This window comes from Musa acuminata, chromosome BXJ2-4 (assembly GCF_036884655.1).
Source record: "Musa acuminata AAA Group cultivar baxijiao chromosome BXJ2-4, Cavendish_Baxijiao_AAA, whole genome shotgun sequence".
NCBI classification, from domain to species: domain Eukaryota; kingdom Viridiplantae; phylum Streptophyta; class Magnoliopsida; order Zingiberales; family Musaceae; genus Musa; species Musa acuminata.
In genome coordinates, this window is record NC_088341.1 from 5736016 (window position 1) to 5863457 (window position 127442).

The 127442-nt window shown below is 42.2% G+C and overlaps 11 protein-coding genes across 19 annotated transcripts; all 11 read left to right on the forward strand.

Annotated features, from left to right (window-relative positions):
* The first annotated feature begins 827 nt into the window (after positions 1–827).
* Positions 828–2587, forward strand: LOC135608946 (monoterpene synthase 7, chloroplastic-like). Its single transcript, XM_065102024.1, has 3 exons — positions 828–1101; positions 1175–1445; positions 1687–2587. The coding sequence occupies exons 1-3, from the start codon at positions 901–903 to the stop codon at positions 2295–2297; spliced, it is 1083 nt and encodes a 360-aa protein (XP_064958096.1). The 5' UTR covers positions 828–900; the 3' UTR covers positions 2298–2587.
* A 9999-nt stretch (positions 2588–12586) lies between these two features.
* Positions 12587–14538, forward strand: LOC135609675 (monoterpene synthase 8, chloroplastic-like). Of its 3 annotated transcripts, XM_065103176.1 has the most exons (5): positions 12587–12950; positions 13024–13294; positions 13540–13915; positions 14012–14229; positions 14319–14538. In XM_065103176.1, the coding sequence occupies exons 2-4, from the start codon at positions 13048–13050 to the stop codon at positions 14109–14111; spliced, it is 723 nt and encodes a 240-aa protein (XP_064959248.1). In that variant the 5' UTR covers positions 12587–12950; positions 13024–13047; the 3' UTR covers positions 14112–14229; positions 14319–14538. The 3 variants fall into 3 exon arrangements, with proteins under 3 accessions (XP_064959248.1, XP_064959246.1, XP_064959247.1); XM_065103174.1 differs by having other exon boundaries at positions 13540–14229; XM_065103175.1 differs by having other exon boundaries at positions 13540–14538.
* A 12199-nt stretch (positions 14539–26737) lies between these two features.
* On the forward strand, positions 26738–29334 carry LOC103974985 (monoterpene synthase 7, chloroplastic-like). 2 transcript variants are annotated; one of them, XM_065103177.1, is made up of 7 exons: positions 26741–26978; positions 27052–27322; positions 27564–27939; positions 28036–28254; positions 28344–28482; positions 28568–28813; positions 28912–29334. In XM_065103177.1, exons 1-7 carry the CDS (start codon positions 26778–26780, stop codon positions 29203–29205), a joined length of 1746 nt encoding a protein of 581 aa, XP_064959249.1. In that variant the 5' UTR covers positions 26741–26777; the 3' UTR covers positions 29206–29334. The 2 variants fall into 2 exon arrangements, with proteins under 2 accessions (XP_064959250.1, XP_064959249.1); XM_065103178.1 differs by lacking the exon at positions 28912–29334 and having other exon boundaries at positions 26738–26978; positions 28568–28819.
* A 5336-nt stretch (positions 29335–34670) lies between these two features.
* Positions 34671–37351, forward strand: LOC135608947 (alpha-terpineol synthase, chloroplastic-like). 2 transcript variants are annotated; one of them, XR_010485650.1, is made up of 6 exons: positions 34671–34991; positions 35065–35316; positions 35563–36253; positions 36343–36480; positions 36566–36788; positions 36897–37351. XR_010485650.1 is itself a non-coding variant. In XM_065102025.1 (5 exons), the coding sequence occupies exons 2-4, from the start codon at positions 35223–35225 to the stop codon at positions 36437–36439; spliced, it is 882 nt and encodes a 293-aa protein (XP_064958097.1). In that variant the 5' UTR covers positions 34671–34991; positions 35065–35222; the 3' UTR covers positions 36440–36480; positions 36566–36866. The 2 variants fall into 2 exon arrangements, 1 of the variants encoding a protein (XP_064958097.1); XM_065102025.1 differs by lacking the exon at positions 36897–37351 and having other exon boundaries at positions 36566–36866.
* A 9789-nt stretch (positions 37352–47140) lies between these two features.
* LOC135610350 (monoterpene synthase 7, chloroplastic-like) lies at positions 47141–55968 on the forward strand. The gene is made up of 3 exons (XM_065104751.1): positions 47141–47387; positions 47632–47840; positions 55690–55968. Exons 1-3 carry the CDS (start codon positions 47141–47143, stop codon positions 55966–55968), a joined length of 735 nt encoding a protein of 244 aa, XP_064960823.1.
* LOC135608948 (monoterpene synthase 8, chloroplastic-like) lies at positions 55203–57946 on the forward strand. Of its 2 annotated transcripts, none has more exons than XM_065102027.1 (5): positions 55203–56582; positions 56679–56897; positions 56987–57125; positions 57211–57456; positions 57554–57946. In XM_065102027.1, exons 1-3 carry the CDS (start codon positions 56161–56163, stop codon positions 57018–57020), a joined length of 675 nt encoding a protein of 224 aa, XP_064958099.1. In that variant the 5' UTR covers positions 55203–56160; the 3' UTR covers positions 57021–57125; positions 57211–57456; positions 57554–57946. The 2 variants fall into 2 exon arrangements, with proteins under 2 accessions (XP_064958099.1, XP_064958098.1); XM_065102026.1 differs by having other exon boundaries at positions 55203–55635; positions 55690–56582; positions 56987–57456; positions 57554–57945.
* A 5838-nt stretch (positions 57947–63784) lies between these two features.
* Positions 63785–65537, forward strand: LOC135608950 (monoterpene synthase 7, chloroplastic-like). The gene is made up of 3 exons (XM_065102028.1): positions 63785–64058; positions 64132–64402; positions 64644–65537. The coding sequence occupies exons 1-3, from the start codon at positions 63858–63860 to the stop codon at positions 65186–65188; spliced, it is 1017 nt and encodes a 338-aa protein (XP_064958100.1). The 5' UTR covers positions 63785–63857; the 3' UTR covers positions 65189–65537.
* A 10001-nt stretch (positions 65538–75538) lies between these two features.
* On the forward strand, positions 75539–77490 carry LOC135609676 (monoterpene synthase 8, chloroplastic-like). Of its 3 annotated transcripts, XM_065103181.1 has the most exons (5): positions 75539–75902; positions 75976–76246; positions 76492–76867; positions 76964–77181; positions 77271–77490. In XM_065103181.1, exons 2-4 carry the CDS (start codon positions 76000–76002, stop codon positions 77061–77063), a joined length of 723 nt encoding a protein of 240 aa, XP_064959253.1. In that variant the 5' UTR covers positions 75539–75902; positions 75976–75999; the 3' UTR covers positions 77064–77181; positions 77271–77490. The 3 variants fall into 3 exon arrangements, with proteins under 3 accessions (XP_064959253.1, XP_064959251.1, XP_064959252.1); XM_065103179.1 differs by having other exon boundaries at positions 76492–77181; XM_065103180.1 differs by having other exon boundaries at positions 76492–77490.
* A 12223-nt stretch (positions 77491–89713) lies between these two features.
* On the forward strand, positions 89714–92306 carry LOC135609677 (monoterpene synthase 8, chloroplastic-like). Its single transcript, XM_065103182.1, has 7 exons — positions 89714–89950; positions 90024–90294; positions 90536–90911; positions 91008–91226; positions 91316–91454; positions 91540–91785; positions 91884–92306. Exons 1-7 carry the CDS (start codon positions 89750–89752, stop codon positions 92175–92177), a joined length of 1746 nt encoding a protein of 581 aa, XP_064959254.1. The 5' UTR covers positions 89714–89749; the 3' UTR covers positions 92178–92306.
* Positions 92307–112358: 20052 nt separating this feature from the next.
* On the forward strand, positions 112359–115005 carry LOC103975106 (monoterpene synthase 8, chloroplastic). Its single transcript, XM_065102029.1, has 7 exons — positions 112359–112719; positions 112793–113063; positions 113309–113684; positions 113781–113999; positions 114089–114227; positions 114313–114558; positions 114657–115005. The coding sequence occupies exons 1-7, from the start codon at positions 112510–112512 to the stop codon at positions 114948–114950; spliced, it is 1755 nt and encodes a 584-aa protein (XP_064958101.1). The 5' UTR covers positions 112359–112509; the 3' UTR covers positions 114951–115005.
* A 3621-nt stretch (positions 115006–118626) lies between these two features.
* LOC103974177 (monoterpene synthase 8, chloroplastic) lies at positions 118627–121170 on the forward strand. 2 transcript variants are annotated; one of them, XM_065103185.1, is made up of 7 exons: positions 118628–118914; positions 118988–119258; positions 119504–119879; positions 119976–120194; positions 120283–120421; positions 120507–120752; positions 120850–121170. In XM_065103185.1, exons 1-7 carry the CDS (start codon positions 118717–118719, stop codon positions 121141–121143), a joined length of 1743 nt encoding a protein of 580 aa, XP_064959257.1. In that variant the 5' UTR covers positions 118628–118716; the 3' UTR covers positions 121144–121170. The 2 variants fall into 2 exon arrangements, with proteins under 2 accessions (XP_064959256.1, XP_064959257.1); XM_065103184.1 differs by having other exon boundaries at positions 118627–118914; positions 119504–120194.
* Positions 121171–127442: the final 6272 nt, after the last annotated feature.

The following is a 127442-nucleotide window of genomic DNA, read 5'->3' on the forward strand; positions in this document are numbered from 1 at the left end:
TTCAACTTCGGTTGATTCCTCTGAAGCTTATTTGGACTCGAGCCTGACACAGGCCAAGTTGATCAATTCAACTCCACGACTGAACTACTTTGAGTGACATCACTAGCCGCACTCGTAAATGGCCGGTGTTAACGATCAGAGGAAAGGAGCAGATAGAAACAAAATTGAAGAAAGCTGGGCATTTATACGACATGCCCACTCATCTAGCATCGTATTGGACATAATTGTTGCTCTAGTTATATATAAAGGCATTCTTCTCTTTTCTTTGATATTTGAGTTGTTTTGTTGCTTCTTTATCCATTTGTGTTTTTTCCTCCATACTAAGTTTATAAAACCATCTTGTACAAGCTTCCACACATCAAGAGTGCCTAGAAGTGCCTTAATTTGTATGCACCATAAATTAAAGTTTTCCTTCATCAATAAGGAAATTTATGTTGAAAATGCACTCTAGGAAGTCATGAGTTAACTTGGCTCTCCGATATCAATTGAAGAAAGAAGTGGAGAGATTAAAACAAGTTAATTTGGATGAGGAAAGAAGGGTTTCTTGATGTATTTACTAAAACTTATACAACTCAATTGTTTTCACAACACGAATACTCGAAGGGATACAAATCATGACTTTATATAACCCAAGAAAAACTCTTTAACACAAATTAATTTCGAAATCCAAATTAAATTCTTTTTATCGTTTTAATACCATTTTCTAATTTAATTTATAAACGTGGTGCGGAAGTGAACAAGTTGAACACGCTGACAGCAGATATACATTTGCATGGAACACGAGGATGTGCAACTTGTGTGGATATAAATGAAGCCGTCCGTAATAAACCCATCGCAACACTGCCATTACAAAGCCCATAAGATTCTCCATCTTCTGCTCAGTGTTGTCCACCGAGCCAAATGGCTTTCTGCGCTTCTGCTCCGTCCTTCTGCAGTCTCATCGGTGCCCATCGGTGGACGTCGCCGTCCAAGGCTTCACCACGTCCATGCTTCCGACCACATATCCGGTGTGCTGCGCAGACTCCTCCTCGGCGATCGGCTAATTACCAGCCAAGCTCGTGGAGTGACGAATACATCCAATCGCTAAGAAATGACACCAAGGTCGGTATGCATGCAATCTGTAAGCTTGAGTTTTATCTATAGTTCGCACTGGTTGCTGACTAGCTTTCATTAGGTGGAGGAGGATAACGCAAGAAGGATGGGAAAACTGACGGAGGAAGTGAAACAACTGATCTACATGAAGAAGGGAATGGAGGAGCAGCTTCAACTGATCGATCACCTGCAGCTGCTTGGGGTGGCGTATCACTTTAAGGAGGATATTAAGGATGCTTTCGGGACTATATACGGTTCCGTGGAAAAGGTGAACATGTTGCTGAAGGATAATCTTCATGCCACGTCTCTTATGTTCAGGCTTCTAAGAGAACATGGGTTTGATGTTTCTGAAGGTGATTAAGCTGTATATCCTGCTTTACTCCTTTCTTGGCGACTGATACAGCATTGTCGCTGATGTACCTCATATATTGCTAGAACAATTACTTCCATAAAACTGAGACAACTAGAAATATGTCCAATTAGTCATAAATTATGCCACGTTAATAGCCTAACATACTATTGGAATTTTGTGTTTATTCTGTTCTATCATGGTGTCACAATCTAACTTGCACAAATTATGTGGATGGACTGAAGGTGTATTCTACCGATTTATGGATGAGAAGGGAAACTTGAAAGCCAGCCTTCGCCACCAGACTGAAGGATTGGTGAGCTTGTACGAGGCTTCCCATCTTGCAAAGGAAGGAGAGCAAGTGCTGGAAGAAGCTAAGAACTTCACAACTAAACAGCTCAAGAGCCTCATGGAGGGATCACTTGAGCCTCATCTCAGGGAGCACGTAGCCCATGCCTTGGAGCTTCCATTGAACTGGAGGATGCCGAGGTTACAGACCAGGTGGTTTATAGAAGCATGCCAAAGGGAAGCTAACATACACCCTGTCCTACTTGAATTGGCTAAGTTGGACTTCAACAGAGTTCAGAGCATACAGCAGAGGGAACTCAGAGAAGTGTCGAGGTATTTTGAGCTTGCTCCTCGTGCAAACTTCAGCACAAACTTCTGGCTGTCGATCAGATGGTGGAGCAATCTTGGCCTGGCGCAGAGGCTTCCATTTGTTGGGCTGATGGCCCATATTCAGCCCATGTGGGCTTTATCAGCCCACAGCCCACAGCCCACACCCTCTCTTAACCTAACCCTAATTAAGATTAGGAGGGTGTGGTGGCTGCGTTTTAGAGGTAGATTAAGGCTATAAAAAGGCAGCAACGAGGCAGATCTTTGAGGCCACGGGATTCCAAAGAGAAGAAGGAGATCAAGGCAGAAAAGGAAGAGAAAGAAAGGGAAGAAGACAAGGACAACGCAGAGAGACTGTTCACAATCATCTAGCAGTGTTCTCATCTCAGGTTAGATCAAATCTACAGTAGACTCTTGCTGTGATTACTTGGGGAGGTTTTAGATATTGTGGGCAGTGACGTGATCCTTGTATCCCAGTTATTCTCTTGTGGTTGTTGCTAGGGTTTTGGGCAAGAGATTGAGATTTGTATATTCATTATTCTCATAGTGGATTATCTCTAGTTTGCCCTGTGGTTTTTACCCTTCACATTGAAGGGGTTTTCCACGTATATCTTGGTGTTCTGTTTGATTGTGTTTCCATTTTATTCCGCTGCGTATTTTGGTCTTCTAGTATTTGTTCCTATACAAAGGTTATTCCTCTTTTTATCCCCATCAACTGGTATCAGAGCGGGGTTTTGGTGATTTAATTTTTGTATTTGAACATGGAGGCCAGTAATATTTCTCGCATGATTAGTTTAAATGGAAATAATTGGATGATATGGAAACCAAGAATGGAAGATCTCTTGTATTGCAAAGATTTGTATGGACCTTTGCAGGGGGATAGTGCAAAACCTACAACTATGACAGATGATGAGTGGAAGAGGTTAGATCGAAAAACAATTGGGTTTATTAGACAGTGGCTTGATGATAGTGTCTTTCACCATGTTTCTACTGAAATTTCTGCATATTCTCTTTGGAAAAAATTGGAAAGTCTCTATGAGAGAAAAACAGCTGGCAACAAAGCTTTTTTGATCAGAAAACTTGTGAACCTAAAATATAGAGAAGGTGCTTCTATTGTTGAGCATTTGAATGAAATGCAGAGTATTACTAACCAGTTATCCTCTATGAAAATGTCTCTTGATGATGAGTTGCAGGCATTGTTACTTCTCAGTTCATTACCAGAAAGTTGGGAGACACTGGTGGTTTCCCTCAGTAATTCTGCGCCAGATGGTATTGTCACTATGAGTCAAGTAACAAGCAGTTTGTTGAATGAGGAGTTGAGAAGAAAGAGTTCAGCAACATCTCAGAATGATTCACAGTCACTTATCTCAGAGAACAGAGGAAGGTCAAAGTTCAGAAGCAGTTCACGTATGGGTAGGAGCAAGTCAAGATCAAGAAAAGATATTGTTTGCTATAACTGTGGTGAGAAAGGACATTACAAGAACCAATGTAAGCAACCTAAGAAGAACAAGAAAAAGGGAAAAGAAGTGGAGTCTACAGAATCAAAGGATAATACTACAGCTACAGTGCAGGGTGGTGATTATTTGATTTTGTCTCCTTCTGATGATATTTTTTCTTGTGTGTGTCAGGATCTTGAGTGGGTGATTGACACAGGTGCTTCTTATCATGCTACACCTCGGAGGGAGTTTTTTGCTACATACAGGTCTGGAAACTTTGGTGTTGTCAAGATGGGCAACTATGGCACAGCAGACATCATTGGCATGGGTGATATCCATTTAAAGACCAACCTTGGCTGCAAGTTGGTACTTAAGGATGTGAGACATGTGGTTGACTTGAGGCTGAATTTAATTTCAGTTGGAAGACTAGATGATGAAGACTATGAAAGCAGATTTCACAGAGGGCAATGGAAACTCAGTAAGGGTTCTCTTGTTATAGCTAATGGAAAGAAATGTCATACTTTGTACAGGTTGCAGGCTAAAGCTTATGGTGAGCAGTTAAATGCTACAGAGAAAGACTTCAGTATGGAGTTGTGGCATAGGCGATTGGGACACATGAGCGAGAAGGGGCTGCAAGCTCTTTCCAAGAGAGAGGTATTACCAGATCTCAGAGGTATACATCTGAACCCTTGTATTGATTGTTTAGCTGGTAAACAACATAGAGTTTCATTTGCTAATGCTGCTTTGTCTAGAAAAATGCATGCCTTAGACCGTGTTTATACAGATGTATGTGGTCCTTTGAGGACAAAAACTCTTGGTGGATCTGTTGATGTTCTTGGTATAAGTGGTGTACTTTATTTTGTCACTTTTATAGATGATTTTTCTAGGAAAGTTTGGGCCTATGCTTTGAAGACCAAAGATCAGGTTATTAATGTCTTTAAAGAGTTTCATGCCAGGGTTGAAAGGGAGACAAAAAGGAAATTGAAATGCATAAGATCAGATAATGGTGGTGAGTATACAGGATTGTTTAATGACTATTGCAGGTCACATGGAATCCAACATGAGATGACAGTTCCTGGTACACCTCAGCATAATGCAATTGCAGAGAGGATGAACCGCACCATCATGGAAAAGATCAGATGTATGCTTTCATAGGCCAAGCTACCCAAAAGGTTTTGGGATGAGGCTTTGAGGACTGCAGTTGATGTGATCAACTTATCACCATGTACAGCCCTAGATGGTGATGTTGCAGAGCATGTATGGTCAGGGAAAGATGTTTCCTACAGGCATTTGAAAGTGTTTGGTTGTCATGCATTTGCACATGTTCCAGATAATGAGAGGTCCAAGCTGGATGGTAAGTCTAAAGAATGTATTTTTCTTGGTTACTCACATGATCAGTTTGGTTACAGGCTTTGGGATCCAGAAAAGCAGAAGGTGTTCAGGAGCAGAGATGTGATCTTCTTTGAGGATCAAACCTTTGAGGATTTGAAGAAGAAGGCACCAGCCAAGACTTCTGCAGAAGGATTAGCAGATTGTGACCCAGTTACTCCTCCAGTATATCAGGGTGATGGGGGAGATATGCAGGAAGATGGTGTAGAACCTGATATTGATCTACCTGTAGGACATGTTGAGCAAGAAGAAGTAGGAGAGCAAGTTCCCGTAGAACCTCAGTTGAGAAGATCTTCTAGACAACGTCAACCTTCCAGAAGATACTCTACAGATGAGTATGTGATGCTTACTAATGCAGGTGAACCAGAGAGTTACCAGGAAGCAGTTGAGAGTGAGCAGAAAGAGAAGTGGTTAGTTGCTATGCAGGAAGAGATGGATGCTCTTCAGAAGAACCACACTTATGATTTGGTGCTGCTACCAAATGGAATGAAGGCCTTGAAGAACAAGTAGGTTTTTAGGTTGAAGACTCAAGAATATTGTTCTCAACCAAAGTACAAAGCTAGATTGGTTGTGAAAGGCTTTGGTCAAAAGAAAGGTATTGACTTTGAAGAGATATTTTCTCCTATTGTTAAAATGTCTTCTATTCGTGTTGCTCTTGGTATTGCTGCTAGCCAGGACTTGGAGGTTGAGCAGTTAGATGTGAAGACAGCTTTCCTTCATGGTGATTTGGAGGAGGAAATTTATATGGAGCAACCAGAAGGCTTCAAAGTCAAAGGTAAAGATAATTTTGTCTGCAAGTTGAAGAAGAGCTTGTATGGGCTAAAGCAAGCTCCAAGACAGTGGTACAGAAAGTTTGATTCATTTATGACAGAAAATGGATACAAAAGAACGGCTTCAGATCATTGTGTGTACATCAAATGGTTTGGTGAGGATTTTATTATTCTCTTACTTTATGTTGATGACATGCTTATTCTTGGGAAAGATATGTCTAAAATTGACAGGTTGAAGAAGGAAATGAGTGAGTCTTTTGCAATGAAGGACATGGGGCCAGCAAAGCAAATACTAGGCATGCAGATTTCTCGTGACAGGAAAAACAAGAAGATTTAGTTGTCACAGGAGAAATACATCGAGAAGGTATTGGAAAGATTCAGTATGAGCAATGCTAAGCCAGTTGGTTCTCCTCTTGCAGGTCACTTCAAGTTGTGCTCAGAACAGAGTCCGTCAAGTGATGAGGAGAAGGAGAAAATGCAAAAGGTTCCTTATGCTTCAGCAGTTGGAAGTTTAATGTATGCAATGGTATGTACGAGGCCAGACATCGCATATGTAGTGGGTGTTACTAGCAGATTTCTTGCAAATCCAGGCAAAGAGCACTAGGCAGCAGTGAAGTGGATTTTTAGATATCTCAAAGGGAGCTCTAAGGTTTGTTTAAGCTTTGGAGGTGGACCACCTGTGTTGACAGGTTACACAGATGCAGATATGGCCAGAGATATAGATACGAGGAAGTCTACTTCAGGTTATGTACTTACTTTTGCAGGGGGAGCTGTGTCATGGCAATCCAGGTTACAAAGGTGTATTGCTCTCTCCACCACAGAAGCAGAATATATTGCTGCTACAGAGGTATGCAAAGAAATGTTATGGATGAAAGAATTCTTACAAGAATTGGGGCTGAAATAGGAAAATTATGTGATGCATTGTGACAGCCAGAGTGCCATCCATTTGTGTAAGAACCCAATGTTTCATTCCAAGTCAAAGCATATAGATGTCAGATACCACTGGATTCGAAATGTATTTGAAGAGAAGCAGTTGCAGCTTCAGAAAATTCATACAGATGACAACGGAGCAGACATGTTGACAAAGACCTTACCAAAAGAAAGACAGGAGATATGCCGACAGTTGGTCGGCATGGCTTCACATTGAGGAGTCATGGGACAGCCTCCCTTATGGGCTGAAGGGGGAGGTTGTTGGGCTGATGGCCCATATTCAGCCCATGTGGGCTTTATCAGCCCACAGCCCACACCCTCTTAACCTAACCCTAATTAAGATTAGGGGGGTGTGGTGGCTGCGTTTTAGAGGCAGATTAAGGCTATAAAAAGGCAGCAACGAGGCAGATCTTTGAGGCCACGGGATTCCAAAGAGAAGAAGGAGATCAAGGCAGAAAAGGAAGAGAAAGAAAGGGAAGAAGACAAGGACAACGCAGAGAGACTGTTCACAATCATCTAGTAGTGTTCTCATCTCAGGTTAGATCAAATCTACAGTAGACTCTTGCTGTGATTACTTGGGGAGGTTTTAGATATTGTGGGCAGTGACGTGATCCTTGTATCCCAGTTATTCTCTTGTGGTTGTTGCTAGGGTTTTGGGCAAGAGATTGAGATTTGTATATTCATTATTCTCATAGTGGATTATCTCTAGTTTGCCCCGTGGTTTTTACCCTTCACATTGAAGGGGTTTTCCACGTATATCTTGGTGTTCTGTTTGATTGTGTTTCCATTTTATTCCGCTGCGTATTTTGGTCTTCTAGTATTTGTTCCTATACAAAGGTTATTCCTCTTTTTATCCCCATCACCATTTTCGAGCAATCTTGGCCTGGAGAAGGGTTACATGAGAGCCGTTTATCGGGGTTAGATGTCATGGATTAAAATAAACCATATTCAAGGTCTCAATTAATAGCATGAAAGAGGCGATATGCCCAAATCTATCCAGTGTCACATGCATGAGAGCGGTTTATCGGAGTACGCAGCTCGTGACCATATCAGGCAATTGATTAGAGAGAATCGGAGAGCAATAAACGGAGATCGAAGTTTCACTTCTGGTTTCGAGGAAAACCTGAAAATGATGGCCATCAATATCCCTCGAATGGCCCAATGCATGTACCACTACGGAGATGGACATGGGAAATCCGATCAAGTGATTGAGGATCACATCAGGTCTTTAATAATTGAACCTATACTTTTGTAACAATGGAATTAAGGATAATATTGTGAAGCTATAAGTCTCCTCGTGATTTGTCCAAGCCTTTGATTAAAATTCTTTAGGTGTGATCGCTCTTTTTATTCGGTAAAAGGTATTGATGGTTTAATTCTAGTTTGTTTGCTGTGAAAATTGATCTATATCATCGCTTAAAAAGTAGAAAATCTTTCTTTATGAAACATTAAAGGAAAAAAAGCCTATAGTATATTTTATTTTATGCTACTCATTGAGATTGGATTTTTAATTTTTCTCAGATTTTTATTCTTAATCTAATTAAGAATAAAATATTATTGGGTAAATTCTTTGAAAAAGCTTGTAAGTTACAGAATTGCTCATAGAACCGCTCTAACTGCCTAAAAAGATGATTTTGCCCTCGATATGTTGAAAAATTCCTGCCATAACCTAGCCGCCCCTCCGCTTGTGCCAGGCCTGGCCGCACCTCTGCCTCACCGGCGGCCCCACTCCGCCTCGTGCATGGTCGCCCCAATTGCCCTCCGACCCTCAACGTCGTCGTTAGTCACGAGGGCGAGTCGCCCCTACTTCCTTGCCCGTGGCTAACGGCGCCGAGGGGGCACGAGGAGAGCGCGTCGGCAAGGAAGGGGCACGAGGAGGGGTTGTGAGGCCACATCGGCGAGGAGGCTACATGGCCCCTGTCGGACCCCCCACCCTCACTGTTGTCGTTGGCCATGGAGATGCCGCACAGTGCCGCCTACTCCCATGCGGCGAGAGCCGCCGCTCGTCGCGGAGGTGCCGCGCAGCGTCGCCTGCGCCTCTGCTCACGCGAGGGCGGCGAGGACCGCTTTGTAGTTGGTCCTTTGGGGTGCGACGGGGAACCACCTGTGGACTCCTCCGTCGGTGCATCAGAAGACTCAGGACTCGTTCAGTAAACGCATTCCACCTTTGGACTCTGCCGTCGGTGCGTCATCACGCTACTTCGTTCAATAAACGCGTTGGTAGTCACTCCATCACGCTACTTCGTCTAAGCTCGGTGCCAAATGACTGCTGCACGCTGTCCCACACTGGCTCTGCATATTATTGTGGGTGGAAACAAAGTCTGCAAAGACGCTGCCAAACGCGCTCAGAGTGGACGAACTACTGGATCACGTATCATTATGATTCTGTGATGACTGCAAAATCTAGTCATCTATAGCACATGATCATGATGAGGAGGCGTAACTCTCTCTCTCTCTCCCTCCAACTATTTCTTATATCTCCGTGCGTGTCCGCCGGGAAAGAGGCGGGAAGTAGTTGTAGCATCATGACATCTTTTTCGTGGAAAGATAAGAACGAGGGCAAGGTGTCGCCCTGACCCATCACCAACCTGTAAGTGTGCTATCGACGCATGACCTACCTACACATTTATTTAGCGAATCAGATGACTCTGACGGTACTGCTAGCCAGGAAGCCCCCATCAGCTCACTTAATTCATAGTGTTTTTGAGGTAGAAGACAAGTTGGCCAACAGTTGGATCCGAATTGCGTTTGATGCAACAACCATGTTGCAGTGGACCATGATGCTTGATGGTAGAGGTTGGTCTGAACCGGACGTTGTAACCCAGTCTCAGTCTTGGCTGCCAATGGGATATATGTATTATGTTCACATGACATGACACTGATTACATACCTTCGGGTTTAATGCTCCTTATCACGGGAATCGGTTTAATGTCACCCGGCATCACGCACGTAGAGATCAATGGACCATGCCGCTTGATTCTTAGGACAAAGGTCCATCGAGTGAACCTCTTGGTTTAGGCCAGTAAAGAGATCACACAGTTTCTCCTCTCTGCATCGATTGTTTTTGTGCAGGACGAGTTTGAAAGAGGTTATGTGCCCAAATCTATCCAGTGTTGCATGCATGAGAGCAGTTTATCGGAGAACGTGGCTTGTGAGCATATCATGCAATTGATTAGAGGGAATTGGATAAAAATAAACGGAGATCGAAGTTTCACTTCTCGTTTTGAGGAAAACCTAAAAATGATGATAATTAATGTCCCTCGAATGGCCCAATACATGTGCCAATACAAAGATGGACATGGGAAACTCAATCAAGTGATTGAGGAACGCATAAGGTCTTTGATGATTGAACCTAAACTTTTGTAACAATGGAATTAAGGATAATATCGTGAAGCTATAAGTCTTCTCGTGATTTGTCCAAGCCTTTGATTGAGTTTCTTTAGATGTGATCGTTCTTTTTATTCTGTATAAGGTATTGATGGTGTAATTCTAGTTTATCTATGTCATCGCTTTGGAACTTGAAAAACTTTCTTTACGAAACATTAAAGACAAAAAAAGGCTTATTAAAAGTGTGGAACATTATTAGAAACGGAGATTATAATGAAAAGCCTGAATATGGTTTATTTGGGCACATCACCTAAATATGGATTAAAATAAACCATATTCTATGCTACTATAAATCCGAATATGATTTGGGCACATCGCCTAAATATGCTTTTCATTCTATGCTACTATAAATCCGAATCGCCTAAATACAGTTTATTTTATGCTACTAATTGAGATTAGATTTTTAATTTCTTTCAAACTTTATTATTGACGGTCATATGAAAAGGCTGACTTAATGGATCAGCTGACTATAATCACGTGGCATGATCTAATTAAGAATAAAATAATATATTATTGGGTGAATTCTTCAAAAAAGCTTGTAAGTTACAGAATTGCTCATAGAACTGCTCTAACTGCCTAAAAAGATGATTTTGCCCTCGATATTTTGAAAAAATTCCTGCCATAACTTAGCCGCCCCTCCGCCTGTGCCAGGCCTAGCCGCACCTCTACGTCACCGGCGGCCCCCCTCCGCCTCGTGCATGGTCGCCCTAATTGCTCCCCGACCCTCACCGTCGTCATTAGTCAGGAGGGCGAGTCGCCCCTGCTTCCTTGCCCGTGGCTAACGACGACGAGGGGGCACGAGGAGGGGGTGTGAGACCACATCGGCGAGGAGGCTACATGGCCCCTGTCGGACCCCCCACCCTCACTGTTGTCGTTAGCCATGGAGGTGCCGCACAGTGCCGCCTACTCCCATGCTCGCACGAGGGCGGTCGGGACCGCTTTGTAGCTGGTCCTTCGGGGCGCGACGGCGGCCCACCTTTGGACTCCTCCGTCAGTGCAGAAGCCTCAGGACTCCTTTAGTAAACGCGTTCCACCTTTGGACTCTGCCGTCAGTGCGTCATCACACTACTTCGTTCAATAAACGCGTTGGTAGTCACTCCATCACGCTACTTCGTCTAAGCTCGGTGCCAAATGACTCCTGCACGCTGTCCCACACTAGCTCTGCATAGTATTGTGGGTGGAAACAAAGTCTGCAAAGACGCTGCCAAATGCGCTCAGAGTGGACGAACTACTGGATCACGTATCATTATGATTCTGTCATGACTACAAAATCTAGTCATCTATAGCACATGATCATAATGAGGAGGCGTTACTCTCTCTCTCTCTCTCTCTCTCTCTCCAATTATTTCTTACATCTCCGTGCGTGTCCGCCGGGAAAGAGGCGGGAAGTCGTTGTAGCATCATATCAACTTTATCGTGGAAAGATAAGAACGAGGACAAGGTGTCGCCCAGACGCACCACCAACCTTAAAGGCTGCTATCAACGCATGAGGCTGCTATCAACGCACGAGAACCTCGTTATTGAATCTTGTTTTCACCGCCTCTGGCACTATCAATCCAACGCCAACACCGCCATTACAAAGCCCAACAGATTCTCCGATCTTCTACTGAGTGTTGTCCACCGAGCCAACGGATTCCGACAAATTGGTCCCCAAACAATATAAATTAAATTTAGTTGTAAAATAATTTATTTTGTTATATTCAATTGTAGAAGCAACATCATCATCATCTTCTTAGTCATTTTCACATGAGTGATTAAAGTCATGTTCTTATCATGAATATATAATATGTTATTTCAATATCATGTCCTTTTTCAAGCAATTGACCTAAGCTTAAAATATTATTTTTTATATCAATAATATAATAAACATATAAATGCATACTTGCATTTCATTGCTAAGCTCAAGAAAAACATTATCTTTGTCTCTTACCAATCTTTGTGATCAATTATCAAATATGCCACGTTGTCCATTTGACATGAGATTAAATCGAGATAAAATAATAGTAACTCAAGTTTCGTTCATAATTATTAATTTTAAAATCATGAAGTACAATAGCACAGGCTTCACATATTGATGATCATACAAGTGGCCTCTCCTTATCATTTTATGAATGCGAGATTAATAATAGATTGTAGTACAATAGCGTAAGCTTCACATGTTGGTGATCATACAGGTGGACTTTCTTTATCTTTTATCCTTTAATATTGCCAGATGTGATACTTCACCTAATGATTCTTGTAACATTTTCTGATGTCATTATAGTGTGATGTTGATTGGTCTTTACTTTCTATAGGTCAATTGGTTATAGGGTGGAGAGATTCACTCATCTGTGTAACAAGTGTTTCAGTTCCTTCAAGATTGACTTGAGTAGTTAACGTACAGCAAATCGGAACGCTAAAGGATCGAGGCCATGGGATTGTCCTAATGGTTTCGAATTTAATCAAATCAACTCCTCGAATTAACTATTTTTTAAAGTGGCTTCTTCCACTATGATGCCAGATATATTTTTGGACACTTGGAATTGCATTTGGTTGGAACACGTTGATGTGGAGCTTTTGTGAATATAAATGAGGCTGTACGTACCTGGCCGCTTAGCATTCTGCTTGTGAATCTCGTTTTAGGGAGGTCGGACGTACGTCGAGAGGCACGAGAACCTCGTTACTGAATCCATCCTGTTTTCACCGCCTCTGGCACTATAAATCCAACGCCAACACCGCCACTACAAAGCCCAACAGATTCTCCGATCTTCTACTGAGTGTTGTCCACCGAGCCAAATGTCTTTCTGCTCTTCTGCTCCGTCCTTCTGCTGCAGCTTGATCCGTGCCTATCCGCGGACTGCCCCCTCGAAGTCTTCACCCCGTCGATGCCTCCGACTGCCAATCCGGTGTTCTGCACAGACTCCTCCTCCTCGGCGATCGGCTGATTACCAGCCGAGCTCGTGGAGTGACGAATACATATAATCGCTCACAACTGACACCAAGGTCGGCGTGCATGCAATATGTAAGGTTGAGTTTTATCTATAGTTCGCATTGGTTGCTGAGTAGCTTTTATCAGGTGGAGGAGGATAACGCAAGAAGGATGGACAAACTGACAGAGGACGTGAAACAGCCGATCTACATGAAGAAGGGAATTGAGGACCCACTTCAACTGATCGATCACCTGCGGCAGCTTGGGGTGGCGTATCACTTTAAGGAGGATATTAAGGATGCTTTATGGACTATATACGGTTCCATGGAAGAGGTGAACATGTTGCTGAAGGATAATCTTCATGCCACGGCTCTTATGTTCAGGCTTCTCAGAGAACATGGGTTTGCTGTTTCTGAAGGTGATTAAGCTACATATCCATCCTGCTTTACTCCTTTCTTGCGACTGATACAACATTGTCGCTGATGTACCTCATATATTGCTAGAACAATTACTCTCATAAAACTGAGACAATTAGAAATATGTCCGGTCAGTCATACAATTATGCCACGTTAATAGCCTAACATACTAATGGAATTTTGTGTTTATTCTGTTCTATCATGGTGTCACAATCTGACATGCACAAATTATGTGGATGGACTGAAGGTGTATTCAACCGATTTATGGATGAGAAGGGCAACTTGAAAGCCAGCTTTCGCCTCCAGACTGAAGGATTGGTGAGCTTGTACGAGGCTTCCCATCTTGCAAAGGAAGGAGAGCACGTGCTGGAAGAAGCTAAAAACTTCACAACTAAACAGCTCAAGAGCCTCATGGAGGGATCACTTGAGCCTCATCTCAGGGAGCACGTAGCCCATGCCTTGGAGCTTCCATTGAACTGGAGGATGCCGAGGTTACAGACCAGGTGGTTTATAGAAGCATGCCAAAGGGAAGCTAACATAAACCCTGTCCTACTTGAATTGGCTAAGTTGGACTTCAACAGAGTTCAGAGCATACAGCAGAGGGAACTCAGAGAAGTGTCGAGGTATTTTGAGCTTGCTTTACTTGAATCATGTCCTGTACATTCTGCCGTCGTTTATGAACCAGCAAACTTCAGCACAAACTTATGGCTATCGATCAGATGGTGGAGCAATCTTGGCCTCGCGCAAAGGCTTTCATTTTCCAGGGACAGGTTGATGGAGAACTATTTCTGGACGGTTGGCTGGGCTTTTGAGCCATAGTTTGCAAGATTCAGGGAGGCGCAGAAAAAAGCGAACTGCCTGATAACAACAATAGATGATGTGTATGATGTTTACGGCACCATCGATGAGCTCGAGTTTTCACGGATGCCGTCGATAGGTAAACAACTCCTCCACGTCATGCATGTAGGAGGTGTTATTTCAACAATCTTTGATTCCTGAAAACATCTACTCTGATGGATGTTACAGATGGGATGTTAATACAATGGACAAATTGCCAGAGTACATGAAGATATGTTTTCTAGCCCTCTTCAACACTACAAATGACACCGCGTACAATGTTATGAAAGAGAAGGGTCTGGATATAATTCCAACCTAAAAAAAGCAGTAAAATATCGATCCCATCCCCCCTTTTGTGTATCGTCAATCATGCAGTTCCACTTTATAAACAGTACTACCCTTTGATTCAGTGGGCAGATGTATGCAAGGTATACATGATGGAAGCAAGGTGGTACCACCAGGGCTACACACCCAATCTTGAAGAGTACTTGGAGAACGCACTATTATCGATATCGGGTCCCTGATATTGACTGTTGCTTATTGCACCAGTGGCGATGTAACTCGAGAGGCCTTGGACGGTTTCCAAAGCCGTCCTGAGATTCCAAAGTCCACGCCCCGTCACGATTGATGCCACATGGCACTGTAGCCAAGTAAGCAAGAGGAATACCCCCATGTGACTAGCATGAGACCACACCAACTGTATCAAGGCGTCGCTCGGTACGTTCCGGAGAGCTCGGGACGGCGTCGAGTGGCGTCGTTCCGCACGTCCCGTCCCGAAAAGCTAAGGACAACGCTGCATGGCGCCGTTCCGTGCGTCCTGGGGTGGCGGCTGCACAAAGATACCACCTCACCTCCCGAGGATCGGTCGCTACGCTCGCGTACAACCGGCCCTCATATAGTGTTATAAAAGCCCCGGGTCGGCATCCGGCCCGAGGGGTGGAGAGAAAGGGAAAAAGGAGATCCAACCCGCTACTGACTTAATCGTCGTAGGGACCAAAGTCGAGAGACACCCGACAAAGGTCTTTTTTGCAGAAAAGCTACCGATCGCAGGCTAGAAGGTGCTAATCAAACTTCCACTGCCGGCGCTCAAAGTGGTGGTCGATCGATCTCGAAAGCCAGCTCAACTAACCAGTGACTCCCGACATTGCCCCGTGGACCAAGCCGTGCTGACTTATCAGCCACGGTCCATCAATCCATCAACATTTTTTACGCTAGAAGGAGGGCCATGTTGCAAAAACATCTCACGGGAGCCCTCCCCGAGGGAGAACTATCGATCGATCACCCCTCTGCCGGACCCGGAGATCGGTCCCTCCCCACCCTCAGAGACGGGGGAATCTCGACTTCAACGCCAGATCACTACTGGCGCTTGTTCAACAACCCGGGGTTCTCGCCCCCCGGACTTACCGTAGGACCCTCAAACGTATCGCCCAAGGCGTTCCTCAGCCTGACCAAGCAAGTACAAGCAATGGTGGGGATGATACAGACCCTCGTCCCACTCATCCCCCAGATCATACAGCTGGCGACTACCCCGACCGACCCTACCCGGTAAAGGCCGGCCAGGGAGCAAGTCGGGACAGGAGAAGCTCGAGATAGAACAATGGACCCGAGAGGTTCGCCCGAGTAGAGTGCACCTGCGCCCTGCCAAGTCACACCGCCCTGCCCTGAGCCTGACACCATATCGTCCGACTCGACGGACGACTCGTTTAGAATGCAACTATCCTAGGCCAACCATCGCCTGGACGAGTTCCAGCGAGAGCTTCAGAAATCGCGAAACGAGCCAAATGAGGGTGGCTCGGGCGGATCCCCCTTTGTTCAAGAAATACAAGAAAAGCCTATACCCCTCAATTTCAGGCTACTGGCTTTGGAAATGCATGATGGCGGCTCAGACCCTACGGAGCATGTCGCCACGTTTCGGGCTCAGATGACCCTCTATGGCATTTCCGATGAATTAATGTGTCAGGCATTCCCAACGACCTTCAAGGGACCAGCACGCACATGGTTCAGCCGACTGCGCCAATCCTCAATCTCATCCTTCGATTAGCTCGCCAAGGAGTTCGAGCAAAACTTCCTCGCTAGCGTGTAGTCGAGGCCTTCCATGGCCACCCTGCTCACGCTATCCCAGTGCGAGGACAAGACACTCTCCCAGTTTGTGGCACATTTCGCCACTGAGGTACAGGGATTTCTGGACGCTCACCCCTCTATGATCATGCAAGCATTCCTGATGGGGTTGAAGCCTTCAAGATTCTTCTGGTCGCTGATCGAGAAGTCGCCAACAACCATACCCGAGATGCTTCAGCGCACCAACCAGTATGTCGCCGCCGAAGCACTGATGGCGGGAAGGCGTGTGGATGGAAAAAGGCCAAGGGTCGAAAAGTCCTGAGAAGCAAATCGAGGACTTGATCCGAAGAGGTCACCTTGGCCACTATCTCAAGGAACCCCGGGAAGCAACTCCATGTCCCAAGGGGCCCATCGAACAACAGATCGATGTCATCTTTGGAGGACCGGTGGCCGACGATAGCAGCTCAACGGTAAGAAAAGCCTATGCTCGGAGCGCGATCAAGAAGCGCCCCCGACCCGAGCTCGAGCCCAAGATCACTTTTGGAGCCGAAGAGGTTGAGCGCTCCCATCACGACGATGCGTTGGTGATTTCCATTCGAATCGCCAACGCTCGGGTCAAAAGAGTAATGGTTGACACAGGGAGCTCGGCCGACGTGCTATACCTCGACGCCTTCAAAAAGCTTGGCCTAACCGGGGAGGACCTCACTCCGATGAACTCGGCGCTCACCGGATTCACTGGGGACTCCATCTCCCGGCTCGGTACCACCACACTCCCCGTCACCATCGGGGAAGAACTAAGGACTAAGACGACCATTACTACCTTCATGGTAGTCGACCTACCTTCGGCCTACAATGTCATCCTCGGCCGCCCGACGTTCAATAAATTGAGAGCGGTAGTCTCTACCTACTATCGAGCCATCAAATTTCCAACCTCGGTAGGGATCGGGGAATCATGAAGCGATCTAGGAGAATCAAGGCGATGCTACCTTACAGTAGTCGTTCTCCCAGGGAGGTCACACCCCCAAGACCAGGATCCCTGAGAAGGAGCCATGGCGCCGGAGCGCCTTGAACCCCCGGAGCAACTCACCGAGGTGCCTTTAAAAAGAAACCAACCCGATTTGACCGTAAAAATCGGGACGGCTCAACCCGAAGAAAATCAGCTCCAGCTAATTGATTTCCTAAGAAAAAATACAGATGTATTCGCATGGTCCTCCAAGGAAATGCCAGGGATTGACTAGGAAGTGGCCCAACATCAGTTTAGCATCGACCCCGGGGCTAGGCCAGTAAAACAAAGGCCAAGGAAGTTCGCTCTCGACTGACAGAAGGCGATTTCCGATAAGGACAACCGCCTCAAAGAGGCAGGGTTTATTACTGAGGTGAAGTATCCTCGATGGCTATCAAATGTAGTCCTCATTAAAAAACCCAATGGAAGCTGGCAGATGTGCGTTGACTATACCGATCTCAACTGAGCATTCCCCAAAGACTGCTATCCACTTCCAAGTATAGACCAGCTAGTCGACGCCACAGCAAGCTATGAACTCCTTGCATTTATAAACGCATTCTCGGGCTACAACCAGATCCGAATGGCACCAAAAGATTAAGAGAACACCGCCTTCATCAATGATAGAGGAGTATACTGCTACAAAGTATTGCCCTTCGGCCTGAAGAATGCTGGGGCAACTTACCAAAGAATGGTCGATAACCTGTTTAAACACCGGCTTGAGAGGAACATGGAAGTATACATGGATGACATGATTGTAAAAAGCAAAACAACAAGCGCACACCTGGCCGACTTGGCAGAAACTTTCCAAACACTTAGACGATTTAACATGCGCTTAAATCCCACAAAGTGCGTCTTCGGGGTTAACTCGGGAAAATTTCTCAATTTCATCATCCACCAGAGAGGGATTGACGCCAACCCAGAGAAGGTTCGGGCCATAACCAAGATGCCTTCGCCCCGCTCGATCACGGAGGTGCAGCGCCTTGCCGGAAAGCTGGCGGCACTCAATAGATTCATGTCACGATCAGGCGACAAGTGCCTCCCCTTCTTCCGGGCCCTACGACAGGCTGATAGCTTCACGTGGACCCCAGAATGTGAAGAAGCCTTCAAAAGGTTGAAGGCATTTCTCGTCCGCTTGCCCCGACTCGCCTCCCCAGAGCTAGGAGAAACCCTTGGTCTTTACCTGGCAGCATCGGCACAGGCGGTCAGCTCAGTGTTAGTTCGGGAAACACCACCGAAACAACAACCTATCTACTATATCAACCACATCCTCAACGAGCCGAAAGTGCGGCCACGTGAAGCTGTCATTGGCCTGTCATAGGGCCCGGAAGAAGGGGAGGCACTTGTCGCCTAATCAAAAAGCTAACCCTCGCATTAATGAAGACGACCCGAAAGCTGCAACCCTACTTCTAAGCTCACACAATCAAAGTCATCACCGACCAGCCACTGTGACAAATCCTGTCCAAATTCGACGCATCGGGTTGAATGCTGCGGTGGTCGGTTGAGCTCGGCGAATTCGACATCCAGTACTCTCCTAGAACCGCCATCAAAGCTCAAGTACTGGCCGACTTCATCTCCGAGCTAACCCCTAAAGATCATGCAGTTGAACAGGAAAACAACGGACGCACGTGGACCATGCATGTGGACGGCTCGGCCACCGCCGAGGCTGCTGAGATTGGACTTATCCTCAAGGGCCCAACCGGAGAAACCTATGAGAGATTGCTCCGACTACAATTCTGAGCCACCAACAACAAGACTGAGTATGAAGCACTGCTCCACAGCCTACGCCTCACCTCGGAGATGCAGGTAGGCGACCTCGAGGTGTTCAGCGATTCCCAGCTGGTAACAGGACACATCAATAGGAACTACGAAGCCCGAAGCTCGACCATGGCGTTATACCTAGCGGAAACACGATGACTTGCCCGTCTCTTCAACTGCCTCTCGGTCACTCGAATACCTCGAGCTCAGAACACACAGGCTGATGCTCTGGCTAAGTCGGCCTCCGCCCGTAGCCTAGAAGCAACCCCGACAACCGAGTCCATAATGGTGCCAATAATATCGTCCCACGACATCATTGAAACTCAAGTTTCACCGAACTGGATGGAAGAGATCCTCCGCTTCATGAAAGACGGGACGAAGCCCGATGATCCAGTAGCCATGAGACGACTGAGGCGAACCCAAGCCTGGTACTGCATAATCGATGGAAAACTATACTACAGGGGTTTTTCTTAACCTCTCCTAAGCTGTCTCGCGCTGTCGGAAGCTGAAACGATCCTCGCCAAACTCCATGAGGGGATTTCTGGGGAGCACATTAGCGGACGAACCTTAGCCTTCAAGACTCTTAGACAGGGTTACTACTGGCCGACCATGCGTCGGGACACTGCATCATATGTACAACAATGCCAACAGTGTCATAGACACGCCTGACTACAACACTAGCCAGCGGTCCCTCTCACCCCGATGGGGACAACCTAGCCTTTCACCCAGTGGGGACTTGACATCCTCGGACCTTTTCCTTCGGCTTCGGGACAACGACGCTTCCTTATAGTGGGGGTCGACTACTTCACGAAATGGGTCGAAGCCGAACCTTTGGCCTCCATCACCGAGAAACAAGTTTGAAGCTTCACGTGGAAGAACATTATCACTCGGTTCGGGATCCCGAGAGCTATCATCACCGATAATGGAGCTCAGTTCAACAACACCAAGTTCAGGGCCTATTGCCAGTCATATGGGATACAGTTGAAGTTCAGCTCAGTTGCACACCCCCAAACTAACGGCCAGACCGAAGTAATGAATCGAGCAATCCTGGAAGGACTCAAGAAGAGAGTCACGGGCGCACATGGAACTTGGGCGAACGAACTCCCTAATGTCCTATGGGCAATGCGGACGACCCCAAAAACGACCTTAGGAGAGTCTTTGTTTAGCCTCGCGTTCGAAACCGACGCAGTCCTTCTACCAGAGATGGTGTTCCCGACCCTGTGCACCTCCGACTACAAACAAGCAGATTTCGAGGAAGGCGTACGAGCAAACCTAGATCTCCTCGAGGAAAGAAGAGCCGAGACGCACCTACGCACCTTGGCGTACAAGAAGGCTGTAGCTCAGATATACAACCGCAAGGTTCGCCCGCGACCGATCAAGGTCAGGGACCTTGTCCTTCGAAAGGCAGAAGTAAGCGACCCGACCCGAGCAAGGGGAAAACTTGTGCCCAACTGGGAAGACCCCTATCGAGTCTACGATGTGGTCCGAGAAGGGACCTACCGACTCGAAACTATGGAAGGGAGTCCTCTGTCGAGGACATGGAATGCAGCAAATCTGAGAAAGTTCTACCCGTAGAAGAAATAGGTCAAGACAGTTGGAAGATGAATTATTAAAAGATGTACTCATCCACAGCCAGAAAAGAAAGAATTCCAAAACAAGAATTTCTTTACTAAATAAGGAAGTACATATGATGGTCGGGCGACACAATTCTAAAAGTCGACCCAACCGAAACCAAGAAAAGGAAAATATAAGTTAGCTCGGAGGGGGAGTTTCGGGCCCATCGCCAAAGGGGACGCTCGCCGGCATATCAATGGACTGATCCTCTAGGTGGTCGGCAAAAGGGTCCGACTCTAGCTCCAATTCCGGATGCCTCACCCGAGCACAAGCGCAGGCCACTCGGTATCCGAACTCATAGGTCACCCGTCCCGACCTCACCAGGCCACACTCGAATTCGGTAGACGCCTTGTACTCAGCAATCGCCCTCTCTATCTTCTCGGGCAGCGCCAATCGCTCCTCCTTCAGGGCCTCCTCGGCAGCCCAAGCCGAAGACCTGGCAAACTCAACATCATGCGAGAGGGTCTACAATTCGTCCTCCAACATCTGAGCGTGAGATCGACTTTCCTCCAACTCGGCTTTCAGATGGCTCACTTCCTCGTCCAAGGCCGAGGCACGCTGCTCGATCACTGCAACGACCTCCAGATCGAACCAGTTCATCAGATCCTGATTCTCCAGGTGAAGGGTGGCGTAAGCATCCAATTGACGCTCAATCACCTGCCCGGCGTCAAGGACTCGGTCAATCAGCGCCATGGAGTAGTGCTGACCCTGTACCAGAATTAACATCAAGACCCACGTGAATAAGGAAGCACCAAAGAGAGGAATGCTACTACTTACCCAGACCAGCGACTTGGCCGCCTGATCTGCTAGCACCTCCGAGGTGGAACCATAAAGTTCCTTGGCCATAGTCGGGTGCAGCGTTCCCCGGATAAACTCCTGAGCCGTCAGCCCTGATACGACTGTTAGCCTTGAGATAAGTGACATAAGGGGCTCCCAATGCCCCAGTGGGAAGACTGGTCATACTCGAGGCCCAGTACTCCTCACCCTCTGGCTGACCGACGCGGCACAAATCCCGCATCGACTTCGGGCGCATCGATGCCCTCTTCACGGGGTCATCGCCAGACAAGCTAGCCGCCCCCTTTCCTTTTGCGCTCCCCGAACCCTCACCCGGGGGAGCGGCTTCTGCTGATCCCGGGGTGGTGCGCCCACGAGCGGTCGATCTCGCGAGCACCTTCCGAACCACAGTCTTCAGCTTCTTGGCCGACTGACTCGCTTCTGGAGCTCCCGACGCCCCCTCAGGTGCACTCCTCTTTGGGACACCCTCGACTCCGGAACCCTCGCCGCCCCGAGATGGAGCCGCAGCGGCTTTGGCTTGAGGTGCCTTCTTTACGGACCGAAGATCCACCATCTCTACAAGAAAAACTTGGCCGGTTAGATCGCTCGGGATAAGCGAACAGTATATGGCGTGTAGGCAATCATAACCCTAACGACCGGGCTGAGTCCCGCCTCGACCAGCCAATCCTCGGTCATCTCCCTGACTGCCCGAGAAGAGGATAGAATGCTCCTCAACTGATTCACGTCCGCTGACTCTCTGCCTAAAAGCAACGGGACGACATTGTCGACGGTGTGGGAAGTCCACCCGGTGCTGAAAACCCACCCCCGACTGCAACTAACAAAGAAGCGGCTCTTCCAACCTTTGTTGTTGGAGGGGGCATCACTAATCTTGAATGCACTACAGGCGGTCAGGTAATAACCGGCTCATCCCCTACACAGCCGGAAGCAGGCCAGGAATAGAGCCCTAGATGGTTCTATCCTGGCTGCACGACACTCCCCGAGGAAAGCCACCAAATAGCACTAAGAGTTCAGTGTCATCTGAGACGACGATATACCCCACTTACGGAGGCAATCCTCGATCACGGGATGAAGCGAGAATCGTAGTCCCGCCTCGAGGGCACCCACCGTTAGCCCAAATCCCTGGGGAAACTGATCATACGATCGTAGACCCGGCCAGGGGGCAAAAAGTTTATAACACTTCGGGATGCAATAACGATCCCGAAGCTCCCCCAGAAGCTCCTCAGTCACCACCGAGTCTACATCATGCCACAACTTGAGACTTGCAAGCATGGCAGAACTCCCCACGACCTCTAGAGGCACACCTCCCGAAGGCAAATGGGAAACCCCTGGGCCCTCGGAAGAAGAAGAAGAAGAAGAAGACGAGGAAGGTGAAGACATCCCGACCTCGAAGTAGTGGTGAAGAAGCCGGGTTGCTGAACGGAACAAACAAGGCTACGACAGCCAGGCAAGGTGACGGCAGCTAAGCAAGAATGATAGAAACCCCTTCGGCAGAAGCTTATAAAGAACAGGTCGTTTCATCCCGAAGGCGACGATTGAGCTTTCCGAGGAGGGGTATGGTCGCGGCCTTCGAAACCATCATGACTCGGATTCCCTAGATTCGTCGGTCTCGAAGATCCCGCCAAAAAATGCCTCATCACTCAAGGTTTCCCACCAAAAGGCAACTCACGACAGGAGGTCTCCCGCCAGAACCGACGCCGCCCTGCTCGGTGCACCATGTGGCGAAAAGCCCCATGCGTAACACGGATTCCCGCCAGAACCGGCACCGCCCCGCTTGGCAGGCCACGTGGCGAAAGGATCCGTGCCTAACACGGTTCTCTGCCAGAACCAGTGCGACAAGAAGCGCGCCAACCCAGTTCACTGCCCGAGTCGCTCCATGTCGATCCCCGACTTGCGATTCGCCGGCCTAGTTCATTGCCCGAGTCGCTCCATGTCGATCCCCAACTTGCGACTCGCCGGCCCAGTTCATTACTTGAGGCACTCCATGTCGACTCCTGACTTGTGACTTGCCGGCCCAGCTCCTTGCTCGAGCCACTCCATGTCGGTTCCCAACTTGCAACCCGCCGGCCCAAGTCTTTATCCGAGTCTCTCCAGATCGATTCCCGACTTGCAACCTGCCCGCCCAAGTCTTTGTCCAAGTCACTCCAGATCGGTTCCCGACTTGCGACTCACCGACCCAGTTCATTGCCCGAGTTGCACCATGTCGATCCACGATATGCGACTCGTCGGCCTAATTCATTGCCCGAGTCACTCAATGTCGATCCCCGACTTGTGATTCGCCAGCCTAGTTCATTGCCCGAGTCGCTCCATGTCAATCCCCGACTTGCGATTCGCCGGCCCAGTTAATTGCCCGAGTCGCTCCACATCGATCCCCAACTTTCGACTTGCCACCCAATTCATTGCCCGAGTCGCTCCATGTCGATCCCCGACTTGCGACTCGTCGGCCCAGTTCATTACTTAAGGCGCTCCATGTCGACTCCCAACTTGCGACTCGTAGGCCCAGCTCCTTGCTCGAGCCACTCCATGTCGGTTCCCGACTTGCAACCCGTCGGCCCAAGTCTTTGTCCGAGTTGCTCCAGATCGGTTCCCGACTTGCAACCCGCCGGCCCAAGTCTTTGTCCAAGTCGCTCCAGATCGGTTCCCGACTTGCAACTCACCGATCTCTAAAATCACACAGCTCGATCCTTTGACCAGCAGCCTACCAATATCGCCCTACCAGGGCGCCGCCTAGAACCGCCCCACGATGAATCGATCCAACTTCCCTTCATAAGCAGGCAACCCATCCCCGGTGTTTCGACCCAGGCGCACCTCTCATCCTCTCAAAAACCCCATGGCATGCCTCGATGGAGGGGGGGACAAGTGATAAGGCATATTTTGGGCCCACGCCCCATCACGATCGATGGCACATGGCGCTGTAGCCAAGTAAGCAAGAGGAATACCCCGACACGACTAGCCCGAGACTACACCAACTGTACCAAGGCATCGCTCGGTAGATTCCGAAAAGCTCAGGATGGTGCCGAGTGGTGCCGTTCCGCACGACCCTTCCCAAAAAGCTCGGGACAGCACCGCATGGCGTCGTTCCGTGCATCCCAGGGCGGCGGCCGCACAAAGGTACCACCTCACCTCCCGAGAACCGGTTGCTACGCCCGCATACAACCGACCCTCATATAGTGTTATAAAAGCCCCGGGCCGGCATCCGACCCAGGAGTGGAGAAAAAGGGAAAAAGGAGATCCAACCCACTACTAACTTAATCGTCGGAGGGACCAAAGTCGGGAGACACCCGACGAAGGTCTTTTTTGCAGGAAAGCTACCGTCCGCAGGCTAGAAGGTGCTGATCAAACTCCCACTGCCGGCGCTCGAAGTGGTGGTCGATCGATCTCGAAAGCCAACTCAACTGACAAGAGACTCCTGACATTGCCCCGTGGACCAAGCCGTGCTGACTCATCAACCACGGTGATAGAACCCTTGCAGATTCTAAACTTGGGGTTGATCTCTTTAGGGGATCGGCCTCCTTGGAACTCTATAAGGGTTCCTCCCTCCAAGTTGCTGTTCAAAGGCTGCAGAAAAGATTCATCTATTGCTTATCAAAAGAGGAGAATAATATTTCTCCATTACTCTTTGGTTATTAATTTGTTCACCATTTTTTCTCATTTGGTGAATAATATAAATGATATTATAGAAGTACTTTGAAATGGACTTAGAGGTGCATTGTTGTAGTTTGTCAAAGTCAGCTCTTAAAGTTTAAAGTTTGTAGGCGGATCTTGTTCACCTTGTTTTTTTGTAAAGTGTTCCATGCCTCCTTTGGTATCTTTGACGAAGCAATAATCTCAAACTTCATTTTGCTAAGGACTTAGTATATTGTGAATAAGGCATTCTTCTCTTTTCTTTGATATTTGAGTTGTTTTATTGCTTCTTTATCCATTTGGGTTTTTTCCTCCGCACTAAGTTTAATAAAACCATCTCGTACAAGCTTCCACACATCAAGAGTGCCTAGAAGTGCCTTAATTTGTATGCACCATAAATTAAAGTTTTCCTTCATCAATAAGGAAATTTATGTTGAAAATGCACTCTAGGAAGTCATGAGTTAACTTGGCTCTCCGATATCAATTGAAGAAAGAAGTGGAGAGATTAAAACAAGTTAATTTGGACGAGGAAAGAAGGGTTTCTTGATGTATTTACTAAAACTTATACAACTCAATTGTTTTCACAACACATATACTCCAAGGGATACAAATCATGACTTTATATAATCCAAGAAAAACTCTTTAACACAAATTAATTTCGAAATCCAAATTAAATTCTTTTTATCATTTTAATACCATTTTCTAATTTAATTTATACACGTATCATATCATAAACGTGGTGCGGAAGTGAACCAGTTGAACATGCTGACAGCAAATATACATTTGCATGGCACACGAGGATGTGCAACTTAATAGAAAGAATAGAAGATAAGAACAATTATTGAAGAAGCTTTATTGAAGAAGTAAAGTAGCTTAGCTTGAATGCATTAACTTGTCCCTCTCCTATTTATACAGATTAGGAGGGAGAAATTTCCTTAATAGAATAGAGGATTTTCCTCAACAGAATAGATAAGATTTTCTCCTTATCTTCTATCGTGCCCTCGCAAGATAGTACTCCTGACAAGGATACCAATCTTGGATCGATGGTTTATAAGCGAGAGGCTTCATGAGTAGGGAAAGAGCATCTTGCTGCTATTGTTATTGTTGCTATGGATTCGACGACGATGATTGCGGCTGCTATGGCAGCGGCTACGATTGCGACGGCGACGGTTGCGATTGCGACGGTTTTGGTGCGACAACGGCATAGGAGAAATCTACATCAATGTTGCAGTGATGCTACTACAGCATAGGAAGAAGCTGCAATAGAGGAGGAAGCTACAGCAAAGATGCAGTAGAGGAGGAAGCTACATCAGAAGAGGTAGGAGGTAGCTACAGCGAGGAAGAAAGGTAGAGCAATGCTAGTGAGCGCAGCACTAGAGACGCCGCAGTGGAAGGAAACAGACGTTGGCACAGAGTGGTAGTGGAGAAGACAGTTATCGTTCGTCGAGGAGGAAAGATTTGTCACACCGACGGCCTGATGACGGAAAAGCAATGGTAGAAAGCCTTTTCTTTTGTCGTCGGAGGTGGAGAAGCAACAAAGATGAGTCCGCAGCGAAAAGAGAGCTTACTCTAAGCAAGCGGCTCTGATATCATAATAGAAATAATAGAAGATAAGAACAATTATTGAAGAAGTTTTATTGAAGAAGTAAATTAGCTTAGCTTGAATGCACTAACATGTCCCTAACAAAATAGATAAGATTTCCTCCTTATCTTTTATCAAACGACTTGTGTGGATATAAATGAAGCCATTACAAAGTCCATAAGATTCTCCGTCTTCTGCTCATTGTTGTCCACCGAGCCAAATGGCTTTCTGCGCTTCTGCTCCGTCCTTCTGCAGTCTCATCGGTGCCCATCGGTGGACGTCGCCGTCCAAGGCTTCACCACGTCCATGCTTCCGACCACATATCCGGTGTGCTGCGCAGACTCCTCCTCGGCGATCTGCTAATTACCAGCCAAGCTCGTGGAGTGACGAATACATCCAATCGCTAAGAAATGACACCAAGGTCGGTATACATGCAATCTGTAAGCTTGAGTTTTATCTATAGTTCGCACTGGTTACTCACTAGCTTTCATTAGGTGGAGGAGGATAACGCAAGAAGGATGGAAAAACTGACGGAGGACGTGAAACAACTGATCTACATGAAGAAGGGAATGGAGGAGCAGCTTCAACTGATCGATCACCTGCAGCAGCTTGGGGTGGCGTATCACTTTAAGGAGGATATTAAGGATGCTTTAGGGACTATATACGGTTCCGTGGAAAAGGTGAACATGTTGCTGAAGGATAATCTTCATGCCACGGCTCTTATGTTCAGGCTTCTCAGAGAACATGGATTTGATGTTTCTGAAGGTGATTAAGCTGTATATCCTGCTTTACTCCTTTCTTGGCGACTGATACAGCATTGTCGCTGATGTACCTCATATATTGCTAGAACAATTACTTCCATAAAACTGAGACAACTAGAAATATGTCCAATTAGTCATAAATTATGCCACGTTAATAGCCTAACATACTAATGGAATTTTGTGTTTATTCTGTTCTATCATGGTGTCACAATCTAACTTGCACAAATTATGTGGATGGACTGAAGGTGTATTCTACCGATTTATGGATGAGAAGGGAAACTTGAAAGCCAGCCTTCGCCTCCAGACTGAAGGATTGGTGAGCTTGTACGAGGCTTCCCATCTTGCAAAGGAAGGAGAGCACGTGCTGGAAGAAGCTACGAACTTCACAACTAAACAGCTCAAGAGCCTCATGGAGGGATCACTTGAGCCTCATCTCAGGGAGCACGTAGCCCAAGCCTTGGAGCTTCCATTGAACTGGAGGATGCCGAGGTTACAGACCAGGTGGTTCATAGAAGCATCCCAAAGGGAAGCGAAGATGAACCCTGTCCTACTTGAATTGGCTAAGTTGGACTTCAACAGGGTTCAGATCATATATCAGAGGGAACTCAGAGAAGTGTCGAGGTATTTTGAGCTTGCTTTACTTGAATCATGTCCTGTACATTCTGCCGTCGTTTATGAACCAGCAAACTTCAGCACAAACTTATGGCTATCGATCAGATGGTGGAGCAATCTTGGCCTCGCGAAAAGGCTTCCATTTTCCAGGGACAGGTTGATGGAGAACTATTTCTGGACGGTTGGCTGGGCTTTTGAGCCACAGTTTGCAAGATTCAGGGAGGCGCAGACAAAAGTTAACTGCCTGATAACAACAATAGATGATGTGTATGATGTTTACGGCACCATCGATGAGCTCGAGCTTTTCACGGATGCCGTCGATAGGTAAACAACTCCTCCACGTCATGCATGTAGGAGGTGTTATTTCAACAATCTTTGATCCCTGATAACATCTACTCTGATGGATGTTGCAGATGGGATGTTAATACAATCGACAAATTGCCAGAGTATATGAAGATATGTTTTCTAGCCCTCTTCAACACTACAAATGACACCGCGTACAATGTTATGAAAGAGAAGGGTCTGGATATAATTCCACACCTAAAAAAAGCAGTAACATATCGATCCCATCCCCCCTCTTTTGTGTATCGTCAATCATGCAGTTCCACTTTATAAACAGTGCTATCCTTGGATTCAGTGGGCAGATCTATGCAAGGCATACATGGTGGAAGCAAGGTGGTACCACCAAGGCTACACACCCAATCTTGAAGAGTACTTGGAGAACGCACTTGTATCGATATCGGGTCTCCTGATATTGACTGTTGCTTGTTGCACCAGTGACGATGTAACTCGAGAGGCCTTAGACGGTTTCCAAAGCCGTCCTGAGATTGCAAGATGGTCATCCATGATCCTTCGACTTTGTGATGATTTGGGTACTTCCACGGTATGAGAATTGCTCCATACTTAATCATTCGTTCATGGAATGAACGTAATAAATAGTTCACACAGTTTCTCCTCTCTGTATCGATTGTTTTTGTGCAGGACGAGCTTGAAAGAGGCGATATATCCAAATCTATCCAGTGCTACATGCATGAGACCGGTGTATCGGAGAACATAGCTCGTGGGCATATCAGGGGATTAATCAAGGGGAATTGGAGAGCAATAAATGGAGATCGAAGTTTCACTTCGCCTTTTGAGGAAAATCTGAAAATGATGGCCATCAATATTCCTCGAATGGCCCAATGCATATACCAATATGGAGATGGATATGGCAAACCCGATGGAGTGATCGAGGATCGCATAAGGTCTTTGTTGATTGAACCTATACTTATGTAATAATATAATCAAGGATAATATCGTGAAGCTATAAGTCTCGTCATGATTTGTCCAAGTCTTTGATCAAGTTTCTTTAAGTGTGATCACTCTTTTTATTCTGCAAAAGTTATTGATGGTATAATTTTCGTTTGTTGGTTGTGATAATTGATCTGTATCATCGTTTTGAAAGTAGAAAACTTTCTTTATTAAACATTAAAGGAAAAAAAGCCTATAGTATATTTTACTTTATGCTACTCATTGAGATTAAATTTTTAATTTCTCTCAACTTTATTGTTGATGGGCACCTGAAATGGCTGATTTAATGGATCAACTATCTAAGATCTTGTAGCATGGTTTAGTTAAGAATAAAACAATATATTACTAGGTGATTTTTTTGAAAATATTTTAATTTTTATAATTTCTCGTTGAGCGCCACTAAGCACATGAAAAGATGATTTTGTACTCATAATTTTGAAAAATTCTTACCCTAGCCCTAGATACACTTCTGCCCTGCTAACCTTGGCCAAGCCTTGGCCTAGCTAATGGCCACCCTCTGCCTTGCATGTTGCTGGCTGCTCGTCGGCCCTTCCCCACCCTATTACCCTCATTGTTATCATTGGTCACGAGGGCAAGCCACCCCCCCTCCTAACTTGATCGTGGTCAACGACTAGAAGGGGATGTGAGGAGATTGCATCAGTGAAGAAAGTGCATAACAAGATTGTGCAGTCCCTGTCGGACCCCCAACCCTCACCGTCATTATTGATTATAGAGGTGTTGTGTAGCGTCTTCTACACCTTTTCTTGTGCGAGAGTGGCAAGGGTCGCTCCATTGCTGGTCCAGTGGAGTGTGACGATGGTCAATACACCTTTGTCACTAGGTGGGTTCGACGGAGGGGGACAACCGACGAGATAATGGTACGGTTAAGAGTTGGAAGGAGGGCGATGGTCGATGGGAGTAGGATGATTATTTGAAAAAATAAGCATTCTACAAAAAATTTTCAAACTTAGGGTGCTATTTAAAAATTTCTGTAACTTAGAAGTTTTTTTTTTTCGAGAATTTACCCTATATTATTTCCAAAACTACTGACATATGCTAATTTAGAAACAATAAATAAGCAAGAACATGAATGTTTATCATTTTGTCGAACATAAACTTCTGCATTTAAATGACATAATTAAAACTTGTTTATTAGAATGTGATGGTTCGATCTCTGCATGTAACAATAATCGTGGCATAGGTTACATTCTTAAACACCGTGATAGATCTACGCTTGCAGGATGTTCAATTTCTCGTGCATCCACTTCATTACAAATTGAATGTTGTGCCTTAAAGGACTACTCATAGTCCTGTAGAAAGGAATGTAACGTCTAATCGTCTGCTTAAATTGTCAATAAGTCATATCATTAATCACCAAACATGAACTATTTCTATAGTCCCGTCATACTACTCACTGTGACATCAATCATCTCGTCGGTTCTTTGTCCTCCATTCGATGGTGCTCTATTCTTCAGAAACTTAATCAAAGAATAATTTTTTAGTTAATTTTACTTGATCAAGGCTCATTTATCAATCTAGGAGATCTGATTTTCTAGATGATTTTTATAGAAACTCTAATTTTCTTGTTCTTGCTATAATAATAGAATAAAATGATTTTATTTTTTAAAAAACTTGTACTTTTAATAATATTGGAAGTAAATAAATTTTTTATAGAAGAAACAAAAGAATGCAAGTTTTGCGGTCTTCGATACGGACAACTTCGACTTTGCACGCCTGAAGGAAAGAGAAAGAAAAAAAACACTCCACGAGTGGAATGACCTTTACCCATTATCAAATAATAAAAACCGTCTCCTTTCTCTCCCCAGTCTGGAGACGAGAGGAAGTGCCCTTTGGTATCCTTCCTCTACTCGACAACATCTCTCTTGCAGGTAACTTATACTCCTTATGAAACAAATCCATCTGTGCCTTGTCCATGACCATGTACTAATTTTTTTCATATCTGAAATGCAGCTTGAAGATATTCTAACTTTGGCTGTCATATCAAATTCTTCAGTGAAGTGGTGACTTTTACCTATCATAGGAATCAAGACAGGGTTTAAGACAGTGATTAGAGAGTGTAATAATATATTATATAAGTTTTTCAATAATTGGTCATAAAACTAACTATTATTTAGCTATTAAAATGATAAATTTATCTTTTTATATATTTTTAATTATTAAATAATCAAGATATCTCTAAAAACAATCAATATATGACTGCCAGGAAGAGAACAGTGTTCATTTATCCTGCTAACGCTCAAACGGTTGATCATTGGACCATTGTAGCTTAAACTATGGAATCGATGGTTTAGATTGGAATTAGACCTATCGATTTTAGTGTTCTAAAACTAAAAACTAAAATCAAGTCAGATAAAACCACTTTGAGTTTAATTTAGAGTCGATGACTCGTCAGATCAATTTGGTTCTGATTTCAACCCAATTCAATTTCGATTTGATTTCACTTTGAATCTAACCCAAATCACTTATCTATAAAAATTTTAGAATGCTCAAGCACGCAATATTATCTTATCGTAACGAATATTTTTGTCTTCTACTCTTCAATATGGCACGAATATATAAAGTGAAATACAATAACACAAGCTTCAGATGTCGGTGATCAAACAAGTGGAAGCTTTTTTATCCTTTAAGAACGTGGAATTAATTATATATTGGTGATCATATAAGTGGACTCCATTGATCCTTAACCTAATAATTCTTTTAACATCATGTACAGTGTCACGTTGATTGGTCTTTGCTTTCTCGAGGGTAATTTTATATACATACTCTCAGTTTAAAATCTTTATCGATGTCCATAAGTTATTGGTGAAATATAAAATGACTTATGGTATTTGTAGATTCACTCATCTCCGTCACTTTGTTTCCATTCCTTCGAAGATAAAAGACTTGAGGGGGTCCGGCTGACAGGTGCTGCACTTACTTACTCTCTTAAAGTACAGCCCACTATACCGACAAATTCTTTAGTCACAATTCTCAATTTGGTCAATTTGGATAAATCCAATGGATGCCAGATGGTAGTACTGTCATGTCGTGTATATATCTATATATATACTGCCAGACGCAATGTCCACGTGACAAAAGCTTTCAAGATGCACGATATAAACGTTCTCCCGTCAAATTGGACCCCAAACAATTTAAAATAATTTTAGCTGTAACATATAAAATTCAATGTTTATAACTGAACCAAATTGTTGTCACTTATCAATCCGAACGTGAGAGTTGCAGCCGAATTCTAATCACTTCCGAACGCACTAATAATGATTACAAATTCCTTTTTATTCAACTTCGGTTCATGCCTCTGAAGATTATTTGGAACTCTAACTCAAAATCAAGACTAAATGACTGAACTAAACGTCCAGGCATGGGCTTGTCCCGATGATGTCGAAGTTGATTAAATCAACTCCTCTAGTTAATTACTTCTTTAAGTGACATCATTGCCGTCATTGCAAATGGCCGGTGACAACGTTGAGAAAAGCGGAGAAGAGGAAAGAAGATAAAAAGTAGGTGAAGAAGCATTCACGCGGCATGCCTGCCGACTCATCGAGCAGAATATATATATATATATATATATATATATATATTCTTTTCTGTTTTGTTACTTTTTCTTCGTTTACTAAGTTTCTACATTTGTTTGGAACACGTTGATGTGGAGGCGGCGTAGATATGGCTGGCCGCACAACAGTCTGCTTGTGAATCCATCCGTCACAAACACGGCCATCCCAACAAACCCATCAGATTCTCCATCTTCTACTGAGTGTTGTCTGTTGAGTTTAATTTAGAGTCGATGACTCGTCAGATCAATTTAGTTCCGATTTCAACCCAATTCAATTTCGATTTGATTTCACTTTGAATCTAACCCAAATCACTTATCTATAAAAATTTTAGAATGCACAAGCACGCAATATTATCGTAACGAATATTTTTATCTTCTACTCTTCAATATGGCACGGGTATATAAAGTGAAATACAATAACATAAGCTTCAGATGTCGGTGATCAAACAAGTGGAAGCTTTTTTATCCTTTAAGAACGTGGGATTAATTATATATTGGTGATAATATAAGTGGACTCCATTGATCCTTAAACCTAATAATTCTTTTAACATCATGTACAGTGTCACGTTGATTGGTCTTTTGCTTTCTTGAGGGTAATTTTATATGCATACTACAGTTTAAAATCTGTATCGTTGTCCATAAGTTATTGGTGAAATATAAAATGACTTATGGTATTTGTAGATTCACTCATCTCCGTCACGTTGTTTCCATTCCTTCGAAGATAAAAGACTTGAGGGGGTCCGGCTGACAGGTGCTGCACTTATTTACTCTCTTAATGTACAGCCCACAATACCGACAATTCTTTAGTCACAATTCTCAATTTGGTCAATTTGGATAAATCCAAATGGATGCCAGATGGTAGTAGTGTCATGTCGTATATATATATATTTATTTATAAATATATATATATATATATATATGTATACATACATATATATATATATATATATATATATATATATATATATATATATATATATTTATGTATACATAAATATATATATGTATGTATGTATATATATATGTGTATGTATGTATATATATATATATATGTATATATATATACATACATATATGTATATACATACATACATATATGTATATACATATATGTATGTATATATATATACATATATGTATATGTATATATATATATATACATATATGTATATGTATATATATATATATATACATATACATATATGTATATATATATACTACCACACGCAATGTCCACGTGACAAAAGCTTTCAACATGCGCGATACAAACGTTCTCCCGTCAAATTGGACCCCAAACAATTTAAAATAATTTTAGCTGTAACATATAAAATTCAATGTTTATAACTGAACCAAATTGTTGTCACTTATCAATCCGAACGTGAGAGTTGCGGACGAATTCTAATCACTTCCGAATTCACTAATAATGTGTACAAATTCCTTTTTATTCCACTTCGGTTCATGCCTCTGCAGATTATTTGGAACTCTAACTCAAAATCAAGACTAAATGACTGAACTAAACGTCCAGGCATGGGCTTGTCCCGATGATGCCGAAGTTGATTAAATCAACTCCTCCAATTAATTACTTCTTTACTTGACATCATTGCCGTCATTGCAAATGGCCGGTGACAACGTTGAGAAAAGCGGAGAAGAGGAAAGAAAATAAAAGCAGGTGAAGAAGCATTCACACGGCATGCCTGCCGACTCATCGAGCAGAATATATATCTATATATATATTCTTTTCTGTTTTGTTACTTTTTCTTCGTTTACTAAGTTTCTACATTTGTTTGGAACACGTTGATGTGGAGGTGGCGTAGATATGGCTGGCCGCACAGCAGTCTGCTTGTGAATCTCGTTTTGTGGAGGTCGGACTGCACGAGAACCTCGGTACTCAAGTCTCTTCTCACTTACTCCCGCGCTAATAAATCCATCCATCACCAACACGGCCATCGCAACAAACCCATCAGATTCTCCATCTTCTACTGAGTGTTGTCTAATGAGCCAAATGACTTTCTGCGCTCCGACGTTCTCCTGCAAATTGATCGGTGTCCACCGGTGGACCGCGCCCTCCAATGCTTCACCCCGTCCATGCCTCCGACCACATATCCGGTGTACTGCGCAGACTCCTCATCGGCGATCGGCTAATTACCAGCCAAGCTCGTGGAGTGACGAATACATCCAATCGCTAAGAAATGACACCAAGGTCGGTATGCATGCAAGCTGTAAGCTTGAGTTTTATCTATAGTTCGCACTGGTTACTGACTAGCTTTCATTAGGTGGAGGAGGATAACGCAGCAAGGATGGGAAAACTGACGGAGGACGTGAAACAACTGATCTACATGAAGAAGGGAATTGAAGACCAGCTTCAACTGATCGATCACCTGCAGCAGCTTGGGGTGGCGTATCACTTTAAGGAGGATATTAGGGATGCTTTATGGACAATATACCGTTCCATGGAAGAGGTGAACATGTTGCCACGGCTCTAATGTTCAGGCTTCTCAGAGAACATGGGTTTGCTGTTTCTGAAGGTGATTAAGCTATATATCCATCCTGCTTTACTCCTTTCTTGGCGACTGATACAACATTGTCGCTGATGTACCTCATATATTGCTAGAACAATTACTTTCATAAAACTGAGACAACTAGAAATATCTCCAATTAGTCATACAATTATGCCACGTTAATAGCTTAACATACTATTGGAATTTTATGTTTATTCTGCTCTATCATGGTGTCACAATCTGAAATGCACAAATTATGTGGATGTTCTGAAGGTCTCTTCAACCGATTTATAGTTGAGAAGGGCAACTTGAAAGCCAGCCTTCGCCACCAGACTAAAGGATTGGTGAGCTTGTGCGAGGCATCCCATCTTGCAAAGGAAGCAGAGCACGTGCTGGAAGAAGCTATAAACTTTACAACTAAACAGCTCAAGAGCCTCATGGAGGGATCACTTGAGCCTCATCTCAGGGAGCACGTAGCCCATGCCTTGGAGCTTCCATTGAACTGGAGGATGCCGAGGTTACAGACCAGGTGGTTCATAGAAGCATCCCAAAGGGAAGCGAAGATGAACCCTGTCCTGCTTGAATTGGCTAAGTTGGACTTCAACAGGGTTCAGAGCATACATCAGAGGGAACTCAGAGAAGTGTCGAGGTATTTTGAGCTTGCTTTACTTGAATCATGTCATGTACATTCTGCCCTCGTGCATGAACCAGCAAACTTCAGCACAAACTTCTGGCTGTCGATCAGATGGTGGAGCAATCTTGGCCTGGCGCAGAGGCTTACATTTTCGAGGGACAGGTTGATGGAGAACTATTTCTGGACGGTTGGCTGGGCTTTTGAGCCACAGTTTGCAAGATGCAGGGAGGCGCAGACAAAGGCAAACTGCCTGATAACAACAGTTGATGATGTGTATGATGTTTACGGCACCATGGATGAGCTCGAGCTTTTCACGGATGCCGTCGATAGGTGATGAAGAACTCCACCTCATGAATGCAATAGATGCAATTTCAACGATCGTTGATTCCTGATAACATCTACTCTGATGGATGTTGCAGATGGGACGTTAATGCAACGGGCAAACTTCCAGAGTACATGAAGATGTGTTTTCTAGCCCTCTTCAACACTACAATGACACCGCATATAATGTTATGAAAGAGAAGGGTCTGGACATAATTCCACACCTAAAAAAAGCAGTAACATATCGATCCCATCCTCCCTCTTTTGTGTATCATCGATCATTCAGTTCCACTTTCTAAACAGTGCAACCCTTGGATTCAGTGGGCAGATGTATGCAAGGCACACATGGTGGAAGCAAGGTAGTACCACCAGGGCTACACACCCAATCTTGAAGAGTACTTGGAGAACGCACTTGAAGGGCTACACACCCACTCTTGCTTATTGCACCAGTGAGATGTAAGTCAAGAGACCTTGGAAGACTTCCACAGCTGTCTTAAGATTGCAAGATGGTCATCCATGATCCTTCGACTTTGTGATGATTTGGGTACTTCCAAGATATTTAAAATGCACCATAATTATCATTCGTTCATGGAATCATGGCGATAAAGTGTTCACACAGTTTCTCCTCTCTGCATCGGTTGTTTTTGTGCAGGACGAGCTTGAAAGAGGCGATGTGTCCAAATCTATCCAGTTTTACATCAATGAGAGTGGTTTATCGGAGTACGTGGCTCATGACCATATCAAGCGATTGATTAGGGGCAATTGGAGAGCAATAAACGGAGATCGAAGTTTCACTTCTCGTTTTGAGGAAAACATAAAAATGATGATCATTAATTTTCCTCGAATGGCCCAATGAGATGGACATGGAAAACCTGATCAAGTGACTGAGGATCACATCAGGTCTTTGATAATTGAACCTATATACTTTTGTGACAATTGAATTAAGGATGATATCATGAAGTTATAAGTCTCCTCGTCATTCATCCAAGCCTTTGATTAAGATTCTTTGGGTGTGATCACTCTTTTGATGGTGTAGTTCTAGGTTATTGGTTGTGATAATTGATTTGTATCAGCGCTTTCGAACTAGAAAACTTTCTTCATGAAATATTAAAGACAAAAAAATCTAAAGTATGATTTATTTTATGCTACTAATTGAGATTGGATTTTTAATTTCTCTCGATCATTATTATTGACGGTCATATGAAAAGACCGACTTAATTGGATTTTTATTCTTAATCTAATTAAGAATAACATATTATTGGGTAAATTCTTTGAAAAAGCTTGTAAGTTACAGAATTGCTCATAGAACCGCTCTAACTGCCTAAAAAGATGATTTTGCCCTCGATATGTTGAAAAATTCCTGCCATAACCTAGCCGCCCCTCCGCTTGTGCCAGGCCTGGCCGCACCTCTGCCTCACCGGCGGCCCCACTCCGCCTCGTGCATGGTCGCCCCAATTGCCCTCCGACCCTCAACGTCGTCGTTAGTGACGAGGGCGAGTCGCCCCTACTTCCTTGCCCGTGGCTAACGGCGCCGAGGGGGCACGAGGAGAGCGCGTCGGCAAGGAAGGGGCACGAGGCGGGGGTGTGAGTCCACATCGGCGAGGAGGCTACATGGCCCCTGTCGGACCCCCCACACTCACTATTGTCGTTGGCCATGGAGGTGCCGCACAGTGCCGCCTACTCCCATGCGGCGAGAGCCGCCGCTCCTCGCGGAGGTGCCGCGCAGCGTCGCCTGCGCCTCTGCTCACGCGAGGGCGGCGAGGACCGCTTTGTAGTTGGTCCTGAGGGGTGCGACGGGGGCCCACCTGTGGACTCCTCCGTCGGTGCATCAGAAGACTCAGGACTCGTTCAGTAAACGCATTCCACCTTTGGACTCTGCCGTCGGTGCGTCATCACGCTACTACGTTCAATAAACGCGTTGGTAGTCACTCCATTACGCTACTTCGTCTAAGCTCGGTGCCAAATGACTGCTGCACGCTGTTCCACACTGGCTCTGCATATTATTGTGGGTGGAAACAAAGTCTGCAAAGACGCTGCCAAACGCGCTCAGAGTGGAGGAACTACTGGATCACGTATCATTATGTTTCTGTCATGACTACAAAATCTAGTCATCTATAGCACATGATCATAATGAGGCGGCGTTACTCTCTCTCTCTCTCTCTCTCCAATTATTTCTTACATCTCCGTGCGTGTCCGCCGGGAAAGAGGCGGGAAGTCGTTGTAGCATCATATCAACTTTATCGTGGAAAGATAAGAACGAGGACAAGGTGTCGCCCAGACGCATCACCAACCTTAAAGGCTGCTATCAACGCACGAGAACCTTGTTACTGAATTTTGTTTTCACCGCCTCTAGCACTATCAATCCAACGCCAACACCGCCATTACAAAGCCCAACAGATTCTCCCATCTTCTACTGAGTGTTGTCCACCGAGCCAACGGATTCCGACAAATTGGTCCCCAAACAATATAAATTAAATTTAGTTGTAAAATAATTTATTTTGTTATATTCAATTGTAGAAGCAACAACATCATCATCTTCTTAGTCATTTTCACATGAGTGATTAAAGTCATGTTCTTATCATGAATATATAATATGTTATTTCAATATCATGTCCTTTTTCAAGCAATTGACCTAAGCTTAAAATATTATTTTTTATATCAAGAATATATTAAACATATAAATGCATACTTGCTTTTCATTGCTAAGCTCAAGAAAAATATTATCTTTGTCTCTTACCAATCTTTGTGATCAATTATCAAATATGCCACGTTGTCCATTTGACATGAGATTAAATCGAGATAAAATAATAGTAACTCAAGTTTCGTTCATAATTATTAATTTTAAAATTATGAAGTACAGTAGCACAGGCTTCACATGTTGATGATCATACAAGTGGCCTCTCCTTATCATTTTATGAATGCGAGATTAATAATAGATTGTAGTACAATAGCGTAAGCTTCACATGTTGGTGATCATACAGGTGGACTTTCTTTATCTTTTATCCTTTAATATTGCCAGATGTGATACTTCACCCAATGATTCTTGTAACATTTTCTGATGTCATTATAGTGTGATGTTGATTGGTCTTTACTTTCTATAGGTCAATTGGTTATAGGGTGGAGAGATTCACTCATCTGTGTAACAAGTGTTTCAGTTCCTTCAAGATTGACTTGAGTAGTTAACGTACAGCAAATCGGAACGCGAAAGGATCGAGGCCATGGGATTCTCCTAATGGTTTCGAATTTAATCAAATCAACTCCTCGAATTAACTATTTTTTAAAGTGGCTTCTTCCACTATGATGCCAGATATATTTTTGGACACTTGGAATTGCATTTGGTTGGAACACGATGATGTGGAGCTTTTGTGGGTATAAATGAGGCTGTACGTACGTGGCCGCTTAGCATTCTGCTTGTGAATCTCGTTTTAGGGAGGTCGGACGTACGTCGAGAGGCACGAGAACCTCGTTACTGAATCCATCCTGTTTTCACCGCCTCTGGCACTATAAATCCAACGCCAACACCGCCACTGCAAAAACCAACAGATTCTCCGATCTTTTACTGAGTGTTGTCCACCGAGCCAAATGTCTTTCTGCTCTTCTGCTCCGTCCTTCTGCTGCAGCTTGTGTTAGAATATATGGCCCTTTTATAATTAAATAAGATATATAATAGAATAATTAATTAGATTCCGTTAAGATATTTTAGCCAATAGACTACGTTCACTAAGGAACGATTTCTCGGGAGATAAGAAAATTTCTGAGATCTCATCGTAGACCCTCTGGTCTTGCATATAAAAAGACATGATATCTAGGGGTTGAGGTGGTGTTAGAGCGTTGGCACCTCTCCGAGGGATTTCAGTTTCTCACGGCGACGGTGCCTGCAACTTTGGATCGGTGGCTGGCTGCCTGCAGCAGAAGAGATGACATCAAAAGGTACGCATCGTAATGTTTAGATCTATACATTTTGATTTCAATCCTGGCATATAAGTTACTTCCGCATTTCAGATATAACATAATTATAGACTTTATGCTAACAATTGGTATTAGAGCCACGGGTTTTTGAAATCAAATGCATTAGATCTATAAATTTATTTACGATGCATAAAATTACCTTTTTCTTCCAAAAACTACTAAGCAGTAATGGTCACCGTCGACCTTGCTGCGAATCTGCGACTACGCCGGGTAGTGTACGCATCATAGAACCCGTCCCATATGCGGGCATCACAGAACCCGTCCCATATGCGGACATCACAGAACCCGTCTCATATGCGGGCATTACAGAATCCGTCCCATACGCGGAACCCGTCCATGCGACGGTTGGCCGTAAACGGCCAGATCCCGTCCATGCGACGGTTGGCCGTTTAGATCCCGTCCATGCGACGGTCGGCCGCACGCAAGCAGACAGCCCAGGTGGCGGCCATGCGTGAGTAGGCCGTGCACAAGCGGCGGCCGCGTGCTGGCAGCAGCCACCCACGGGCAGGAATCGCCACAGCGACAGCGGCCGCGCATGAGCAGTAGCAGCCCCGCGGCGGCAGCGGCTATGCGCAGGCTAGAACAACCGCTGGCAGCGGCCAGGCCGCAGGCAAAAGCGGTAGCGCCGCTCGCGCAGGCAGCCGCGGCGAAGGTAGATTAGGGTTTTTGGCATAATTATGGTTTTACTCTCGAGGCTAGGGTTTTATGAAAATTACAGTTTTACCCTTGCAAATTTCGTAATTTCATTTTTTTCTGTCAACATATTTACAGTTTTACCCTCGGATTTAATTTATGTCAAAATTACAGTTCTGCCATTCGCATATTTCTGATTTATTCCATTTCAAATATTTATGGTTTTATCAAAAATTGAGAAATTTAATTCATATTCTCAATTATAAATTAATAAATATGATTTATTATAATTATGATTAATTTTAATCATAATTATATTTTTGATTATTTGATTGGATTTAATTTTTGATTAAAAAAACTATAAATTATGGTTTATTTTATAGTTTTCTCATATGAATTTTTGATTTTACATGTGATAAATAAAATTAAAAATCCAATTATTGTTTTTTTAATTTTATTTATTTATTCACATGTATATATATGAAATTGTGAAATAATGTATACCTTTCACATGAATGCATGATTTATATATTATCATGATTATCATATGAGTTTTCTTTTATTGATTAAAGTTCAATAATTATTATGGTTATTTATTATTGAACTACTTAGTATTAATGTTCAATAATTATTATGGTTATTCTATTATTGAACTGCTTAGCATTAATGTTCAATAATTATTATGGTTATTTTTTATTAAATTGCTTAGTATTAAAGTTCAATAATTATTATGGTTATTTTATTATTGAAACTGCTTAGCATTCAATAATTATTATTTTTGTTATTCTATTATTGAATTGCTTGGCATTAATGTTCAATAATTATTATGGCTATTTTATTATTGAAACTGCTTAGCATTAATGTTCAATAATTATTATTGCTGTTATTCTATTATTGAACTACTTAGCATAAATTAAAGAAATTTGATGAATATTATTTGTAATTCATCTCCTTAAGTTTTATCTAACTTGTAGCAGCCAAAGTGGCCTTGGATGATAAACTTTTGTGATATGAATTACAATAAAGGTCTTATCATTTATAGGACATTTTGGATTGTATTTTATATTTTGTATTGGTCCTATAGCCACCAAAGTGACCTGGACTGATAATTTATAAAATACATTATGAATTTAGTCCTAAATGATATTAAATAAAATAATATTCATAATGACAATATGAATCAGGTTAAATGAATTTAGTGAATATTATTTGTAATTTATCTTCCTAAGTTTTATCTGACCGGTAGATACCAAAGTAGCCTGGGATGATAGGGTTATGGGATATGAATTACAATAAAATTTATATCATTCGTGGGATATTTTGGATTGTATTTTATATTTTTGTATTGGTCCAGTAGCCACCAAAGTGACCTGAACCAATAATCTATAAAATACATTATGGAATTAATCCTAAATGACATTAAATAAAATAATATTCATGATGGCACATATAATTATGAGATTTAGATAATCCCAAAGGAGAATCTATTTCAAATAATTATGTGATGGGGTAGGATGATACTGTTTTGGATATTCTTACAGTTTAGGGTTGTATACCCAAAGGTAACAATACTATTCCACAAGAATGGTATCAGTCCTCCGTAAGAGATCTTAATGAACACTAGATATGTCAATATTTCACCCAAAGGTGAAATATAGATGATATCAATAGTTCATCATATTTTAGAAACTCAAAGCATTAATGTTATATTATTACTGTGGCACTTTCTTTATTGTGTTTCTGTAAATGTCCCTATACTTTCTGAAATAAATGGCTTGAGCATATACAAGTTGTATTGAGTGAGTGAGATCTTGATCAGATTAATTAAACAGAACATAATTACTGAAAGTTCTGTGAAATAAATAATTGAGGTGACTGATCAAGAAAGGCATGAAATACTCAATTTTATGATACTTAGACTTCAGTACAGTTTACAACTTGCGCATAAGAATATCTAAGGATCAATTTAAATTATCTGATAAGTCATTAGTTGACACTTTACTATGATAGTATTTGAGGAATTCAAGATTATATCATCAAAATAAATGATAAAGCTGTAAGCTTAAGACTCATAATATTTTGAGTACTACTCAAGGAGTAGGTAACACTAAAATAAGGATGAAGCGTAATTCCACCTGAGTTTATAATTATTATATAAACTCATAAAAGAATATCTTCACAATAAAGTGTTACTTTTGTAGCAAATAAAGTTATGTGAAGAAGAAATATACTATAAGATTTGATTTGAAATAAAAAAAGGTATAATTATTACCTTTGTATGGTTCAAATCAAATATTACGGATATTATTGATGGATTAATTTGATGTTTCATCATATGTTACCAATAATAGATATTGGGATAAAACCAAAAGAATGAGATATTTATCAATGTAGGGAATCATCTTAAAGTGAAAGCGATATTAGTTTGTATTTATTGCTTATATCTAAAGATGATTCAATTTGATAAATCTTGAGAATCCATGTTGTGTTTTTTATAATTCTGGGAATTTAAGTTCTTTACCTAGAATTATTATAATATTATTTTTTCTTTTGATGGTTGTAAACTTATTGTAATTCAATAAAATTAACCTTTGAATTATGTATAATAGTCTATACAGAATTAATGTGAATCATAAGTTTACAATGATCCTATAATTAAATATTGAAGTGAAATTTAGTTTTATAAACTCCTTGAGGTTATGTTTATCACTATATGCTTTTGTCTCATTAAAGAGAGACATCTTATTATCATATAAATAATATGTTGAGATATGATTATGTATATCTAATTCATGTAAAGTCTATGACCGTTTACACTCTTGAAGTGTATATAAATGAAGTTGATAGACAATTATATAGAAAAGTCAATATCATCATATCTGAAAAGGGTGATAAATTTTATGGTATTTATGATGAACCCAATTATAATTCTTTTACTAGATTCTTAAAAAAAAAAAGGTATATGATTTATCAGATGTGTTACAGCATAATATGATTGCTGAAAGATATCATCATACCTTATAGATATGGTTAGGAGCATGATAGATTATTCTTTTGTACCCAAATTAATGTGAGAAGAAGCTACAAGGACAACTATGTATATCTTGAATGGTGTTCCTAGTAAGTAAATTAAATGACTTCTTTTAAGTTATAAAATGATAGGAAACATGATTTAAGATATTTACATATTTGAGACTGTCCTATGGAGATAAGGGTATTCAACTCACATAAAAGAAAATTTTGATTTAATAATTATTTTTGAATATTTTATTATCTATTCAGAAAAGTTTAAAGGGGTATATAATTTATTGCTCTAATTATAGTACAAGGACAATTAAATCTGGTAATATAAGATTCCTATAAAATAGCAAATCAGTGGGAGTGAAAATCTCGAGATTTAATTTTGATATAGAGGAGATATAAGTTAATACTCCTTTATTATTTGAGAGATTATTGTTACTCAAATCATTAAATAATTTGATAAAAGTGAACAACAAAATAACATTACTAAACTCCCACATTATATTGATATCATTATTAATGGTCTTGTAGAACAACCATAATTGACAACTTTGAGAATATCTCAAAGGGGAAGGAATCATGTCATTTATGGTTATTATGTTGTATATATACAAGAATTATATTATGATATATGAATCATAATGGATCCCTTATTTTTTTTGTCATAGGTCATGAAAAGTAATGATTCTAAAAAGTAATATGATGCAATAAAAGAAGAGTTAAAATTAATAACCAGAATGGTGTCTGATAAATTTATCGAATTGTCCAATAATTGTAAAAGAGTCTATTATATAAATGTGACTCAAAGGACAATGTCGAACGATATAATGGTCAGACTTGTGGTTAAAAATTTTGCTCGTAAAGAATGCATCGACCATAACGAGATTTTTAATAAACTCGTTTAGAATCATCATGACATTAGTGACTCATTATGAGTTTGAGTTATATCATAATGATATGGAAACATTTTTTTTTTAATATCTATCTTTATATGGGTTACTCTACATGATTTACAAAGAAAATGAAAGAAATATAAAGTTTGGTATGCAAATTCAGGAATCCATTTATGACCTTAAACAAGCTCCAAAATAATGATATATAAAGGTTCTTAATATCATTATTTTTAGATTTAAGGTAAATACTATTAATTAGTATTTATATCAGTGGGAGCATGTTTATTATATTGATCTTATATATGGATAATATTTTATCTTATCAATAATGATCTTGATTTATTATACTAAATCAAGAATTTGTCACTAAAAGTTTTAATATGGTTGATATGAATGAGACATCCTATATTATTAACATTGAGTAATTCAATGATAGACCTCAATGATTATGAAGATTGTCTTAGAAAGGATATATCAATCGAGTCTTGAAATGATTTTGATATACAGCTTTGTTCAGTAAATCATAAAAGCAAAATTTTAGTCAATAGTAAATGCTTAAAAATGACTTGAAAAGAATTAGATAAATAAGATATTCTTTGTATATGTGCAGTTGGAAGTCTATGCTCAAGTCTCTGTTAGAAAATATATCAGTTTTTATAATTAAAATATTGGGTATATATTTGAGTTACCCAGAAGTAAAAACACTAAAGGACTACAGAGAAAGTAATTTGATATCCGTAAGGGATAAATGATTATATGCTCACATGTATAAAATTATATCAGCTTGAAATAATGGTATTTTTCAGATGCTGATTGTATAAATTACCTCGATAATAGGAAGTCCACCTTATAGTTAATATCTATATCAATTAGAGGGGCAATTTATTATTATGAATAATAGAAGTTGATTTTGTGGCATGCTTTGAGGCCACTAATCAAATTTTTTACTGCAAAATTTTTATCTCAAGACTTGGTGTAGTCAAACACAATTACCAAGTCGTTGAAGATATATTATGACATTGCAGTAGTTTTCTTCTCTAAGAATGACAATTACTATTGCATCTATATGCATTATGGTATAAAGTACTTGATGGTTAGAGAAGATGAGTCTAGAAACATCTAATATCAATTAATTACTTGAGTTTCACTGTATTGATTGCTGATCCATTCACTTAGGACTTACAGTCTAAAGTATTTTGAAAGAATATGTTCTTATGATTGGGTTTGTGAGCAACCCATAAAGGATATGGTGATGCATGTTTGAGTGGATACTATAATTGACATTCTTACTTACGTACTTAAAGTTATTTGTTTCTACTATCCTGTTCACAATTATGTATGTACAAATTATGGTTGAATGTGATGATAAGATTGTCTTGACAAGATAAATTACAGGGGTTATTATGGACTATATTAGAAAAGACTAACAATGTTGTGGTACATAGAAGGGAGTATGACATTGATGAAATATAATCGCTATGACTCGTATTGATAGTTGGAGTTAATATAGTATTATTATTTTTATTGAACTTATTGGCTTATTTTAAAACATGGCCATGTATAAAATGCTTTATAAAATTCCTTGGAATCTAATTAGATAAAATTATTTTTTAAACAAATTTTATTTTATTTGTTTTAATTTTGTATCTCTTTTATATCTTATCAATTAATGGGCCAAGTGGGAGAATGTTAAAATATGTGGCTATAATAGAATAACTAATTGGATTCCGTTCAGATATTTTAGCCAATAGACTAAGTTAGTGGAAATTCCTCGGGAGATAACGAGGAAATCTCCTGAGATCATTGTACACCCTCTGATAGGATCTCTAGGGGTTGAGGTGGTGTTAGAGCGTTGGCACCTCTCCGAGGGATTTCAGTTTCTCCCTAAAAAAACCCCTTTCTCCCAAAATCTCGTCGGTGCCTGCATCGGTGGCTGGCTGCCTGCAACAATCTTGGATTAAAGACGGTGCTTAGTAGATCAAACCAAATCTCTGAAGAGATGACATCAAAAGGTACACATCGTAATGTTTAGATCTATACATTTTGATTTCAATCCTGGTATATAAGTTACTTTCGCATTTCAGATATAGTATAATTATAGACTTTATGCTTATAGCTTGATCTGTGCCTATCCGCGGACTGCCCCCTCGAAGTCTTCACCCCGTCGATGCCTCCTACTGCCATTCCGGTGTTCTGCACAGACTCCTCCTCCTCAGCGATCAGCTGATTACCAGCCGAGCTCGTGGAGTGACGAATACATACAATCGCTCACAACTGACACCAAGGTCGGCGTGCATGCAATATGTAAGGTTGTTTTATCTATAGTTCGCATTGTTTGCTGACTAGCTTTCATCAGGTGGAGGAGGATAACGCAAGAAGGATGGACAAACTGACAGAGGACGTGAAACAGCTGATCTACATGAACAAGGGAGTTGAGGACCAACTTCAACTGATCGATCACCTGCGGCAGCTTGGGGTGGCGTATCACTTTAAGGAGGATATTAAGGATGCTTTATGGACTATATACGGTTCCATGGAAGACGTGAACATGTTGCTGAAGGATAATCTTCAAGCCACGGCTCTTATGTTCAGGCTTCTCAGAGAACATGGGTTTGCTGTTTCTGAAGGTGATTAAGCTACATATCCATCCTGCTTTACTCCTTTCTTGCGACTGATACAACATTGTCGCTGATGTACCTCATATATTGCTAGAACAATTACTCTCATAAAACTGAGACAACTAGAAATATATCCAATTAGTCATAAATTATGCCACGTTAATAGCCTAACATACTAATGGAATTTTGTGTTTATTCTTTTCTATCATGGTGTCACAATCTGACATGCATAAATTATGTGGATGGACTGAAGGTGTATTCTACCGATTTATGGATGAGAAGGGAAACTTGAAAGCCATCCTTCGCCACCAGACTGAAGAATTGGTGAGCTTGTACGAGGCTTCCCATCTTGCAAAGGAAGGAGAGCACGTGCTGGAAGAAGCTACGAACTTCACAACTAAACAGCTCAAGAGCCTCATGGATGGATCACTTGAGCCTCATCTCAGGGAGCACGCACATCAGGTCTTTGATAATTGAACCTATATACTTTTGTAACAATTGAATTAAGGATGATAACATGAAGTTATAAGTCTCTCGTCATTCATCCAAGCCTTTGATTAAGATTCTTTGCGTGTGATCACTCTTTTGATGGTGTAGTTCTAGGTTATTGGTTGTGATAATTGATCTGTATCAGCTCTTTGGAACTAGAAAACTTTCTTCATGAAATATTAAAGACAAAAAAATCTAAAGTATGATTTATTTTATGCTACTATTTGAGATTGGATTTTTAATTTCTTTCGATCATTATTATTGACGGTCATATGAAAAGACCGACTTAATTGGATTTTTATTCTTAATCTAATTAAGAATAACATATTATAGGGTAAATTCTTTGAAAAAGCTTGTAAGTTACAGAATTGTTCATAGAACCGCTCTAATTACCTAAAAAGATGATTTTGCCCTTGATGAAAAATTCCTGCCATAACCTAGTGTTAGTTTGGCAAGTCCCATAGTTCCACATCGGAAAAATCAAACTTGTTGTCTCATATTGGAACTATAAATAAGGGCCTGAGCTTTGAAGTCAGATGCACCACAAGAGGTACCATATGTGGCACCACAAGAAAACCTAAGTATTTACTTTGGTTTAAGTCCATACTCAGTTAAATAGTTTGGACTTATACTTTGGGTTATTCTTGTTTAGTATTTTTGGGTGTTTTATGGTCTAGGAACATCTTTCTAAGGCATTTGTAATTGTCCCTTTTCATAGTAGTGATTTGCTCCTCTTTCGTCTGTGGATGTAAGTCAAAGTTAATTGACTGAACCACGTAAATCTGGTGTTCTTGTCGCTTTTATCTTTTCACTTTATTAACTTTGTTGTGTTGCCAAAATTACCTTGTGGTAAATTTCCTAGGGCTAGCTTTAACAAATTGGTATCAGAGCTTGGTTTCGGGATCTTTTGGCAACGATGACAATAACAAAGATCATTGTCGAGAAATTCGATAGAAATGTCAACTTCGGCTTATGACAACTCAAGATGGAAGCCATTTTGGTTCAAGATGGAGTTGATTTGGTACTATAGGGAGCCGAGAATATTCCAGATGATATGTCAAAAGAAGAGCTTGCGGGTATGGATAAGAAGGCCCGATCAAGCATCATTCTAAATCTCTTTGACGAGGTTTTACGGGAGGTAGCTACGGAGATTACGACTAAGAGCATGTGGGACAAGCTTAAAGCCTTGTACATGAAGAGGACAGTGGAGAATCGTCTCTACCTGAAGTAGAGACTGTATATGCTTCGGATGATTGAAGGTATATCTATACTCTCGCATCTTGATAAATTTGATTCTTTGGTTATGGATTTGGAGAATATAGATGCAAAAATTGATGGTGAGGATAAGACCCTATTACTCTTGTGTTCTCTTCCCCAATCTTTTAAGTATTTCCATGATACTTTGATTTATGAAAAAGAAACAGTTTCGTATCAAGAAATTAAATTTGCATTGAAATCTAAGGAACAGATAGACAATGATATCATTGGAAAAATTAAAGAGAATCAGGATGAGGGTCTGGTCGTTAGGGGAGAATGGATAAAAGAGAATTTGACAGTAGTAGATCTAAATCTAGATCTAAATCAAGACATAGAAATTTGGAATGTAGATATTGTCATAAAATGGGGCACATTAAATCTGATTGCTTTAAATTGAAAAATAAATTAAAGCAAAAGGAAAAATTTGTTGAGAAAACTATTGAATCCGCTGAAGTTAGTGTAGCAACTGATGAGAATGTTGGAAATATTTTCTCTGCTATTGATGACAGGACGATGTCTAAAAATGAATGGATTTTAGATTCGAGTTGTTCTTATGACATGTGTCCCAATAGGGATTTGTTTTCTACATATGAATCTTGTAATTGTGGAATTGTTTTGATGGGCAATAATGCCGCATGTAATGTTGTTGGTAGAGGCACAATCCGAATTAAAATGCATGATGGTATTGTGAGGACGCTCACTAATGTTAGACATGTTCCTGATTTAAAAAAGAATCTCATCTCTTTAGGCACCCTAGAGGCCCTTGGGTGTAAATACACAGCTGAAGGTGGAGTTATGAAAGTTTCTATAAGTGCTCTTGTTGTTATGAAAGCTTGTAGGTCTGGTAGCTTGTATATTCTACAGGGAACTACTGTCACAGGTTCGGTTGCAGTTTCATCATCATCATTGTCTGATTCTAACATCACCAAATTATAGCATATGCGTTTGGGTCATATGAGCGAAAAATGTTTGAGCATATTGAGCAAAAGGGGTCTACTTTGCGGACAGAGTACTGGGCCATTTGATTTTTGTGAACACTGCATTTTTGGAAAGCAGAAAAGAGTCAGCTTCATTTCTCCGGCAGTTCACAAAACGAAAGGTACTCTTAACTATATTCATTCAGACCTTTGGGGTCCAGCTCATGTTCAGTCTAAGGGTGGTGCTAGGTATATGTTGACTTTCATTGACGATTATTCTAGGAAAGTTTGGGCTTATTTTTTGAAGCATAAAAATGATGTCTTTCTAACCTTTAAACAATGGAAGGCTTTGATTGAGAAGCAAACAGGTAAACCGATTAAGCGGCTTCGAACAGATAATGGTATGGAATTTTATGAAAGTATCTTTGATGAATTTTATAAAAATAAAGGAATTGTTCGGCATCGCACTGTTAGGATGACGCCTCAGCAAAATGGTGTGGCCGAACGTATAAACATAACACTCTTGGGGAGAGCAAGGTCTATGATCTCAAATGCAGGGTTGACAAAGGACTTTTGGGCAGAAGCGATTAATATGGCCTGTTACGTTGTCAACTGCGCTCCTTCTGCAGTACTTAACTTTAAAACTCCGGAGGAAGTTTGGTCAGGTACTCTTACTGATTACTCTGATTTTAAAATTTTTAGGTGTCCAGCATACATGCATGTAAATGAAGGAAAATTAGAGCCTCGGACTAAAAAGTGCATTTTCCTTGGGTATGCTTCTGGGGTGAAAGGATACAGATTATGATATTCTGATCCCAAATCCCCAAAATTTGTAATCAGTAGAGATATTACTTTTGATTAATCGTCTATGTTATCTTCCAAAGAGAAATCTACTAGTTATACAAATGATAGTGCGCAGAAGCAGGTGGAGCTTGAGATTGGAAGTTCAGATTCTTTTAAGTCGAATTCTTCTACTCAAAGAATGCCAATAGGTGGTCCCGAGTCTACTAACGCAGATGATCCAGAGGAAGAGCAATATTCCTTAGCCAAGGATAGACAACGGAGAGATATTCGACCACCACAAAGATATGCAAATTTGGTTGCATATATGCTTTGTCTGTTGCAGAAGAGACAAGTGAAGTTGGTGAGCCTACTTCCTACTCAGATGCAGTTTCTTGTGATAATTCCGCTAAGTGGTTGATTGCGATGAATGAAGAAATTGAATCTCTCTATCGAAATAGAACTTGGGATCTTGTGAAGCCAGGGGTTGAAGATGCAAGGTACAAAGCAAGATTAGTTGCAAAGGGCTATATCAGGTATATGGTGTTGATTTTAATGACGTATTTTCACCTGTTGTTAAACATAGCTCTATTCGTGTTTTGCTTGCTTTAGTTGCCATGTATGATTTGGAATTGGAGCAACTTGATGTCAAGACAACTTTCTTACATGGTGAACTTGAAGAACAAATTTATATGGAGCAACCTCATGGATTTGAAGTTGATGGTAAGGAAGACCATGTTTGCTTGTTAAAAAAATCCTTGTATGGATTGAAGAAGTCTCCAAGACAGCGGTATAAGAGGTTTGATTCTTTTATGTTGGGTCATGGTTACACGAGGAGCATGTATGATAGTTGTGTTTACTTCCGGAAGTTAACTGATGGCTCTTTTGTATATTTGTTGCTTTATGTTAATGACATGCTTATTGCAGCTAAGAATTTATCAGAAATTCATACTTTGAAAATGCAACTGAGTAGTGAATTTGAAATGAAAGATTTGGGAGCAGCTAAGAAAATTCTTGGCATGGAGATCAAAAGAGATCGAGGAGTTGAAAAATTATTTCTGACTTAGAAAAATTACCTCAAGAAAGTCTTGGAGAGGTTTGACATGAAAAATGCTAAGCCAGTGAGTACTCCTCTTGCTAGCCATTTTCGGCTATGTGCTGCTCAGTCACCATAGTCAGTTGAAGAGGAAGAATATATAGTGAAAATTCTATATTCTAGTGCTATCGACAGTATTATGTATGCAATGGTTTGTACTCGTCTAGATATTTCACAAGCAGTCAGTGTGGTTAGTAGATATATGTCTCGCCCGGGTAAAACACATTGGCAGGCTATGAAGTGGATTCTCAGATACTTGCAAGGGACTTCATATGCTTGTTTGGAATTTGGAAAAAATCATGACACTTTGGTTGGTTACGTTGACTTTGATTATGCTGCGGATCTTGATAAACGAAGATCTTTGATAGGCTATGTATTTTGCGTTAGCGGTTGTGCAGTTAGTTGGAAAGCTTCCTTATAATTTGTCGTAGCTTTATCTACTACAGAGGCAGAATATATAGCAGTGACAGAGGCAATCAAAGAAGTTTTATGGTTAAGAGGATTGTTCAGCGAATTATATCTGCATCAAAGTGTTACTACAATTTACTGTGATAGTCAAAGTGCTATTCATTTGACTAAAGACTAGATGTATCATGAGAGGACAAAACACATCGATGTGAAGTTTCATTTTATTCATGATATCATTGCTGAGGGAAAAGTCCTTGTTCAGAAAATTCATACGAAGGACAATCCAGCTGATATGTTTACGAAGCCTTTTCCGGTTTACAAGTTCAAGTAGTGCTTGGACTTGGTTGGTGTTCATTGTTGGTGATTGCCCGTTGGGGCTTTTATGAAAAAGGTGAAGCAAGTTTTGTTGGGACATGCCAAGGTGGAGATTTGTTAGTTTGGTAAGTCCCATAGTCCCACATCGAGAAAATCAGACTTGTTGTCTCATCTTGGAACTATAAATAAGGACCTGAGCTTTGAAGTCAGATGCACCACAAGAGGTACCATAAGTGGCATCACAAGAAAACCTAAGTATTTACTTTGGTTTAAGTCCATACTCAGTTAAATAGTTTGGACTTATACTTTAGGTTATTCTTGTTTAGTATTTTCGAGTGTTTTATGACCTAGGAATATGCATTTGTAATTGTCCCTTTTCATAGTAGTGATTTGTTCCTCTTTCGTTCGTGGATGTAGGTCAAAGTTAATTGATTGAACCATGTAAATATGGTGTTCTTGTCGCTTTTATCTTTTCACTTTATTATCTTTATTATGTTGTCAAAATTATCTTGTGACAAGGAAGAGGCACGAGGAAGGGGTGTGAGACCACATCGGCGAGGAGACTACATGGCCCCTGTCGGACCCCCCCACCCTCACTGTTGTCGTTGGCCATAGAGGTGCCGCACAGTGCCGCCTACTCCCATGCTCGCGCGAAGGCGGCCGGGACCACTTTTTAGCTGGTCCTTCGGGGTGCGACGGGGGCCCACCTTTGGACTCCTCCGTCAGTGCATTAGAAGCCTCAGGAGTCCTTCAGTAAACGTGTTCCACGTTTGGACTCTGCCGTCAGTGCGTCATCATGCTACTTCGTTCAATAAACGTGTAGTTAGTCACTCCATCACGTTATTTCGTCTAAGCTCGGTGCCAAATGACCGCTGCAGACCGTCCAAAATGCCAAAGTCTGCAAAGACGCTGCCAAAGGCGCTATAGCAATAAGAAACTTTATTAAAGAAATAAAGAATATTAAATACATTAACATGTCCCTATTTATACCGATTAAGAGAGAATTTTTTTCAATAGAATAGAAAAGGATTTCTAAACTATAGCAATATTGCAGCCAAGTTGATAGAAGATAAGATTTCCCCAACTATATGAGGAAATATTATCTATTCTGTTGAGTAAAATCCTCTATTCTGTTAGGAAAATCCTCCCTCCTATCTGTATAAATAGGAGAGGGATATGTTAATGCATTCAAGCTACTTCATCTCTTCAATAAAGCTTCTTCAATAATTGTTCTTATCTTCTATTCTTATTTCCATCACAAGTCACACTTAAGAAAAAAACTACAATAAAAGAGGAAGCTACAATAAAGGAGGAAATTGCAAGTTAGAGTGATGCTATAGAAATATTAAGGAGGTGAGAGTTGGAGCGATCCATGCGGTGTTATGCGTGGCATGGTTGTATGTATACATGAAGGAGAGTGCATCGAACCGCTAAGTCCCAACGTGCAGACTATTGAGGTCACAAGCTTTTTCTTCATTATCCTTTAAGTCCGTCGATTGTTGGCAGATTAACGAAGACTATCGCGGTGAGAAAGATAAGGATTAGCTACGGAGCTTCTTAGGAATATGGCTATAGCAGCGTTGGTCACTGGTCGAAGACAGGAACGAAGCTTCATTTTTCTCAGTGCTCTAATACCAGAAAGATAAGAACGAGGGTAAGGTGTCGCCCAGACGCATCACAAGCCTTAAAGGCTGCTATCAACGCATGACCTCCCTACACAATTATTTAGCGAACCAGATGACGCTGACGGTACTGTTAGCCAGGAAACCCCATCCTTATCACGGGATGAGGTTTAATGTCACCCGGCATCAAGATATTTATATTTAGACTGCCACATTCGATGTCCACGTTGTGTTAGGAAACAAAAGCTTTCAAGATGCAAATTATAACTGTGAAATGGTACGCTATTAGCGTGGCATAAATGTTCCCCTATGCACTAATAAAATGGGTCGTTTTTGTATTTATTTGTCTTCTTTTCTTTTTTCGACCCAACGGATTCGGTCAAATTGGGCCCCAAACAATATAAATTAATTTTAGTCGTAACATAGAAATTCAATTGTATCTAACTGAACCAAATTGCTGTCACTTATTAATCCGAAGGTGGGAGTTGCAGCTGAATTATGATAACTTCCGAACGCACTAATAAAGAATACAAATCCCTTTTTATCCAACTTCAGTTCATGTCTTCGAAGATTATTTGGCCTCTGAGTCTGACTCAGAGCGAAACTATACGATTGAACTAAGCGTCGAGGCTATGGGCTTGTCCCAATGGTGTCGAATTTAATCAAATCAACTCCTTGAATTAACTATTTTTTAAAGTGGCTTCTTCCACTATGACGCCAGAGATATTTTTGGACACTTGGAATTACATTTGGTTGGAACACGATGATGTGGAGCTTTTGTGGATATACATGAGGCTGGCTGTACCTACGTGGCCGATTACCATTCTGCTTGTGAATCTCGTTTTAGGGAGGTCGAGAGGCACGAGAGCCTCGTTACCTAAGTGGCTTCTTCCACTACGATGCTAGAGATATTTTTGGACACTTGGAATTACATTTGTGGATATACATGAGGCTGGCTGTCCGTACGTGGCCGATTAGCATTCTGCTTGTGAATCTCGTTTTAGGGAGGTCGGACGTAGGTCAAGAGGCACGAGAACCTCGTTACTGAATCTTGTTTTCACTGCCTCTGGCACTATCAATCCAACGCCAACACCGCCATTACAAAGCCCAACAGATTCTCCCATCTTCTACCGAGTGTTGTCCACCGAGCCAAATGTCTTTCTGCTCTTCTGCTCCGTCCTGCTGCAGCTTGATCCGTGCCTATCCACGGACTGCCCACTCCAAGTCCTCACCGCGTCGATGCCTCCTACTGCCAATCCGGTGTACTGCGCGGACTCCTCCTCGGCGATCGGCTGATTACCAACCGAGCTCGTGGAGCGACGAATACATACAATCGCTCACAACTGGCACCAAGCTCAGCGTTTATGCAATATGTAAGGTTGAGTTTTATCTATAGTTCAAATTGGTTACTGACTAGCTTTCACCAGGTGGAGGAGGATAACGCAAGAAGGATGGACAAACTGACAGAGGACGTGAAACAGCTGATCTACATGAAGAAGGGAATTGAGGACCAACTTCAACTGATCGATTACCTGCGGCAGCTTGGGGTGGCGTATCACTTTAAGGAGGATATTAAGGATGCTTTATGGACTATATACGGTTCCATGGAAGAGGTGAGCATGTTGCTGAAGGATAATCTTCATGCCACGGCTCTTATGTTCAGGCTTCTCAGAGAACATGGGTTTGCTGTTTCTGAAGGTGATTAAGCTATATATCCATCCTGCTTTACTCCTTTCTTGGCGACTGATACAAAATTGTCGCTGATGCACCTCATATATTGCTAGAACAATTACTTTCATAAAACTAAGACAAGTAGAAATATGTCCAATTAGTCATAAAACTATCCCACGTTACTAGCCTAACAAACTATTGGTATTTTGTGTTTGTTCTGTTCTATCATGGTGTCACAATCTAACATGCACAAATTATGTGGATGGACTGAAGGTGTATTCAACCGATTTATAGATGAGAAGGGCAACTTGAAAGCCAGCCTTCGCCACCAGACTGAAGGATTGGTGAGCTTGTACGAGGCTTCCCATCTTGCAAAGGAAGGAGAGCACGTGCTGGAAGAAGCTACGAACTTCACAACTAAACAGCTCAAGAGCCTCATGGAGGGATCGCTTGAGCCTCATCTCAGGGAGCACGTAGCCCATGCCTTGGAGCTTCCATTGGACTGGAGGATGCCGAGGTTACAGACCAGGTGGTTTATAGAAGCATGCCAAAGGGAAGCGAACATAAACCCTGTCCTACTTGAATTGGCTAAGTTGGACTTCAACAGAGTTCAGAGCATACATCAGAGGGAACTCAGGGAAGTGTCGAGGTATTTTGAGCTTGTTTTACTTGAATCATGTCCTGTACATTCTGCCGTCGTTTATGAACCAGCAAACTTCAGCACAAACTTCTGACTATCGATCAGATGGTGGAGCAATCTTGGCCTGGCGCAAAGGCTTCCATTTTCCAGGGACAGGTTGATGGAGAGCTATATCTGGACGGTTGGCTGGGCTTTTGAGCCACAGTTTGCAAGATTCAGGGAGGCGCAGACAAAAGCGAACTGCCTGATAACAACAATAGATGATGTGTATGATGTTTACGGCACCATCGATGAGCTCGAGCTGTTCACGGATGCCGTCGATAGGTAAACAACTCCTCCACGTCATGCATGTAGGAGGTGTTATTTCAACAATCTTTGATTCCTGATAACATCTACTCTGATGGATGTTGCAGATGGGATGTTAATACAATGGACAAATTGCCATAGTACATGAAAATATGTTTTCTAGCCCTCTTCAACACTATAAATGACACCGCCTACAATGTTATGAAAGAGAAGTGTCTGGATATAATTCCACACCTAAAAAAAGCAGTAACTTATTGATCCCATCGTCCCTCTTTTGTGTATCGTCAATCATGCAGTTCCACTTTATAAACAGTGCTACCGTTGGATTCAGTGGGCAGATCTATGCAAGACATACTTGGTGGAAGCAAGGTGGTACCACCAAGGCTACACACCCAATCTTGAAGAGTACTTGGAGAACGCACTAGTATCGATATCGGGTCTCCTAATATTGACTATTGCTTATTGCACCAGTAACGATGTAACTCGAGAGGCCTTAGACGGTTTCCAAAGCCGTCTTAAGATTGCAAGATGGTCATCCATGATCCTTCGACTTTGTGATGACTTGGGTACTTCCAAGGTATTTGAACTGCACCATACTTATCATTCCTTCATCGAATCAACGCAATAAAGAGTTCACACAGTTTCTCCACTCTGCATCGGTTGTTTTTGTGCAGGACGAGCTTGAAAGAGGCGATGTGCCCAAATCTATCCAGTGCTACATGCATGAGAGCGGTTTATCGGAGTATGCGGCTCGTGAGCATATCAGGCAATTGATTAGGGGGAATTGGAGAGCAATAAACGGAGATCGAAGTTTCACTTCACGTTTTGAGGAAAACCTAAAAATGATGGCCATCAATATCCCTCGAATGGCCCAATGCATGTACCAATACGGAGATGGACATGGGAAACCCGATCAAGTGATTGAGGATCGCATCAGGTCTTTGATAATTGAACCTATACTTTTGTAACAATGGAATGAAGGATAATATCGTGAAGCTATAAGTCTCCTCGTGATTTGTCCAAGCCTTTGATTAAGATTCTTTAGGTGTGATCGCTCTTTTTATTCGGTAAAAGGTATTGATGATTTAATTCTAGTTTGTTGGCTGTGAAAATTGATCTATATCATCGCTTAAAAAATAGAAAATCTTTCTTTATGAAACATTAAAGGAAAAAAGCTTATAGTATATTTTATTTTATGCTACTCATTTAGATTGGATTTTTTAATTTTTCTCAATTTTATTGTTGACGGGCACATTAAAAAGGCTGATTTAATGGATCAATTGTCTACAATCACGTGACATAGCCTAATTAAGAATAAAACTATATATTATTTAGTGAATTCTTAGAAAAAGTATATAAGTTTTATAATTTCTCGTAGAGTACCTCTAAGTACATGAAAAGATTATTTTACTCTCACCATTTAAAAAATTTTTATTATAGCCCTAGCCATCGACTCTCATCGTCATTAGCAAGGGTGGCAAGAGTCATTCTATCATTGGTCCAAGGGGGTATGGTGGTGGCCACTACACCTCCATTATTAGATGGGTCAAATAGATGAGGACGACAATATAGCTAGGGGCTCGGCAAAAGACAATGATCGACTTATATAACATAGTCAATATATTAAAAAAAGGGTATTCTAGGGGAAAATTTCTTGGGGTGTTATTTTAAAAATTTTGAAACTTGTGGGCTTCTTTACAAAAATTCACCCTATATTATTTTAAGAACCATGACTACTAACATATGCAAATTTAGAAACAATAAATAAACACATGAACGCTTATTGTTTTATTGAGCATAAACTATTGCATTTTAATGACATATTTAACATGTGATGGTTCCATATTCGCATATAACAATAATCATGACATATATTACATTCTTAAATAATTACAAAGTCATGCCTCTTGCGGCTGATCTACCTCCAGAAAATAATTCTCTAGATCACTTCCCTCATGATCCACTCGATATCTCCTTCAAGAAGTAGAGAGACCGAGAGAATCAATCGCTCAATCAGCTAAACTATATAATAATATGCAAGTCTAGCTCTTTGAGATGGACTAGAGGCTAGAGGATATTAAACATGAGATAAGGCAAGGAAAGCATCCTGAATTTGATTCTTACTTCAGGTCTCCCTTCATTAGCATTATAAAGGAACCAATCCCAATAGGTTTTAGAATGCCAACCCTTGAACTTTATAAGGGAAGCTCTCATCCTACGGAACCTATAGCTGCCTTTACCTCGAACACTAAGTTGTGCCTCCAACACATCAGCCTGATTCCAATTGTGGGTCAGAGCCCAGGCCACCTAATGAACCACTGAAGGTGGCTCGTCCCTTCTTCGGCTTCAAATGACTACCTTGGTCCATTGGGTCGATAGGGACCTATTAGTCATCTACTTCTAGCATTTATTGGGAGATCCATTTATGCATAGGAGGAGATATGTTAGTACACACTACACGCTCAACAAGAGAAGCGGGAGGGACAATTTCAGATATTGACCTTGAGGGGAGGGGCTGATTCTAGCCTCTATAAGCTAGGCTTTGCTAAACCCCTTCACTAAAGGAAGAAATTTTGGAAATCGATGCTGAAGGCGACGACAGGATCAAAGAATCATCCAAGCTACAGTCAAATGAAGAGCTAATCCATATGAGGAAGACATTCAGAGTTGTTTTAGACTTGAAAGTCTGAATGATTTAAGTAATTTAAAATACTAAAGGTTTGAGTGCCCGAAGACATGAAGGTTCTGAGAACGACAGAAGGCGTGAAGAGGCGAATGAGTTTGTGGGTTATTTATAGTGCTCGGGTGACCTTTTGCCTAATTGCCTTGTTGCCATATGTTTAGATTGACCTGCTATGTGGCAACACACCATTGGCCAAGGCCAACATCCTCAATCATTACGATCTTTGAAATCTTCCATAGCACACGTAACCCACATGTGAATGCCTTTGCGAGCACCATATTGTCACCCCTATGTTAGATGAATCAGTAAGGATTAGATTCAGCCAGATTCGTCAAACAACTACAACTGAATCAATGCGCCCATCAAGGATCAAGGTGAATATGGCACACGTAGGTCCACGTGGCCAAGTCCCATAGGAGGGGCAATGCCCGTTAAAGCCTAGATTCGATATGTGGAGATCGGCAGGGGCAAATGACGAAAGATAACAAACTCGACCAGGAGTCAAGTTCTTTGCACTGTAGGACTATTTGTTCTTATGATACAAGGGGGATTGAAATTGATGATCAATTCTGGTAAGCAGCTGAATGAGATTGCAGCAACCGGAAATGTGAATATCCACAGAGTCTACATATGAATAAAAAAGTGAATATCCTTCTCCAGAGCTGGCGGTTGAGAAGGAGTCGAGTGTTGACATGTTAGAGATGCCGAATAGAGCTTTGGCAACCCAACAAGAACGGCCAAAAGAGTCATCGTAAGGCTTCAAACAAGAAGTTCATAGATCTCGAAACTAATGTGAAGGATTTGAAGAGGAAAATGGAAAGCTCTCAACTGGGGAAGCTTCCTGCAAGTTTAAGATATAACACAATTTATGCACGGTTAAATGATGCTGAAGGAGCTGCCACTGAGTTAATTCATACAAACAAGAAGTTGAAAAACTCGGATAGTATGGACACAAACTCTGAAGATGGTGGCAGCGGAGAAGACGGCAAATTGCAGAACAAGCAAGAAGGGAATCAGATAAGATAGAAAGGCTAGAGCTGGAACGGCATAAAATCCAGTATGTTTTGCTGAACTTGAAGAACAGCATGCGAGTAAGCACACTAGGGTTGGAGACATAACAAGAATTCTGCTAGAAGAAATTATATATGGGAGGAGAGACAGTGGTAGACAGATGAAGAAGAATCGCTTCCGTGGATGCATGAGGCCGAAAACAAAGGGAGATCACTGATTTTTCTTTTTTCTTTTTTTTGGTTTTGTAATAGGCTAAATTGTCTTGCAGCATCTTCTTCTTTTGGGCAGTCATAAGGTCTCAACAGGGCCCTTAGGGTCGTAGGAGGACTCAAAGTAGTCATTGACAGTGAGCAGAGCTTTCCTTGAGATCGAAGAAACATCGACGTCGTCATTTTGATTATTCCACGAAAACCGAAAGGAGGTAGCAATGATGCTAAGGAGCCTATCACGGGAAGAACTATCGAGAGAGGGATCCTCAACTATCCAGACTCCCTGAAACCAGGAAAAGAAAAGGCGAAAACGGAAGTGTAAGTGTTGCTGTAAGGCTGCCCAGTAGGCCTATGCAAAGCTGCAGTCTAAAAGGATATAAGAAGAGGAGTCTAAATGTAAGTGGCAAACAAAACACGAGCGTTGTTCACAGTGAATAATGTTGAGAGATGTAGTTGAAAGTGGGCAAGAAATTTCAGAAAAAAAGATTTTTATTTTGGAAGCAATTCTTAGATGCGGAATCACCTTCCAGCCTTGTTAAGGCTTCTCGGGAGTGTATTATCTAGAGAGATGCTTATCGGTACTGCTCACTGTTGCACTGCTTAATGGAGTACTGGTCCAAACCTAGGAGTCGTTATCGAGGTGTCAAGAGAGGTGGCCTGCTAGGATGTGCTGGACAAGAAAGGGGTGGAAGAAGGACACAAGAGCTCTTAAGTTCTAATGAGAATTTGTTATAAGATCATAAACAACACAAAAATTACTCATTTCATTCACCCCCACAAAAGTGGGTTATTGGTTAAGAGTATTATCAAAAGCCAAGGTCATTCTAGATTTGGGTGTTGTTGCCATTGCTAATGAGTTTTTGGAAACCATAATTGATATTGACGGTGAGCTCAAGAATAGAATTATAGGCTATAGAGGTTCGTTTAAGTTTTGGAAAGGTCCAAGGGTGGAGATTGTCATTTTGGCCAGAAAAACTTTAACCCACTGGGTGTGTGAAAATTAAGGATTGATGTGATTTGCTTAGAACAAATAAATTTTTTGACAGTAATAAGATCCAAAAATTTAAGACCGTCTTGATCTTTATGTAAAATTATGATATCCCATGCTGTCAATTTGACATGAGATTAAATCAAGTTATCATGAAAGCAAAATAATAGCAACCCGATGAAGTTTCGTTCACATCCAAACTTACCTTCCCATAAGCTACAGCTTCAGAGTGCACAAGCACACACTGTTATCATAATTATTAATTTGAATAAAATAAAGTACAATAGCACGGGCCTCACATATTGGTGATCATACAAGTGGACTTTTTTTTATCATTTTATGAATGCGAGATTAATAATAGATTATAGTACAATAGCGTAAGCTTCACATGTTGGTGATCGTACAGGTGGACTCTCTTTATCTTTTATCCTTCAATATTGTCAGATTTGATCCTTAAACTAATAATTTTGTAACATTTTCTGATGTCATGTATAGTGTGATGTTGGTTGGTCTTTACTTTCTAAAGGTCAATTGGTTATAGGATGGAGAGATTCACTTGATTATATCAATTTTTTTCGTGAGATTTTATCACAAAACTGACTATAAATTTAAAATCTTTATGTATACCTATAAGTTATTATGGTGAAATATAAAATGACTTGTGGTATCCGTAGATTCGCTAATTTGGCTAATACGAGACTCCAAGACAAATGCCATGTTAATTCGTACGGTCTGACGGATTGCAGTTGGTAGTACATCATGTGGTATCCGATAGACATAGCCACAATTCTCAATTCGGCCAATGTGATACTCGAGAGAAATGCGATGCTAATTGGTATGACCTGATGGATGAGAGTTGGTAGTGCGTCATGTTGTCTGCAATAAATATAGATGTTCATGTTTAGATTGCGACATGCAATGTCCACTTTGTGGTGGGAAACAAAAGCTTTCGACATGTACGATATAACTGTGTGAAGTGGGACACTACTAACGTGGCATAAACGTGCCCCAACGGATTCCGTCAAATTGGTCCCCAAACAATATAAATTAAATTTAGTTGTAAAATATAAATTCAGTTGTATCTAACTGAACCAAATTGTTGTCACTTATTAATCCGAACGTGAGAGTTGCGGCTGAATTCTTATCACTTACAATCGCACTAATAAAGATTACAAATATATTTTTTATTCAACTTCGGTTGATTCCTCTGAAGCTTATTTGGACTCGAGCCTGACACAGGCCAAGTTGATCAATTCAACTCCACGACTGAACTACTTTGAGTGACATCACTAGCCGCACTCGTAAATGGCCGGTGTTAACGATCAGAGGAAAGGAGCAGATAGAAACAAAATTGAAGAAAGCTGGGCATTTATACGACATGCCCACTCATCTAGCATCGTATTGGACATAATTGTTGCTCTAGTTATATATAAAGGCATTCTTCTCTTTTCTTTGATATTTGAGTTGTTTTGTTGCTTCTTTATCCATTTGTGTTTTTTCCTCCATACTAAGTTTATAAAACCATCTTGTACAAGCTTCCACACATCAAGAGTGCCTAGAAGTGCCTTAATTTGTATGCACCATAAATTAAAGTTTTCCTTCATCAATAAGGAAATTTATGTTGAAAATGCACTCTAGGAAGTCATGAGTTAACTTGGCTCTCCGATATCAATTGAAGAAAGAAGTGGAGAGATTAAAACAAGTTAATTTGGATGAGGAAAGAAGGGTTTCTTGATGTATTTACTAAAACTTATACAACTCAATTGTTTTCACAACACGAATACTCGAAGGGATACAAATCATGACTTTATATAACCCAAGAAAAACTCTTTAACACAAATTAATTTCGAAATCCAAATTAAATTCTTTTTATCGTTTTAATACCATTTTCTAATTTAATTTATAAACGTGGTGCGGAAGTGAACAAGTTGAACACGCTGACAGCAGATATACATTTGCATGGAACACGAGGATGTGCAACTTGTGTGGATATAAATGAAGCCGTCCGTAATAAACCCATCGCAACACTGCCATTACAAAGCCCATAAGATTCTCCATCTTCTGCTCAGTGTTGTCCACCGAGCCAAATGGCTTTCTGCGCTTCTGCTCCGTCCTTCTGCAGTCTCATCGGTGCCCATCGGTGGACGTCGCCGTCCAAGGCTTCACCACGTCCATGCTTCCGACCACATATCCGGTGTGCTGCGCAGACTCCTCCTCGGCGATCGGCTAATTACCAGCCAAGCTCGTGGAGTGACGAATACATCCAATCGCTAAGAAATGACACCAAGGTCGGTATGCATGCAATCTGTAAGCTTGAGTTTTATCTATAGTTCGCACTGGTTGCTGACTAGCTTTCATTAGGTGGAGGAGGATAACGCAAGAAGGATGGGAAAACTGACGGAGGAAGTGAAACAACTGATCTACATGAAGAAGGGAATGGAGGAGCAGCTTCAACTGATCGATCACCTGCAGCTGCTTGGGGTGGCGTATCACTTTAAGGAGGATATTAAGGATGCTTTCGGGACTATATACGGTTCCGTGGAAAAGGTGAACATGTTGCTGAAGGATAATCTTCATGCCACGTCTCTTATGTTCAGGCTTCTAAGAGAACATGGGTTTGATGTTTCTGAAGGTGATTAAGCTGTATATCCTGCTTTACTCCTTTCTTGGCGACTGATACAGCATTGTCGCTGATGTACCTCATATATTGCTAGAACAATTACTTCCATAAAACTGAGACAACTAGAAATATGTCCAATTAGTCATAAATTATGCCACGTTAATAGCCTAACATACTATTGGAATTTTGTGTTTATTCTGTTCTATCATGGTGTCACAATCTAACTTGCACAAATTATGTGGATGGACTGAAGGTGTATTCTACCGATTTATGGATGAGAAGGGAAACTTGAAAGCCAGCCTTCGCCACCAGACTGAAGGATTGGTGAGCTTGTACGAGGCTTCCCATCTTGCAAAGGAAGGAGAGCAAGTGCTGGAAGAAGCTAAGAACTTCACAACTAAACAGCTCAAGAGCCTCATGGAGGGATCACTTGAGCCTCATCTCAGGGAGCACGTAGCCCATGCCTTGGAGCTTCCATTGAACTGGAGGATGCCGAGGTTACAGACCAGGTGGTTTATAGAAGCATGCCAAAGGGAAGCTAACATACACCCTGTCCTACTTGAATTGGCTAAGTTGGACTTCAACAGAGTTCAGAGCATACAGCAGAGGGAACTCAGAGAAGTGTCGAGGTATTTTGAGCTTGCTCCTCGTGCAAACTTCAGCACAAACTTCTGGCTGTCGATCAGATGGTGGAGCAATCTTGGCCTGGCGCAGAGGCTTCCATTTGTTGGGCTGATGGCCCATATTCAGCCCATGTGGGCTTTATCAGTCCACAGCCCACACCCTCTCTTAACCTAACCCTAATTAAGATTAGGGGGGTGTGGTGGCTGCGTTTTAGAGGCAGATTAAGGCTATAAAAAGGCAGCAACGAGGCAGATCTTTGAGGCCACGGGATTCCAAAGAGAAGAAGGAGATCAAGGCAGAAAAGGAAGAGAAAGAAAGGGAAGAAGACAAGGACAACGCAGAGAGACTGTTCACAATCATCTAGCAGTGTTCTCATCTCAGGTTAGATCAAATCTACAGTAGACTCTTGCTGTGATTACTTGGGGAGGTTTTAGATATTGTGGGCAGTGACGTGATCCTTGTATCCCAGTTATTCTCTTGTGGTTGTTGCTAGGGTTTTGGGCAAGAGATTGAGATTTGTATATTCATTATTCTCATAGTGGAATATCTCTAGTTTGCCCTGTGGTTTTTACCCTTCACATTGAAGGGGTTTTCCACGTATATCTTGGTGTTCTGTTTGATTGTGTTTCCATTTTATTCCGCTGCGTATTTTGGTCTTCTAGTATTTGTTCCTATACAAAGGTTATTCCTCTTTTTATCCCCATCAACTGGTATCAGAGCGGGGTTTTGGTGATTTAATTTTTGTATTTGAACATGGAGGCCAGTAATATTTCTCGCATGATTAGTTTAAATGGAAATAATTGGATGATATGGAAACCAAGAATGGAAGATCTCTTGTATTGCAAAGATTTGTATGGACCTTTGCAGGGGGATAGTGCAAAACCTACAACTATGACAGATGATGAGTGGAAGAGGTTAGATCGAAAAACAATTGGGTTTATTAGACAGTGGCTTGATGATAGTGTCTTTCACCATGTTTCTACTGAAATTTCTGCATATTCTCTTTGGAAAAAATTGGAAAGTCTCTATGAGAGAAAAACAGCTGGCAACAAAGCTTTTTTGATCAGAAAACTTGTGAACCTAAAATATAGAGAAGGTGCTTCTATTGCTGAGCATTTGAATGAAATGCAGAGTATTACTAACCAGTTATCCTCTATGAAAATGTCTCTTGATGATGAGTTGCAGGCATTGTTACTTCTCAGTTCATTACCAGAAAGTTGGGAGACACTGGTGGTTTCCCTCAGTAATTCTGCGCCAGATGGTATTGTCACTATGAGTTAAGTAACAAGCAGTTTGTTGAATGAGGAGTTGAGAAGAAAGAGTTCAGCAACATCTCAGAATGATTCACAGTCACTTATCTCAGAGAACAGAGGAAGGTCAAAGTTCAGAAGCAGTTCACGTATGGGTAGGAGCAAGTCAAGATCAAGAAAAGATATTGTTTGCTATAACTGTGGTGAGAAAGGACATTACAAGAACCAATGTAAGCAACCTAAGAAGAACAAGAAAAAGGGAAAAGAAGTGGAGTCTACAGAATCAAAGGATAATACTACAGCTATAGTGCAGGGTGGTGATTATTTGATTTTGTCTCCTTCTGATGATATTTTTTCTTGTGTGTGTCAGGATCTTGAGTGGGTGATTGACACAGGTGCTTCTTATCATGCTACACCTCGGAGGGAGTTTTTTGCTACATACAGGTCTGGAAACTTTGGTGTTGTCAAGATGGGCAACTATGGCACAGCAGACATCATTGGCATGGGTGATATCCATTTAAAGACCAACCTTGGCTGCAAGTTGGTACTTAAGGATGTGAGACATGTGGTTGACTTGAGGCTGAATTTAATTTCAGTTGGAAGACTAGATGATGAAGACTATGAAAGCAGATTTCACAGAGGGCAATGGAAACTCAGTAAGGGTTCTCTTGTTATAGCTAATGGAAAGAAATGTCATACTTTGTACAGGTTGCAGGCTAAAGCTTATGGTGAGCAGTTAAATGCTACAGAGAAAGACTTCAGTATGGAGTTGTGGCATAGGCGATTGGGACACATGAGCGAGAAGGGGCTGCAAGCTCTTTCCAAGAGAGAGGTATTACCAGATCTCAGAGGTATACATCTGAACCCTTGTATTGATTGTTTAGCTGGTAAACAACATAGAGTTTCATTTGCTAATGCTGCTTTGTCTAGAAAAATGCATGCCTTAGACCGTGTTTATACAGATGTATGTGGTCCTTTGAGGACAAAAACTCTTGGTGGATCTGTTGATGTTCTTGGTATAAGTGGTGTACTTTATTTTGTCACTTTTATAGATGATTTTTCTAGGAAAGTTTGGGCCTATGCTTTGAAGACCAAAGATCAGGTTATTAATGTCTTTAAAGAGTTTCATGCCAGGGTTGAAAGGGAGACAAAAAGGAAATTGAAATGCATAAGATCAGATAATGGTGGTGAGTATACAGGATTGTTTAATGACTATTGCAGGTCACATGGAATCCAACATGAGATGACAGTTCCTGGTACACCTCAGCATAATGCAATTGCAGAGAGGATGAACCGCACCATCATGGAAAAGATTATATGTATGCTTTCATAGGCCAAGCTACCCAAAAGGTTTTGGGATGAGGCTTTGAGGACTGCAGTTGATGTGATCAACTTATCACCATGTACAGCCCTAGATGGTGATGTTGCAGAGCATGTATGGTCAGGGAAAGATGTTTCCTACAGGCATTTGAAAGTGTTTGGTTGTCGTGCATTTGCACATGTTCCAGATAATGAGAGGTCCAAGCTGGATGGTAAGTCTAAAGAATGTATTTTTCTTGGTTACTCACATGATCAGTTTGGTTACAGGCTTTGGGATCCAGAAAAGCAGAAGGTGTTCAGGAGCAGAGATGTGATCTTCTTTGAGGATCAAACCTTTGAGGATTTGAAGAAGAAGGCACCAGCCAAGACTTCTGCAGAAGGATTAGCAGATTGTGACCCAGTTACTCCTCCAGTATATCAGGGTGATGGGGGAGATATGCAGGAAGATGGTGTAGAACCTGATATTGATCTACCTGTAGGACATGTTGAGCAAGAAGAAGTAGGAGAGCAAGTTCCCGTAGAACCTCAGTTGAGAAGATCTTCTAGACAACGTCAACCTTCCAGAAGATACTCTACAGATGAGTATGTGATGCTTACTAATGCAGGTGAACCAGAGAGTTACCAGGAAGCAGTTGAGAGTGAGCAGAAAGAGAAGTGGTTAGTTGCTATGCAGGAAGAGATGGATGCTCTTCAGAAGAACCACACTTATGATTTGGTGCTGCTACCAAATGGAATGAAGGCCTTGAAGAACAAGTGGGTTTTTAGGTTGAAGACTCAAGAATATTGTTCTCAACCAAAGTACAAAGCTAGATTGGTTGTGAAAGGCTTTGGTCAAAAGAAAGGTATTGACTTTGAAGAGATATTTTCTCCTATTGTTAAAATGTCTTCTATTCGTGTTGCTCTTGGTATTGCTGCTAGCCAGGACTTGGAGGTTGAGCAGTTAGATGTGAAGACAGCTTTCCTTCATGGTGATTTGGAGGAGGAAATTTATATGGAGCAACCAGAAGGCTTCAAAGTCAAAGGTAAAGATAATTTTGTCTGCAAGTTGAAGAAGAGCTTGTATGGGCTAAAGCAAGCTCCAAGACAGTGGTACAGAAAGTTTGATTCATTTATGACAGAAAATGGATACAAAAGAACGGCTTCAGATCATTGTGTGTACATCAAATGGTTTGGTGAGGATTTTATTATTCTCTTACTTTATGTTGATGACATGCTTATTCTTGGGAAAGATATGTCTAAAATTGACAGGTTGAAGAAGGAAATGAGTGAGTCTTTTGCAATGAAGGACATGGGGCCAGCAAAGCAAATACTAGGCATGCAGATTTCTCGTGACAGGAAAAACAAGAAGATTTGGTTGTCACAGGAGAAATACATCGAGAAGGTATTGGAAAGATTCAGTATGAGCAATGCTAAGCCAGTTGGTTCTCCTCTTGCAGGTCACTTCAAGTTGTGCTCAGAACAGAGTCCGTCAAGTGATGAGGAGAAGGAGAAAATGCAAAAGGTTCCTTATGCTTCAGCAGTTGGAAGTTTAATGTATGCAATGGTATGTACGAGGCCAGACATCGCATATGTAGTGGGTGTTACTAGCAGATTTCTTGCAAATCCAGGCAAAGAGCACTGGGCAGCAGTGAAGTGGATTTTTAGATATCTCAAAGGGAGCTCTAAGGTTTGTTTAAGCTTTGGAGGTGGACCACCTGTGTTGACAGGTTACACAGATGCAGATATGGCCAGAGATATAGATACGAGGAAGTCTACTTCAGGTTATGTACTTACTTTTGCAGGGGGAGCTGTGTCATGGCAATCCAGGTTACAAAGGTGTATTGCTCTCTCCACCACAGAAGCAGAATATATTGCTGCTACAGAGGTATGCAAAGAAATGTTATGGATGAAAGAATTCTTACAAGAATTGGGGCTGAAATAGGAAAATTATGTGGTGCATTGTGACAGCCAGAGTGCCATCCATTTGTGTAAGAACCCAATGTTTCATTCCAAGTCAAAGCATATAGATGTCAGATACCACTGGATTCGAAATGTATTTGAAGAGAAGCAGTTGCAGCTTCAGAAAATTCATACAGATGACAACGGAGCAGACATGTTGACGAAGACCTTACCAAAAGAAAGACAGGAGATATGCCGACAGTTGGTCGGCATGGCTTCACATTGAGGAGTCATGGGACAGCCTCCCTTATGGGCTGAAGGGGGAGGTTGTTGGGCTGATGGCCCATATTCAGCCCATGTGGGCTTTATCAGCCCACAGCCCACACCCTCTCTTAACCTAACCCTAATTAAGATTAGGGGGGTGTGGTGGCTGCGTTTTAGAGGCAGATTAAGGCTATAAAAAGGCAGCAACGAGGCAGATCTTTGAGGCCACGGGATTCCAAAGAGAAGAAGGAGATCAAGGCAGAAAAGGAAGAGAAAGAAAGGGAAGAAGACAAGGACAACGCAGAGAGACTGTTCACAATCATCTAGTAGTGTTCTCATCTCAGGTTAGATCAAATCTACAGTAGACTCTTGCTGTGATTACTTGGGGAGGTTTTAGATATTGTGGGCAGTGACGTGATCCTTGTATCCCAGTTATTCTCTTGTGGTTGTTGCTAGGGTTTTGGGCAAGAGATTGAGATTTGTATATTCATTATTCTCATAGTGGATTATCTCTAGTTTGCCCCGTGGTTTTTACCCTTCACATTGAAGGGGTTTTCCACGTATATCTTGGTGTTCTGTTTGATTGTGTTTCCATTTTATTCCGCTGCGTATTTTGGTCTTCTAGTATTTGTTCCTATACAAAGGTTATTCCTCTTTTTATCCCCATCACCATTTTCGAGCAATCTTGGCCTGGAGAAGGGTTACATGAGAACCGTTTATCGGGGTTAGATGTCATGGATTAAAATAAACCATATTCAAGGTCTCAATTAATAGCATGAAAGAGGCGATATGCCCAAATCTATCCAGTGTCACATGCATGAGAGCGGTTTATCGGAGTACGCAGCTCGTGACCATATCAGGCAATTGATTAGAGAGAATCGGAGAGCAATAAACGGAGATCGAAGTTTCACTTCTGGTTTCGAGGAAAACCTGAAAATGATGGCCATCAATATCCCTCGAATGGCCCAATGCATGTACCACTACGGAGATGGACATGGGAAATCCGATCAAGTGATTGAGGATCACATCAGGTCTTTAATAATTGAACCTATACTTTTGTAACAATGGAATTAAGGATAATATTGTGAAGCTATAAGTCTCCTCGTGATTTGTCCAAGCCTTTGATTAAAATTCTTTAGGTGTGATCGCTCTTTTTATTCGGTAAAAGGTATTGATGGTTTAATTCTAGTTTGTTTGCTGTGAAAATTGATCTATATCATCGCTTAAAAAGTAGAAAATCTTTCTTTATGAAACATTAAAGGAAAAAAAGCCTATAGTATATTTTATTTTATGCTACTCATTGAGATTGGATTTTTAATTTTTCTCAGATTTTTATTCTTAATCTAATTAAGAATAAAATATTATTGGGTAAATTCTTTGAAAAAGCTTGTAAGTTACAGAATTGCTCATAGAACCGCTCTAACTGCCTAAAAAGATGATTTTGCCCTCGATATGTTGAAAAATTCCTGCCATAACCTAGCCGCCCCTCCGCTTGTGCCAGGCCTGGCCGCACCTCTGCCTCACCGGCGGCCCCACTCCGCCTCGTGCATGGTCGCCCCAATTGCCCTCCGACCCTCAACGTCGTCGTTAGTCACGAGGGCGAGTCGCCCCTACTTCCTTGCCCGTGGCTAACGGCGCCGAGGGGGCACGAGGAGAGCGCGTCGGCAAGGAAGGGGCACGAGGAGGGGTTGTGAGGCCACATCGGCGAGGAGGCTACATGGCCCCTGTCGGACCCCCCACCCTCACTGTTGTCGTTGGCCATGGAGATGCCGCACAGTGCCGCCTACTCCCATGCGGCGAGAGCCGCCGCTCGTCGCGGAGGTGCCGCGCAGCGTCGCCTGCGCCTCTGCTCACGCGAGGGCGGCGAGGACCGCTTTGTAGTTGGTCCTTTGGGGTGCGACGGGGAACCACCTGTGGACTCCTCCGTCGGTGCATCAGAAGACTCAGGACTCGTTCAGTAAACGCATTCCACCTTTGGACTCTGCCGTCGGTGCGTCATCACGCTACTTCGTTCAATAAACGCGTTGGTAGTCACTCCATCACGCTACTTCGTCTAAGCTCGGTGCCAAATGACTGCTGCACGCTGTCCCACACTGGCTCTGCATATTATTGTGGGTGGAAACAAAGTCTGCAAAGACGCTGCCAAACGCGCTCAGAGTGGACGAACTACTGGATCACGTATCATTATGATTCTGTGATGACTGCAAAATCTAGTCATCTATAGCACATGATCATGATGAGGAGGCGTAACTCTCTCTCTCTCTCCCTCCAACTATTTCTTATATCTCCGTGCGTGTCCGCCGGGAAAGAGGCGGGAAGTAGTTGTAGCATCATGACATCTTTTTCGTGGAAAGATAAGAACGAGGGCAAGGTGTCGCCCTGACCCATCACCAACCTGTAAGTGTGCTATCGACGCATGACCTACCTACACATTTATTTAGCGAATCAGATGACTCTGACGGTACTGCTAGCCAGGAAGCCCCCATCAGCTCACTTAATTCATAGTGTTTTTGAGGTAGAAGACAAGTTGGCCAACAGTTGGATCCGAATTGCGTTTGATGCAACAACCATGTTGCAGTGGACCATGATGCTTGATGGTAGAGGTTGGTCTGAACCGGACGTTGTAACCCAGTCTCAGTCTTGGCTGCCAATGGGATATATGTATTATGTTCACATGACATGACACTGATTACATACCTTCGGGTTTAATGCTCCTTATCACGGGAATCGGTTTAATGTCACCCGGCATCACGCACTTAGAGATCAATGGACCATGCCGCTTGATTCTTAGGACAAAGGTCCATCGAGTGAACCTCTTGGTTTAGGCCAGTAAAGAGATCACACAGTTTCTCCTCTCTGCATCGATTGTTTTTGTGCAGGACGAGTTTGAAAGAGGTTATGTGCCCAAATCTATCCAGTGTTGCATGCATGAGAGCAGTTTATCGGAGAACGTGGCTTGTGAGCATATCATGCAATTGATTAGAGGGAATTGGATAAAAATAAACGGAGATCGAAGTTTCACTTCTCGTTTTGAGGAAAACCTAAAAATGATGATAATTAATGTCCCTCGAATGGCCCAATACATGTGCCAATACAAAGATGGACATGGGAAACTCAATCAAGTGATTGAGGAACGCATAAGGTCTTTGATGATTGAACCTAAACTTTTGTAACAATGGAATTAAGGATAATATCGTGAAGCTATAAGTCTTCTCGTGATTTGTCCAAGCCTTTGATTGAGTTTCTTTAGATGTGATCGTTCTTTTTATTCTGTATAAGGTATTGATGGTGTAATTCTAGTTTATCTATGTCATCGCTTTGGAACTTGAAAAACTTTCTTTACGAAACATTAAAGACAAAAAAAGGCTTATTAAAAGTGTGGAACATTATTAGAAACGGAGATTATAATGAAAAGCCTGAATATGGTTTATTTGGGCACATCACCTAAATATGGATTAAAATAAACCATATTCTATGCTACTATAAATCCGAATATGATTTGGGCACATCGCCTAAATATGCTTTTCATTCTATGCTACTATAAATCCGAATCGCCTAAATACAGTTTATTTTATGCTACTAATTGAGATTAGATTTTTAATTTCTTTCAAACTTTATTATTGACGGTCATATGAAAAGGCTGACTTAATGGATCAGCTGACTATAATCACGTGGCATGATCTAATTAAGAATAAAATAATATATTATTGGGTGAATTCTTCAAAAAAGCTTGTAAGTTACAGAATTGCTCATAGAACTGCTCTAACTGCCTAAAAAGATGATTTTGCCCTCGATATTTTGAAAAAATTCCTGCCATAACTTAGCCGCCCCTCCGCCTGTGCCAGGCCTAGCCGCACCTCTACGTCACCGGCGGCCCCCCTCCGCCTCGTGCATGGTCGCCCTAATTGCTCCCCGACCCTCACCGTCGTCATTAGTCAGGAGGGCGAGTCGCCCCTGCTTCCTTGCCCGTGGCTAACGACGACGAGGGGGCACGAGGAGGGGGTGTGAGACCACATCGGCGAGGAGGCTACATGGCCCCTGTCGGACCCCCCACCCTCACTGTTGTCGTTAGCCATGGAGGTGCCGCACAGTGCCGCCTACTCCCATGCTCGCACGAGGGCGGTCGGGACCGCTTTGTAGCTGGTCCTTCGGGGCGCGACGGCGGCCCACCTTTGGACTCCTCCGTCAGTGCAGAAGCCTCAGGACTCCTTTAGTAAACGCGTTCCACCTTTGGACTCTGCCGTCAGTGCGTCATCACACTACTTCGTTCAATAAACGCGTTGGTAGTCACTCCATCACGCTACTTCGTCTAAGCTCGGTGCCAAATGACTCCTGCACGCTGTCCCACACTAGCTCTGCATAGTATTGTGGGTGGAAACAAAGTCTGCAAAGACGCTGCCAAATGCGCTCAGAGTGGACGAACTACTGGATCACGTATCATTATGATTCTGTCATGACTACAAAATCTAGTCATCTATAGCACATGATCATAATGAGGAGGCGTTACTCTCTCTCTCTCTCTCTCTCTCTCTCCAATTATTTCTTACATCTCCGTGCGTGTCCGCCGGGAAAGAGGCGGGAAGTCGTTGTAGCATCATATCAACTTTATCGTGGAAAGATAAGAACGAGGACAAGGTGTCGCCCAGACGCACCACCAACCTTAAAGGCTGCTATCAACGCATGAGGCTGCTATCAACGCACGAGAACCTCGTTATTGAATCTTGTTTTCACCGCCTCTGGCACTATCAATCCAACGCCAACACCGCCATTACAAAGCCCAACAGATTCTCCGATCTTCTACTGAGTGTTGTCCACCGAGCCAACGGATTCCGACAAATTGGTCCCCAAACAATATAAATTAAATTTAGTTGTAAAATAATTTATTTTGTTATATTCAATTGTAGAAGCAACATCATCATCATCTTCTTAGTCATTTTCACATGAGTGATTAAAGTCATGTTCTTATCATGAATATATAATATGTTATTTCAATATCATGTCCTTTTTCAAGCAATTGACCTAAGCTTAAAATATTATTTTTTATATCAATAATATAATAAACATATAAATGCATACTTGCATTTCATTGCTAAGCTCAAGAAAAACATTATCTTTGTCTCTTACCAATCTTTGTGATCAATTATCAAATATGCCACGTTGTCCATTTGACATGAGATTAAATCGAGATAAAATAATAGTAACTCAAGTTTCGTTCATAATTATTAATTTTAAAATCATGAAGTACAATAGCACAGGCTTCACATATTGATGATCATACAAGTGGCCTCTCCTTATCATTTTATGAATGCGAGATTAATAATAGATTGTAGTACAATAGCGTAAGCTTCACATGTTGGTGATCATACAGGTGGACTTTCTTTATCTTTTATCCTTTAATATTGCCAGATGTGATACTTCACCTAATGATTCTTGTAACATTTTCTGATGTCATTATAGTGTGATGTTGATTGGTCTTTACTTTCTATAGGTCAATTGGTTATAGGGTGGAGAGATTCACTCATCTGTGTAACAAGTGTTTCAGTTCCTTCAAGATTGACTTGAGTAGTTAACGTACAGCAAATCGGAACGCTAAAGGATCGAGGCCATGGGATTGTCCTAATGGTTTCGAATTTAATCAAATCAACTCCTCGAATTAACTATTTTTTAAAGTGGCTTCTTCCACTATGATGCCAGATATATTTTTGGACACTTGGAATTGCATTTGGTTGGAACACGTTGATGTGGAGCTTTTGTGAATATAAATGAGGCTGTACGTACCTGGCCGCTTAGCATTCTGCTTGTGAATCTCGTTTTAGGGAGGTCGGACGTACGTCGAGAGGCACGAGAACCTCGTTACTGAATCCATCCTGTTTTCACCGCCTCTGGCACTATAAATCCAACGCCAACACCGCCACTACAAAGCCCAACAGATTCTCCGATCTTCTACTGAGTGTTGTCCACCGAGCCAAATGTCTTTCTGCTCTTCTGCTCCGTCCTTCTGCTGCAGCTTGATCCGTGCCTATCCGCGGACTGCCCCCTCGAAGTCTTCACCCCGTCGATGCCTCCGACTGCCAATCCGGTGTTCTGCACAGACTCCTCCTCCTCGGCGATCGGCTGATTACCAGCCGAGCTCGTGGAGTGACGAATACATATAATCGCTCACAACTGACACCAAGGTCGGCGTGCATGCAATATGTAAGGTTGAGTTTTATCTATAGTTCGCATTGGTTGCTGAGTAGCTTTTATCAGGTGGAGGAGGATAACGCAAGAAGGATGGACAAACTGACAGAGGACGTGAAACAGCCGATCTACATGAAGAAGGGAATTGAGGACCCACTTCAACTGATCGATCACCTGCGGCAGCTTGGGGTGGCGTATCACTTTAAGGAGGATATTAAGGATGCTTTATGGACTATATACGGTTCCATGGAAGAGGTGAACATGTTGCTGAAGGATAATCTTCATGCCACGGCTCTTATGTTCAGGCTTCTCAGAGAACATGGGTTTGCTGTTTCTGAAGGTGATTAAGCTACATATCCATCCTGCTTTACTCCTTTCTTGCGACTGATACAACATTGTCGCTGATGTACCTCATATATTGCTAGAACAATTACTCTCATAAAACTGAGACAATTAGAAATATGTCCGGTCAGTCATACAATTATGCCACGTTAATAGCCTAACATACTAATGGAATTTTGTGTTTATTCTGTTCTATCATGGTGTCACAATCTGACATGCACAAATTATGTGGATGGACTGAAGGTGTATTCAACCGATTTATGGATGAGAAGGGCAACTTGAAAGCCAGCTTTCGCCTCCAGACTGAAGGATTGGTGAGCTTGTACGAGGCTTCCCATCTTGCAAAGGAAGGAGAGCACGTGCTGGAAGAAGCTAAAAACTTCACAACTAAACAGCTCAAGAGCCTCATGGAGGGATCACTTGAGCCTCATCTCAGGGAGCACGTAGCCCATGCCTTGGAGCTTCCATTGAACTGGAGGATGCCGAGGTTACAGACCAGGTGGTTTATAGAAGCATGCCAAAGGGAAGCTAACATAAACCCTGTCCTACTTGAATTGGCTAAGTTGGACTTCAACAGAGTTCAGAGCATACAGCAGAGGGAACTCAGAGAAGTGTCGAGGTATTTTGAGCTTGCTTTACTTGAATCATGTCCTGTACATTCTGCCGTCGTTTATGAACCAGCAAACTTCAGCACAAACTTATGGCTATCGATCAGATGGTGGAGCAATCTTGGCCTCGCGCAAAGGCTTTCATTTTCCAGGGACAGGTTGATGGAGAACTATTTCTGGACGGTTGGCTGGGCTTTTGAGCCATAGTTTGCAAGATTCAGGGAGGCGCAGAAAAAAGCGAACTGCCTGATAACAACAATAGATGATGTGTATGATGTTTACGGCACCATCGATGAGCTCGAGTTTTCACGGATGCCGTCGATAGGTAAACAACTCCTCCACGTCATGCATGTAGGAGGTGTTATTTCAACAATCTTTGATTCCTGAAAACATCTACTCTGATGGATGTTACAGATGGGATGTTAATACAATGGACAAATTGCCAGAGTACATGAAGATATGTTTTCTAGCCCTCTTCAACACTACAAATGACACCGCGTACAATGTTATGAAAGAGAAGGGTCTGGATATAATTCCAACCTAAAAAAAGCAGTAAAATATCGATCCCATCCCCCCTTTTGTGTATCGTCAATCATGCAGTTCCACTTTATAAACAGTACTACCCTTTGATTCAGTGGGCAGATGTATGCAAGGTATACATGATGGAAGCAAGGTGGTACCACCAGGGCTACACACCCAATCTTGAAGAGTACTTGGAGAACGCACTATTATCGATATCGGGTCCCTGATATTGACTGTTGCTTATTGCACCAGTGGCGATGTAACTCGAGAGGCCTTGGACGGTTTCCAAAGCCGTCCTGAGATTCCAAAGTCCACGCCCCGTCACGATTGATGCCACATGGCACTGTAGCCAAGTAAGCAAGAGGAATACCCCCATGTGACTAGCATGAGACCACACCAACTGTATCAAGGCGTCGCTCGGTACGTTCCGGAGAGCTCGGGACGGCGTCGAGTGGCGCCGTTCCGCACGTCCCGTCCCGAAAAGCTCAGGACAACGCTGCATGGCGTCGTTCCGTGCGTCCCGGGGTGGCGGCTGCACAAAGATACCACCTCACCTCCCGAGGATCGGTCGCTACGCTCGCGTACAACCGGCCCTCATATAGTGTTATAAAAGCCCCGGGTCGGCATCCGGCCCGAGGGGTGGAGAGAAAGGGAAAAAGGAGATCCAACCTGCTACTGACTTAATCGTCGTAGGGACCAAAGTCGAGAGACACCCGACAAAGGTCTTTTTTGCAGAAAAGCTACCGATCGTAGGCTAGAAGGTGCTAATCAAACTTCCGCTGCCGGCGCTCAAAGTGGTGGTCGATCGATCTCGAAAGCCAGCTCAACTAACCAGTGACTCCCGACATTGCCCCGTGGACCAAGCCGTGCTGACTTATCAGCCACGGTCCATCAATCCATCAACATTTTTTACGCTAGAAGGAGGGCCATGTTGCAAAAACATCTCACGGGAGCCCTCCCCGAGGGAGAACTATCGATCGATCACCCCTCTGCCGGACCCGGAGATCGGTCCCTCCAACGCCAGATCACTACTGGCGCTTGTTCACCCTCAGAGACGGGGGAATCTCGACTTCAACGCCAGATCACTACTGGCGCTTGTTCAACAACCCGGGGTTCTCGCCCCCCGGACTTACCGTAGGACCCTCAAACGTATCGCCCAAGGCGTTCCTCAGCCTGACCAAGCAAGTACAAGCAATGGTGGGGATGATACAGACCCTCGTCCCACTCATCCCCCAGATCATACAGCTGGCGACTACCCCGACCGACCCTACCCGGTAAAGGCCGGCCAGGGAGCAAGTCGGGACAGGAGAAGCTCGAGATAGAACAATGGACCCGAGAGGTTCGCCCGAGTAGAGTGCACCTGCGCCCTGCCAGGTCACACCGCCCTGCCCTGAGCCTGACACCATATCGTCCGACTCGACGGACGACTCGTTTAGAATGCAACTATCCTAGGCCAACCATCGCCTGGACGAGTTCCAGCGAGAGCTTCAGAAATCGCGAAACGAGCCAAATGAGGGTGGCTCGGGCGGATCCCCCTTTGTTCAAGAAATACAAGAAAAGCCTATACCCCTCAATTTCAGGCTACTGGCTTTGGAAATGTATGATGGCGGCTCAGACCCTACGGAGCATGTCGCCACGTTTCGGGCTCAGATGACCCTCTATGGCATTTCCGATGAATTAATGTGTCAGGCATTCCCAACGACCTTCAAGGGACCAGCACGCACATGGTTCAGCCGACTGCGCCAATCCTCAATCTCATCCTTCGATTAGCTCGCCAAGGAGTTCGAGCAAAACTTCCTCGCTAGCGTGTAGTCGAGGCCTTCCATGGCCACCCTGCTCACGCTATCCCAGTGCGAGGACAAGACACTCTCCCAGTTTGTGGCACATTTCGCCACTGAGGTACAGGGATTTCTGGACGCTCACCCCTCTATGATCATGCAAGCATTCCTGATGGGGTTGAAGCCTTCAAGATTCTTCTGGTCGCTGATCGAGAAGTCGCCAACAACCATACCCGAGATGCTTCAGCGCGCCAACCAGTATGTCGCCGCCGAAGCACTGATGGCTAGAAGGCGTGTGGATGGAAAAAGGCCAAGGGTCGAAAAGTCCTGAGAAGCAAATCGAGGACTTGATCCGAAGAGGTCACCTTGGCCACTATCTCAAGGAACCCCGGGAAGCAACTCCATGTCCCAAGGGGCCCATCGAACAACAGATCGATGTCATCTTTGGAGGACCGGTGGCCGACGATAGCAGCTCAACGGTAAGAAAAGCCTATGCTCGGAGCGCGATCAAGAAGCGCCCCCGACCCGAGCTCGAGCCCAAGATCACTTTTGGAGCCGAAGAGGTTGAGCGCTCCCATCACGACGATGCGTTGGTGATTTCCATTCGAATCGCCAACGCTCGGGTCAAAAGAGTAATGGTTGACACAGGGAGCTCGGCCGACGTGCTATACCTCGACGCCTTCAAAAAGCTTGGCCTAACCGGGGAGGACCTCACTCCGATGAACTCGGCGCTCACCGGATTCACTGGGGACTCCATCTCCCGGCTCGGTACCACCACACTCCCCGTCACCATCGGGGAAGAACTAAGGACTAAGACGACCATTACTACCTTCATGGTAGTCGACCTACCTTCGGCCTACAATGTCATCCTCGGCCGCCCGACGTTCAATAAATTGAGAGCGGTAGTCTCTACCTACTATCGAGCCATCAAATTTCCAACCTCGGTAGGGATCGGGGAATCATGAAGCGATCTAGGAGAATCAAGGCGATGCTACCTTACAGTAGTCGTTCTCCCAGGGAGGTCACACCCCCAAGACCAGGATCCCTGAGAAGGAGCCATGGCGCCGGAGCGCCTTGAACCCCCGGAGCAACTCACCGAGGTGCCTTTAAAAAGAAACCAACCCGATTTGACCGTAAAAATCGGGACGGCTCAACCCGAAGAAAATCAGCTCCAGCTAATTGATTTCCTAAGAAAAAATACAGACGTATTCGCATGGTCCTCCAAGGAAATGCCAGGGATTGACTAGGAAGTGGCCCAACATCAGTTTAGCATCGACCCCGGGGCTAGGCCAGTAAAACAAAGGCCAAGGAAGTTCGCTCTCGACTGACAGAAGGCGATTTCCGATAAGGACAACCGCCTCAAAGAGGCAGGGTTTATTACTGAGGTGAAGTATCCTCGATGGCTATCAAATGTAGTCCTCATTAAAAAACCCAATGGAAGCTGGCAGATGTGCGTTGACTATACCGATCTCAAGTGAGCATTCCCCAAAGACTGCTATCCACTTCCAAGTATAGACCAGCTAGTCGACGCCACAGCAAGCTATGAACTCCTTGCATTTATAAACGCATTCTCGGGCTACAACCAGATCCGAATGGCACCAAAAGATTAAGAGAACACCGCCTTCATCAATGATAGAGGAGTATACTGCTACAAAGTATTGCCCTTCGGCCTGAAGAATGCTGGGGCAACTTACCAAAGAATGGTCGATAACCTGTTTAAACACCGGCTTGAGAGGAACATGGAAGTATACATGGATGACATGATTGTAAAAAGCAAAACAACAAGCGCACACCACTTGGCAGAAACTTTCCAAACACTTAGACGATTTAACATGCGCTTAAATCCCACAAAGTGCGTCTTCGGGGTTAACTCGGGAAAATTTCTCAATTTCATCATCCACCAGAGAGGGATTGACGCCAACCCAGAGAAGGTTCGGGCCATAACCAAGATGCCTTCGCCCCGCTCGATCACGGAGGTGCAGCGCCTTGCCGGAAAGCTGGCGGCACTCAATAGATTCATGTCACGATCAGGCGACAAGTGCCTCCCCTTCTTCCGGGCCCTACGACAGGCTGATAGCTTCACGTGGACCCCAGAATGTGAAGAAGCCTTCAAAAGGTTGAAGGCATTTCTCGTCCGCTTGCCCCGACTCGCCTCCCCAGAGCTAGGAGAAACCCTTGGTCTTTACCTGGCAACATCGGCACAGGCGGTCAGCTCAGTGTTAGTTCGGGAAACACCACCGAAACAACAACCTATCTACTATATCAACCACATCCTCAACGAGCCGAAAGTGCGGCCACGTGAAGCTATCGTTGGCCTGTCATAGGGCCCGGAAGAAGGGGAGGCACTTGTCGCCTAATCAAAAAGCTAACCCTCGCATTAATGAAGACGACCCGAAAGCTGCAACCCTACTTCTAAGCTCACACAATCAAAGTCATCACCGACCAGCCACTGTGACAAATCCTGTCCAAATTCGACGCATCGGGTTGAATGCTGCGGTGGTCGGTTGAGCTCGGCGAATTCGACATCCAGTACTCTCCTAGAACCGCCATCAAAGCTCAAGTACTGGCCGACTTCATCTCCGAGCTAACCCCTAAAGATCATGCAGTTGAACAGGAAAACAACGGACGCACGTGGACCATGCATGTGGACGGCTCGGCCACCGCCGAGGCTGCTGAGATTGGACTTATCCTCAAGGGCCCAACCGGAGAAACCTATGAGAGATTGCTCCGACTGCAATTCTGAGCCACCAACAACAAGACTGAGTATGAAGCACTGCTCCACAGCCTACGCCTCACCTCGGAGATGCAGGTAGGCGACCTCGAGGTGTTCAGCGATTCCCAGCTGGTAACAGGACACATCAATAGGAACTACGAAGCCCGAAGCTCGACCATGGCGTTATACCTAGCGGAAACACGATGACTTGCCCGTCTCTTCAACTGCCTCTCGGTCACTCGAATACCTCGAGCTCAGAACACACAGGCTGATGCTCTGGCTAAGTCGGCCTCCGCCCGTAGCCTAGAAGCAACCCCGACAACCGAGTCCATAATGGTGCCAATAATATCGTCCCACGACATCATTGAAACTCAAATTTCACCGAACTGGATGGAAGAGATCCTCCGCTTCATGAAAGACGGGACGAAGCCTGATGATCCAGTAGCCATGAGACGACTGAGGCGAACCCAAGCCTGGTACTGCATAATCGATGGAAAACTATACTACAGGGGTTTTTCTTAACCTCTCCTAAGCTGTCTCGCGCTGTCGGAAGCTGAAACGATCCTCGCCAAACTCCATGAGGGGATTTCTGGGGAGCACATTAGCGGACGAACCTTAGCCTTCAAGACTCTTAGACAGGGTTACTACTGGCCGACCATGCGTCGGGACACTGCATCATATGTACAACAATGCCAACAGTGTCATAGACACGCCTGACTACAACACTAGCCAGCGGTCCCTCTCACCCCGATGGGGACAACCTAGCCTTTCACCCAGTGGGGACTTGACATCCTCGGACCTTTTCCTTCGGCTTCGGGACAACGACGCTTCCTTATAGTGGGGGTCGACTACTTCACGAAATGGGTCGAAGCCGAACCTTTGGCCTCCATCACCGAGAAACAAGTTTGAAGCTTCACGTGGAAGAACATTATCACTCGGTTCGGGATCCCGAGAGCTATCATCACCGATAATGGAGCTCAGTTCAACAACACCAAGTTCAGGGCCTATTGCCAGTCATATGGGATACAGTTGAAGTTCAGCTCAGTTGCACACCCCCAAACTAACGGCCAGACCGAAGTAATGAATCGAGCAATCCTGGAAGGACTCAAGAAGAGAGTCACGGGCGCACATGGAACTTGGGCGAACGAACTCCCTAATGTCCTATGGGCAATGCGGACGACCCCAAAAACGACCTTAGGAGAGTCTTTGTTTAGCCTCGCGTTCGAAACCGACGCAGTCCTTCTACCAGAGATGGTGTTCCCGACCCTGTGCACCTCCGACTACAAACAAGCAGATTTCGAGGAAGGCGTACGAGCAAACCTAGATCTCCTCGAGGAAAGAAGAGCCGAGACGCACCTACGCACCTTGGCGTACAAGAAGGCTGTAGCTCAGATATACAACCGCAAGGTTCGCCCGCGACCGATCAAGGTCAGGGACCTTGTCCTTCGAAAGGCAGAAGTAAGCGACCCGACCCGAGCAAGGGGAAAACTTGTGCCCAACTGGGAAGAGCCCTATCGAGTCTACGATGTGGTCCGAGAAGGGACCTACCGACTCGAAACTATGGAAGGGAGTCCTCTGTCGAGGACATGGAATGCAGCAAATCTGAGAAAGTTCTACCCGTAGAAGAAATAGGTCAAGACACTTGGAAGATGAATTATTAAAAGATGTACTCATCCACAGCCAGAAAAGAAAGAATTCCAAAACAAGAATTTCTTTACTAAATAAGGAAGTACATATGATGGTCGGGCGACACAATTCTAAAAGTCGACCCAACCGAAACCAAGAAAAGGAAAATATAAGTTAGCTCGGAGGGGGAGTTTCGGGCCCATCGCCAAAGGGGACGCTCGCCGGCATATCAATGGACTGATCCTCTAGGTGGTCGGCAAAAGGGTCCGACTCTAGCTCCAATTCCGGATGCCTCACCCGAGCACAAGCGCAGGCCACTCGGTATCCGAACTCATAGGTCACCCGTCCCGACCTCACCAGGCCACACTCGAATCCGGTAGACGCCTTGTACTCAGCAATCGCCCTCTCTATCTTCTCGGGCAGCGCCAATCGCTCCTCCTTCAGGGCCTCCTCGGCAGCCCAAGCCGAAGACCTGGCAAACTCAACATCATGCGAGAGGGTCTACAATTCGTCCTCCAACATCTGAGCGTGAGATCGACTTTCCTCCAACTCGGCTTTCAGATGGCTCACTTCCTCGTCCAAGGCCGAGGCACGCTGCTCGATCACTGCAACGACCTCCAGATCGAACGAGTTCATCAGATCCTGATTCTCCAGGTGAAGGGTGGCGTAAGCATCCAATTGACGCTCAATCACCTGCCCGGCGTCAAGGACTCGGTCAATCAGCGCCATGGAGTAGTGCTGACCCTGTACCAGAATTAACATCAAGACTCACGTGAATAAGGAAGCACCAAAGAGAGGAATGCTACTACTTACCCAGACCAGCGACTTGGCCGCCTGATCTGCTAGCACCTCCGAGGTGGAACCATAAAGTTCCTTGGCCATAGTCGGGTGCAGCGTTCCCCGGATAAACTCCTGAGCCGTCAGCCCTGATACGACTGTTAGCCTTGAGATAAGTGACATAAGGGGCTCCCAATGCCCCAGTGGGAAGACTGGTCATACTCGAGGCCCAGTACTCCTCACCCTCTGGCTGACCGACGCGGCACAAATCCCGCATCGACTTCGGGCGCATCGATGCCCTCTTCACGGGGTCATCGCCAGACAAGCTAGCCGCCCCCTTTCCTTTTGCGCTCCCCGAACCCTCACCCGGGGGAGCGGCTTCTGCTGATCCCGGGGTGGTGCGCCCACGAGCGGTTGATCTCGCGAGCACCTTCCGAACCACAGTCTTCAGCTTCTTGGCCGACTGACTCGCTTCTGGAGCTCCCGACGCCCCCTCAGGTGCACTCCTCTTTGGGACACCCTCGACTCCGGAACCCTCGCCGCCCCGAGATGGAGCCGCAGCGGCTTTGGCTTGAGGTGCCTTCTTTACGGACCGAAGATCCACCATCTCTACAAGAAAAACTTGGCCGGTTAGATCGCTCGGGATAAGCGAACAGTATATGGCGTGTAGGCAATCATAACCCTAACGACCGGGCTGAGTCCCACCTCGACCAGCCAATCCTCGGTCATCTCCCTGACTGCCCGAGAAGAGGATAGAATGCTCCTCAACTGATTCACGTCCGCTGACTCTCTGCCTAAAAGCAACGGGACGACATTGTCGACGGTGTGGGAAGTCCACCCGGTGCTGAAAACCCACCCCCGACTGCAACTAACAAAGAAGCGGCTCTTCCAACCTTTGTTGTTGGAGGGGGCATCACTAATCTTGAATGCACTACAGGCGGTCAGGTAATAACCGGCTCATCCCCTACACAGCCGGAAGCAGGCCAGGAATAGAGCCCTAGATGGTTCTATCCTGGCTGCACGACACTCCCCGAGGAAAGCCACCAAATAGCACTAAGAGTTCAGTGTCATCTGAGACGACGATATACCCCACTTACGGAGGCAATCCTCGATCACGGGATGAAGCGAGAATCGTAGTCCCGCCTCGAGGGCACCCACCGTTAGCCCAAATCCCTGGGGAAACTGATCATACGATCGTAGACCCGGCCAGGGGGCAAAAAGTTTATAACACTTCGGGATGCAATAACGATCCCGAAGCTCCCCCAGAAGCTCCTCAGTCACCACCGAGTCTACATCATGCCACAACTTGAGACTTGCAAGCATGGCAGAACTCCCCACGACCTCTAGAGGCACACCTCCCGAAGGCAAATGGGAAACCCCTGGGCCCTCGGAAGAAGAAGAAGAAGAAGAAGACGAGGAAGGTGAAGACATCCCGACCTCGAAGTAGTGGTGAAGAAGCCGGGTTGCTGAACGGAACAAACAAGGCTACGACAGCCAGGCAAGGTGACGGCAGCTAAGCAAGAATGATAGAAACCCCTTCGGCAGAAGCTTATAAAGAACAGGTCGTTTCATCCCGAAGGCGACGATTGAGCTTTCCGAGGAGGGGTATGGTCGCGGCCTTCGAAACCATCATGACTCGGATTCCCTAGATTCGTCGGTCTCGAAGATCCCGCCAAAAAATGCCTCATCACTCAAGGTTTCCCACCAAAAGGCAACTCACGACAGGAGGTCTCCCGCCAGAACCGACGCCGCCCTGCTCGGTGCACCATGTGGCGAAAAGCCCCATGCGTAACACGGATTCCCGCCAAAACCGGCACCGCCCCGCTTGGCAGGCCACGTGGCGAAAGGATCCGTGCCTAACACGGTTCTCTGCCAGAACCAGTGCGACAAGAAGCGCGCCAACCCAGTTCACTGCCCGAGTCGCTCCATGTCAATCCCCGACTTGCGATTCGCCGGCCTAGTTCATTGCCCGAGTCGCTCCATGTCGATCCCCAACTTGCGACTCGCCGGCCCAGTTCATTACTTGAGGCACTCCATGTCGACTCCTGACTTGTGACTTGCCGGCCCAGCTCCTTGCTCGAGCCACTCCATGTCGGTTCCCAACTTGCAACCCGCCGGCCCAAGTCTTTGTCCGAGTCTCTCCAGATCGATTCCCGACTTGCAACCTGCCAGCCCAAGTCTTTGTCCAAGTCACTCCAGATCGGTTCCCGACTTGCGACTCACCGACCCAGTTCATTGCCCGAGTTGCACCATGTCGATCCACGATATGCGACTCGTCAGCCTAATTCATTGCCCGAGTCACTCAATGTCGATCCCCGACTTGTGATTCGCCAGCCTAGTTCATTGCCCGAGTCGCTCCATGTCAATCCCTGACTTGCGATTCGCCGGCCCAGTTAATTGCCCGAGTCGCTCCACATCGATCCCCAACTTTCGACTTGCCACCCAATTCATTGCCCGAGTCGCTCCATGTCGATCCCCGACTTGCGACTCGTCGGCCCAGTTCATTACTTAAGGCGCTCCATGTCGACTCCCAACTTGCGACTCGTAGGCCCAGCTCCTTGCTCGAGCCACTCCATGTCGGTTCCCGACTTGCAACCCGTCGGCCCAAGTCTTTGTCCGAGTTGCTCCAGATCGGTTCCCGACTTGCAACCCGCCGGCCCAAGTCTTTGTCCAAGTCGCTCCAGATCGGTTCCCGACTTGCAACTCACCGATCTCTAAAATCACACAACTCGATCCTTTGACCAGCAGCCTACCAATATCGCCCTACCAGGGCGCCGCCCAGAACCGGCCCACGATGAATCGATCCAACTTCCCTTCATAAGCAGGCAACCCATCCCCAGTGTTTCGACCCAGGCGCACCTCTCATCCTCTCAAAAACCCCATGGCATGCCTCGATGGAGGGGGGGACAAGTGATAAGGCATATTTTGGGCCCACGCCCCATCACGATCGATGGCACATGGCGCTGTAGCCAAGTAAGCAAGAGGAATACCCCGACGCGACTAGCCCGAGACTACACCAACTGTACCAAGGCATCGCTCGGTACATTCCGGAAAGCTCAGGATGGTGCCGAGTGGTGCCGTTCCGCACGACCCTTCCCGAAAAGCTCGGGACAGCACCGCATGGCGTCGTTCCGTGCATCCCAGGGCGGCGGCCGCACAAAGGTACCACCTCACCTCCCGAGAACCGGTTGCTACGCCCGCATACAACCGACCCTCATATAGTGTTATAAAAGCCCCGGGCCGGCATCCGACCCAGGAGTGGAGAAAAAGAGAAAAAGGAGATCCAACCCACTACTAACTTAATCGTCGGAGGGACCAAAGTCGGGAGACACCCGACGAAGGTCTTTTTTGCAGGAAAGCTACCGTCCGCAGGCTAGAAGGTGCTGATCAAACTCCCACTGTCGGCGCTCAAAGTGGTGGTCGATCGATCTCGAAAGCCAACTCAACTGACAAGAGACTCCTGACATTGCCCCGTGGACCAAGCCGTGCTGACTCATCAACCACGGTGATAGAACCCTTGCAGATTCTAAACTTGGGGTTGATCTCTTTAGGGGATCGGCCTCCTTGGAACTCTATAAGGGTTCCTCCCTCCAAGTTGCTGTTCAAAGGCTGCAGAAAAGATTCATCTATTGCTTATCAAAAGAGGAGAATAATATTTCTCCATTACTCTTTGGTTATTAATTTGTTCACCATTTTTTCTCATTTGGTGAATAATATAAATGATATTATAGAAGTACTTTGAAATGGACTTAGAGGTGCATTGTTGTAGTTTGTCAAAGTCAGCTCTTAAAGTTTAAAGTTTGTAGGCGGATCTTGTTCACCTTGTTTTTTTGTAAAGTGTTCCATGCCTCCTTTGGTATCTTTGACGAAGCAATAATCTCAAACTTCATTTTGCTAAGGACTTAGTATATTGTGAATAAGGCATTCTTCTCTTTTCTTTGATATTTGAGTTGTTTTATTGCTTCTTTATCCATTTGGGTTTTTTCCTCCGCACTAAGTTTAATAAAACCATCTCGTACAAGCTTCCACACATCAAGAGTGCCTAGAAGTGCCTTAATTTGTATGCACCATAAATTAAAGTTTTCCTTCATCAATAAGGAAATTTATGTTGAAAATGCACTCTAGGAAGTCATGAGTTAACTTGGCTCTCCGATATCAATTGAAGAAAGAAGTGGAGAGATTAAAACAAGTTAATTTGGACGAGGAAAGAAGGGTTTCTTGATGTATTTACTAAAACTTATACAACTCAATTGTTTTCACAACACATATACTCCAAGGGATACAAATCATGACTTTATATAATCCAAGAAAAACTCTTTAACACAAATTAATTTCGAAATCCAAATTAAATTCTTTTTATCATTTTAATACCATTTTCTAATTTAATTTATACACGTATCATATCATAAACGTGGTGCGGAAGTGAACCAGTTGAACATGCTGACAGCAAATATACATTTGCATGGCACACGAGGATGTGCAACTTAATAGAAAGAATAGAAGATAAGAACAATTATTGAAGAAGCTTTATTGAAGAAGTAAAGTAGCTTAGCTTGAATGCATTAACTTGTCCCTCTCCTATTTATACAGATTAGGAGAGAGAAATTTCCTTAATAGAATAGAGGATTTTCCTCAACAGAATAGATAAGATTTTCTCCTTATCTTCTATCGTGCCCTCGCAAGATAGTACTCCTGACAAGGATACCAATCTTGGATCGATGGTTTATAAGCGAGAGGCTTCATGAGTAGGGAAAGAGCATCTTGCTGCTATTGTTATTGTTGCTATGGATTCGACGACGATGATTGCGGCTGCTATGGCAGCGGCTACGATTGCGACGGCGACGGTTGCGATTGCGACGGTTTTGGTGCGACAACGGCATAGGAGAAATCTACATCAATGTTGCAGTGATGCTACTACAGCATAGGAAGAAGCTGCAATAGAGGAGGAAGCTACAGCAAAGATGCAGTAGAGGAGGAAGCTACATCAGAAGAGGTAGGAGGTAGCTACAGCGAGGAAGAAAGGTAGAGCAATGCTAGTGAGCGCAGCACTAGAGACGCCGCAGTGGAAGGAAACAGACGTTGGCGCAGAGTGGTAGTGGAGAAGACAGTTATCGTTCGTCGAGGAGGAAAGATTTGTCACACCGACGGCCTGATGACGGAAAAGCAATGGTAGAAAGCCTTTTCTTTTGTCGTCGGAGGTGGAGAAGCAACAAAGATGAGTCCGCAGCGAAAAGAGAGCTTACTCTAAGCAAGCGGCTCTGATATCATAATAGAAATAATAGAAGATAAGAACAATTATTGAAGAAGTTTTATTGAAGAAGTAAATTAGCTTAGCTTGAATGCACTAACATGTCCCTAACAAAATAGATAAGATTTCCTCCTTATCTTTTATCAAACGACTTGTGTGGATATAAATGAAGCCATTACAAAGTCCATAAGATTCTCCGTCTTCTGCTCATTGTTGTCCACCGAGCCAAATGGCTTTCTGCGCTTCTGCTCCGTCCTTCTGCAGTCTCATCGGTGCCCATCGGTGGACGTCGCCGTCCAAGGCTTCACCACGTCCATGCTTCCGACCACATATCCGGTGTGCTGCGCAGACTCCTCCTCGGCGATCTGCTAATTACCAGCCAAGCTCGTGGAGTGACGAATACATCCAATCGCTAAGAAATGACACCAAGGTCGGTATACATGCAATCTGTAAGCTTGAGTTTTATCTATAGTTCGCACTGGTTACTCACTAGCTTTCATTAGGTGGAGGAGGATAACGCAAGAAGGATGGAAAAACTGACGGAGGACGTGAAACAACTGATCTACATGAAGAAGGGAATGGAGGAGCAGCTTCAACTGATCGATCACCTGCAGCAGCTTGGGGTGGCGTATCACTTTAAGGAGGATATTAAGGATGCTTTAGGGACTATATACGGTTCCGTGGAAAAGGTGAACATGTTGCTGAAGGATAATCTTCATGCCACGGCTCTTATGTTCAGGCTTCTCAGAGAACATGGATTTGATGTTTCTGAAGGTGATTAAGCTGTATATCCTGCTTTACTCCTTTCTTGGCGACTGATACAGCATTGTCGCTGATGTACCTCATATATTGCTAGAACAATTACTTCCATAAAACTGAGACAACTAGAAATATGTCCAATTAGTCATAAATTATGCCACGTTAATAGCCTAACATACTAATGGAATTTTGTGTTTATTCTGTTCTATCATGGTGTCACAATCTAACTTGCACAAATTATGTGGATGGACTGAAGGTGTATTCTACCGATTTATGGATGAGAAGGGAAACTTGAAAGCCAGCCTTCGCCTCCAGACTGAAGGATTGGTGAGCTTGTACGAGGCTTCCCATCTTGCAAAGGAAGGAGAGCACGTGCTGGAAGAAGCTACGAACTTCACAACTAAACAGCTCAAGAGCCTCATGGAGGGATCACTTGAGCCTCATCTCAGGGAGCACGTAGCCCAAGCCTTGGAGCTTCCATTGAACTGGAGGATGCCGAGGTTACAGACCAGGTGGTTCATAGAAGCATCCCAAAGGGAAGCGAAGATGAACCCTGTCCTACTTGAATTGGCTAAGTTGGACTTCAACAGGGTTCAGATCATATATCAGAGGGAACTCAGAGAAGTGTCGAGGTATTTTGAGCTTGCTTTACTTGAATCATGTCCTGTACATTCTGCCGTCGTTTATGAACCAGCAAACTTCAGCACAAACTTATGGCTATCGATCAGATGGTGGAGCAATCTTGGCCTCGCGAAAAGGCTTCCATTTTCCAGGGACAGGTTGATGGAGAACTATTTCTGGACGGTTGGCTGGGCTTTTGAGCCACAGTTTGCAAGATTCAGGGAGGCGCAGACAAAAGTTAACTGCCTGATAACAACAATAGATGATGTGTATGATGTTTACGGCACCATCGATGAGCTCGAGCTTTTCACGGATGCCGTCGATAGGTAAACAACTCCTCCACGTCATGCATGTAGGAGGTGTTATTTCAACAATCTTTGATCCCTGATAACATCTACTCTGATGGATGTTGCAGATGGGATGTTAATACAATGGACAAATTGCCAGAGTATATGAAGATATGTTTTCTAGCCCTCTTCAACACTACAAATGACACCGCGTACAATGTTATGAAAGAGAAGGGTCTGGATATAATTCCACACCTAAAAAAAGCAGTAACATATCGATCCCATCCCCCCTCTTTTGTGTATCGTCAATCATGCAGTTCCACTTTATAAACAGTGCTATCCTTGGATTCAGTGGGCAGATCTATGCAAGGCATACATGGTGGAAGCAAGGTGGTACCACCAAGGCTACACACCCAATCTTGAAGAGTACTTGGAGAACGCACTTGTATCGATATCGGGTCTCCTGATATTGACTGTTGCTTGTTGCACCAGTGACGATGTAACTCGAGAGGCCTTAGACGGTTTCCAAAGCCGTCCTGAGATTGCAAGATGGTCATCCATGATCCTTCGACTTTGTGATGATTTGGGTACTTCCACGGTATGAGAATTGCTCCATACTTAATCATTCGTTCATGGAATGAACGTAATAAATAGTTCACACAGTTTCTCCTCTCTGTATCGATTGTTTTTGTGCAGGACGAGCTTGAAAGAGGCGATATATCCAAATCTATCCAGTGCTACATGCATGAGACCGGTGTATCGGAGAACATAGCTCGTGGGCATATCAGGGGATTAATCAAGGGGAATTGGAGAGCAATAAATGGAGATCGAAGTTTCACTTCGCCTTTTGAGGAAAATCTGAAAATGATGGCCATCAATATTCCTCGAATGGCCCAATGCATATACCAATATGGAGATGGATATGGCAAACCCGATGGAGTGATCGAGGATCGCATAAGGTCTTTGTTGATTGAACCTATACTTATGTAATAATATAATCAAGGATAATATCGTGAAGCTATAAGTCTCGTCATGATTTGTCCAAGTCTTTGATCAAGTTTCTTTAAGTGTGATCACTCTTTTTATTCTGCAAAAGTTATTGATGGTATAATTTTCGTTTGTTGGTTGTGATAATTGATCTGTATCATCGTTTTGAAAGTAGAAAACTTTCTTTATTAAACATTAAAGGAAAAAAAGCCTATAGTATATTTTACTTTATGCTACTCATTGAGATTAAATTTTTAATTTCTCTCAACTTTATTGTTGATGGGCACCTGAAATGGCTGATTTAATGGATCAACTATCTAAGATCTTGTAGCATGGTTTAGTTAAGAATAAAACAATATATTACTAGGTGATTTTTTTGAAAATATTTTAAAGTTTTATAATTTCTCGTTGAGCGCCACTAAGCACATGAAAAGATGATTTTGTACTCATAATTTTGAAAAATTCTTACCCTAGCCCTAGATACACTTCTGCCCTGCTAACCTTGGCCAAGCCTTGGCCTAGCTAATGGCCACCCTCTGCCTTGCATGTTGCTGGCTGCTCGTCGGCCCTTCCCCACCCTATTACCCTCATTGTTATCATTGGTCACGAGGGCAAGCCACCCCCCCTCCTAACTTGATCGTGGTCAACGACTAGAAGGGGATGCGAGGAGATTGCATCAGTGAAGAAAGGGCATAACAAGATTGTGCAGTCCCTGTCGGACCCCCAACCCTCACCGTCATTATTGATTATAGAGGTGTTGTGTAGCGTCTTCTACACCTTTTCTTGTGCGAGAGTGGCAAGGGTCGCTCCATTGCTGGTCCAGTGGAGTGTGACGATGGTCAATACACCTTTGTCACTAGGTGGGTTCGACGGAGGGGGACAACCGACGAGATAATGGTACGGTTAAGAGTTGGAAGGAGGGCGATGGTCGATGGGAGTAGGATGATTATTTGAAAAAATAAGCATTCTACAAAAAATTTTCAAACTTAGGATGCTATTTAAAAATTTCTGTAACTTAGAAGTTTTTTTTTTTCGAGAATTTACCCTATATTATTTCCAAAACTACTGACATATGCTAATTTAGAAACAATAAATAAGCAAGAACATGAATGTTTATCATTTTGTCGAACATAAACTTCTGCATTTAAATGACATAATTAAAACTTGTTTATTAGAATGTGATGGTTCGATCTCTGCATGTAACAATAATCGTGGCATAGGTTACATTCTTAAACACCGTGATAGATCTACGCTTGCAGGATGTTCAATTTCTCGTGCATCCACTTCATTACAAATTGAATGTTGTGCCTTAAAGGACTACTCATAGTCCTGTAGAAAGGAATGTAACGTCTAATCGTCTGCTTAAATTGTCAATAAGTCATATCATTAATCACCAAACATGAACTATTTCTATAGTCCCGTCATACTACTCACTGTGACATCAATCATCTCGTCGGTTCTTTGTCCTCCATTCGATGGTGCTCTATTCTTCAGAAACTTAATCAAAGAATAATTTTTTAGTTAATTTTACTTGATCAAGGCTCATTTATCAATCTAGGAGATCTGATTTTCTAGATGATTTTTATAGAAACTCTAATTTTCTTGTTCTTGCTATAATAATAGAATAAAATGATTTTATTTTTTAAAAAACTTGTACTTTTAATAATATTGGAAGTAAATAAATTTTTTATAGAAGAAACAAAAGAATGCAAGTTTTGCGGTCTTCGATACGGACAACTTCGACTTTGCACGCCTGAAGGAAAGAGAAAGAAAAAAAACACTCCACGAGTGGAATGACCTTTACCCATTATCAAATAATAAAAACCGTCTCCTTTCTCTCCCCAGTCTGGAGACGAGAGGAAGTGCCCTTTGGTATCCTTCCTCTACTCGACAACATCTCTCTTGCAGGTAACTTATACTCCTTATGAAACAAATCCATCTGTGCCTTGTCCATGACCATGTACTAATTTTTTTCATATCTGAAATGCAGCTTGAAGATATTCTAACTTTGGCTGTCATATCAAATTCTTCAGTGAAGTGGTGACTTTTACCTATCATAGGAATCAAGACAGGGTTTAAGACAGTGATTAGAGAGTGTAATAATATATTATATAAGTTTTTCAATAATTGGTCATAAAACTAACTATTATTTAGCTATTAAAATGATAAATTTATCTTTTTATATATTTTTAATTATTAAATAATCAAGATATCTCTAAAAACAATCAATATATGACTGCCAGGAAGAGAACAGTGTTCATTTATCCTGCTAACGCTCAAACGGTTGATCATTGGACCATTGTAGCTTAAACTATGGAATCGATGGTTTAGATTGGAATTAGACCTATCGATTTTAGTGTTCTAAAACTAAAAACTAAAATCAAGTCAGATAAAACCACTTTGAGTTTAATTTAGAGTCGATGACTCGTCAGATCAATTTGGTTCTGATTTCAACCCAATTCAATTTCGATTTGATTTCACTTTGAATCTAACCCAAATCACTTATCTATAAAAATTTTAGAATGCTCAAGCACGCAATATTATCTTATCGTAACGAATATTTTTGTCTTCTACTCTTCAATATGGCACGAATATATAAAGTGAAATACAATAACACAAGCTTCAGATGTCGGTGATCAAACAAGTGGAAGCTTTTTTATCCTTTAAGAACGTGGAATTAATTATATATTGGTGATCATATAAGTGGACTCCATTGATCCTTAACCTAATAATTCTTTTAACATCATGTACAGTGTCACGTTGATTGGTCTTTGCTTTCTCGAGGGTAATTTTATATACATACTCTCAGTTTAAAATCTTTATCGATGTCCATAAGTTATTGGTGAAATATAAAATGACTTATGGTATTTGTAGATTCACTCATCTCCGTCACTTTGTTTCCATTCCTTCGAAGATAAAAGACTTGAGGGGGTCCGGCTGACAGGTGCTGCACTTACTTACTCTCTTAAAGTACAGCCCACTATACCGACAAATTCTTTAGTCACAATTCTCAATTTGGTCAATTTGGATAAATCCAATGGATGCCAGATGGTAGTACTGTCATGTCGTGTATATATCTATATATATACTGCCAGACGCAATGTCCACGTGACAAAAGCTTTCAAGATGCACGATATAAACGTTCTCCCGTCAAATTGGACCCCAAACAATTTAAAATAATTTTAGCTGTAACATATAAAATTCAATGTTTATAACTGAACCAAATTGTTGTCACTTATCAATCCGAACGTGAGAGTTGCAGCCGAATTCTAATCACTTCCGAACGCACTAATAATGATTACAAATTCCTTTTTATTCAACTTCGGTTCATGCCTCTGAAGATTATTTGGAACTCTAACTCAAAATCAAGACTAAATGACTGAACTAAACGTCCAGGCATGGGCTTGTCCCGATGATGTCGAAGTTGATTAAATCAACTCCTCTAGTTAATTACTTCTTTAAGTGACATCATTGCCGTCATTGCAAATGGCCGGTGACAACGTTGAGAAAAGCGGAGAAGAGGAAAGAAGATAAAAAGTAGGTGAAGAAGCATTCACGCGGCATGCCTGCCGACTCATCGAGCAGAATATATATATATATATATATATATATATATATATATATATATATATATATATTCTTTTCTGTTTTGTTACTTTTTCTTCGTTTACTAAGTTTCTACATTTGTTTGGAACACGTTGATGTGGAGGCGGCGTAGATATGGCTGGCCGCACAACAGTCTGCTTGTGAATCCATCCGTCACAAACACGGCCATCCCAACAAACCCATCAGATTCTCCATCTTCTACTGAGTGTTGTCTGTTGGGCTAACAGCCCATGTTCAATTCAACGTGGGTTTTATCAGTCTACAACCCATATTCTTTCTTAATCTAATCTTAATCTTATTAGGGGAGTATGATGATTGTGAAAATAGGTATAAATAGGGCAACAAAGAGGTAGTTTTGGCGAATGTTTATCTTTAATCTTAATGGTAGAATGTTTATCTTTAATCTTAATAGACTTATACAAATCTTTGTAGTAGAGCAAATCATCTATCATACACCTCCAAGTAGAATAATTTGAAGATTTTAATTTAATCATATCATTTGACTCTTCCATTTCAATCACACAAGATAAAAAAACTAGCACCGGACAACTTATTGCTCTAATACCACTTGTTGGGAAAAATTATTATAGCGGAATAATTCTTTTCTCTCTTTATATATCAAAATTGGTTTTTTATCAAAATACCAACTTATTATCAAAAGTAAATATTAACTAGAGTAGTATAAATAGTAGAATAATAAATGAGTCACAAAGTAAGACATTAAAATTTTTACAAGGAAAACCCAATGTAGAAAACTAGAGGATCACAATAATATCAAAGAACATAAATCTTAGCTCAACATTAATATATCATCATGGATTTCATAAAAAAAAAATTAGATCTTAGGTATAGTAGGAAAGCACTTAGAGAGGATAAACTATGAATCGGTACCATTAAGATTGTAGAGTTTTTTACAAAGATTCTTTACATAAAATTTGAACCAAAACCAACGAAGTTTAACTGCTGGATCAACTAGTAAAAGTCCTAAAAATCTTAACTTTTTTTCTCACGTCGTGACTGTTCGTGTACGCACCTATTCGCTGCCCTAACTATACACGTCTCTACCTTTTTTTTTAATAAATCAGATTTGGGCTTAGTCATCCCGTCCAAGTTGTGCTAGACCCAACAGAAACAAAATCCACAAAGACGCTGCTAAATGCGCTCAGAGTGGACGAACTACTTGATCACGTATCATTATGATTATGTGATGACTGCAAAATCTAGTCATCTATAGCACAAGATCATGACGAGGAGGCGTAACTCTCTCTCTCTCCAACTATTTCTTATATCTCCGTGCGTGTAATTATAGCATCATGACATCTTTATCGTGGAAAGATAAGAATGAGGGCGCCTAGGGCGCCTGACCCATCACCAACCTGTACGGCTGCTATCGACGCATGACCTACCTAAGTACCTACTGATACTACTGATAGTAGATAAGATATCATACTTTCTCAAACTATAGGAGAAAATCTTATCTACTATTACCTACACATTTATTTAGCGAACCAGATGATGCTGACGGTACTGCTAGCCAGGAAGCCCCAGCTCACTTAATTCATAGTGTTTTTGAGGTAGAAGACAAGTTGGCCAACAGTTGGATCCGAATTGCGTTTGATGCAACAACCATGTTGTAGTGGACCATGATGCTTGATGGTGGAGGTTGGCCTGAACCCGACGTTGTAACCCAGTCTCAGTCTTTGCTGCGAATGGGATATATGTATTATGTTCACATGACATGACACTGATTACATACCTTCGGGTTTAATGCACCTTATCACCGGATTAGGTTTAATGTCACCTGGCATCACTCACATAGAGATCAATGGACCAGGCCGCTTGATTCTTAGTACAAAGGTCCATCGAGTGAACCTCCTGGTTTAGGTCAGCAAAGAGTTCACACAGTTTCTCCTCTCTCTGCATCAGTTGTTTTTGTACAGGACGAGCTTGAAAGAGGCGATGTGCCCAAATCTATCCAGGGCTGCATGCATGAGAGCAGTTTACCGGAGTATGCAGCTCGTGAGCAATAAATGGAGATCAAAGTTTCACTTCTCGTTTTGAGGAAAACCTGAAAAATGATGTTCATCAATATACCTTGAATGGCCCAATGCATGTACCAATACAGAGATGGACATGGGAAACCCGATCAAGTGATTGAGGATCGCATCAGGTCTTTGTTGATTGAACCTATATTTCTGTAACAATGTAATTAAGGATAATATCGTGAGTCTTTGATTAAGTTTCTTTAGGTGTGATCACCCTTTTTATTCTGTAAAATGTATTGATGGTGTAATTCTAGTTTGTTGGTTGTGATAATTGATCTGTATTATCGCTTTAAAAGTAGAAAATATTTCTTTATGAAACATTAAAGGAAAAAAAGCCTATAGTATATTTTATTTTATGCTACTCATTGAGATTGGATTTTTAATTTTTCTCAATTTTATTATTGACGGGCATCTTAAAAAGGCTGATTTAATGGATCAACTATGTACTATCATATGGCATAGCCTAATTAAAAGTATTTAAGTTTTATAATTTGGTATGTAAGTTTCATAATTTAGTGAATTCTTAGAAAAAGTATGTAAATTTCATAATTTGGTGAATTCTCATCATTTTAAAAATTTCTATTATAGCCCTAGCCCTTAGACTCTCATCGTCATTGGCAGGGGTGGCAAGGGTCACTCTATCGTTGGTCCAACAAGATATGGTGGCAGCCACTACACCTCCGTCATTGGGTGGGTCCGAGGGGGACGACGATGCAACTAGAGGCTGGGCAGAGGATGATGATTGACTTAGATAGCATAGTCATTTTAAAAAAAGGGTACTATAGGGGAAATTTTCAAACTTGGGGTGTTATTTTAAAAATTCTAAAACTTATGATGTTTTTTTTCAAAAATTCACCCTATATTATTTTAAAAACTATGGTTATCTAACATATACTAATTTAGAAACAATAAATAAACACAGAACATGAACACTTATGGTTTTGTTGAGCATAAACTTCTGTATTTTAATGACATATTTAAAATATGATTGTTCGATCTCTACATATAACAATAATCATAACATATGTTACATTCTTAAATAATTACAAAGTAGTGTCCCCTTGCGGCTAATCTGTCTCTAGAAAATAATTATCTAGATCACCCCCCTCATGATCCACTCAATATCTCCCTCAAGAAGTAGAGAGACCGAGAGAATCAATCGATCAATCAATCAAACTCTCGCTCAATCAGCCAAACTCTCTCCCAATAAGCCTAGCTCTTTGAGATAGACTAGAGGCTAGAGGATATCAAAAAGGAGATAAGGCAGAGAAAGCATTCTGAAGTTGATTCTTATTTTATGTCTCCCTTCATTAGCATTATAGAGGAACCAATCCCAATAGGTTTTAGAATGCCAACCCTTGAACTTTACAAGGGAATCTCTGATCCTATGGAGCCTATAGATGCTTTTACCTCTCACACCAAGTTGTGCCTCGAACACATTAGCTTGATTCCAATTGTGGGTTAGAGCCCAGGCCACCTGGTGAATCTTCGAAGGTGACTCGTCCCTTCTTTGGCTTCAAGTGACTACCTTGATCCGTTGGGTCGATAGGAACCTATTAGCCATCTACTTCTTAGATTTAGGGGGTTTCGAAAGCCTCGACAAAGAAGAAGATATTTGTTGGAAGATCCATTTATGGATAGGAGACATGTTAGTACACACTACACACTCAACAAGAGAAGCGGGAGGGACAATTTCAGATATTGACCCCGATGGGAGGGGCTGATTCTAGCCTCTATGAGCTAGGCCTCACTCAACCCCTTCACCGAAGGAGGAAGTTTTGGAAATCGACGCCGAAGGTGATGACGGGATCGAAGAATCATCTTAGCAATAGTCAGATGAAGGGTTAATCCATATGAGGAAAACATTCAAAGTTGTTTTAGGCTTGAAAGTTCGAATGATTCAAGTACTTTAAAATACTAAAGGTTTGAGTGTTCGAAGGCCTAAAGGTTCCGAGAATGACAGAAGGCATAAAAAGTGCGAATGAGTTTGGGGGTTATTTATAGTACTTGGGTGACCTTTTGCCTAATTGTCTTGTTGTCGGATGCTTAGATTGACATGCTATGCGGCGACACACCAACGGCCAAGGCCAACCTCCTTAATCATTTCAATCTTTCTAATCTTCTAAAGCACACGTAACCGATATGTGAAAGCCTTTGCGAGCACCATATCACCCCTATGTTAGATGTGATAGTATAGAATCATCCACAATACTAATATTTAAATAATTTAATTTGTTATATCCAATTGTAGAAGCAACATCATGTTCTTAGTCATTTTCACATGAGTGATTAAAGCCTTGTTAATATGTTATTTCAATATTATATCTTTTTTCAAGTAGCTGACCTAAGTTTAAAATATTATTTTTTATATCAAGAACATAACAAACATCTAAATGCATACTTGCTTTTCATTACTAAGCTCAAGAAAAATATTACCTTTGTCTCTTACCAATTTTTGTGATCAATTATCAAATATACCACGTTGTCCATTTGACATGAGATTAAATCGAGATAAAATACTAGTAACTCAAGTTTCGTTCACATCCAAGCTTACCTTTACATAAATTTCAGAGCGCACAAACGCACACTATTATCATAATTATTAATTTGAAAAAAATGAAGTACAATAACATAAGCTTCACATATTGGTGATCATACAAGTGGCCTCTATTTATCATTTTATGAATGCGAAATTAATAATAGATTGTAGTACAATAGCGTAAGCTTCATGTTGGTGATCATACAGGTGGACTTTCTTTATCTTTTATCCTTTAATATTGTCAGATGTGATCCTTCACCTAATGATTCTTGTAACATTTTCTGACGTCATGTATAGTGTGATGTTGGTTATAGGATGGAGAGATCCACTTATCTGTGTAACTAGTTTTTTCAGTTCCTTCTGGATGGACTTGAGTAGTTAACGTACAGCACACACCAATAAGTTACTTGAGTAGTTAACGAACAGCAAATCGGAACGCTAAAGTGACTTCTTCCACTATGATGCCAGAGATATTTTTGGACACTTGGAATTAAATTTAGTTGGAACACGATGATGTGGAGCTTTTGTGGATATACATGAGGCTGGCTGTACGTACGTGGCCGATTAACATTCTGCTTGTGAATCTCGTTTTAGGGAGGTCGAGAGGCACGAGAGCCTCGTTGCTGAATCCATCCTGTTTTCACCGCCTCTGGCACTATAAATCCTACGCCAACACCGCCACTACAAAGCCCATCAGATTCTCCGATCTTCTACTGAGTGTTGTCCACCGAGCCAAATGGCTTTCTGCTCTTCTGCTCCGTCCTTCTACTGTAGCTTGATCGGTGCCTATCAAGCTACAGTAGCTTGATCCGTCTTTCTGCTCCGTCCTTCATTGAGATTGAATTTTTAATTTCTCTCAACTTTATAGTTGATGAGCACATGAAATGACTGATTTAATGGATCAACTATCTCAGATCACGAAGCATGGCTTAATTAAGAATAAAACATTATATTACTAGGTGAATTTTTTGAAAAAGTTTTAAAGTTTCATAATTTCTGGCTGAGCGCCGCTAAGCACTTGAAAAGATATTTTGTACTCAGTTATTTAGAAGAATTCTTACCCTAGCCCTAGCTACACCTCTGCAACTGCTAGCCTTCGCCTAGCTAATGGTCACCCTTTGCCTTGCATTTTGCTAGCTGCTCGTCACTCCTTCCTCGCCCTATTACCCTCATTATCATCATTGGTCACGAGGGCGAGCCACCCCCTCCTCTTAACTTATTCGTGGTCAACGACAAGGAGAGGGCACGAGGAGATTGCATCAATGAAGAAAGGGCAGAATGAGGTTGTGTAGCCTTTGTCGGACCCCCAACTCTCACCATCATTGTTGGTCATGGAGGTATTGCGTAGCGTCTTCTACACGTTTTTTTATGCGAAAATGACAAGGGTCACTCCATTGCTAGTCCAGTGGGATGTGACGGAGGGGGACAACCAACGAGATAATCGTATAATTAGGAGTTGGAAGGAGAGCGATGATTGATGGGAGTAGGACGATTATTTTGAAAAAATGAGCATTCTACAAAAAATTTTCAAACTTAGGATGCTATTTAAAAATTCAGAAATTTAGAATTTTTTTCCAGAATTTACCCTATATTATTTCCAAAACCACTTATATATGCTAATTTAGAAACAATAAATAAGCAAGAACATGAATGTTTATCATTTTGTCGAACATAAACTTCTGCATTTAAATGACATAATTAAAACTTATTTATTAGAATGTGATGGTTCGATATCTGCATGTAACAATAATCGTGGCATAGGTTACATTCTTAAACACCAAGATAGATCTATGCTTGCAGGATGTTCAATTTCTCGTGCATCCTCTTCATTACAAATTGAATGTTGTGCCTCAAAGGACTACTCAGTCCTAGAAAGGAATTTAACGTCTAATCATCTGCTTAAATTGTCAATAAGTCACATCATTAATCACCAAACGTGAACTATTTCTATAGTCCCGTCATACTAATCACTGTGACATCAATTATCTCGTCGGTTCTTTGTCCTCCATTCGATGGTGCTGTATTCTTCAGAGACCTAATCAAAGAATAATTTTTAGTTAATTTTACTCGATCAAGGCTCGTTTATCAATATAGGAGATCTGATTTTCTAGATGATTTTTATAGAAATTGTAATTTTCTTGTTCTTGCTATAATAATAGAATAAAGTGATTTTATTTTTTTAACTTATACTTTTAATAATATTGGAAGTAAATAGATTTTTGATAGAAGAAAGAAAAGAATGCAAGTTTTGCGGTCTTCGATACCGACAACTTCGACTTTGCACGCCTGAAGGAAAGAGAAAAAAAACCTCCACGAGTGGAATGACCGTCTCCTTTCTCTCCTCGGTCTCGAGACCAGAGGAAGTGCCCTATTGACACGGACTTAGCTGGTTTTGCCTAAGTCGTGCGGCACCCTTGCGTGTCCGTCCGCAAAGGTCAGCCTCCCCGAAGACTCCCATTGTCCCTTAGGACCAACAAAAGAGAGAACAGGCAAAAGAGAACGCCTCAATTGGGATCCACAAGCAAACATGTCCGAAAAACACTTCATAGACAATGCAAATTACAAACAGACTTTACAAGCTCTGAATAGTGGCACAACAAAGGGTAAAATGGTCCATTACAGACCGAAAGCTCTCTCACGTGTCCACATGACACAACCTTTATTTACAAGCCTAAAGAGGCCACCAACCCAACTAAAATGGGACTTATAAGCCTTCGGCCGCCCCTTTACATTCTGTACAGGGCATGAACATGCCAAAAGACACGGACACACATAAGCATTACATCCAACGTCTTGTTGAGAAGTTTGTCCGTGACATTCTCCCCCACTTATCCCTTCGACGTCCTCGTCGAAGCCTTTGTGAACACTGCAACTCTTCGCCTTTGCTGAGTCTTCAATCTTCTGCTCCAGCTGCAATGCGCCTCCTGGCTCCCAGCTGCTCTCCGCTGCTGTTTTTGAGTAGTCGAACCTTTGATCCGCCATGCTGCTTCAACTCACCAATGACTCTGACTCTGGTGTGGGGTTGGCTGAGTTGTGTTGATCCTCGTTGATTCCTGCGGATCCACCAAATGAAGGAAAAGACCATTCTTACTGCGCCAGTTTCTCAGAAATTCCACATGCTGCTTGAACTGGGTGGATGCTTGTTGGAGCTTTAACGAGCATCGTCTCGCAAACTTCTGAAGTTTTGGGTCCTTCCTCCACAAAATCTGCTCATTGACTCTTCTTTCAGTTAGTTGTCACATCCAAGTAGGTTCGCATCACTTCCGCTTTCGATTGGCATTTCGTTGGGAAATGAAGCGGACAATCTACTCTCAGTAGCACTGATCACCGTTGGTGAGGATTTGACAACTATTGTCTTCCATTATCTTCGAAGGGTCTTTGAACTTGTGCAGAGCTCCTCTGTTGGATAGATAAGAGAATTGGGGTACTCGGTTTCGCCCATTCTCTTAAGAGTTGAGAAGGCAAAGGTTACTTGACTTCGCCCGCCTCCTCGAGGTTGTACTTCATGCATCGAGCTGGTTACTGGTATTCGCCTGCTCTTTGCTCACACTTCTGAAGCGCTTGAAGTGTTTGCACTCCTTGCATTGAGTTAGCTACTGTGATTCACCTTCTCAATGCCATTGAACTTCTGGAATGCGGGAAGTTTTCACCCCAACTTGGAGTAATTCTCTGATAGATGAGGTCGCCTTTGGGATTGTACCGTCTTCTCCATCAACCCTGCCGCCTACTCCACTGAGTAGCAAAGGTACAGCACCCCGTACTGCCTGCTTCGTTCCTTGGTCGTGCACTATTGCATGACCCGAAGTCCTTCACTTACGGTTGTCTTGATGAGAAGCACACTGACACCGGTCTTACGAAGTTCCTCGGCCTCTGCCCTTCAGCCTTGTCCCGGTACTTGGAGATTGCCTCTGCATGCTCCACCTCCTCGGCCCCTTTCACGACCAAACGCTCTCCCTCCGTGAGAGCAAGGGATCAATGACTTTCACGGAAGTCCCGCCTCTGCGGTACCATGGCGCTGCCATGCCCATGGCACTACTATCCGTCGCCTCGCCTCTGAATCCCTTTTCTTCATGATCAGTAGAGATGTCTCCGTGGCACTCCTCTGAGTCCACCTCCATTCTAACTGATGCTTGATTTTGGGTAGCTAAGTCCCTCTGGACTCGTTGTCGCTTCCTCGCCCCTTTCGACCCCCTGCTTCAACACCTCTGTGTTCTCCAAGCAGTCTGTTTGGTCGATGGAAAGACAGACTGCAACTCCCATGCATGGCCTCTGCCATCGCGTTGTAGGGTTTGCACCAATTCTGTTCTCCTTAGCTTCCTTGGTAGCAACGTTCGCTTACTCGACCTTGTCCTCTGACTTGTCGGGCTCCCTTAAGCGAATATGAGCTCTGGAGCAGTCCAACTCTCCAGCTGCTTCGATCATACCTCTGCATGATCAAGTCCCTCCCATGGGACTCCCTGGTACTTGCATACGAACTTTTCCCTTGGTGGAACCCAGCCCCCATATGCTGATGACCAAGGTTTTCATCCGATGCAAAATTCGGTGCACGCCCGGAAGACCTGCCTCTGCGGTACCATGGCCTTCACTCCTTGAATCCATAGCCCTTCTTGCCATCGTGTTGTTCACCAAAGCGGAGCTCCCAGTAGCTCCCGATCATACCTCCATATGATCTCATCCCTCACGGGACCCCGTCGTGTGTATCGCATTGCCACGAACTATTCCACCACGATCCGCTGCACCATGTCGCCTCCTGGTGACATCTCCATTGCATTCTGATCCTTGGGGAATAAACTCGAATTGTGAACCCTCCATGTGTGGCCTCTGCCAATACATCGCAGGGTCTCTTCCACCTTCGATTTTGTTCGCTCCTTTGGCAATCGATCTTCATCCACCCACTCTTGGGTCACACCTAGATGAAGCACCGCTCTAGGATAGTCCGTCGCCTAGTAGCTCCCAAAGTCCCCCGACTTCGCTGCAATTGGTGCACCATTGTCTGGATCCTGGGCCTCTGCCCCTACCAGCACAATCTCCGCTGCGCACCGCTTCCTTCATAGCAACTCGAATGGCAACACTGTGGCATATTCTTCAAGAGTACCCGCCTCTGCGTCCTCTTGCCCCGTGCTAAGGCCTTCTGAACTCAACTTCGCCTCCGCAAATTGAGTCGCCTTAGTTCCTTCATCAAATGCTCCTCCGAGATAAGGTGCATGTGCCCCGAAGCTCCCTTCGTCTTTGGCACCATGCAAGATGAGTCCACTCCGTCGGAATGAAGGACCCATGGAACAACATGATCCTGCTCTTGCCTCTGCAAGAGCTCATGTCCTTGACCTCTGTCTAAGAAAAGCACTGTGCCTCTGCTCCATGTTCCAACTTCTCTGCTGGCTCCCTTCATGCGGCTTGGGTACTTCGCCAAGTTACACCCAAGTTGCTCCGCTCCTCGTTTCTGCATTGAGTCGATGGTGGCCCTCGCGCCCACCATTCCACGGGTCAGCCCTCCCTTGAGTCCGATCTCCACATCGACTCCAAGTGTGCCTTCATTTAAGTTGCTTCAGGTCGCTCCCCCACTTGATCTCGCAATGCATCCACCAATGCATTCTCTCGAGCGAGATCATGCGACGACTCCTCGCCGCTTGCTCAGTCCATCGAGCTTCGTGGAGTTGTTGTTTGTTGAGGTACTCCTCCTCAACATGTGAGGTCCGTCTCACATGATTCTCCCTCTAGAGAGCCGGGACTTATCCCTCCTGGATAACTATCCCGTTGGAGCAGCATCTCTCTTCGTTTTGGAGACCACCATCCCCTTGGACTACTCCGATCTACTGAACAAACTGTGCATTGTTCTGCCTCTTGCAAACGCACTTGCTAGATTGTGCCTCCACGTCAATACAGCCACCGCTGCACCCCTCAAGGCCTAGCAACATGCTGAACTCGTTGCACACTTCAGCCTCCTACGGACGTATCCTTCACATGCCGAAGAGAAAGTTTCAATGCTCCATGGCGCCGAGTCTCGGCCGCCTTGGGATGGCCACGAACATTCCGTCGTCCGCATACAAGCCCATGCATGAGTACCAAATTCTTCGAGTTAGCAATTCCCCTCACCTCTGTGAGCTTTGCATAACTCTTTTGGTCGTTGAGCAACTCATTCCACCTTGGATGGTCTCATTCTTGCCAAGCGCCTCGCTTGCCTAGAGCACCATCAAGTATAGTTGTCAACGTTGAGCCGTAGCTCAAACTCAGCCATCCCAACCTTTGTGCGCTCCAAATTCTTCCAAGCTTGTCTGTTCTCGTGGTGCCTCTTGCGCGAAGGGTTGGCCATTCCTCTGAATGCCAATGTTAGATGCCCGCTCCTCTGAGCGACTCTTTTCCCTACATCTCCATGCCCGTTTTCCCCCAAACGGTCGCGCGTGTGCTGACTGCCCTCAACGCAGTCCCGCTAGGTCCCCCACGTTTGCATGCTAAGTGTATCTATGAGTGCTTGTCCCGCTCTGATACCATATGACACGGACTTAGCTGGTTTTGCCTAAGTCGTGCGGCACCCTTGCGTGTCCGTCCGCAAAGGTCAGCCTCCCCGAAGACTCCCATTGTCCCTTAGGACCAACAAAAGAGAGAACAGGCAAAAGAGAACGCCTCAATTGGGATCCACAAGCAAACATGTCCGAAAAACACTTCATAGACAATGCAAATTACAAACAGACTTTACAAGCTCTGAACAGTGGCACAACAAAGGGTAAAATGGTCCATTACAGACCGAAAGCTCTCTCACGTGTCCACATGACACAACCTTTATTTACAAGCCTAAAGAGGCCACCAACCCAACTAAAATGGGACTTATAAGCCTTCGGCCACCCCTTTACATTCTGTACAGGGCATGAACATGCCAAAAGACACGGACACACATAAGCATTACATCCAACGTCTTGTTGAGAAGTTTGTCCGTAACACTATGGTATCCTTCCTCTACTCGACAACATCTCTCTTGCAGGTAACTTGTCCTCCTTATGCAACAAATCCATCTGTGCCTTGTCCATGACCATGAACTAATTTTTTTTATATCTGAAATGCAGCTTGAAGATATTCTTTGGCTGTCATATCAAATTCTTCAGTGAAGTGGTGACTTCTACCTATCATAGGAATCAAGACAGGGTTTAAGACAGTGATTAGAGAGTGTAATAATATATTATATAGGTTTTTCAATAATTGATCATAAAACTAACTATTATTTAGCTATTAAAATGATAAATTTATCTTTTATATTTTTTTAGTTATTAAATAATCAAGATATCTCTAAAAACAATCAATATATGACTGCTAAGAGAAAAGTGTTCATTTATCCCGCTAATTATCAAACGGTTGATCATTGGACCATTGTAGCTTAAACCATGGAATCGATGGTTTAAATTGGAACTAGAACTATCGATTTTAATATTCTAAAACTAAAAACTAAAATCAAACCAGATAAAATCACTTTGAGTTTAATTTAGAGTCGATGACTCGTCAGATCAATTTAGTTCCGATTTCAACCCAATTCAATTTCGATTTGATTTCACTTTGAATCTAACGCAAATCACTTATCTATAAAAGTTTTAGAATGCACAAGCACCCAATATTATCGTAACGAATATTTTTGTCTTCGACTCTTCAATATGGCACGGATATATAAAGTGAAATACAATAACATAAGCTTCAGATGTCGGTGATCAAACAAGTGGAAGCTTTTTTATCCTTTAAGAACGTGGGATTAATTATATATTGGTGATCATATAAGTGGACTCCATTGATCCTTAAACCTAATAATTCTTTTAACATCATGTACAGTGTCACGTTGATTGGTCTTTGCTTTCTCGAGGGTAATTTTATATACATACTATCAGTTTAAAATCTTTATCGTTGTCCATAAGTTATTGGTGAAATATAAAATGACTTATGGTATTTGTAGATTCACTCATCTCCGTCACGTTGTTTCCATTCCTTCGAAGATAAAAGACTTGAGGGGGTCCAGCTGAGAGGTGCTGCACTTATTTACTCTCTTAATGTACAGCCCACAATACCGACAATTCTTTAGTCACAATTCTCAATTTGGTCAATTTGGATAAATCCAATGGATGCCAGATGGTAGTACTGTCATGTCGTGTGTGTGAATATATATATATATATATATATATATATATATTCTTTTCTGTTTTGTTACTTTTTCTTCGTTTACTAAGTTTCTACATTTGTTTGGAACACGTTGATGTGGAGGTGGCGTAGATATGGCTGGTCGCACAGCAGTCTGCTTGTGAATCTCGTTTTGTGGAGGTCGGACTGCACGAGAACCTCGTTACTCAATTCTCTTCTCACTTACTCCCGCGCTAATAAATCCATCCATCACCAACACGGCCATCACAACAAGCCCATCAGATTCTCCATCTTCTACTGAGTGTTGTCCACTGAGCCAAATGACTTTCTGCGCTCCGACCTTCTCCTGCAAATTGATCGGTGTCCACCGGTGGACCGCGCCCTCCAATGCTTCACCCCGTCCGTGCCTCCGACCACATATCCGGTGTGCTGCGCAGACTCCTCATCGGCGATCGGCTAATTACCAGCCAAGCTCGTGGAGTGACGAATACATCCAATCGCTAAGAAATGACGTATACCACCGACCACATATCGTATTATGTTTCTGTTCATTTCTATCGCAACAAGATGGACTTTACCTAGGATGAGAATGGACCAGCTATTAAATCTTGGATGGAAATTTCTTTTTCCTATTTCTTTGGCTAATCTATTATTGACAACTTCTTCCCAACTTGTTTCACTATAAATAACTAACGATATTCTAGATTCATAACTCTTTCAAACAAGAGAAATAAACATCAATTTATTTATGGATATCTATAATATGTTTCCCATGGTAACTAGGTTCATGAATCATGGTCAACAAATAATACGAACCGCAAGGTATATTGGTCAAAGTTTCATAATTACCTTATCCCACATAAACCATTTACCTATAACTATTCAATATGCTTATGAGAAATCAATTACGTCAGAACGTTTCGGTGGTCGAATTCACTTTGAATTTGATAAATATATTGCTTGCGAAGTATGTGTTCGTGTATGCCTAATAGATCTATCTATTGTTGATTGGAGATTGGAAAGAGATGTGAAAAAGAAACAATTGCTTAATTATAGTATTGATTTCGGGGTCTGTATATTTTGTGATAACTGTGTTGAGTATTGTGCAACAAACTGTTTATCCATGACTGTAGAATATGAGCTTTCTACTTATGATCGAATTGAATTATAATCAAATTGCTTTAAGTCGGTTACCTCATCACAAATTGAATTATAATCAAATTACTTTAACTGGAGATTACACAATTCAAATAGATAAAGATAAACCCTTTGATTCAAGAACGATTACCGACTACTATTTTGGTTGGTCAAATTGCTTTGAGTCGGTTACCAATGTTAGTAATTGGATATTTTGTTTTGTTATAAAAGATCAAAACTTTTTTATTTTGGTTCGTCAGTAATTATAAATAATAATTAAATAATAATTGGTCAATAACTACAAATAATAATTAGTAACTATAGATAGGTGAGAATCACTCTTTGATTTAAACTGATAATATATTTCTCACGGGAATTTCGAAATATACAATTTCAACTACTTTTTTTATTCTTTTTCTTTTGGATAAAATGTAAGTAGGATTGGCCCAATAAAATAATTATATCTATATATATAATTAATAATTATATCTATATATATAATTAATAATTATATATATATAATTAATATAATATTAAATTAATCCATATTAAGATTTAATTCAATTAGGAACATATCATATACAATAAAAAATGGGGTAACCCTTTTCCTTTCCTGGACCATTTAGTAACGTCATGATTTGACTTATCTTCTTCTCCATAGATTATGAAAAGAGAATTGTTGCACATAAACCTCCTCTTGAAGATATCCATTGAGAAATGCTAACTTGGCATAAATTTGAAAGACTTACAATCATTTGAGTAGCTAAAGAGATATTACTATCTCTATTCGAGCTACTAGTGCAAGTACCTCTTCCTAATCGATTCTAAATTATTGCTTATATCCTTTTGCCACCATTCAACTTTTATGTTTCTCTACCTCTCCTTGTGTCTCTCGAGAAGTGTAGAAAGTCATCAAGTATTGTTAGTGGCATGTATCTCTTCATTCATAACATTTCTTCAATTTTCTTCATTATAAGCTTTTTCAAAGGTTAATGAATCATAACTTATAAAAAGATAAAATAAAAAAAAACTCATTATTATTAGTATCAATTCTTCGGGTTACATTGAATCGTCTTATAATTTGACTACTTGAATCATGTGTTATGGGTTGTATTGTCACTTGTATATCTCTTGACATTATAACTTTCTTGGTGATAGAATTATATAATTTGACATTCTAACTCTATAATTCTCATCATAACCTAATAAAATATATTTATGATATTTGTCCACAAGTTTTATCCTTCTTTCTTCTGATACTCTAGCATAAGCAACACATCCGAAGATTCTTAGGCGGTCAACTCTTGGCTTCTACAAACTCTATGCCTCTTCAAGTCTAACATTATCAATTTTTTTATCAGAAACTTATTTAATAGATAAACTATAAAAACAACAATATCTTCCCAAAATTATTTAGGAATCTTTCTTTATTTAAACATACTTCTAATCATATTAAGAATACTCCTTTTCTTTCTATAATAACTTTCAAATTTTATTATTTTTATAATAACTTTCAAATTCATTTGATATGTATTCACTTCCTCTATCTATTCTTAACTATTTTAGCTTATATCCACTTTCTATCTCAACCAAGTTCTTAAGCTCTTTTGAATGTATTAAACACTTCTATCTTCTCTGTTAACAAATAAACCCATGTTTTACCCTATAATCATTTATGAAGGTATGAAAATAGGTTGGATGCACAATCTTTAGCAAACTTATTGCCATGTTATTCTTCTCCAAAAGTTTCAAATTCAAAGTATCAAAATTTAAGTGCTCATATGTAAGATGTCATAGTATAGAATCATCCACAATACTAGTATTTAAATAATTTATTTTATTATATCCAATTGTAGAAGCAACATCATGTTCTTAGTCATTTTCACATGAGTGATTAAAGTCTTGTTCTTATCGTGAATATATAATATGTTATTTCAATATCATATCCTTTTTCAATCAATAGATCTAAGCTTAAAATATTATTTTTTATATCAAGAACATAATAAACATCTAAATGCATACTTGCTTTTCATTACTAAGCTCAAGAAAAATATTACCTTTGTCTCTTACCAATTTTTTGTGATCAATTATCAAATATACCATGTTATCCATTTGACATGAGATTAAATCGAGATAAAATAATAGTAAGTCAAGTTTCGTTCACATCCAAACTTACCATCCCATACGTTTCAGAGCGCACAAGCATACACTATTATCATAATTATTAATTTGAAAAAATGAGGTACAATAGCACAGGCTTCACATATTGGTGATCATACAAGTGGCCTCTCCTTATCATTTTCAGAATGCGAGATTAATAATAGATTGTAGTACAATAGCGTAAGCTTCATATGTTAGTGATCATACAGGTGGACGTTCTTATCTGTTATCCTTGACTATTGTCAGATGTGATCCTTCACCTAATGATTCTTGTAACATTTTCTGATGTCATGTATAGTGTGATGTCGGTTATAGGATGGAGAGATCCACTCGTCAGTGTAACTAGTGTTTCAGTTCCTTCTGGATGGACTTGAGTACTTAACTTACAGCATACACCAATAAGTTACTTGAGTAGTTAACGTACATCAAATCGGAAAGCTAAAGTGGCTTCTTCCACAATGATGCCAGAGATATTTTTGGACACTTGGAATTACATTTAGTTGGAACACGATGATGTGGAGCTTTTGTGGATATACATGAGGCTGGCTGTACGTACGTGGCCGATTAGCATTCTGCTTGTGAATCTCGTTTTAGGGAGGTCGAGAGGCACGAGAGCCTCGTTGCTGAATCCATCCTGTTTTCACCGCCTCTGGCACTATAAATCCCACGCCAACACCGCCACTACAAAGCCCATCAGATTCTCCGATCTTCTACTGAGTGTTGTCCACCGAGCCAAATGGCTTTCTGCTCTTCTGCTCCGTTCTTCTACTGTAGCTTGATCGGTGCCTATCAGCGGACTGCCTCCTCGAAGTCTTCACCCCGTCGATGCCTCCTACTGCCAATCCGGTGTACTGTGAAGACTCCTCCTCCTCCTCGGCGATCGGCTGATTACCAGCCGAGCTCGTGGAGTGACGAATACATACAATCGCTAAGAACTGACACCAAGGTCGGCGTGCATGCAATATGTAAGGTTGAGTTTTATCTATAGTTCAAATTGGTTACCGACTATCTTTCATTAGGTGGAGGAGGATAACGCAAAAAGGATGGGCAAACTGACAGAGGACGTGAAACAGCTGATCTACATGAAGAAGGGAATTGAGGTGCAGCTTCAACTGATCGATCACTTGCAGCAGCTTGGGGTGGCGTATCACTTTAAGGAGGATACTAAGGATGCTTTATGGACTATATACGGTTCCATGGAAGAGATGAGCATGTTGCTGAAGGATAATCTTCATGCCACGGCTCTTATGTTCAGGCTTCTCAGAGAACATGGGTTTGCTGTTTCTGAAGGTGATTAAGCTACATATCCATCCTGCTTTACTCCTTCCATGGCGACTGATACAACATTGTCGCTGATGTACCTCATATATTTCTAGAACAATTACTTTCATAAAACTGAGACAACTAGAAATATGTCCAATTAGTCATAAATCATGCCAAGTTAATAGCCTAACATAAAAATGGAATTTTGCGTTTATTCTGTTCTATCATGGTGTCACAATCCAACATGCACAAATTATGTGGATGGACTGAAGGTGTATTCAACCGATTTATGGATGAGAAGGGCAACTTGAAAGCCAGCTTTCGCCACCAGACTGAAGGATTGGTGAGCTTGTACGAGGCTTCCCATCTTGCAAAGGAAGGAGAGCACGTGCTGGAAGAAGCTAACAACTTCACAACTAAACAGCTCAAGAGCCTCATGGAGGGATCACTTGAGCCTCATCTCAGGGAGCACGTAACCCATGCCTTGGAGCTTCCATTGAACTGGAGGATGCCGAGGTTACAGAGCAGGTGGTTCATAGAAGAATGCCAAAGGGAAGCTAACATAAACCCTGTCCTACTTGAATTGGCTAAGTTGGACTTCAACAAGGTTCAGAGCATACAGCAGAGGGAACTCAGAGAAGTGTCGAGGTATTTTGAGCTTGCTTTACTTGAATCATGTCCTGTACATTCTGCCGTCGTTTATGAACCACCAAACTTCAGCACAAACTTATGGCTATCGATCAGATGGTGGAGCAATCTTGGCCTCGCGCAAAGGCTTCCATTTTCCAGGGACAGGTTGATGGAGAACTATTTCTGGACGGTTGGCTGGGCTTTTGAGCCACAGTTTGCAAGAATTAGGGAGGCGCAGACAAAAGCGAACTGCCTGATAACAACAATAGATGATGTGTATGATGTTTACGGCACCATCGATGAGCTCGAGCTTTTCACGAATGCCGTCGATAGGTAAACAACTCCTCCACGTCATGCATGCAGGAGGTGTTATTTCAACAATCTTTGATTCCTGATAACGTCTACTCTGATGGATGTTGCAGATGGGATGTTAATACAATCGACAAATTGCCAGAGTACATGAAGATATGTTTTCTAGCCCTCTTCAACTCTACAAATGACACCGCGTACAATGTTATGAAAGAGAAGGGTCTGGATATAATTCCACACCTAAAAAAAGCAGTAACATATCGATCCCATCCCCCCTCTTTTGTGTATTGTCAATCATGCAGTTCCGCTTTATAAACAGTGCTACCCTTGGATTCAGTGGGCAGATCTATGCAAGGCATACATGGTGGAAGCAAGGTGGTACCACCAAGGCTACACACCCAATCTTAAAGAGTACTTGGAGAACGCACTAGTATCGATATCGGGTCCCCTAATACTGAATCTTGCTTATTGCACCAGTGACGATTTAACTCAGGAGGCCTTGGATGATTTCCAAAGCTGCCCTGAGATTGCAAGATGGGCATCCATGGTTTTTCGACTTTGTGATGATTTGGGTACTTCCACGGTATGAGAATTGCTCCATACTTAATCATTCGTTCATGGAATGAACGTAATAAATAGTTCACACAGTTTCTCCTCTCTGCATCGGTCGTTTTTGTGCAGGACGAGCTTGAAAGAGGCGATGTATCCAAATCTATCCAGTGCTACATGCATGAGACCGGTGTATCGGAGGACGCGGCTCGTGGGCATATCAGGGGATTAATCAAGGGGAATTGGAGAGCAATAAACAGAAATCGAAGTTTCACTTGGCCTTTTGAGGAAAACCTGAAAATGATGGCCATGAATATTGCTCGAATGGCCCAATGCATATACCAATATGGAGATGGATATGGGAAACCTGATGGAGTGATCGAGGATCGCATAAGGTCTTTGTTGATTGAACCTATAATTATGTAACAATGTAATTAATGATAATATCATGAAGCTATAAGTCTCCTCGTGATTTGTCCAAGTCTTTGATCAAGTTTCTTTAGGTTATCACTCTTTTTATTCTGTAAAAGGTATTGATGGTGTAATTTTTGTTTGTTCGTTGTGATAATTGATCTGTATCATCGTTTTAAAAGTAGAAAACTTTCTTTACTAAACACTAAAGGAAAAAAAGCCTATAGTATATTTTGACTTTATGCTACTCATTGAGATTGAATTTTTAATTTCTCTCAACTTTATAGTTGATGAGCACCTGAAATGGCTGATTTAATGGATCAACTATCTCATATCATGAAGCATGGCTTAATTAAGAATAAAACATTATATTACTAGGTGAATTTTTTGAAAAAGTTTTAAAGTTTCATAATTTCTGGCTGAGCGCCGCTAAGCACATGAAAAGATATTTTGTACTCAGTTATTTTGAAGAATTCTTACCCTAGCCCTAGCTACACCTTTGTAACTGCTAGCCTTGGCCAAGCCTTCCCCTAGCTAATGGTCACCCTCTGCCTTGCATGTTGCTAGCTGCTCGTCACCCCTTCCTCGCCCTATTACCCTCACTATCATCATTGGTCATGAGGGCGAGCCACCCCCTCCTCTTAACTTATTCGTGGTCAACGACAAGGAGAGGGTACGAGGAGATTGCATCAATGAAGAAAGGGCAGAATAAGGTTGTGTAGCCTTTGTCGGACCCTCAACTCTCACCATCATTGTTGGTCATGGAGGTGTTATGTAGCGTCTTCTACATCTTTTTTTATGCGAAAATGACAAGGGTCACTCCATTGCTAGTCCAGTGGAATGTGACGGAGAGGGACAACCAACGAGATAATCGTACAATTAGGAGTTGGAAGGAGAGCGATGATTGATGGGAGTAGGACGATTATTTTGAAAAAATGAGCATTCTACAAAAAATTTTCAAACTTAGGATGCTATTTAAAAATTCTGAAATTTAGAATTTTTTTTCCGGAATTTACCCTATCTTATTTCCAAAACCACTGATATATGCTAATTTAGAAAAAATAAATAAGCAAGAACACAAATGTTTATCATTTTGTCGAACATAAACTTCTGCATTTAAATGACATAATTAAAACTTGTTTATTAGAATGTGACATAATAATCGTGGCATAGGTTACATTTTTGAACACCATGATAGATCTACGCTTGCAGGATGTTCAATTTCTCGTGCATCCTCTTCATTACAAATTGAATGTTGTGCCTCAAAGGACTATTCAATCCTGTAGAAAGGAATTTAACGTCTAATCGTCTGTTTAAATTGTCAATAAGTCACATCATTAATCATCAAACGTGAACTATTTCTATAGTCCCGTCATACTACTCACTGTGACATCAATTATCTCGTCGGTTTTTTGTCCTCTTGGTGCTGTATTCTTCAGAGACCTAATCAAAGAATAATTTTTAGTTAATTTTACTCGATCAAGGCTCATTTATCAATACAGGAGATCTGATTTTCTAGATGATTTTTATAGAAACTGTAATTTTCTTGTTCTTGCTCTAATAATAGAATAAAGTGATTTTATTTTTTTTTAACTTATACTTTTAATAATATTGGAAGTAAATAGATTTTTAATAGAAGAAAGAAAAGAATGCAAGTTTTGCGGTCTTCGATACCGACAACTTCGACTTTGCACGCCTGAAGGAAAGAGAAAAAAAACCTCCACGAGTGGAATGACCTTAGCCCATTATCAAATAATAAAAACCGTCTCCTTTCTCTCCTCGGTCTCGAGACCAGAGTAAGTGCCCTATGGTATCCTTCCTCTACTCGACAACATCTCTCTTGCAGGTAACTTGTACTCCTTATGCAACAAATCCATCTGTGCCTTATCCATGGCCATGTACTAATTTTTTTCATATCTGAAATGCAGCTTGAAGATATTCTAACTTTGGCTGTCATATCAAATTCTTCAGTGAAGTGGTGACTTCTACCTATCATAGGAATCGAGACAGGGTTTAAGACAGTGATTAGAGAGTGTAATAATATATTACATAGGTTTTTCAGTAATTGATCATAAAACTAACTATTATTTAGCTATTAAAATGATAAATTTATCTTTTTATATATTTTGAATTATTAAATAATCAAGATATCAATAAAAACAAACAATATATGACCGTCAAGAAGAGAAAAGTGTTCATTTATCCCGCTAACCCTCAAACCGTTGATCATTGGACCATTGGAGCTTAAACCATGGAATCGATGGTTTAAATTGGAACGACACCTATCGATTTTAGTGTTCTAAACCAAAAAGCTAAAATCAAATCAGAAAAAACCACTTTGAGTTTAATTTAGACTCGATGACTCGTCAGATCAATTTGGTTCTGATTTCAACCCAATTCAATTTCGATTTGATTTCACTTTGAATCTAACCCAAATCACTTATCTATAAAAGTAATAGAATGCACAAGCACGCAATATTATCGTAACGAATATTTTTGTCTTCGACTCTTCAATATGGCACGAATATATAAAGTGAAATACAATAACATAAGCTTCAGATGTGTCGGTGATCAAACAAGTGGAAGCTTTTTTATCCTTTAAGAACGTGGGATTAATTATATATTGGTGATCATATAAGTGGACTCCATCGATCCTTAACCTAATAATTCTTTTAACATCATGCACAGTGTCACGTTGATTGGTCTTTGCTTTCTTGAGGGTAATTTTATATACATACTATCAGTTTAAAATCTTTATCGATGTCCTTAAGTTATTGGTGAAATATAAAATGACTTATGGTATTTGTAGATTCACTCATCTCCGTCACTTTGTTTCCATTCCTTCGAAGATAAAAGACTTGAGGGGGTCCAGCTGAGAGGTGCTGCACTTATTTACTCTCTTAATGTACAGCCCACAATACCGACAATTCTTTCGTCACAATTCTCAATTTGGTCAATTTGGATAAATGCAATGGATGCCAGATGGTCGTACAGTCATGTTGTATATATATATATATACTGCCAGACGCAATGTCCACGTGACAAAAGCTTTCAACATGCACGATATAAACGTTCTCCCGTCAAATTGGACCCCAAACAATTTAAAATAATTTTAGCTGTAACATATAAAATTCAATGTTTATAACTGATCCAAATTGTTGTCACTTATCAATCCGAACGTGAGAGTTGCAGCCGAATTCTAATCACTTCCGAACGCACTAATAATGATTACAAATTCCTTTTTATTCAACTTCGGTTCATGCCTCTGCAGATTATTTGGAACTCTCAAAATCAAGACTAAATGACTGAACTAAACGTCCAGGCATGGGCTTGTTCCGATGATGTCGAAGTTGATTATATCAACTCCTCCAGTTAATTACTTCTTTAAGTGACATCATTGCCGTCATTGCAAATGGCCGGTGACAACGTTGACAAAAGCGGAGAAGAGGAAAGAAGATAAAAGTAGGTGAAGAAGCATTCACGCGGCATGCCTGCCGACTCATCGAGCATAATATTGGAACACGTTGTTACTTTTTCTTCGTTTACTAAGTTTCTACATTTGTTTGGAACACGTTGATGTGGAGGTGGCGTAGATATGGCTGGCCGCACAGCAGTCTGCTTGTGAATCTCGTTTTGTGGAGGTCGGACTGCACGAGAACCTCGGTACTCAAGTCTCTTCTCACTTACTCCCGCGCTAATAAATCCATCCATCACCAACACGGCCATCACAACAAGCCCATCAGATTCTCCATCTTCTACTGAGTGTTGTCCACTGAGCCAAATGACTTTCTGCGCTCCGACCTTCCCCTGCAAATTGATCGGTGTCCACCGGTGGACCGCGCCCTCCAATGCTTCACCCCGTCCGTGCCTCCGACCACATATCCGGTGTGCTGCGCAGACTCCTCATCGGCGATCGGCTAATTACCAGCCAAGCTCGTGGAGTGACGAATACATCCAATCGCTAAGAAATGACACCAAGGTCGGTATGCATGCGATCTGTAAGCTTGAGTTTTATCTATAGTTCGCACAGGTTACTGACTAGCTTTCATTAGGTGGAGGAGGATAACGCAACAAGGATGGGAAAACTGACGGAGGACGTGAAACAACTGATCTACATGAAGAAGGGAATTGAGGACCAGCTTCAACTGATCGATCACCTGCAGCAGCTTGGGGTGGCGTATCACTTTAAGGAGGATATTAAGGATGCATTATGGACAATATACCGTTCCATGGAAGAGGTGAACATGTTGCTGAAGGATAATCTTCATGCCACGGCTCTTATGTTCAGGCTTCTCAGAGAACATGGGTTTGCTGTTTCTGAAGGTGATTAATCTACATATCCATCCTGCTTTACTCCTTTCTTGGCGACTGATACAGCATTGTCGCTGATGTACCTCATATATTGCTAGAACAATTACTTCCATAAAACTGAGACAACTAGAAATATGTCCAATTAGTCATAAATTATGCCACGTTAATAGCCTAACATACTAATGGAATTTTGTGTTTATTCTGTTCTATCATGGTGTCACAATCTAACTTGCACAAATTATGTGGATGGACTGAAGGTGTATTCTACCGATTTATGGATGACAAGGGAAACTTGAAAGCCAGCCTTCGCCACCAGACTGAAGGATTGGTGAGCTTGTACGAGGCTTCCCATCTTGCAAAGGAAGGAGAGCACGTGCTGGAAGAAGCTACGAACTTTACAACTAAGCAGCTCAAGAGCCTCATGGAGGGATCACTTGAGCCTCATCTCAGGGAGCACGTAGCCCATGCCTTGGAGCTTCCATTGAACTGGAGGATGCCGAGGTTACAGACCAGGTGGTTCATAGAAGCATCCCAGAGGGAAGCGAAGATGAACCCTGTCCTGCTTGAATTGGCTAAGTTGGACTTCAACAGGGTTCAGAACATACATCAGAGGGAACTCAGAGAAGTGTCGAGGTATTTTGAGCTTGCTTTACTTGAATCATGTCATGTACATTCTGCCCTCGTCCATGAATCAGCAAACTTCAGCACAAACTTCTGGCTGTCGATCAGATGGTGGAGCAATCTTGGCCTGGCGCAGAGGCTTCCATTTTCGAGGGACAGGTTGGTGGAGAACTATTTCTGGACAGTTGGCTTGGCTTTTGAGCCACAGTTTGCAAGATGCAGGGAGGCGCAGACAAAGGCAAACTGCCTGATAACAACAATAGATGATGTGTATGATGTTTACGGCACCATGGATGAGCTCGAGCTTTTCACGGATGCCGTCGATAGGTGATGAAGAACTCACCTCATGAATGCAATAGATGCAATTTCAACGATCGTTGATTCCTGATAACATCTACTCTGATGGATGTTACAGATGGGACGTTAATGCAATGGGCAAACTTCCAGAGTACATGAAGATATGTTTTCTAGCCCTCTTCAACACTACAAATGACACCGCATACAATGTTATGAAAGAGAAGGGTCTGGACATAATTCCACACCTAAAAAAAGCAGTAACATATCGATCCCATCCTCCCTCTTTTGTGTATCATCGATCATTCAGTTCCACTTTCTAAACAGTGCAACCCTTGGATTCAGTGGGCAGATGTATGCAAGGCACACATGGTGGAAGCAAGGTGGTACCACCAGGGCTACACACCCAATCTTGAAGAGTACTTGGAGAACGCACTAGTATCGGTATCGGGTCCCCTGATATTGACTCTTGCTTATTGCACCAGTAACGATGTAAGTCAAGAGACCTTGGAAGACTTCCACAGCTGTCCTGAGATTGCAAGACGGTCATCCATGATCCTTCGACTTTGTGATGATTTGGGTACTTCCAAGGTATTTGAAATGCACCATAATTTTCATTCGTTCATGGAATCATGGCGATAAAGAGTTCACACAGTTTCTCCTCTATGCATCGGTTGTTTTTGTGCAGGACGAGCTTGAAAGAGGCGATGTGCCCAAATCTATCCAGTGTTACATGCATGAGAGCGGTTTATCGGAGTACGCGGCTCGTTACCATATCAGGCGATTGATTAGAGAGAATTGGAGAGCAATAAACGGAGATCGAAGTTTCACTTCTCGTTTTGAGGAAAACATAAAAATGATGATCATTAATGTCCCTCGAATGGCCCAATGCATGTACCAATACGGAGATGGACATGGGAAACCCGGCCAAGTGATTGAGGATCGCATCAGGTCTTTGATAATTGAACCTATACTTTTGTAACAATGGAATTAAGGATAATATCGTGAAGCTATAAGTCTTCGTGATTTGTCCAAGCCTTTGATTAAGAAGATTCTTTAGGTGTGATCGCTCTTTTTATTCGGTAAAAGGTATTGATGATGTAATTCTAGTTTGTTAGTTGTGATAATTGATCTGTATCAGCGCTTTGGAACTAGAAAAACTTTCTTTATGAAATATTAAAGACAAAAAAAACCTAAAGTATGATTTATTTTATGCTACTAATTGAGATTGGATTTTTAATTTCTCTCAATCATTATTATTGACGGTCATATGAAAAGACCTACTTAATTGGATTTTTGTTCTTAATCTAATTAAGAATAAAACATTATTGGGTAAATTCTTTGAAAAAGCTTGTAAGTTACAGAATTGCTCATACAACCGCTCTAACTGCCTAACAAGATGATTTTTTTTTTTCAAACTTGGGGTACTATTTGGGAAATTATGAAACTTAGGGTTTTTTTGAAAATTCGCCCTATATTATTTCCAAAACCATTTTATGAATGTGAGATTAATAAAAGATTGTAATACAATAGCGTAAGCTTCACATGTTGGTGATCGTACAGGTGGACTTTCTTTATCTTTTATCCTTTAATATTGTCAGATTTGATCCTTAAACTAATAATTTTGTATCATTTTCTGATGTCATGTATAGTATGATGTTGGTTGTGTTGGGCTGATGGCCCATATTCAGCCCATGTGGGCTTTATCAGCCCACAGCCCACATCCTCTCTTAATCTAACCCTAATTAAGATTAGGGGGGTGTGGTGGTTGCGTTTTAGAGGCAGATTAAGGCTATAAAAAGGCAGCAACGAGGCAGATCTTTGAGGCCACGGGATTCCAAAGAGAAGAAGGAGATCAAGGCAGAAAAGGAAGAGAAAGAAAGGGAAGAAGACAAGGACAATGCAGAGAGACTGTTCACAATCATCTAGCAGTGTTCTCATCTCAGGTTAGATCAAATCTACAGTAGACTCTTGCTGTGATTACTTGGGGAGGTTTTAGATATTGTGGGCAGTGACGTGATCCTTGTATCCCAGTTATTCTCTTGTGGTTGTTGCTAGGGTTTTGGGCAAGAGATTGAGATTTGTATATTCATTATTCTCATAGTGGATTATCTCTAGTTTGCCCCGTGGTTTTTACCCTTCACATTGAAGGGGTTTCCATGTATATCTTGGTGTTCTGTTTGATTGTGTTTCCATTTTATTCCGCTGCATATTTTGGTCTTCTAGTATTTGTTCCTATACAAAGGTTATTCCTCTTTTTATCCCCATCAACTGGTATCAGAGCGGGGTTTTGGTGATTTAATTTTTGTATTTGAACATGGAGGTCAGTAATATTTCTCGCATGATTAGTTTAAATGGAAATAATTGGATGATATGGAAACCAAGAATGGAAGATCTCTTGTATTGCAAAGATTTGTATGGACCTTTGCAGGTGGATAGTGCAAAACCTACAACTATGACAGATGATGAGTGGAAGAGGTTAGATCGAAAAACAATTGGGTTTATTAGACAGTGGCTTGATGATAGTGTCTTTCACCATGTTTCTACTGAAATTTCTGCATATTCTCTTTGGAAAAAATTGGAAAGTCTCTATGAGAGAAAAACAGCTGGCAACAAAGCTTTTTTGATCAGAAAACATATGAACCTAAAATATAGAGAAGGTGCTTCTATTGCTGAGCATTTGAATGAAATGCAGAGTATTACTAACCAGTTATCCTCTATGAAAATGTCTCTTAATGATGAGTTGCAGGCATTGTTACTTCTCAGTTCATTACCAGAAAGTTGGGAGACACTGGTGGTTTCCCTCAGTAATTCTGCGCCAGATGGTATTGTCACTATGAGTCAAGTAACAAGCAGTTTGTTGAATGAGGAGTTGAGAAGAAAGAGTTCAGCAACATCTCAGAATGATTCACAGTCACTTATCTCAGAGAACAGAGGAAGGTCAAAGTTCAGAAGCAGTTCACGTATGGGTAGGAGCAAGTCAAGATCAAGAAAATATATTGTTTGCTATAACTGTGGTGAGAAAGGACATTACAAAAATCAATGTAAGCAACCTAAGAAGAACAAGAAAAAGGGAAAAGAAGTGGAGTCTACAGAATCAAAGGATAATACTACAGCTACAGTGCAGGGTGGTGATTATTTGATTTTGTCTCCTTCTGATGATATTTTTTCTTGTGTGTGTCAGGATCTTGAGTGGGTGATTGACACAGGTGCTTCTTATCATGCTACACCTCGGAGGGAGTTTTTTGCTACATACAGGTCTGGAAACTTTGGTGTTGTCAAGATGGGCAACTATGGCACAACAGACATCATTGGCATGGGTGATATCCATTTAAAGACCAACCTTGGCTGCAAGTTGGTACTTAAGGATGTGAGACATGTGGTTGACTTGAGGCTGAATTTAATTTCAGTTGGAAGACTAGATGATGAAGACTATGAAAGCAGATTTCACAGAGGGCAATGGAAACTCAGTAAGGGTTCTCTTGTTATAGCTAATGGAAAGAAATGTCATACTTTGTACAGGTTGCAGGCTAAAGCTTATGGTGAGCAGTTAAATGCTACAGAGAAAGACTTCAGTATGGAGTTGTGGCATAGGCGATTGGGACACATGAGCGAGAAGGGGCTGCAAACTCTTTCCAAGAGAGAGGTATTACCAGATCTCAGAGGTATACATCTGAACCCTTGTATTGATTGTTTAGCTGGTAAACAACATAGAGTTTCATTTGCTAGTGCTGCTTTATCTAGAAAAATGCATGCCTTAGACCGTGTTTATACAGATGTATGTGGTCCTTTGAGGACAAAAACTCCTGGTGGATCTGTTGATGTTCTTGGTATAAGTGGTGCACTTTATTTTGTCACTTTTATAGATGATTTTTCTAGGAAAGTTTGGACCTATGCTTTGAAGACCAAAGATCAGGTTATTAATGTCTTTAAAGAGTTTCATGCCAGGGTTGAAAGGGAGACAGAAAGGAAATTGAAATGCATAAGATCAGATAATGGTGGTGAGTATACAGGATTGTTTAATGACTATTGCAGGTCACATGGAATCCAACATGAGATGACAGTTCCTGGTACACCTCAGCATAATGCAATTGCAGAGAGGATGAACCGCACCATCATGGAAAAGATCAGATGTATGCTTTCACAGGCCAAGCTACCCAAAAGGTTTTGGGATGAGGCTTTGAGGACTAGTGATCAACTTATCACCATGTACAGCCCTAGATGGTGATGTTGCAGAGCATGTATGGTCAGGGAAAGATGTTTCCTATAAGCATTTGAGAGTGTTTGGTTGTCGTGCATTTGCACATGTTCCAGATAATGAGAGGTCCAAGCTGGATGGTAAGTCTAAAGAATGTATTTTTCTTGGTTACTCACATGATCAGTTTGGTTACAGGCTTTGGGATCCAGAAAAGCAGAAGGTGTTCAGGAGCAGAGATGTGATCTTCTTTGAGGATCAAACCTTTGAGGATTTGAAGAAGAAGGCACCAGCCAAGACTTCTGCAGAAGGATTAGCAGATTGTGACCCAGTTACTCCTCCAGTATATCAGGGTGATGGGGGAGATATGCAGGAAGATGGTGTAGAACCTGATATTGATCTACCTGTAGGACATGTTGAGCAAGAAGAAGTAGGAGAGCAAGTTCCCGCAGAACCTCAGTTGAGAAGATCTTCTAGACAACGTCAACCTTCCAGAAGATACTCTACAGATGAGTATGTGATGCTTACTGATGCAGGTGAACCAGAGAGTTACCAGGAAGTAGTTGAGAGTGAGCAGAAAGAGAAGTGGTTAGCTGCTATGCAGGAAGAGATGGATGCCCTTCAGAAGAACCACACTTATGATTTGGTGCTGCTACCAAATGGAATGAAGGCCTTGAAGAACAAGTGGGTTTTTAGGTTGAAGACTCAAGAATATTGTTCTCAACCAAAGTACAAAGCTAGATTGGTTGTGAAAGGCTTTGGTCAAAAGAAAGGTATTGACTTTGAAGAGATATTTTCTCCTGTTGTTAAAATGTCTTCTATTCGTGTTGCTCTTGGTATTGCTGCTAGCCAGGACTTGGAGGTTGAGCAGTTAGATGTGAAGACAGCTTTCCTTCATGGTGATTTGGAGGAGGAAATTTATATGGAGCAACCAGAAGGCTTCAAAGTCAAAGGTAAAGATAATTTTGTCTGCAAGTTGAAGAAGAGCTTGTATGGGCTAAAGCAAGCTCCAAGACAGTGGTACAGAAAGTTTGATTCATTTATGACAGAAAATGGATACAAAAGAACGGCTTCAGATCATTGTGTGTACATCAAATGGTTTGGTGAGGATTTTATTATTCTCTTACTTTATGTTGATGACATGCTTATTCTTGGGAAAGATATGTCTAAAATTGACAGGTTGAAGAAGGAAATGAGTGAGTCTTTTGCAATGAAGGACATGGGGCCAGCAAAGCAAATACTAGGCATGCAGATTTCTCGTGACAGGAAAAACAAGAAGATTTGGTTGTCACAGGAGAAATATATCGAGAAGGTATTGGAAAGATTTAGTATGAGCAATGCTAAGCCAGTTGGTTCTCCTCTTGCAGGTCACTTCAAGTTGTGCTCAGAACAGAGTCCGTCAAGTGATGAGGAGAAGGAGAAAATGCAAAAGGTTCCTTATGCTTCAGCAGTTGGAAGTTTAATGTATGCAATGGTATGTACGAGGCCAGACATCGCATATGTAGTGGGTGTTACTAGCAGATTTCTTGCAAATCCAGGCAAAGAGCACTGGGCAGCGGTGAAGTGGATTTTTAGATATCTCAGAGGGAGCTCTAAGGTTTGTTTAAGCTTTGGAGGTGGACCACCTGTGTTGACAGGTTACACAGATGCAGATATGGCCAGAGATATAGATACGAGGAAGTCTACTTCAGGTTATGTACTTACTTTTGCAGGGGGAGCTGTGTCATGGCAATCCAGGTTACAAAGGTGTATTGCTCTCTCTACCACAGAAGCAGAATATATTGCTGCTACAGAGGTATGCAAAGAAATGTTATGGATGAAAGAATTCTTACAAGAATTGGGGCTGAAACAGGAAAATTATGTGGTGCATTGTGATAGCCAGAGTGTCATCCATTTGTGTAAGAACCCAATGTTTCATTCCAAGTCAAAGCATATAGATGTCAGATACCACTGTATTCGAAATGTATTTGAAGAGAAGCAGTTGTAGCTTCAGAAAATTCATACAGATGACAACGGAGCAGACATGTTGACGAAGACCTTACCAAAAGAAAGACAGGAGATATGCCGACAGTTGGTCGACATGGCTTCACATTGAGGAGTCATGGGACAGCCTCCCTTATGGGCTGAAGGGGGAGGTTGTTGGGCTGATGGCCCATATTCAGCCCATGTGGGCTTTATCAGCCCACAGCCCACACCCTCTCTTAACCTAACCCTAATTAAGATTAGGGGGTGTGGTGGTTGCGTTTTAGAGGCAGATTAAGGCTATAAAAAGGCAGCAACGAGGCAGATCTTTGAGGCCACGGGATTCCAAAGAGAAGAAGGAGATCAAGGCAGAAAAGGAAGAGAAAGAAAGGGAAGAAGACAAGGACAATGCAGAGAGACTGTTCACAATCATCTAGCAGTGTTCTCATCTCAGGTTAGATCAAATCTACAGTAGACTCTTGCTGTAATTACTTGGGGAGGTTTTAGATATTGTGGGCAGTGACATGATCCTTGTATCCCAGTTATTCTCTTGTGGTTGTTGCTAGGGTTTTGGGCAAGAGATTGAGATTTGTATATTCATTATTCTCATAGTGGATTATCTCTAGTTTGCCCCGTGGTTTTTACCCTTCACATTGAAGGGGTTTTCCACGTATATCTTGGTGTTCTGTTTGATTGTGTTTCCATTTTATTCCGCTGCATATTTTGGTCTTCTAGTATTTATTCCTATACAAAGGTTATTCCTCTTTTTATCCCCATCAGGTTGGTCTTTACTTTCTATAGGTCAATTGGTTATAGGATGGAGAGATTTACTTGATCATATCAATTTTTTTCATGAGATTTTATCACAAAACTGACTATAAATTTAAAATCTTTATGTATGCCTATAAGCTATTATGGTGAAATATAAAATGACTTGTGGTATCCGTAGATTCGCTTAACTCTATCATCTGTGTTTCCATTCCCATCAGTGCTTAATGTACAGCCCACAATGCCGGCAATCCTTACGATCTCAATTTGGCTAAGACGAGACTCCAAGACAAATGGCATGTCAACTCGTACGATCTGACGGATTGCAGTTGGTAGTACATCATGTCGTATCCGAT

Coding starts and splice junctions, on each gene's coding strand:
- LOC135609676 (XM_065103180.1), top strand. CDS start 76,000: ATGGACAAACTGACAGAGGACGTGAAACAGCCGATCTACATGAAGAAG. Junction 76,247..76,491: donor TGGGTTTGCTGTTTCTGAAG/GTGATTAAGCTA, acceptor GATGGACTGAAG/GTGTATTCAACCGATTTATG.
- LOC135608950 (XM_065102028.1), top strand. CDS start 63,858: ATGGCTTTCTGCGCTTCTGCTCCGTCCTTCTGCAGTCTCATCGGTGCC. Junction 64,059..64,131: donor CGCTAAGAAATGACACCAAG/GTCGGTATGCAT, acceptor AGCTTTCATTAG/GTGGAGGAGGATAACGCAAG. Junction 64,403..64,643: donor TGGGTTTGATGTTTCTGAAG/GTGATTAAGCTG, acceptor GATGGACTGAAG/GTGTATTCTACCGATTTATG.
- LOC103974985 (XM_065103177.1), top strand. CDS start 26,778: ATGGCTTTCTGCGCTTCTGCTCCGTCCTTCTGCAGTCTCATCGGTGCC. Junction 28,483..28,567: donor TTCCACACCTAAAAAAAGCA/GTAACATATCGA, acceptor CCTTGGATTCAG/TGGGCAGATCTATGCAAGGC. Junction 28,814..28,911: donor ATGATTTGGGTACTTCCACG/GTATGAGAATTG, acceptor GTTTTTGTGCAG/GACGAGCTTGAAAGAGGCGA.
- LOC103974177 (XM_065103184.1), top strand. CDS start 118,717: ATGACTTTCTGCGCTCCGACCTTCCCCTGCAAATTGATCGGTGTCCAC. Junction 118,915..118,987: donor CGCTAAGAAATGACACCAAG/GTCGGTATGCAT, acceptor AGCTTTCATTAG/GTGGAGGAGGATAACGCAAC. Junction 120,195..120,282: donor TTCACGGATGCCGTCGATAG/GTGATGAAGAAC, acceptor TGGATGTTACAG/ATGGGACGTTAATGCAATGG.
- LOC135608948 (XM_065102027.1), top strand. CDS start 56,161: ATGGTGTCACAATCTAACATGCACAAATTATGTGGATGGACTGAAGGT. Junction 56,583..56,678: donor GAACTCAGGGAAGTGTCGAG/GTATTTTGAGCT, acceptor ACTATCGATCAG/ATGGTGGAGCAATCTTGGCC. Junction 56,898..56,986: donor TTCACGGATGCCGTCGATAG/GTAAACAACTCC, acceptor TGGATGTTGCAG/ATGGGATGTTAATACAATGG.
- LOC135609675 (XM_065103175.1), top strand. CDS start 13,048: ATGGACAAACTGACAGAGGACGTGAAACAGCCGATCTACATGAAGAAG. Junction 13,295..13,539: donor TGGGTTTGCTGTTTCTGAAG/GTGATTAAGCTA, acceptor GATGGACTGAAG/GTGTATTCAACCGATTTATG.
- LOC103975106 (XM_065102029.1), top strand. CDS start 112,510: ATGGCTTTCTGCTCTTCTGCTCCGTTCTTCTACTGTAGCTTGATCGGT. Junction 113,685..113,780: donor GAACTCAGAGAAGTGTCGAG/GTATTTTGAGCT, acceptor GCTATCGATCAG/ATGGTGGAGCAATCTTGGCC. Junction 114,559..114,656: donor ATGATTTGGGTACTTCCACG/GTATGAGAATTG, acceptor GTTTTTGTGCAG/GACGAGCTTGAAAGAGGCGA.
- LOC135609677 (XM_065103182.1), top strand. CDS start 89,750: ATGGCTTTCTGCGCTTCTGCTCCGTCCTTCTGCAGTCTCATCGGTGCC. Junction 89,951..90,023: donor CGCTAAGAAATGACACCAAG/GTCGGTATACAT, acceptor AGCTTTCATTAG/GTGGAGGAGGATAACGCAAG. Junction 91,227..91,315: donor TTCACGGATGCCGTCGATAG/GTAAACAACTCC, acceptor TGGATGTTGCAG/ATGGGATGTTAATACAATGG.
- LOC135608947 (XM_065102025.1), top strand. CDS start 35,223: ATGGACAATATACCGTTCCATGGAAGAGGTGAACATGTTGCCACGGCT. Junction 35,317..35,562: donor TGGGTTTGCTGTTTCTGAAG/GTGATTAAGCTA, acceptor GATGTTCTGAAG/GTCTCTTCAACCGATTTATA. Junction 36,254..36,342: donor TTCACGGATGCCGTCGATAG/GTGATGAAGAAC, acceptor TGGATGTTGCAG/ATGGGACGTTAATGCAACGG.
- LOC135610350 (XM_065104751.1), top strand. CDS start 47,141: ATGGACAAACTGACAGAGGACGTGAAACAGCTGATCTACATGAACAAG. Junction 47,388..47,631: donor TGGGTTTGCTGTTTCTGAAG/GTGATTAAGCTA, acceptor GATGGACTGAAG/GTGTATTCTACCGATTTATG. Junction 47,841..55,689: donor TCAGGGAGCACGCACATCAG/GTCTTTGATAAT, acceptor AGCTTTCACCAG/GTGGAGGAGGATAACGCAAG.
- LOC135608946 (XM_065102024.1), top strand. CDS start 901: ATGGCTTTCTGCGCTTCTGCTCCGTCCTTCTGCAGTCTCATCGGTGCC. Junction 1,102..1,174: donor CGCTAAGAAATGACACCAAG/GTCGGTATGCAT, acceptor AGCTTTCATTAG/GTGGAGGAGGATAACGCAAG. Junction 1,446..1,686: donor TGGGTTTGATGTTTCTGAAG/GTGATTAAGCTG, acceptor GATGGACTGAAG/GTGTATTCTACCGATTTATG.